Below are 137,285 nucleotides of genomic sequence, written 5' to 3'. Positions count from 1 at the left end.
GGATAAGTATAATTTAGATATTAATCTAGAGTAGTACCTAGGCATAGACTTTTCTAACTCTAAGTCTAATAATATAACTAAGTTAGATAATAATAATAATAGTAATGATAACACTAGTGGTGATAATAATACTAGTAGTAATGATAATACTAGTAATAATAATAATACTAGTAGTAATAGTACTAATAGTAGTAATAGTACTAATAGAGAGCTTTAATAGACCTCTACCCCTATTTAGGTAATTATTTCCCCTATCTATTATTAATTATTACTAGTATTTATTACTTAAGTTAACAGATAGGATTTTTAACTAGTAGTTTTAGATATTATTACTAAGTCTATTACTAGCATTTATTACTCAAGGTTAGTAGAATAGATTAAAGGGAATTATAAGTTTTTAAGCAGTTATTCCCTAGATTATTACTAATAACTATTACTTAGTAGAGAATAGAATTATGATTTATAACTTAAAAAATTAATAATAGGATTAATTTAACTAGTAATTTTAGAGATTATTACTAGATCTATTACTAGCATTTATTACTTAAAGTTAATAAAATAGATTAAATAAAATCATAACTTATTATTTAGGTAATTATTCTTAGTTAATTACTAGTAACTATTACTTAAATAGAGAATAGAATTATAATTTATAACTTAAAAAATTAACAATAGGACTAATTTAACTAGTAATTTTAGAGATTATTACTAGATCTATTACTAGTATTTATTACCTAAAGTTAATAGAATGGATTAAATAAAATTATAACTTATTATTTAGGTAGTTATTCCCTAGTCTATTACTAATGACTATTACTTAATAGAGAATAGAATTATGATTATAACTCATTATTTATAGTTACCATTACTATATTTTCTATGATTATATTTAGTCTAGTAATAATTATAGGTAATAGTTAGTAAATACTTTAGTATTAAGGCTATATTTAAAAATTTAGGACTTCTATAGAAAATCCCTTCCTATTCTAGTGTACTTAATAGGAATCCCATCCTAAAGCTAAGAAAATATAGGATTCCCTAACCCAAATACCTAAGATGATGGGACTCCCAAGAAAGAAGCAGGAAAATAGGATGGGATACTTATTAATATAGGAAATCCTATATAGTTAGCCCTTCCTATCTAGATTATACTATTCGGGAGTCCCATCCCATTAGATATATTAGGGAAATCCCCTGGGAATCCCAAAACGGGATGGGAAATTAATATGGGATGCCCATTTCCCAATGGGAGGGAATTTCCCACGGGATTTCCCTCCCACGCGGCCAGCCTAGAAAAGACTAACCAGGAAGAGCTAGATTAAGAGGATTTTCCTATAATAGATTAGGCCATGATTGACCAACCTATTAATCCACTTAATAAAGAGTACAGAACTTAGTAGGTAGACCTTAATCCTAATAAGGAGTAGCCCTATAAGACTCCTAAGACACCCTATAAATAATCCCTATAAAATAATAATAAGATAGACTAGTACACTACATAGCTATAATAGCTAGATAGGAAATAGTTAGCTAAATTAGAGGTGTACTAACTAAATAAATAAATCCTTAATAAAGTTAAGTAAGGAGTGAAAGGATATATATATTAGAATCTAGAGTATTAGACTTAGATTAAATCTTAGGAATAGTATATAACTTATTATACCTAATACTTTATATACTATCAGAGGTATAGGAAGTGGAATAAAGACTTTTATTAAAAACTTTAAGAAGTTTCTTAGAAGAAATTACTAGGACTAATTTATAGCTTATATAGCTATAACTAGTGCCTATATAAGTACTTCTAAGGTTATCTAGAATATAGTAAGATAATATAGATTATTTACTATAGTAATAATTATAGTATCTACTATAATAATAAGTATATAGTAAGGTTTTAGCTAGAAATACTAGAGATTATAAAATAGAATAATACTTATCCTTACTAGAAGCTTAAATACTTATATAAAGGATATAGGAAATACCTAGAATATAATATTATATATTAGATAGCATGCTTTAAAGAATAGTATATTATATATTATAATAAAAAGCTAGAGGGAGGATATTTCCCTATACTACTATAAAATATTAGAGTACTATAATAGGAAACTTAATACCTTATAGTAATAAAGGTATAGTATAATAAGTATCTAAAGCTAGATATATAAATACTTAGCTAGTCTATAGAAGTAATAATTAACTTAGGGATAATAAGTAATTATATATATCTAGGATTTATAAAGAAGCTAGGGCTTCTAGGAATTATAAAGATAGTATCTAAACTAATTATAAATCTAAATAAAGAGAATTTAGGAACTCTCTTAATTATAATTAAATTAGGGACTATACCTATAGTTATATTAGGATATTTTAAATAACTAAACTTTAATATAGTATTAATAAAATAATATAATATAGTATTAAGGATTCTATAGCTTAAGAATTATAATCTAATAATTAACTAGAAGATAGGAAGTCTATAATTTAACTATAAATATCTATAATAGGATTAGAGTTAAGGGGAAACCAGGGCCTTATAGTATATTAGATTAAAAGAGAAAAATAATAATACTAAGTAGTTAAAGAGTAAACTAAAGAAAAAAATAATAGCTAGCTAAAAGATAATAGTAGTATTAGTAGTAATAAAGCTATTATAATAGATAGTAATAATAGAGCTTCTAGGATAGGTACTAAAGTAAGATAGTAATTATATAGATATTTTAATACCTAATAAGATAAGTGAAATCTCCTAAGATAAGAATCTTAAATATATAGACCTAGAGATAAGAAAGTCTTAGGATTATAGATCTAGGACCTATATAGACCTAGTAGTAATCTAGATATAGGACTAAGGAGCTAAGACTAATTTAGACTTAGGCTTATTACCTTAGGAATACTATAGATATAAGACTCTATTTAAGTAACTAAAATAATATATCTTACTAGAATATAGTAAATATAACTATTAAATTCCTTTATAGAAAGGAAAATTACTAATATATAAGAAAATATATTAGATATCTAAAAAAGAGCTACAGATACTTAAGGAATATATTAATAAATAACTATAACTTAGAAAGATATAACTATTAAACTTACTAATAGGGTATAGTATACTCTTTATATCTAAGAAAGATAGAAATCTATAACTTTATATAGATTATAGATTACTAAATATAATTATAATTAAAGATTAATACCTACTTCTATTAATCTATGAAATCCAAGATTAAATTTAAGGAGTAAAATAGTTTATAAAGTTAGATATTACTAATACTTATAATTACCTTTAGATTATGGAAGGTGATAAATAGAAAATAGTATTTAGAATAAAATTTAGATATTTTAAATATATAGTTATGCTATTTAGGCTAACTAATATACTAGTATCTTTTAAATAATTTATTAAAGAGATATTATATAAATATCTTTATCTTTTTATAATAGTCTACTTAGATGACATCCTGATCTTCTCTAAGGAAGAAAAATAATATATTAAGTATATTACTAAGATATTATAGAAACTCTAGAAAGTAAATATTAAACTAAAACTAAAAAAATATAAATTCTATATCTAAGGAACTAAGTTTTTAGGATATTAGATATCTATAGAGGGAATCTATATAGAAATTAATAAGGTAAAATTAATTATTAAATAGCTATAACTAAGAAATATTAAAGAAGTTTAATAGTTTATTAGACTTATTAATTATTATTAATAATTTATTAAAGGGTATATAAAAATCATATATTTACTTTTTAAATTATTTAAAAAAGTAAAAGACTTTAACTAGGATGAAAAGTATAATAAAGCTTTTTATTAAATTAAATAATAAATTATTAGTATACTAATACTAGTATAGAGTGACCTAGAGAAGGAAATAATAATTAAAACTAATATATCTAATTATATAGTTAGGATAAGAATAACTTAACTAGGGAATAATAGAAAATTATAGCTAGTTATATTTTACTTATAAAAGTTAATTTAAGCAGAACTTAACTATAATATCTATAATAAAGAACTACTAGCTATAGTAGTAGTATTTAAAGTCTAGAGAGTTTACCTAGAAGGAGTATAATATATAGTTATTATAAAGATAGATTATAAAAACCTTATATTCTTTATAACCATGAAAGAACTAATAAGAAGATAAGCTAGATAGACTAAGATACTCTTATAGTTTAACTTTAAGATTATTTATTATAAAGGAATAGAGAATGGACAAGCTAATATACTTAGTTAATAACTAGATTATAAATTATAAGGGAAAATAGTTAAGCTAGTAATACTAAAACTATAAGAGGATAGTTTATTAGTATATAACTATTATAGTCTTATAGTAATAATTAAACTATAAAAGGACCTACTAATTTAAGGAATTATTAAAGTAATAAAAAAAGATAAAATTATTTAAGAAATACTTAAAAATTTAGTAGATAATAAATATATAACTACTAATAAATAGAGATTAGTATACCTATAAGGACTCATCTATATACCTAAGTATATAAGAAGTAAGATTATTACTAAGTATTATAATAATCTAATATATAGTTATATAGGAACTAAGAAAATAGCTAAAACTATTTTAAGGAACTACTACTTCCTGAATATAAGAAGGAAGATATAGGGCTATATTTATTAATATAAAACTTATATTAGAGATAAGCTAGTTAGACATTAGCTATATAAGAAGATATAATTACTAGAGATACTAAAGAAACTATAAGAATAGATTACTATTAACTTTATTAGACTATTATTAGAGTTAAAAGGGTATAATTACCTAATAATAGTTACTAATAGATTTATAAAATTTATCTATTTAATCTTAACTATAATAATAATAATAGTATTACAACTTATAAGTTTACTTATAGGATATATAATTATTAATTATAGAATACTATAATATATTACATTAGATAGAGATAAACTATTTATATCTAAATTTTAGTAATTATTAACAGACTTAATAGGAATTAAGTAAAGACTTATGACTGTATATTATCTATAAGCTAATAGATAAATAGAATAAATAAATTAGATAGTTAAGCAGTATCTATAATACTATATAAATTACTAATAGAATAATTAGGTAGTTTACTTACTAATAGCATAGTTTATATATAATAATACTATTTACTTAATAATAGGAGAAATACTATTCTTTACTAACTATGGGTATAATCCTATATTAATTAGAGAACCATAAAATAAAGTACCTATAGTAGATAAAGCTATAGATTTAGTAGATACTATTAATTATTTAAGGACTTAGCTTTTAAGAGATATTAAATTTATAAATCTTAAAATAGTAATTTACTATAATAAGAAGCATAGGAGTACTCTAGATCTTAAAAAAGAGGGGAAAGTTTACCTACTCTATAGAAATATTAAAATAAGATAACTAAGTTAGAAATTAGACTATTAGAAAATTAGACCCTTTATTATTAAAGAAAGAAAAGGACTAGTTAATTATAAACTATAATTACTAAAAAGTATATTAAAAATTTATYTAGTATTCTATATCTTATTATTAGAACCAGTACTGGAGAGTGTAAAAATTACTAAAAATATAGAAATTAATAATAATATAGAATAAGAGTATAAAGTTAAATAAATTCTAAGTAATAAGAGAGTTAGTAAGAAACTATATTACCTTATAAAGTAGAAAGGATATAATATCTTAAAAAATATATAGGAATCTATTAAGAATCTAATAGGCTATTACTAACTTACTTAGTAATATTACTAGGAGGGAGCTTAAAGTTTAACTAGAAAGAAGGATTACTTATTATCTAAGTTAAAGAAGGACCTTTATCTATAGTAGTAAGGAATAGATTCTTATTAGGAATAGGCAGATCCTCCTTATTTAATTAATCTATAACTAGAGTATTATAATTTAATATATAATCACTCTTTATCTTTAATATCTTATCTTATTTCTGTAGGCAATAGATATAAGCTATTAACTCTAATATTTTTAAAAAAATCTTAGCTAGATAAGCTAAAAGCCTGGACTACTCTATATTTAAAACTAATAAAGTTAACTCTATTTTTAAAATATCTTCTTTTATTTTCTCTTAAGTATTTAAAACCTGATTCTATTTATACTTACTATAGAATTATTTTTTATATATTTTACTATTCTGAGTATACTTAGTATAATTTTAACTTTTTAAATCTATAATATATACAACACCTTAACAAACATAATGGGCGCAAGGAGATTTAATAAGGAAACTATTAAGATAAATTATATAGTATTAGATAAGTTAATTTCTCTTATAAGTCTTATTATTAACTAGCATAGTGATGAAAAATTAGAAAGGATATTAATATATTAAAATAAAAATATAAAAGATCACTTACCACAGGGGCTGCAGGCCTTATAAATGAAGTTTTAAGGATAAAATACTAAAGGAGGGGGAGGTGATGTTATAATATAAGCTATATTAGTATAAAGTAGATGTAATAGGCAGAATTAGGGAGGGAACTATAGCTAACTAATTCTAGATACTAGAATTATTAACTAGATAATTTGTAATTATGCTAGAAATAATTATCTTAGCCTAAACTAATATATAATGACTACCCTGGAGAAGGGACCATACTAAGATAAGGAGTAGTAAGCTACTCTATAATCTACTCTATAGTAACTATAGAAGTAGTAATAGGAGTTATAAATAGAGTTATTAATAAAGGAACTATATAAGGATACTTATTATTATTATATCTAGTACTCTTAGTTTAGTTCTTTATATTTAATATTAATAACTTACTTAAGTATAAATTCACTAGTCTAATTTATTAGTTACTCTCTACTATTAAGTATATATACTTAATAGGCCTTACTTCTATCTCTACTATTATTATTCTTATATTATCTTTAGATTATCCTTAACCTCTAGGAGGTCATTATATCATTGCATCATTAGGCTACCAGGGTGGTAGGCCTTAGGTAAGTATTAGATATAGTCTAGGGACTATATCATCTCATTCCTAAAGTAGTTAACTAGCAGAGAACAGCAGAGACAGATCCCAGAGTGTGACAGGATTACCAAGAACACAAAGAGGATAATTAAGCTAATAAGACTAATAAAATATTTGCTAGTTATAATGTATTTAAAGAATAGTTGGAAAATACTTTTAGTGACATTAATAAAGAGTATAATACTAAAAGATAGCTATGGCAGCTTAAATAGATAGGATCTATAGGGGAATACACATTATAATTCTAATAGATTATATCCTATTTGAATTAGGATAAGGATATAAACATTACATGATTTAAAGAAGGCTTAAAGCTAGACATCTAAGAAAAGTTAATCTAGATAGAATAATCAGATAAGCTTAGCAGAATAATTAAATAAGCAGTTAAAATTAATAATAAATTATAAGATTTCTATATATACAGGAGGGACTAAAGTAACTAGAATAGCTTTAGTAATAGATATACTATAAACTATTAATTAAATAATAGGAGGCCAGCTCAGCTACAGAGCTAAGGATATATAGATTCTTATAGGCTATAACTAATAGAGTTAGATATAACTTAATAGATAGCACTTTCTAATAAGGAAAGAGAATAGTAATAATATAATAAACTATATTTCTATTATAGGAAACCAGGATATATATCTAAAGACTATAAGTAAGAACCTAGGAAGGGTTAGTAGTATAGAAATAAGAAATAGCTTAGGGTAATAGCAGAATTCTATACTATAAAAAGAGGAGCTTATAACATAACTAGCACTATAACTCTAAAGAAGAGGAGTAATAAGTAGCTAAGAAAACTATTTAAAGAATATATAACTCTTAATAATAAAGAAATTAAGAAGGAGCTTTAAGAGGAAAACTTTATAAAGTATAGAAGTATAAAAAGTAATTAATTTACTAAAGAATCTAGCATACTTATAGTAACTAATTAAGATTTACTAACTAGTAATAAGTATAGTTCTGTTAAGTAGGAAAATACTATGCCTAAAGAACTTATTTATAAATAGATAATATATACTAATAATAAGGGAAATTAGATTATTAGTTCTAATAAAGAAAAGACTAACTATAAAGAGCTAGATTAAGTAGACTTTCCTGTAATAGATTAGACTATAATTAACTAATCTATTAATCTACTTAATAAAGAGTATAGAACTTAGTAGATAAGCCTTAATCCTAATAAGGAGTAGTCCTATAAGATTCCTAAGATACCTTAGAGAAATTCCCTAAAGAATAATAATAAAGTAGATTATTATATAGCATAGCTATAATAACTAGATAGGAAATAGTTAGTAGAACTAGAAGCATACTAACTAAATGTCACACCCTGGGATCCGTCTCTGCTGTTCTCTGCTAGTCAACTACTTTAGGAATGAGATGATATAGTCCCTAGACTATATCTAATACTTGCCTAAGGCCTACCACCCTAGTAGCCTAATAATATAATAATATAATGACCTCCTAGAGGTTAAGGATAATCTAAAGGTAATATAAGAATAATAATAGTAGAGATAGAAGTAAGGCCTATTAAGTATATATACTTAATAGTAGAGAGTAACTAATAAATTAGACTAGTAAACTTATACTTAAGTAAGTTATTAATATTAAATATAAGGAACTAAACTAAGATCTCTAGATATAATAGTAATAAGTGCCCTTATATACCTATAGTCTCTCTTAATAATAGTTATAGTAGGTGGTAGGGTAGTATATTAGTAGATATCTATAATATTAAGATACTAACTATATTATATATCCTTCTACTATATTATATATTAGGCATAATCCCCTTCCTAGTAGATCTAGCCTAATACCCTAGAGCACTACAGAGTAATTCTAGGTATTAATAGAAAGGTTATAGTTATATATAGTTCCTATACTAGAAACTATAGTCTTTCTATAGTTTAATAACTATAGTTTAGTTAGTTATTATTATTCTATAATTCTGCCTATTATATCTACCTAGTATTAGTATAGCTATATTAGTATTATAATATCACCTCCCCCTCTCTTAGTATTTTATCCTTAAAACTTAATTTAAAAGGTGGTGTTTCCCCTAGGTAGGTAATTTCTTTTATTAACTATATTTACTTATTATACCTAAGTATTATATTAATACTATCTCTAAAGGTGCTCCTACTCCTAAACTTCCCTATAACTATAATTAAGTTACTAGTTATATTTATTAAGTAGAGTATATTACTAAGAATAGCTTTATTACTTCTTTTCCTTATAATTATTATACTTTATCTAGTAAAATTTATATAATAGACTAGTTCTATAAATACTTAAAGTATGTATTATGTACTTACTAAGGTTATTTATATAAAAAGGATTTTTATACTATAAAGGAATAGGATATTCTAAAAGTAGCTAAAAGGAAGGTTACCTCTAAGCTTTCCTTAATTAATAATAAGTTAGAACTCTTATATCCTAAGCTTTATTAACTACAGGACTATTTAGAGAAGATTTAAAAAGAATTAATAGAAAAATAGTAAAAGATTACTAAGTTATTAACTTACTACTTATAGCTTTAAAAATAACAAAAGTTTCTTAAGAAGTATGGTTTTAAGATATCTAAATATAATATAGAGTTATTATAGATCTTAGATAAGAAGAAGTCCTCTAAGCAGCCTAATCCTATAGCTAAGGTTAAATAGCTAGCTATAACTTTTAAGAATCCTAATTTTAGTTAGATAATAGTAGAGATTAATTAGATACCTCCCACCTTCTAGGAGAATTTTAATTTCCCTTTAAATAGTACTATTAGATAAGTTAGTAATAGCCTGTTAGGTTCTTAATAGATTCCTATATATTTTCTAAGATATTATATCCTTTCTACTTTATAAGATAGTATAGTTTTCTACTAACTTATCTATAATTTAGAATTTCCTTAACTTCATACTCTTATTTAGTATTATTATTAATTTCTATATCTTTAGTAATTTTTGCATTTTTTAGTGCTAGTTTTAATAATAAGATATAAAATACTAGATAAATTTTTAATATACTTTTTAGTAGTTATAGTTTATAATTAACTAGTCCTTTTCTTTCTTTAATAATAAAGGGTCTAATTTTCTAATAATCTAGTTTCTAACTTAGTTATTTTATTTTAATATTTCTATAAAGTAGGTAGACTTTCCCTCCTTTTTTAAGATTTAGAATACTCCTATACTTCTTATTATAATAAATTATTATTTTAAGGTTTATAAATTTAATATCCCTTAAAAGCTAAGTCTTTAAATAATTAATAGTATCTACTAAATCTATAGCTTTATCTACTATAGGTACTTTATTTTATAGTTCTCTAATTAATATAGGATTATATCTATAGTTAGCAAAGAATAATATTTCTCTTATTATTAAGTAAATAGTATTATTATATATAAACTATGCTATTAGTAGGTAAACTACCTAATTATTCTATTAGTARTTTATATAGTATTATAGATATTAYTTAACTATCTAATTTATCTATTCTATTTATCTATTAGCTTATAGATAATATGCAGTTATAAGTCTTTGCTTAATTCCTATTAAGTCTATTAATAATTACTAAAATTTTAATATAAATAGTTTATCTCTATCTAATATAATATATTATAGTATTCTATAATTAATAATTATATRTCCTATAAGTAAGCTTRYAAGYTRTAATACTATTATWWTTATTATAGTTAGKATTARATAGATAAATTTTATAAGTCTATTAGTAACTATTATTAGGTAATTATACCCTTTTAACTCTAGTAATAATCTAATAAAGTTAATAATAATCTATTTTTATAGTTTCTTTAGTATCTCTAGTAATTATATCTTCCTATATAGCTAGTGTCTAGCTAGCTTATCTCTAATATAAGTTTTATATTAATAAATATAGCCCTATACCTTCCTTCTTATATTTAGAAAGTAGTAGTTCCTTAAAATAGCTTTAGCTATTTTCTTAGTTCCTATATAACTATATATTAGATTATTATAATATCTAGTGATAATCTTACTTCTTATATACTTAGATATATAGATAAGTTCTTATAGGTATACTAATCCCTGTTTATTAGTAGTTATATATTTATTATTTACTAAATTTTTAAGTATTTCTTAAATAATTTTATCTTTTTTTATTACTTTAATAATTTCTTAAATTAGTGGGTCCCCTTGCAGTTTAATTATTATTATAAGACTATAATAGTTATATACTAATAAATTATTCTCTTATAGTTTTAGTATTACTAGCTTAACTATTTTCCCTTATAATTTATAATCTAATTATTAACTAAGTATATTAGCTTATCTATTCTCTATTTCTTTATAGTAAATAATCCTAAAGTTAAATTATAAGAGTATCTTAGTCTATCTAGCTTATCTTCTTATTAGTTTCTTTATAGTTATGAAGAATATAAGGTTCTTATAATCTATTTTTATAATAACTATATATTATACTTCTTCTAGATAAACTCTCTAGACTTTAAATACTACTACTATAGCTAGTAGTTCTTTATTATAGATATTATAGTTAAGTTCTACTTAAATTAACTTTTATAAGTAAAATATAATTAGTTATAGTTTCCTATTACTCCTTAATTAAGTTATTCTTATTCTAATTATATAATTAGATATATTAGTTTTAATTATTATTTCCTTCTCTAGGTCACTCTATACTAATATTAGTATACTAATAATTTATTATTTAATTTAATAAAAAGCTTTATTATAGTCCTTATTCTAGTTAAAGTCTTTTACTTTCTTAAGTAATTTAAAAAGTAAATATATAATTTTTATATATTCTTTAATAAATTATTAATAATAATTAATAAGTCTAATAAATTATTAAACTTCTTTAATATTCCTTAGTTATAGCTATTTAATAATTAATTTTACTTTATTAATTTCTATATAGATTCCTTCTATAGATATCTAATATCCTAAAAACTTAGTTCCTTAGATATAGAATTTATATTTTTTTAGTTTTAATTTAATATTTACTTTCTAGAGTTTCTATAATACCTTAGTAATATACTTAATATATTATTTTTCTTTCTTAGAGAAGATTAGGATATCATCTAAGTAGACTATTATAAAAAAGTAAAGATATTTATATAATATCTTTTTAATAAATTATTTAAAAGATACTAGTATATTAGTTAGCCTAAATAGTATAACTATATATTTAAAATATCTAAATTTTATTTTAAATACTATCTTCTATTTATTGCCTTCCACTATCTATAGATAGTTATAGATATTAATAATATTTAACTTTATAAACTATTTTACTCCTTAAATTTAATCTTAGATTTTATAGATTAATAGAAGTAGGTATTAATCTTTAATTATAATTATATTTAGTAATTTATAATCTATATAAAGTTATAGATTTCTATCCTTCTTAAGTATAAAGAGTATATTATATCCTACTAGTAAGTTTAATAGTTATATCTTCCTAAATTATAGTTATTTATTAATATATTCCTTAAGTATCTATAGCTCTTTTTAGATATCTAGTATATTTTCTTATATACTAGTAATTTTTCTTCCTATAAAGGAATTTAATAGTTATATTTATTATATTCTAGTAAGATATACTATTTTAGTTACTTAAATAGAGTTCTATATCTATAGTATTCCTAAGATAATAAGTCTAAATCTAAATTAGTCTTAGCTCCTTAGTCCTATATCTAGGTTACTACTAGATCTATATAGGTCCTAGGTCTATAGTCCTAAGACCTTCTTATCTCTAGGTCTATATATTTAAGATTCTTATCTTAGGAGATTTTACTTATCTTATTAGGTATTAGAATATCTATATAATTACTATCTTACTCTAGTACCTATTCTAAAAGCTTTATTATTACTATCTATTATAATAGCTTTATTACTACTAATATTATTATTATTCTTTAGTTAGCTATTACTTTTTCCTTTAGTTTATTTTTTAACTACTTAGTATTATTACTTTTTCCTTTTAATCTAATATATTATAAGGCCCTGGTTTCTCCTTAACTCTAGTCCTATTATAGATATTTATAGTTAAACTATAGACTTCCTATCTTCTAATTAATTACTAGGTTATAATTCTTAAGCTATAGAATCCCTAATACTATATTATACTATTTTATTAGTACTATATTAAAGTTTAATTATTTAAAATATCCTAATATAACTATAGGTATAGTCCCTAATTTAGTTATAATTAAGAGAGTTCTTAAATTCTCTCTATTTAGATCTATAATTAGTTTAGATACTATCTTTATAATTTCTAAAAATCCTAGCTTCTTTATAAATTCTAAATATATATAATTACCTATTACCCCTAAGTTAACTATTACTTCTATAGACTAGCTAAGTATTTATATATCTAGCTTTAGATACTTACTATACTACACCTTTATTACTATAAGGTATTAAGTTTCCTATTATAGTACCCTAATATTTTATAGTAGTATAGGGAAATATCCTTTCTCTAGCTTTCTATTATAATATATAATATACTGTTCTTTAAAGTATACTATCTAATATATAATATTATATTCTAGATATTTTCTATATCCTTTATATAAATATTTAAGCTTCTAGTAAGGATAAGTATTATTCTATTTTATAATCTCTAATATTTCTAGCTAAAACCTTGCTATATACTTATTATTATAGTAGATACTATAATTATTACTATAGTAAGTAATCTATATTATCTTACTATATTTTAGATAATCTTAGAAGTACTTATATAGGCACTAGTTATAGCTATATAAGCTATAAATTAATTCTAGTAGTTTCTTCTAAGAAACTTCTTAAAGTTCTTAATAAAAATCTCTATTCTACTTCCTATACCTCTAATAGTATATAAAGTATTAGATATAATAAGTTATATACTATTCCTAAGATTTAATCTAAGTCTAATACTCTAGATTCTAATATATATATCCTTTCATTCCTTATTTAACTTTATTAAGGATTTATTTATTTAGTTAGTATACTTTTAATTTAGTTAATTATTTTCTATCTAGCTATTATAGCTATATAGTATACTAGTCCACCTTATTATTATTTTATAGGGATTATTTATAGGGTATTTTAGAAATCTTATAAGGCTACTTCTTATTAGAATTAAGGCTTATCTACTAAGTTCTATACTCTTTATTAAGTAGATTAATAGGTTAGTTAATTATAGTCTAATCTATTATAAGAAAATCCTCTTAATCTAGCTCTTCCTAGTTAGTCTTTTCTTTATTAGAACTAATAACCTAATATTTCTTATTATTAGTAAGTATTATATATTTATAAATAAGTTCTTTAAATATAATATTTTCTTACTTATTAGAACTATACCTATTACTAGTTAGTAAATTTTAATTAGTTACTATAAGTATACTAGATTCTTTAGTAGGCTAATTACTTTTTATACTTCTATACTCTATAGAGTCTTCCTCTTAAAGCTCTTTCTTAATCTTATTATTATTAAGAGTTATATATTCTTTAAATAGTTTTCTTAGCTATTTATTACTCCTTTTTCCTAGAGTTATAGTACTAGTTATATTATAAGCTCTATTTTTTATAGTATAGAATTCTATTATTATCCTAAGCTATTTCTTATTTCTATATTACTAATCCTTTCTAGGCTCTTACTTATAGTCTTTTAATATATATCCTAGTTTTCTATAATAAAAATATAACTTATTATATTATTACTATTCTCTTTCCTTATTAGAAAGTACTATCTATTAAATTATATCTAACTCTATTAATTATAGTCTATAAGGATCTAAATATCCTTAGCTCTATAGTTAAGCTAGCCTCTTATTATTTAATTAATAATTTATAGTATACTTATTACTAAAACTATTTTAGTTACTTTAGTCCTTTCTATATATATAAAAATCTTATAATTTATTATTAATTTTAACTACTTATTTAATTATTCTACTAAGCTTATCTAGTTATTCTATCTAGATTAACTTTTTTTAGATATCTAGTTTTAAGCCTTCTTTAAATTATATAATATTTATATCCTTATCCTAATTTAAATAGGATATAATCTATTAAAATTATAATATATATTCCCCTATAGATCCTATCTACTTAAGCTACTATAGCTATCTCTTAGTATTATACTCTTTATTAATATTACTAATAGTATTCTCTAACTATTCCTTAAATATATTATAACTAATAAATATCTTATTAGTCTTATTAGCTTAATTATCCTCTTTATGTTCTTAGTAATCCCTAATAAAAGGTTTAAACTAATTAAATACTAGTCTAGTTAGATAGATTACTATAAGTAAAACCCTCTCTACCTTAGTAGTAAGCTTCTCTCTATTTATATAGATATATATATCTAACTATATAAGAAATACTTATAGCCTGGACCTATTCCTACTAAATAGTTTAGGTAGTCTAACCTTAATAGATTTAGCTATAAATTAACCTTCTAGTTATTAGATATACTCCTAGAGCTGCTTAACCATTCCTATTAAACCTTTAATTATAATCTAAGATTATATAGGCATCTGCTGTGGTGCCACCCTCCTAATATTTAAGCTAGTAGGGGTTAGTATATTTCCTACTATAATATTTAATATTAAGAGTTAATCAAACTTCCTAAAGTAATTTATACTATATAGTATTTAATTTATTATACCCTAGGATCTATCTCTACTATTCTCTACTAGTTAACTACTTTAGGAATAAGATAATATAGTCCCTAGACTATATCTAATACTTACCTAAGGCCTACCACCCTGGTAGCCTAATAATGTAATGATATAATAACCTCCCAGAGGTTAAGGATAATCTAAAGGTAATATAAGAATAATAATAGTAGAGATAGAAGTAAGGCCTATTAAGTATATATACTTAATAGTAGAGAGTAATTAATAAATTAGACTAGTGAACTTATACTTAAGTAAGTTATTAATATTAAATATAAGAAACTAAACTAAAATCTCTAGATATAATAGTAATAAGTACCCTTATATACCTATAGTCCCTCTTAATAATAGTTATAGTAGGTGGTAGGGTGGTATATTAGTAGATATCTATAATATTAAGATACTAACTATATTACATACCCTTCTACTATATTATATATTAGGTATAATCCCCTTCCTAGTAGATCTAGCCTAGTGCCCTAGAGCACTACAGAGTAATTCTAGATATTAATAGAAAGGTTATAGTTGCACATAGTTCCTGCACTAGAAACTATAGTCTTTCTGCAGTTTAACAACTATGGTTTAGTTAGTTATTATTATTCTATGATTCTGCCTATCACATCCACCTAGCATTAGCGCGGCTGTGTTGGTGTCGTAACACTTTCTTTCTATTCTTAAATAATATATAACTAAGCTTCCTGTTAACCCTTCTAAAGAGTATATTAAAGCTATTTTATAGAGATAAGATTAAGAGATATTTCCTTATTAATCTTAATTTAAGTTCTTAGGTTAATAGGGTAGATAATTATATATTTTATTCTATATCCTTTAATAACTATCCATCCTGTAACCTAATTAATGTTAGGGTTAAAGTATTTTAGCTAGTCTTAACCTAAGATAATATTATACTCTGTTATTTTAAGGACCTAGGGAGTAATAATATAGCACTAATTACCTAACTTAAGTAGAATTTAAACTTAATATAATATATATATAAATCTACTATTTAGTAGATAAATCTACAGTTAGTTAGTTATTTATTAGAACTAAAACTATAAAGGGGGTAATAAATTAGCTAGATATTTTAATATAAATATATAGCTGGAACCATAGTCTAATAATATTTAGAGATAGACCACTATCTAAGAAGCTTTAAGTATAGCAGGGAAATAGAGAATATTAGATCTAAGGGTATTTAAATAAGTCTTAATACTATTATAATCTTCTTATTCTAAATCTATCTTTATTATATTAAATAATCCTTCTTATAGTAGCTAATTTTCCTTATTATAGTCCTTATTAGAATTAATATAATCCTTTAGTAGTTTAAGATTATTAAATACTTTATATTCCTTAACTTTAGAAGCCTATAATAATTAACTAACTAATACTTCTATATCTAGTAGTCTATTATTTTTCCTAACTACTTTTTATAATTTAATTATAGCTAGTTTAGTATAGTATAAGCTTAAATATTATAGCCTTTTTATCTATAATTAAAGTAAGTTTAATTAGTCTAATATTATACCTTCTATTTATATATTCCTTTCTTTAGTTAGTTAGGAGATGCAGTAATAGCATTTAAATTAATATTTATTAGATTTATTTAATAATTATTAATTTCTCTAAAAAATTAAAGCTAGACCTAAATATATAAGGCTACTCTCTATTTATACTTAGTAAAATAATAAACTATATTATTAAAAGTAGTTAATTTATTATAATCTTTAGCCTAGTAAGTATGCAAAACTAGCTTTAAATTAGTAATAAACTTCTAGATTAATATATTATTAAGAATTCTAGATTTAATATATTCTATAGCTTTAATTAGGGAAGTAGTATAAGATTATATAGTTTAATTTTCTTAGATATATCTCTTATACTCTTTCTATCTTTTATTCTCTTCTCTAATTTCCCTAAAGTTATCTTAGATCCACTATTTAAAAGTATTAAGGATAATTATAATAGCTATTAAATTATATTTAGTCTTCTATTTATAAATATCTTATTACTCTTTAGCCTAGCCTATAAGATAATACTTAACTACTATAATCTTTTTAAGTTTAGTAGCTTTCTTCTAAGTAAGAGTTTACTTATTATAAAAGTATTTATTAATCTACTAGAGCTACTTTATTACAGCATCCTTACTATACTTACTATTATATATAGGGATTAGTTTAAGGTTAGAAATCTTTTAATATAGCTTAAGTATTTCAGGGGTAATAGTAGGGAGAGAATTAAAATTAGGAGTAATAGTTATAGCTTCTATAGCTCTATCTAGATAGGTATAATCTAGATAATTATACTAATCTTAGAGAAGTTTAATTAATTACTTATATAACTAGATTAGTTTAGCCTAGGTATCTTTATTTATACCCTAGATAGTAAGAGTAAACTACTATTAGAGTTAAAGATATTCTACCTTAAAGTTATTACTATAATTAGTAGCCTAGATTTAAGGGGTCTCTATACTAGAAGATATAAATTTAATATTATCTATTTTATTAAGTAAAGAATAATATCTAATTAAGAGTAGAAGTTAGATTTAATTATTATTAATATTAGTTTAAACTTATTAAAATAACTTTAATAACTCCTAATTTATCTTTCTTTAAGGTTAAATTATTAATCCTATATCTATTACTATTTTAAAAGACTCTAATAGCCTATAATATCTATAACTTATAATATTACTATAAGGAAGAGTTAATAAGGATATCCCTATAATAAATTATTATTATTATAGGTATCTAGATTAGTCTAAGGAGATTAAAAACTTATTAATCTAAGGTATTTTTTATTAAGTTAGGGATAATTAATATAAGGGATTTTATTAAAGTTAAATTATTAATAATTTTCCTAAGAATTAGTAGATTAAAGCTACTATAGTTTAGATTAATTCTTTATAAGGGGTTTTAAACCTTCCTAGGAATTAAGTATTATGTATTTATTTAATCTAGATATACTACTAGATAGGATATTTATTATTATTAAGGATATAGAGTCTTTAAAGAGTATAAGGATAGGGGGTAGGCTAGTAGCTACCCTATATATATCTCCTTTACTTTAAGGGATTCCAGCTGTCTTTTATATTTTAACCTGAGCTAAGAATAAATATAAGGTCTAACTAACTATATAAATAGTGATATTAGTCACTAGATATCATTGCACACCTAATATGGCTTCTCTGAAGCCATATGCCCGCAGTTGATATCACAATATTAACACTACTAGATAACTATATACCTCTAGAACCACCTGTAATTTCTGACAGTCGACCTGTATCTTGCTGGGATGAATAATATGTAAGGGTAGATAGTTAATTATTAGTAATATTCTTCCTCACTAACACCTCTATTGCTATGGGCATCACTCCTTTCTTAATAGATGAGATAATTGTGTTAGCCGAACCCTGGCTTTTTATTCCTATGGATGCAGGTGACCCTAATAGTGATAGAGCCCATATCACTGCTGATCCTGCGGCCCTTTATTTCCCTCCTTTCTTGATCAACAAGATAATTGCGTCTGCTGAACCACGGTTTTTAATCCTTATGGATGCAGGTGACCCTGGTGGTGATAACACTGAAAATCCCATGGATAGCTGTTTCACTCCTTTAATAGACATAATTAACACTTTAGCTGGACCTTAGAATGTTGGACCAGCACATATGGATGGTTATGCTGAATATCCTTAGGTTACATTAGGATTAAATATATTAAACAACCTCACATTTCCCACACTTAGCTAGTCTGTTGGCGCGGTATTGGAGGCATAATACATTCTTTAATATGCTATTAGCTATAAGGTTGGTGTTAGTTACATTAATTTAGTACACGCGCGACCCTTCTCATTATAAATAACCTTTCCTTTACCATTTCTAGTCAAGTCTTGGTGTGGTTTTCGGGTAGCTTAGCTCCAGGAGAGGAAGTGAGGATGTAGTAAAGAGAGCCAGATATAATAGCCTTGCCTTTAAAGTAGAAGGGGTCTGATCCTGGTATAAGTAAGGGACTATCTAAAATTTAGGGTGTGCCTTTAATTATGGATAGGGGTATTATATAGGCTACTCTTTCCCTAAGTTTTATGTGCCCTATTATTTTCTAAGCCTGTACTCTAAAGCCTTTCAATAAAGGGTGTAGTTCTAATATGTATTTGACTAGAATGGGTTTAAGATTTTTATCCATGCAGATGGAAGTATGCTAGCCTCTTTCTTCCCACTGCGCCTTCAGGAGGAACTTCATAAGCTCATCCATTGTGCAGTCTCTAACCTTCGCAATATAAAGCAGTCGTGGAACTCAAATGATGACGTGAGGTATGGTGCCTGTTAATATAATTATTTAGCAGCAAGGTTGAATGGGGTGCCTGTCACCTATATTCATTTTCATAAGATTAATAGATATCTCGCGGCTTACTTTGCAGTATACCTTAATCAAAATATAATTCCCGACTACCCATATCTTTAGAAATAGGTAAAGGCAGCTGACTTTGCTGGACCTGCAACGAGGCATTGTTAGTGGGGTGGAGGGGGTTTGCGTGCTGTTTTGATGCCCGACTTTAGTACGTGGCTCCTGTCAGACCACTAGCGCACTTTTCCTCATCATTCGGTTCATATCACTGCAGCTGGCATCCCTTCCTTGGACCGTCAGCCGATGTTAGACGAGGCAAATAAATTGTGTGGTCAATGTCTATCGCGATAGACATTGACCACCAGACGAATAGCTTGAGTAATGGCTGCATAGTGTTAGCCACTTACAGACGTTTTTTCTTGCGTTCTCAATTGAGGGTTTGGACATCGTTGACAGGGAAACTTCGATTGTTTCACTCGATTCAGGTTTTCAACCACGGATTATCAAGCAAACTATGCAAGATTGTCCCCTCTCTGATGTGAGCTCACCAAAATGTGGCTATAATACTCTCTCGCCCCACCACGTTCGCAAGGTGGTAGTGCATGGGTTGGTTCCATTGTCTATTCTTTATTCTTGGGTTGTTGGCAGCCGCTACCTGCTCGCTGTTAATGTATGTACTGCTGATAATGCCTGCCCTCGCCAACAGCCATTCATTTATCGTAAATATTAATATTTCCATATTCTCTTTAGTGTGATGAAGACGTCTGGGCCATTTTTTACGCCGAAGGACGGAGGGGACCTTCTGGCAAATTCTTGGCCCATTATTCAGGCATGCAGTACCAAAGTGAGGGAGTGTTTTGCACCTAAAGTAAACATCTCAATGAGGATGACGGAGGGATTCTAGTCGCCCAATGAATCATATGTTCACGTGATATCCAAGCTTTGTCACGTGGTATTACCGTATCATGACTGCTCTCCAACTACTCTGTAGTTGGAAGCAGACATCAACCTCTTGCCAGATTGATTCCTTCTTAGTGATCTTCACTGGTACTGGAGTTACAGGGTATGTTGCCTGGGGGTCGAGCAACTACTCTCGTGATGGAGAACAATCAGTGAAATTTGGTTCCACTCCCACTTCCTGCGGTTTTAAATATTAACAGTTTTGGAGTACATTAAGTTCGCTCATCGATTTTTTTTCCCGTCAAGTATGACCAACGTGAACGCCAGAGATTGGACGAACATCTTTTTCTTCTCCCAGAGTCCGCCCAACTTTATCAAAGTCAACTATGAGACTCAAGTGGATTTCAAGCCTTTCCACCCGGATCAGAAGTGGTTGAAGTGGTTTTTGTGGAAACCGGTAGCTACAGGTAGACCCAGTGGTCAGGATCGAGTTCAAGTGCTTTGGCTAGTTGCTAAGGACGACGGAGGAATGATTCACAAGTATGTGGCCAAGGTGGTGAGTAGCCCGTCGCAAAACTTTTTACACTTGAAACTGATATCAGGCGAGTTCCCTGAATACACCGAACATGATGCCCAGCTTCAGCTCCGACGCGTTCCTGCTCCACGCGACCTGAGAGAAGTTATGAAAGAACTCGACCCCTTCGAGAATGAAGCCAGGGTTTTTCAACGCATTGAGAAGTGTTGTGACAATCCGCAGATCTATTTCCCCCGATTTTATGGGGTGATCACCGACCTTGACAGATCCCGCTTTCGTTATGGCTATCCTAACCGCCGGGCGATTATCCTTGAAGCTATTAAGCCAGAGTTAGCTTCTCGTCGTATCCTAGCAGCACATGACGACAACGAAACTAGACATATTGAATGTCTAAGGTCGCGGCTTCAAAGTCTAGATCTAAGTGATTTTGAAAGAGAGTTCTATTGCTCTCTACTCACTGATCGCTGCCGCCGTCTATCAACATTGCACAGCCTTGCGATCACTCATGGCGACGTGAAAGATGAACATTTTAGGCTTCCGGGTGACTTCCATGATACAGTTCTTTATGACTTCTCTGTTTCATACACTTTCTCTCCAGAACCACCTTACTTGGTGAATTTCCGCTCGCCTCGATCATTGAAGGTTATATCAGACTACGAGCTGGGGTGCGTTGAGGAGCAAATATATAACCGGTAGGTGGTATATCTCAACCTTTTGGCATATGACTGACCTTGCTTGAAGAGCCAAAGAGCTGGACCTTCGTGATCATCTTGCGGAGTCAACTAGCGCTGCTCAGGAAGACATCCAAACTGCACTATTCCAACCTCTGCAGGATGAACGTTTGGAATTGATAATTCTGACAGTAAAGATCAGGCCTGATGGTTAGTCTCCTCTCCTTACCCGCAGGCACATTATTTATCGTCTGATAGCCTTCTCAACGCCCTCGTTGAACTCGGTCTTCCCTTTCCTCGAAGCTATTTGCCCACCTCATGACCCTACTTGGCATATCCGTAGGGGTCGGCAGCTGGGTTGCTATGAATCAGTCTGGTTGTTTTCCCAAGAAACTCCGGACAGGCCAGATCCAGTTACTTTGGTATCAATTGACCAACAGCTACTGACTGATGCTGGGCGCTTGGATGAAGAAAGGGGTTTCTTTTTGCTTTGTCTGGTTCCCAGGGAGTGGCGCGTGGACGGACTCTGTGACCAACTTCTGCGAGTTTGCACATCAATGCTAACCCAGAGTCCCGGGCATATTATTAGTCAAGCCAACTTTTATGAGTACAGGTGACAAATCCAACAGTAGTAGTGCCGGAAAAATTCCGAGCCTTTAGTATCGCTGCATCATCTGTAGAACTGTAGATATACGCCCGATAAGACAAATCGGGACGTCTCAGCTCCTTTACTGGTCATGATTGTAATTATGTACTAGTCTAGATTAAGGTAGAGTTTCAGTGGTGGCGTGAAAACAAAGCCAATCAAGCGAAGCCAAACTTTCCACTCATTCTAGCAACAACGTGCATTACAATCCTCAAAAGCTGAGAGAAGTGGTCTTATTCACGCTAACAATTGCAGAAAGTATCCATCGCTTTGTTGCTGTAACGATCATGATAGTGGTTATCGTCCCAGTTCCCATACCCTTCTCCTAAAGTCATTAAGCATCCGGTACTCTAGGTATCTTTATTTCATTATGGCAGGCTGCAAGTATAAAAGGCCCCGATTGTCGCTTTTGCTCAATCACTCTGACAAACTTCTATCATTATTTCACCATCACAATGCCGGAGCGACTATTGGACTACCTAACAAGGCCCAATCCCACGGTGGTGGTCGAGTCCACAGGGCCTCCGAAATTCACTCTCAACGTTGCCTGGAAGCCAATTGAAAACATTGAGACATGGGATGAGTTCGACTACCAGACCCTCACAACACAGTTCAGGTCCCAGTTGAATCGCCAGGTTACTCTGCCTGATGTTACGTCCGAGTGCCAAGATGGAAGATTCAACAGACTTTACGATGAGTCGACGTTGGAAAGCCTGGTTTCTTCATCAATAATACTGCCGGTATCATCTGCTCTTCATCCATCTGATTTATTCCTCGTCAAGGGAGCGGCAACATGGGAGACCGATGCCTGTTTTCCCGACTGGGGAGCTGGGAAAACAAATGGGCCCCAAAACAACGCCCGACGACCCAAAGCCATTGTTCTTGGAGATACCAAATACCGTTGGTCACACCAGCAGGCCATTGATATCGTACGTTCAAGTCGGGACGGTTACAACCAGGACATTGTCTGTCCAATCGAGCAAGTACAGTACTATTGCGCTACGTACAGATGTCGGTTTGGATTTTTGATAACTGAAACGGGTGCATTGGTTATGCAATTTTCCCAGGAACAAGAAATACAGCAATCACCAAGATCTCAGCAGAATATCACACAGCCATCCCATCAACGCATAACTTCATCCTCAACTATGGACATATCTTCTAGTATATCAGCATCCTTTACAGATATATCACTTACTTCCAAAGATCTGTCAGCTCCAACAATTCATCTAGTGGAGTATGCTTTTATACCTTAGGATGCACACAGCCCCAGTAGATAGACAGTCAAGCTAGCTCTATACTACATCACTCTTCTAGCAAAGGATGGCAGCAATCTCAGACCAGACTACGCCCTGCTTATTCCTATCTCTCAAACACAGCTCAACACTACATCAATATCACCACTTGGTCAGACCAGAATGCAAACAGCAGGTTTACCACAGAGAGAGCAGACACAGGAACAATCAACTAATGCTTCCATAGCAGAACAATATACTGTTGTTAGTCTCAAAAAACATAGCAATTATATCACTTTCTCCCTCAATTCCAAAGCGGTCGCAAAGCATAAGAACAAGTAGAAGGAGAAGGATGATTACCTATTTCACAACAGCTTGAGGGTGAAGGGAAAGAAGCCACAATCCACAACCACTCCTGTTTCTATGGGCGCTTCTCCAGGTAACAAGCCACAATCCACACCCGCTCCAAGTTCAGCGGGCACTTCTCCATACAGATTTGTTGGACAATTATCGGAGCATTGAGGGCGTTTTCGGAACGCTGACGGGTCCGTTGACTTCCCAAAGGAGGAATGGGAAGTTACTAGCGATTATTGCTATCACAAAGGAAAAGGACTTCAAGGGAAGAAGCCTTTAAGCAAAAGGCTTTGAATAGCAAACCAGGGTCGGGAAGCTTTTCTATCTCAGTTGCGTCTTCATATTCAACCCTGGCGATGATCTCTTAAATGGCTGCTTTCATTCTTCTTGACAGTTTGGATCTCAGTTGTGTCAGTATATTCAACATATACTTGGCGATGATCTCTTTAGGTAGCTCCTTTTGTTTTTGACAGTTTGGATCTCAGTTGCGCCTTTATATTCATTCCTTCAGAGTCCAGACTCCTTTCAGTTACTTATGTAGTTCGAATGCACCGCCTTTAAGATCACAATTTGGTTGCTAAGTATGCACCGAAACTAGTTTCCTGAACCAGGTGCAACGCCCAGGTGTTAGTCATCAGGATATAATTTTAATATTGCGTAGCCAGCGGCCCTCGGCTCTTCTGTGGCTGGCAGCCTCCTGTGAGATAGAAAAATGGCAGGCATCTCCTGACCAAATAATTTCTGAGTTCGACTGTTTTTACTCCCTCGATCTTTTTCTTTCTCTAGTAGAATATTCTCCTTGAGGTTATGATATTATGTTAACAGAATCACAAAATGGTTTATGCAGTTTCTTGACTGGGAAAGGCAAATATGGACCTGTCTCACCATATGCCTTGAGAGGCTCTACTTTCGGCATCGGAGAATGCAAGCAGCATTAAGCAAGGGAACTCATGAGGGACAACTGGCAACCATGAGATTTGTCAGTCAAGATGATCTTAGGTCTTTATCGGAATGTGAATGTGAATATCAATTATTTTCTGAGACCACTATGATGCTCATATTCTCCTGATGCATATCTATCTAGATATTCAATCGCCAATGATGATTGCTCTCAGAAAATGCAGCCAATCAATTGGCGCCTCCGTTTTATTAACCCCTTAATTTTGATCGCCAGAGACAGCAAGTTGGCTACCGCACCTCCACGCCATGATGGTCTTCCGATCTGAATAAACTCACGAAACAATCAGTCAACGTCGTCGTCATGTCTACCGACGTGGAGAAACCTCCCCCGCATTTGTGTCAGGATGCTTCCCATCTCCCCTTTGCGGGGGTCCCAAAGCGGAAGCCAGTCCCTGTCGCAGAGGCTTCTCCCGAGCCAGCAGCCATTGCGACGAAAGGATCTAGCGTACAACACCCCACCAAAGCAGCTTGGTGGGACTGGCGACAATTCTCGAAAAAGAAGCGCCTGGTAGTTGCCGCAGTTGCAATCGCGGTCATCTGTCTCCTTGCTTTGATCATCGGCCTTGCTGTGGGATTGACCAGGGGGAAAGGGTGAGTACTTTTAGCGAGTGTCGCATATCACTCGCATTCCATCTCTTCAGGATATGGCTGACCGAGGCTAGCCACTCAAATCTTCCTCTTCCCACCTCCCATGGTGGTCCCTATTCAGGAGATTTGACCTACTACAATCCAGGCCTCGGCTCATGCGGCTTCACCAGCACAGACTCGGACATGATCTGTGCCGTCTCGCATGTTCTGTTTGATGCTGCTTCGACCGGGTCGAATCCGAATGCGAATCCGCTGTGCGGGCTCAAATTGAGGCTTCGTCGAGGTGAATCGAGCGTAGATGTCAAGATTGTTGATCGATGTACGTATTTTGTCGCTTTTCATTTCTGATCTTTGCTTGGCTATATGCGCAGATGACGGCTCTAATAGCTGACATGAATCCAGGCGTGGGATGTAAAGTGAAAGATTTGGACGTCTCGCCCGCTGTCTTTCAGAATCTTGCTGATATGGATCTTGGTCGGGTCACCGTTGAATGGTCGTGGCTGGAAGACTCTCCTGTTGCTTCATTACAGTAATGACTCAGCTTACTCTATCCGCTTTCTTTGTTTCTCTGCTTTTGATAGTATATACCCCTTACGACTTCTGTACATGACTGTCTTTTATTCATATAATTGATCTATTGCTCTACTCAGTATTCTGGCCAGTCAGGATCTATCTGTTCACGCCATGCGCGTAGCCCTCCTTGTATATCACCGACGTATCTCTGTCCACCCCGATCAAGACCCAACTGCTTCAACCTCCGAACTGCGGTCTGCGAGTCGTTCCCAAGACGACACACAACATATATCGGGTCCGTCGATGCAGGAGAGGCTAGGTCTGGCGGTAGCCAGGACGGTAGTGAAGGTTGCGCATTGTTCTCTGAGTTCGTAGAACTTGACGCTGACGACAAAATCCTCGAGATGGGGATGTTGATGCTGTTTTCCAAATTACAAATATCGAATTGCACCTTCTCTCTCACGTCGATGATCGTGGGCTCCTTGCTTATGCTGCCTCCGTCTTGTGGCACTTTCTTAGGATGTCTCTTTCTGAAGTCAAGGGGCGAAATACGTTCCTCCGGCGAAAGTAACGCTTCCAGGCCTGCAACTCCACAAAAGAAGACATAATCGGTAGATCCTGATTTGAGCGTGTCTAGTGTCACGCTGGCATCGGCAGAGCACACCGCACAATTCGCACGACGAACGCGGAGTCTAATGGTTCGAAACGGAGGCGTTGAGTAGGCGGAGAATATAAGCAGAGATGGAGGTGATGCGCTCGAATTCACAGCCGAAGAAGTAATGACCCTGATTGCCTCAAGTGCTTGAAGAACCCCCATTGTGCCTACAACTGGGCCGAGAATCCCGCCGTCAGCACAGCTGACAACGCTGTCCGCCGGTGGCGGTTTCGGAAACACGCATCGATAGCACGGTCCTCCTTTCTTGTGTCCCACTGGCCGAGGAGGGTAGTTCAACACCATGAGCTGTCCTTCCGTCCGCAATGCGGAAGCAGAGACCAAAGGCTTCCCGAGCAGCACGGCTGTATCCGAGATCAAATACCGCGTTGCGGGATTATCCGTGCAATCAAGAACGAGATCGTAGTCTTTGAAAATATCCGGAGCTTCTTGAGGCGTGAGGTGTGCTCTATACGGAACGTATGTAGGATGGGGATTCAACCTGAGACGCGGGAAGCACCCAGTCAGTACCTGAACACATTCGGCGGGGGTCGTTTATTGAACTGACTCTTGGAGATATTCGATCGCGCTGTCTACTTTGAATTTTCCAACATTCTTACTCCTATGCAGAACTTGCCGGTGGAGGTTCGAGCTTTCCACGGTGTCTCCGTCGACCAGGCCCAAGGTGCCCACACCCGCTCCAGCAAGGTACAGCGCTGCAGGACATCCCAGTCCACCTGCTCCAACAATGAGGACTCGTGCGGAACGAAGATTCAATTGACCTATACAAGTGATCAGAAATATTAGCAACGCCATATCACCAAGCTGACGCTGAGGATTGTTGTTTTCCTGGAGGAGCTCAATGCACATACCTTGCAACCCAAGTTGCGGTACAATCATTTGTCTTCCATACCGCTTGTATTCCTCGCCCAGCAGCAGCCACTTCCTTGTCCCATTTTCACTTCTTTTGTCCGCCTCGATTGTTCTCGCGGTATCTTGAGCCTTGACGTCGGCGGCTGCTTGCTCGGCTATTTTGAGCTCGCGTTTCAGACCCTCAAGCTGTGCCTCGGTGGCGGCGATTTGAGAGCGTAAGGACGCGCATGTCTGCTCTAGATTCTCCATAAAAAAGCCAATAATAAATGTATAGGAATGACACTCTGAACTCCGGCACTTTTCCGACCGTCTTTGAAGTCTTGATTTGGCGCATCAAATTAAAACCCCCGCAAGAGAAGCTAATCTTATCGTGTCGACCAAGAATTGCGCTATTCCTTTCTGGGTAATCTCCAACATCCACAGCGCACGTGCCTTGCAGCATATACATTGTTCATGGATTTCTGTGCATTGTTCTTTGCATTGTCCTTGACGATGGTTAGATAGGATCTTCTTCTTCTGCAATAACTCTCTATAAATCATGATGGATCCACTCTGTTCTCAACCGTTAAATCATTACAATATGCTACTCAGGTCACTTCTCGGTTCAATGTATCTTTGGAGCTTCTTCCTCACGATGGTCCGCTGTTCGAAGGCATAGGCCATGCCTATCAAGCTCTCCTCGCTCCATCTGGGTCCAAGAAAGCTGATTCCAAAGGGGATGCCAGGCGCCTTTTCAATCAAGTTGCCACGTGAATTGTACTCAATGGGTGTTCCCGCAGGGAACGACCCAAGAGGGACTGTGATCGCTGGTGACCCGATGATACCTGGTATTTCGTAAGCGAGAGCTGTGGGAAGAATGACAGCATCGAGCTTGTTGCGGGATAAAGCTCCTGTCAACCCTCCCTCTTCCCCGTAGTACAAGCTCTGCAAATGCAAGGGCCAGAACTCGGGAGACGTGTTGTTGATACCGTTAGCAAGCGCGAGATCCCAGATCCCTGTATCACGAGATGGATAGTCCTCTAGTGGTGACTGCTGAGTGAAGCGCCGAATATCTTCCAGATTGTGAAGATTGTTCGGGTTGGTTTTCAATTTCGAAAGATAAGATGCGATATTGCTTATGAAATCAGCAGCCACAACAGCCTCTGGGGTCGGGGTGTTGAGATAGGCGTCATAGCCTGTGAAGTTCGCGTCGTCAACGATTGTCGCGCCTGCTTCAGAGATCACGGAGACGGCGGCCTCAAATGCAGACACTATCGGCTCACTTGACGCGTTCAACGTGCTGATGACGTTCCGGGGTATACCGATTCGTTTCCCTTTCAACCCGGACAACTTGCAAGCTGCGACGTAATTCGGGAGGTGGCTGCCAAATGGAGACGCCAGGGTATAGTTGTCATTTTTATCTGGACCTGCAATTGCTTGCAGAATAATTGCTGCATCTTTGACAGACCTGGCCATCGGCCCGATTGTATCCTGGCGCTCGCTTATGGGGATGACCATGTACCGTGATGTGAGACCGACGGTGGGCTTAATGCCGACAATATTGTTATTCTCACCCGGAGATAGAATGCTTCCACTTGTCTGATCAATCCTCCCAATTTAGCATGCAATGACATGGGAACTCTCTAGATGAAAGTCATTTACCTCGGTACCTAGGGCTGCAAAGGCAAGGCCCAAATCGGCTGCCACGCCACTGCCGCTTGAACTACCGCTTGGATCCTGCTTTGGGTAGTAAGCTGCATATGTCTAGCCGCCCTGGGCGTTCCAGCCGGAGGATCCATTCAGTGACCTAAAGTTCGCCCACTCTGACACGCTGGTCTTGCCAAGAATGATGACGCCTGCTTGTCTGAGCTTCTTTACAACAGTTGAATCCGCAGCCACCTTGGCGCCAACAAGCGCGTAAGAGCCGACTGGTAATCTTGGTCAGTTATTGAGTTGGGATGTCACCGCATACAAGCTTACCAGCTGTCTCCGTCTTGTCCTCGGTGCCGATGTTGCCTTTGACAAGGATGGGAAGGCCATGCAAAGGTCTACCAGCTGTCAGTGAATGGTTGTCTCACGAAGGTCCTAACTGCTGTTATGCCTCACCCTCGTACGAGTCCATGTTTTCTCTCCAAGTCAAGCTGCTGAGCAATGTCCCATGCGTCGGGGTTGACCTCGAGGACCATGTGCAGTGTCGAGTTGACCTCGTGTATCCGGGTCACATACGTCTAATCCCTTTATTATCACCAATGCTGGTTTATGGGAAGGGGGAATACACCAACATTGACCAGGTCAACACTGGAGAAGCAGCCTTTAGTGAGCCCCTCCTGGAGCTCGGCCGTCGTTGCTTCAATCAGGGAGGGGGGCACACATTGACAACCTGTTGTAGCATTCGGCGAACTTCTAGAACTTGATGCAGTGGCCGCAATGTGCAGAAAGGGCACCAGAAACCATTTGCTCCAGTGTAACATGGTTGTTGAAAAATTGGCTAGCACAACCCCGAATGCTGCGATAATCAATCCTGTTGTGAGCAGCCATACACCTCTTCTCAGTTTACTTATATATTCTGCGGAGATCATCTTCCAGGTTGTGCCGACTGCCGAGTCAGGAGATACCAGGGGGCTATGCATCGCTCGTCCTACTGCAAGGGATGTAGTTGAAGTGCGTGTCTTGTCGCTGAGTCAGACTGTCACATTCATTCGATGCAGCAGTTTAGAATCCAACCGCAGTCACAACAAGTTTCAACCTGCGTGAGACACCTTGAAGAACGAAGGCTCTCCAGGACATCTGGTGTTTCTCCTATTTGCAAATGTGCGACATTCCTTGATCCCTGGTAATTATTGCATCAAACTTTTGGATGAAAGGTCTCCCAAGCAGGTCATCGTCTTCTGCAAAAATGCGATAACGGCTCAAATAGTCAACTAATACTATGGAATTTGAATCAAGTCTATACTACATTGCTGCATGAAGAGAAACTGGCAGCCAATCCTCCTAGCTCGCAGATTGCCTCTGTTAGACCTAGCTAGGAAGGTTACATATGACCCCGCTCTTCCATGATGAGACCTTCTCCATGGAACATTCTGTCTCGGCCAAATACTGCGTTTGCGAAATTGCTCAGAATCATGAGTTAGACCTTGTCTTTCTTCGTCTTGCCTACAGCTTTGCCTAATCTCGTTTACGACGAAATTGAAAGCCACTGACTCGTGGCTCCGAGACAACGCGGTATGCACGACGTTCGGTCAGGGACAGCATATGCGCTTGAACAACAAACTTGCAGAGGCCATCTTACCTTGCCAATATAGGCCCATGGACAGGTCCGCAGGTCGAATAGCCGATGACGACCTGGCGATGGAAGCCTGGGCTACCCCTGAGGCGCTTGGATCGGGCGGATGCGTGGCTAAGACAGCCCAAATAAGACATCATGGTCGCCATGCAACCAGCGATGCCAATGAGACTTGGCTTCAGCACCGTCGATCGATCCCGATGAGCAAGAAAGTCGCCGTGGTGACAATCTTGACTGTTCATAGACGCCGAAGCAAAGAGGGATGAACTTGTCGCACTCAGGCAGATCATCTGAAATATGTGAGGAGCATAGTAACCAATTGAATTTGTGCCGCCGAACTACCAGAACATGAGAACAACTGCGAAGAGAAAGCCATTCCAGCTATCTTCTGCAGGAATTCTTTCCAGGTTGGCTCCTTAGTGGCTGCCATCTCGTCTTTAACGGACGTTCTGATCTCAGCCGTCTCTTTCTGTACGTCCGCGTGGTTCGCAGGGTGTTTTGGATGTAAGCTAGAGACTGGACGGCTTCCTCATAGCTACACTTGCTCGCCAGCCAGCCAGGTGATTCTTTAGGGAAGGAGAATCTGATAAACATTAGGCCGCCGGGAATGGGCTGAACCGGGACAGCCATTGCTTTGTACTGGTCGGGATGTGCAGAGTAACCGCATAGTCGAGGCAGTATGCGAAAGTCCTTCCGATCACAAAAGAGACCCGCAACAGGCGCTATGGGTTACCGTCTACTCGAGCGTGTTGTTTGTCTGCACCACGCTGCTAACAGCTAGCTATATGGGTTATAGAAGAAGCGAGCGGAAGCATGACTTGGATTGCCAGCTACGCATTTCGTCTGACGTTAGGAGTATGATAAATTCATGCTTACATCTCAGGTAATCAATCCTAAGCTAGTAAGTTCATATAGCCGGCAACTGAGCCATCAGGAGCGATCAACATTGACCTTTTCAAAAAGACAGGCACCCTGATATCTCGTAGAATAGCAGACGAAACGCTACAGCTAATTCCCACTGGTCCAACTCGTAAAACCAAGGACCTTAACCGAACCCCCCAAAGCCTTGGTAGCAAAGTTGAATATCGCAAAGCGATACCCCATAAAGTATTGCCAGCCGGTATTAGAAGTAAAGGCACCACCAAGCTGGGAGTACGTGCTCCCGTCAGTGCTATAATAGAACGTCAACTGCTTCGGACCGTCCGCACGCGCATCCATCCGAATCTGGAGGTAGACCTGGCGCGTTGAAATAGGCGCACTCCCAACCACGGTCCCGGTACTGGTCGTGGCCCAGTCAATGCTAGCATCCTGTGTGAGCCCTTGGACGGCAGTCACGGTGTAGCTGTTACCGCTGCGGACGACTCCAATCCAGGCGCTTTGGTCCTTGAAGACGGCCAGCCCGCATTGGTCGCCGTCGGCCATGTTGGTGAAGTCCAGCAGGACTGTTCCAACGGGGAACTGGCCGTGGGGTCGATGTGTGAGGGTGTTTCGCGCATGGTACAGGTCGTTGGTGACGGTTGCGGTCTGCAGCGTCAGGCCAGGAGAGTTGAAGGAGAATTTGGTCGTGTCGGGGTTGTGGTTCCACTCCCACATTGGGCCCAGCGAGCTACCCCAGAACTGATCGCCGCCGATCCACGACGGCACACTATTATTCTTGGGAAGAGGGTATGGGTAGGATTGGCCCCAGGCGTTGTTCACTGTCTGGAGGCTGGGGAAGCCATCGGACCCCCAGGTCACAGGGGCAAGAACGGTCAGTCGGCCGAGGGGATAAACCCACGCAAAGGACATAAAGTACCACTGCCCGTTGGGCGTCTCGATGAGACTTCCTTGGACTGGTGCGCCGGAGCCAGGAACGGGAGAGGGGGTGTTGTTGCTGAGGATCTTCCGCTGGTAGGGCCCGAACGGGCTGGAGGCCTTCCAGACCTCGGTGATTCCGTTCGCGGGACAGTCGTCGAGGATGTAGTACAAGCCGTTGATCTTGTACATGCGGTTCCCCTCGATCCCCCCGGGGCACTCGGACGGGTAGCTGAATACTTGCTGCGTCTTGACAACGCTCAACCCATCCGGAGCGAGTTGGGCCACGGAAACGTTATTGCTTCCGTAGGCCACGTACATTGTGTCGTCGTCGTCGATCAAGAGCCCGCAGTCGTAGAAGCAGGGTTGGAAGCTAGCGGATTGCTGCCAGGGGCCCTTGACGTCCGGGGCTGTGTAGACGTACGTAGTCCAGAAATTGACGCAGCCGATCCAGTACCATTTGTTGTTGCTCTTGCGATGGCGTAAGGTAGAGGCCCAGGTTCCGCCGTTGTAGGCCGTCTGGCCGTTTTCCATGTTGTAGTTGGATCCAAAGTCCAGCGTCGGCACGGAATGGCCGATCAGCTCCCAGTTCACAAGGTCTGTAGACTGGAGGATTGGTGCACCGGGGGAGTAGTGGAAATTGGAGCTGGACCAGTAGAATGTCTTTCCATCAGGACCAAGGAAGATGTCGTTGTCAGGGAAGTCTTCATATATGACAGGATTGGTGAATGTCTATTGGGCTTGGGCTGTTAACCCAAGCCCTAAGAGAAGACTAGCAATGAAGCACAACATCACAAGAACGGTTGAATGTTCCTCTGACCATCTTAGGGTTCAGGGTCCTGCAGGAAAAATGTGTATTTATAGTCCTGTCGTCCTGGTAATAGCCTAATTCATCAGGAGTGATACGAGGATTATTAGCCAAAAGACTTCCTCCCGCTTCTTCAGGATGGAAATCTGCAGAGTGATAGGTGGTTTTATTAGAGTACAATAAGATCTGCAGTTTAAGCTTCATTTTATGGCATGGTAATATCCCTATTCGTCGGATATTCTGGTTACGCTTCTGTTATTCGCAGCGGGCCTGAATGCAGGGTAATGCTATAGCAGTGTGGACTCAACGATCTACAGATGCATTTATTATACTATTATGATTGGATACTACAAGTCAACCTGAACCCTGAATTCTCAAGCATCACCCCATTGGCCTATATCGTTTTCCTTTACCGGTCATAGGTGAGACACGTTCAATAGTGAACATTTCCACCACTCATAACGACAGATACTTCCTTCATTGGGTACTTAAACTAATATTGAATGTATTATATTAAGTGGTAGTAGACGAAGCCATAATAGAATCCTAGCACTAAAGATCATTTATCACTCCAGTAATCCCTTCTTCCTCAGCACATCCCTGACAGTCTCCTCGAGGTCCTCCTTCGGAAGACCCAGGACACTATTCCACTTTTCTGCTTGCTCTCCAAACCCCAAGAACCCCCATGGCCCATATGCCACCGCCGTCACCACCTCCGGATATCCATGCTCATAGTCTCCCCCCTCTAGATGATCCACTCCCCGCTGCGCAATCTCTTCCGTAGTCAAATGCTTCACCTCGAACTTCGTCCCGGACAACCGCTCAATCAACTCCAGGAGCTGATTCTGCGTCACCTCAAACGACTTCACATACACATACGCGTTCCTCGTCTCCTCCTCATGCTGAAGGACGGAGATGATCGCCCTCGTCACCTGCCCAAGCGTACTCAAGACAAACGGCCGATTGCCAGAATCGAAAATGCTGACTTTGCGCGCAGACAGATCCCAGCCCATTGCCGCGTTTTCCAACTCAAGTAGCTGCATCAGTTGTCAGCATCAGCGTCGGTTTCCATGCAGGGACAGGAAGACATACCCAATTGATGAACGACCCCGTGCAAATCGCCGTCCAGGTTATCCCCTCCTTGGAATCCAGGTACTCGACAATCTCGCGCTTGGCCTGCGGGAATCGGGCAAAGCTGACCGGCCCCGGCTGCGACGTGTCGCCTCCGTACTCGCTTGGGATGAACCGTCTTACGCTGGGCACGGCGGCTGCAGCGTCGATGGCCGTGCGCTGGATGGCAGCGTCGAAGGTTCCCACGGCCGAGATGATGGCGTCCTGGCCCTGGAAGGCGGCGGTGAGGACCGCGAGGTCGTCATAGTTGGCGCGGTGGACGGCCACAGACGCCGGGAAAGTAGCCTTGGATGAGGGACGGAGGACCACGGAGACGGTGAAATTCGAGGCGAGCAGAGCGTCGACCAGGAGGGTCCCGACGGCTCCGGATGCCTGGCAGTATATTCGTTAGTATGGTCGCGATGGAAATATATGCTACGGGGGGAAGGTGGACGGTACCCCGAGAACAGTGACGTTCTGGATAGGAGACATGTTACCAGATAGCTAATGAAACTAATGAGACTAATGCGCTTTTGCCTTCTGGTTAAGAGAAGCCTTTGTCAGGAGGGTATCTTTATAGTCTGCTGTCTACGGAGTATAAGATACGTATACTCTGAACGGAGGTTGACCGATGCTGACAAATTGCCTCGTATTCGACTTCATTAATAATATGAGCGGCTTTCTGGACATTTCGAAAATAAGGTCTGTATGGTCAGCCACTTACGGCGTGTAGATCAACCAGAGATGTCTTCTTCATTGGCACCTGAGCAGTTAAGTTGGCAGTGGAAGATTCCAGATGTCCTAAAAAGAGTACCTCCGCCTAAGCTTAATCTCACGGTTCATCAGACATCAGCGTAATACGAGTTATACGACTGCAAGGCTTCTCCTAGTTATCTAAACTAGACACAAGCTAAACCAATATCCTTATTTTGAATTCCTTGAGCTTAAATCCTTTAGCTGGGACGCCACAAAAATATCAAACAAGCGTCAAAAAGGGTTGTCGTCTGCAGCTATCCGGACCTGTGACCTACGTCTGGCTACACACAACCAGCACGTCAGCGCCGATATGTCGCCAACTATTATCTGCTCACATCTTCATTGGAATTTCAAAGCATGCAAGTCCAATTTTACTCACCGCGGGCTCCGAGACGAAGGAGCGCTGTACTAATGCGGTGCCCGACAATCTCATCCCGACAGTAATCCTGATGCCTGGAGTTGTCAGATCAGATCTTGACTCATCAGTGAGATCTCTAGAAAACACTTGATTCATATTTATTTCTAGACTTGGTCCTTTTTCTTCTACAAATTCTGCAAAGCAATGAATCGTCTGTCTCACGTCAATGTCTCTGTCGACCCTCGCCATTCCCTACATAGGGGCGTCAGCGATCGTGCTCCTATCGACCCCTCATGCCCGTCAGCTTGTCAGTGACTGTGGAGGCAAGAAACAATACAGATTACTCGGGTCGAGCAACGACAATGAGTCTATTCCCAGTGCCAAGTCGCCACGATCAGTCTGGCAACGCGTGACCCTTGTTGTGGTGGCAGCAGCAGCTACCATCGTGGCACTCTGGTCATGCTTTAGCATACAACCAGTGCTTGCCTCAAGGGTCCTTCATTTTGCCACGTGGGTAAGAGGCACGCTCCTGAGCGCTTTTGAGCTCTAGAGATGACGATGTTCGCAGATCATGATTCTAGTGCAAGAATTAGTCCTCATAAGCCGTCGGAATCCAGAAGCCAGATATCGCCTAGGCTACTACAGCGCCTTGGCTAGTTTGGCCATAGCCATCAGTGTAGCCTGGCCGTATGCTTCGTCGTTGCGCAGCAAACCTGACTTCAAATTAACTTCCCCTGATGCATTGAGCATTGTTCAAATGGTCGCCGCTCTCATTCTTCTCTTCGTGAACCTCGCATTTCCAAGAGGACCTACACTCTACCGCCACGGCCGTCCAGTTGATTCGCAGAAATCGGTCTCATTTCTAAACCGATACACCTTCTCCTGGGCGTACAAAACCCTGGCCATCGCGGCGAAGAATACAAGGCTCAATATTGACGACCTCCCGCTCGTTGGAGACGAAGTGCGTGCAAAGACGCTCTCCGACTCCTTCTTTGCAGTCAGCTCAACCTCGGCGCGATGGAGGAGGTGGCTTAAGCTATACTGGTCAGAGATAGTTTTGCAGGTGATCCTACAACTCTTCGCCAATGCTGTCAATTTCCTCCCTCACTTTCTCCTCCTTACCATCCTTCGCCTCTTTGAGGACCGTGATGCAGGTGCCAGCAACCAGTTGCAACTATGGTTGGCTGCCTTGGGCCTTGGGCTGTCCATGGTGGTCACATCGTGGTCCATATCCCTGAGAGACTTTGTAGCTGATATGAAGCTCTCTCTGCCGATTAATGAACAACTGCTCGCAGTCATTTCCAAGAAAGCCATGAGCTTGAAGGATGTAGTGATATCCACCGGCGATAGCGAGAATGATGATGATGATGCGAGCGACGATGATGATGACGATCAGCCACCCAGAACAAAACACTCGGTTCTCAATCTCCTCGGAGTAGACGTGGAAAGAGTCTCCGAATTCGTCGCCTACAGTCATCTGCTCCTCGACTGCATACTTGAGCTCGGCATCGCGATTATCTTCCTCTTGTACCTGATGGGATGGAAACCCATGGTGGCCGGCTGCGCGATTCCCGTCCTTCTGATACCTTTCTACTACTATTTAACGAACCGGTACAGTGAACAGGAACAAGCCCTCATGGACCGCCGGGACGATAAATCCGCGACTCTTACGGTCTTGATGCGCGGCATGCGGCAGATCAAGTTCAGCGCGCTGGAAACCCAATGGTACCACAAGATCCTGGGGTTGCGCGAAAAGGAGCTGCGTAACCAATACACTGTTTTCCAGCTTGACGTCTGCCTATTGGCCATCTGGACGCTGGGTCCGCTGTGCATGAGCTGTCTCTCAATCGCGACACATATCTACGTGAATGGCTCCATTGCCGTCTCGGTTGCGTTTACCGCCTTGTCGCTCTTTGAAAATTTACAAAGCGTGCTCAGCATGTTTCCAGAGATCTTCACGGATCTACTAGATGCCTCGGTCAGCCTTCGGCGAATCGAAGGCTTTTTGGGTCTGGCAGAACACGAGGACAAGAGAGTGGCAGGGGAGGCTATCTCCCTTCGCGACGCGACCATTGCATGGCCGGCAGTTGCGTCAGAAGATGCAGCAGGGCAGTTCCAGCTGAAGGGTCTCAATCTTGACTTCCCTCCGCAGGAACTCACCATCATCTCAGGACGGAGCGGTGCGGGCAAGTCACTACTTCTTCAAGCACTCATCGGCGAAGCAGACATCGTGAAGGGGACTGCGATTGTCCCTCGCGCTTCAGCCGCCAAGCCGCCAGCTGGCGAGGAAAACTGGATAGTAGATGGTCTGGTCGCATATGTTTCCCAAGATCCGTGGATTGAGAACGCGACAGTACGTGATGCCATCTTGTTCGGGCTGCCTTTTGACGCAGAGCGATATGAAAAGGTCATCCACGCGTGCGCGCTCTCGCACGATCTGCAATCGTTTCCTGACGGCGATAGAACGGATATCGGCGCTAATGGGATCAATCTGAGCGGTGGGCAGAAGTGGCGTCTGGCGTTGGCGAGGGCGCTATATAGTCGCGCTGGTATTCTCGTCTTGGACGATATCTTTAGTGCGGTTGATTCCAATGTTGGTCGGCATCTGTACGACAATGCTTTGTCTGGGGCTCTTGCGCAAGGGAGAACTAGAGTCCTGGCCACGCACCATGTTCGGCTGTGTCTCGGAGGGGCTGCGTACCTGGTGAGGCTGGAGAATGGCAACGTTGTGCAAGTAGGGCATCCATCCAGTCTCGTCCAGGACGGAACTTCCGAGCAAAGACTTGATGACGGCACGTCAGACCCACGGGATAGCAAACCTAAGCCACCTAATCCTGGTCAGCGAACAAATGCTACTCTGCGGTCAGACAGCCAGCCCAAAAAGTACTACGAGGAAGAGAAGCGAGAGCGTGGGGTTGTCAGGGCAGAGGTATACAAGGCTTATATGAAAGCTTCCGGGGGCTACTCTCGCTGGATTCTCGTCATCGTCCTTTGCGTCTTGACACTGATACTGAACCTGGCAGCTCCTTACTGGGTTTCCATTTGGACCAGAGCATACAATGAAAGTCCTCCGCGGTCGATTCTCACACAGCCCGGTGATCGTCTAGACGCCCTCTCGGCCAATTTCAGGACTGGTGGACTGCATTTGGACCATCGCCTTGTCTACTATAGCTCAATTTACTTCGGCTTGGCATTCGCCTCGTGGATCCTGGACATCATCCGTACCCAGATCATCCTCCGTGGCTCCATTATAGCTTCCAAGGTGATGTTCGAACAGTTCGCCGAGACCATCCTCAGGGCCCCCCTCCGTTTCCTGGATATGACACCGGTTGGTCAGATCCTGAACCGGTTCACTTCAGATTTCGGCACCTTAGACTCCGATCTTGCTCTGGATCTCTCGTACCTCCTGCACAGCGGCATCATGATCCTCGGCGTCATCGTCGCGGCCTCGGTAACTTCTCCTCTTATCGTGGGACTTGGCCTGCTGACTCTCTTGGCGTCATGGGCGGTCGCTTACTTTTATGTCACCGGTGCCCGCGAGGCAAAACGACTAGAAAGTACCGCGAGATCGCCCATCTTCGAGCTGGTCGGCTCTCTGCTCACCGGGCTACCTACCATCCGTGCATTCGGGAGAGAAAATGCCTACCTCACGCGAATGTACGATCTGATTGATATACACTGCCAGGCTCTCTGGCACAAGCGGCTATTCTCCTGCTGGATGGCGTTTTGGATGAGCATGGTCGGGGCAATTGTACCTCCCCTTTCACCATATATTCATCGTCACCCAGGCTAACGGTCTAGTTCGTCGCCTCCGTGACAATCACCTTCGTCACCATCCGCACCCTAGACGCCCCCCTCGCAGGATTCGCACTCAGCTTCGCCCTCGAACTGTCAGACCACATCTCCTGGCTCCTCTCGCAGTACGCCAAACTCGAACTCGACGCCAACGCCGCCGAGCGCATAGTAGAGTACACGCAGCTCGACCAGGAGCCCCAGTCCGGCATCCCCGTGCCAGTATACTGGCCCCACAACGGCGAGATCGAGGTTAGCGATCTCAGCGTGAGCTACGGGCCAGACCTCCCACCTGTCCTGCAGGACCTCACCTTCAGCCTGCGCCCGGGCGAGCGAGTCGGCATCGTGGGCCGGACAGGCGCAGGCAAATCCTCGCTCGCGCTGGCGCTCCTCCGCTGCCTGGACGCGCGGTCCGGGTCCATCCACATCGACGGGATCGATATCGCGCAGGTGAGACTACACGATCTGCGCTCGCGGGTAGGCATCATCCCGCAGGACCCGGTTGTGTTCGCCGGCACGGTGCGCGAAGTCCTGGATCCGTTTGCGCAGCATGATGATAGCGAGTTGCGAGATGCGCTTACCGAAGTTGGGCTGCTCCCGGCTGACCGAGATCCTGAAGGAGAGAACACGAGTGAAGGCCTGTCCAACGGGGTATTCTCTCTCGATGCGTCTATCGTAGAAGGAGGACGGAACCTCTCGCAGGGCCAGAAGCAGTTACTGTGTCTTGCGCGTGCGCTGGTCTCGCGGCCGAAGATCCTGATCATGGACGAGGCGACGGCGTCGATCGATATGGAGTCGGATATTCGGATCCAGCGGACGCTGCGGCAGGTGATTCGTGGGTGTACGTTGCTGGTTATTGCGCATCGACTGTCGACGATTGCGGATTTTGATAGGATTATTGTTCTGGATGGGGGCAGGGTGGTGGAGATGGGGCCACCGGGGGAGCTGGTGATGATTGAGAATGGTGTTTTTCGGGGGTTGGTGGAGGAGAGTGGAGAGAGGATGACGATTCAGCGGATGATCGAGGAATCGACAGGTGCAGCATAGATAGATAGATAGAGCTGTGTAAGCATTGACTCCGACTTGTTATACATACAACTTTGGCATGCCTTTGCTTGATCCGCTGATTTCATCGTCAGTGTTAGGGCAGGATTGCCAAGGCATCATCAACAGTATTACTGTATCAATTATAATCAAAAAATACAAAAAGCTAATAATAAAAGAAATAAATAATCCCGGACAGGCATCGAAAAGACCCGTATGAGGAATTAAAAAAAAAAAAAAAAAAAAAAAAAGCCGAACGCGGGGGTCGAACCCGCAACCTTGAGATTAAGAGTCTCACGCTCTACCGATTGAGCTAGCCCGGCGAGCTGATATTTGCGGTCGCTTTCATAGCCTCATCAGTCTATCAGGCAATCACATGGAGTGGACCCTGGACCATGTGGGCGGATCATTTGTTCTGGTTGTACGGAGGCGTGCACCAAAAGTGTTGACCCACGCTAGTAAGCTTGGCTGTATCCTGCTGACGCAGCCCCCTAGTAATTTGTATGGCAACATGTCTAGAAGGAAAAATATTCAAATGAATCTGTCCATAATAGTGATATGAAGCTATTCAGATGTCTTCCCAGTCTAGGTCTAGATCTTAACATCTAGATAGCTGTCCCTTAAGCCGCCTTCCTGACTAATTATACTTAGGCCTATCTTGCCCCTCTTAGTATTCATTCCCTCCTTGTAGCTTGATAACCTCCTGGATATGGTGAATAAGGTGTTAAATCCATTACTGAATCTTCTCCTAAGGAAGCTCATTCCATGCCTTTATCTAGATAGCTTTGCCAGTCTTCTTATCCCAAGGGGCTCTGTGTATGGTGGTCTGTCTCTTTAGAAATGGCTAGCATGGTTCAATAGCATTTAAATTAGGTGAATTCCCTGGCCAATCTAGGAGCCATTAAACCATATAGATATTATATACACACTGTTAACTATGGTGGATATGAGCTGGGGCCTTATCTTTAAGGATAATAGTATTAGGTTAATCTTTCTGGCATTCTTTTGCAAAAGGAATAAGCTTCAGAATCAGAACTTTCTAGTAGAGAGAGGTTCTAGATTAGTATATAAATTACTAAGATTAGAAGAATCTCTGAGAGAACTTACCTTTTAATATCTCCACTAATCTATTCTACCTTTTATTACCTTCTAAATATATTTACTATTCTTCTCATTCTACTTCCACGTAGGCTTACGCCCCCTAATTCCGCGGAGATAAAGGCAGTTCATAGTAGTATTTATCTCCTATTCAGTGTGGTAGATAGGCTTAAGCTCCTAATTTAAGGCTTTAATTTCTATCTCAGCCTGCTTCTTCTGTTATAAAGTCTCAGGCTCCTAGATATAGATAGGGCCTTTTTTATCATAAGAGAAATACACCTAAACCATGAAATTAGATGCACCTTTCCAACGCCTCTGTATATATATTAAATTATATCAATCTTTAACTGTTCACTATACATATATAGATCCATGCTGGTGGCCTAGAACTACCACAGTTTCATCTATCCAGATGACATTCTTCTAATTGTTAAGGGTCTAGTATTAGTGATCCAGGTAGAATTTAAGTTATTTAGCCTTAGCAGCTTTAGTTAGTCTAGGCTTCTAGGAAGGCTTCATAATAATAAATCTATTTTACTTAAGAATCCATAAAACAGAGGAGTGTGATATACCAGCCTTATAAGCTAGAATTTCAGATAATTTCTCCCTTCCATTGCGGTCCTTAGATATAGATTTAATAATGGCTTTCTCCTTCTTAGGTATTATCTCCCTAGGCCGGCCAGATTGTTTAGCATCCTCAGCATATTCTATTCAAATGCGTTCACATCTTCCAGGGCTGAATCCATGGTCTTTGGCGCGTTGAATCATCTTCTGGATAGATTGAGGAGGAACCTCTAGATTATTAGTAATTTCCTTGATATCAATACCCCAGGCTACTAGCCTGAGAATCTGAATGCGTAATTCGACTGGATGATAGCCATTCTTAGGCATGGTAAGTAATAGATTTAATGAAAATATTGACTTTGGATAGTATCAAAGAGTTGAATACTAGAATGTAAACAAAGATTTTCCCCTTTAGACGCGTTACCATACAAATTACTAGGGGGCTGCGTCAGCCGGATACAGCCAAGCTTACTAGCGTGGGTCAACACTTTTGGTGCACGCCTCCGTAAATTCTGGTGCCTAGTCTAGTCTATTTGCTGCCTCCCTAGTGCCATCCAGGTCTTGTGACCGCATTGGCAGATACTTTCAAGCATCCATGGTTGACCATGGCCATGTGTCAGGAACTCAGGGGTAATCATAATCATAATAATAATGCCTGAAGAAAAAATTTTCTGCATTCTTTGTCAAGTATGGGTACTGTTGTTAAATATTGGGATTGATCAGATGACACTATTCAGGAATGTGTATTGTGATTGGTCATATATTGATGGCCAAAATACTAGTCAAGAATTCAAGTTGGTCCCTTGCTTCCTAGTCTGGACAAGATGAAGACTAAAGGAGTCTAAAATCCTTCTGCAGCCACCAGCTGTTTCTCACTCTACTCTGCTAGTCTCGCCTCTAGTCTATTCGCCTGTGATCGTTGCATGTGTCGAGTCCTCATGCCTCCAGTGGTCGACTAACACACCCCTTCTCTGGATGTACAGCCATCCGTCCATTCATTCATTCATTGCTTGCAGTTGTAGCGGTTTACCCCGCCAGTGTAACCAGTCACTCGTTTGTCTTGCTCGTATAAATGTTCAGAACCCGTGGTCGTGTGGTAGACTATCCACATTCGCTTGCCGTAGACCAGTTCTTAGATTTATATCAGAGACGCCAACGGACGGACATAGAGGCAAGGCTATACCTTCATCGTATTCATGAAAAGCAATACTGACTCTCCCCCCGCCAGGCCTCGTCTCCGCTCACTCATTCTCTCCGCAATAGCGGCGGCCTTACTGACGATTCAGTGCCTGAGCGTCCTCCTAGTCGTAACCTTGTTGCATCCCGTCATCCAAGCCACAGACCTGACGTCCCACGTTAACCTCTTGTAAGCCCCTGTCTCAGGTTTCATGCGCTATACTAACGCAAGCGCAGCACGGGCACCCAGAATGGCGGGAACAACTTCCCCGGCGTCGCCCGCCCCTTTGGCATGGTCAAGCTCGGCCCGGACCTGCTCAACCCCGGCACAGACGCCTACTCGGGGTACCTGCCCAACGGCGCCTTCTCCGGCTTCAGCATGATGCACGAGCAAGGCACAGGCGGGGCCCCCAAGTACGGGACTGTCGCGCAGTTACCGCTGGTCGGCGAGGTCCGCGACCCGCTGTCGAATAAGACGGTGGCGCGCGCGGGCGCCGACAAGGCAGGGGTCGGATACTACCGCGCGCGCACGGCGGACGGCGTAGAAGTTGAATTAGCTGCTACCGCGCGGGCGGGCATGTATCGGTATACGTTCCCGGCTGAGTCGACGGGGAATGTGCTTGTGGATGTGTCGCATGTTCTGCCGTCGTTCCGGGGACAGGGGCTTAGCCAGGGGTATAAGGGTGGGAACTTGACGATCTTTCCGGACGGGCATTATGAGGGCCATGGGGTGTATGATAATGGGTGGAATCGGTCTCCGGATTGGGCTATTTACTTTTGTTAGTGCTGCATTTTGGTTAGGGTGTGCTTGCTAATGGTTGCAGGTGGTTACTTTGATGCTGAGCCGGTCAGCAACGCGACGTATATTGGGACGGATGCGAAGGGCAGTGTCAAGCAGGAGAGCGGCTTCGCGTCCTCGACCTCGGGATCGACACGAGTCGGAGGACTCTTCTCCTTCCAGGACGCCGTGGTGACGTCTCGCGTTGGGATCTCGTGGATCTCCACGCAGAAAGCCTGCAAGCACGTCCAGGACGAGATCCCCCACGGGACAGAGTTCACCTCTGTGGTCGAAGCCACCAAAGCTGAATGGAACACCACCGTCTTGTCCAAGATGACCACCGCAAGCACAAACGCCACCAGCCTCGAGCTGCTGTACACCTCGCTGTACTTTATGCACTTGATCCCTACCAATCAGACGGGCGAGAATCCTAGCTGGACATCCTCAGAGCCCTATTACCAGGATATCTTCACATACTGGGTATTTCCCTTTTCCCCTTCATGCTAGGCCAAACTGACGATGCAGGACCTCTTCCGCTGCTCCACGGCCCTCATGCAAGTCCTGCAACCCACAGCCTACGAAGAGCAAATCCGCTCCCTGATCGACATCTGGCGCTTCGAGGGCTACCTGCCCGACGCGCGCTCGTCCAACTACAACGGCCGCACCCAGGGCGGCTCCAACGCCGACAACATCCTCGCCGACGCATACGTCAAGGGCGTCCGCGGCGCGGTCAACTGGGCAGACGGGTACAAAGCCATGGTGAAAGACGCCGAGGTCGCGCCCCCCAACGACCCCCTAGACCCCATGGCGCCGGACTCGTCAACAAAGGAAGGCCGCGGCGCGCTCCCCGACTGGTTGAGTCTGGGGTACATCACGCCGAAGTATACCCGCGCCGTGACGCGCGCGGTGGAGTACTCCTGCAATGACTTTGGGCTGTACCAAGTCGCATCGGGGTTGGAGAAGCACGCCGACGCGGAGAAGTATCTGAACCGCTCGCGGAACTGGCGCAACCACTGGAATCCGGAGCAGACGTCGCTCGGATTCTCCGGGTTTGTGGTGCCGCGTAACACGTCCGGGTTTCTTGAGACGGACCCCCTGGCTGATAGCGGGTACTGGGGGGATCCGTACTACGAGGCGAGCTCGTGGGCGTACTCGTGGGCGACCGTGCATGATATGAAGGAGATGGTTGAGCGGATGGGAGGCGAGAAGACGGTCGTCGATCGGCTGAATACCATGTTCACTGAGGGAGCGAGCGGGTCCAGCGGGATGATCTTTGATCCTACGAATGAGCCGTGAGTTTACATCTTCTGAAGACAACAAGATTACTGACAGGCGTAGCATGTTCAATATCCCATACCTATACAACTACGTCGGCCGACAGGATCTCTCCGTCGCGCAGTCCCGCAAGGTCGCCAAAAAGTACTTCAACACGGGCGTCGCAGGGCTACCTGGTAACAGCGACGCAGGGGCAATGCAGACATGGCTGCTCTGGAACATGATCGGGCTGTATCCGATCACCGGGCAGACGACCTTCCTCATCCACTCGCCGTGGTTTGAGTCCTTGGCCATCGATTTAGGTGGCGGGAAGAAGCTGCGCGTCACAGCCACCGGGGGCGACGGCAACGGTGACAGCAAGATTTATGTCCAGAGTCTCAAAGTCAATGGGGAACAGTGGCGGAAGAACTGGCTGACATGGGGTGACATCTTCGAAAACGGAGGGACGCTCGAGTTTGAGCTGGGGAAGAGCCCGAGTGACTGGTTCACGGGCGAGCTGCCTCCCAGCCCTGCATCGTAGCCTGGCAGGCCGGGTGAGTACATTCTTATGATTGATGAATAGATAGTGATAGTGTACATAGAGACTTTGTCACTTCATTTCCGCTTTATTTTTATGAAAGTGCCGCAGGTTATCTCCAAGATATCCTGCGTCTGATCGTGCCTCTTGTTACTTTCGAGGATGGCCTCAGCAGGCGGGCAAGTGCCCTCTCCTAATGAACACTATCGACTCAAACCAGTCGCCTGGGCAGTGCATGCTGGCAACAAATTAGTGCGCTACTGCAGCTGACCTGCTGGACGCCGTCCATCAACTCGCACGCGAAGACAAGACACCATCCTCGGGGCCGGCGCAGGAGACGACTTCGAACGGGTAGCATATCCAAGCTTTGGCCACCTAACTCGATACTCCCACCGGACTTGTACAATCTCAAGGAGTACAAAGAATGGTTTATCCAACATGCCACCGCTATTGCAGCCGCTGAGTCAATACCGGACCTCTGCGCGCAAAAGACGAGCTGAACCAGGACGTCCTCGATGGCCAGCCAGTCTTTGCCATTGGCCTTAATATAGCAACAGGAATATGGTCAAAATGTCGGACAAAGCGCGTTTCCCGGTTGACTACTCATGGACGGCCGTGCATCTCAAGGAAGATGACTTCAGGCTGTCCGTCCAATGGCATCATGCCAGTCCTCGCAAGCTTGCTCAATGTTATGGAGGATGGGGATAGGAAGATATTCGCACACGGATTCTGACAAACGCTGCTGTCTGCCGTGGCAAAATGCCTCGGCCAGGCTGAATCACAGAAGGCCTGGATCTTATTCCAGGAGCACTCGATCTCGCGATGGATAGAATGCAATAATGTGGTGAAGCCGCTCCCGCAGTTGGGCAGCGCAGCTACACGACCAAAGCAAGATGACCCATCACGCCGGAAGGGAGGACAGAAGCGCGCACGAGAAGTGTCGCACAAAAGCAGGGATTGATCCTAGCGCCAGGGATTTGGCTCATTACTTTATGTTACAATGACTTTTTATTGGAATGCTGTGGTCTGATTCGAGAACATGGCTAGACGTCTATGCAACATTGGCTTCAGTCTCATCTGTGAGGAAATTCCGTAGTTCCTGTAACCTCTGGTAAGTGTCAGCAACAACAGCAGGGCTGGTGGCTGATCCGGTTGTACCAGCCCACGTCAGGGTCAGTACGGAAGCCGTTTTGGTTAATCGTGGACAGACTCTCCGTAGGAGGTCGACAAACTCAGTCTGAGACTGGACCATCGCAGTCTGACCAGATTCAATCACAGAAGCCACAGGTTCTGAGACACAGGTTCTGAATTTCCAGCAGTGTCTGCAGATTCCTGTATCAGGAAATGGGGTATCATCTTTTGCTGCATTGTGAGCTGTGCCAGTGGCCTTCCTCTCAGGCATAGCAATGTGCCCCAGTGGATATTGGCAATTAAGCCCTTTTTATATGCATCGCTGACAGGCAGGCTTTTGTAGCCAATGGCTCCGGCTTTTCAAAGGCGCCGGGGACCATATTCTCCCGCCTTTGACTCTAGCGGGGGATCTATCTTCCTCAAGCAAGGGCTGCGGTCTCGTGGGTTGTCTCATGAGTGGATTCTCAAATACCGTGCCTCAGGGACAGGACGGCGTACAGCAGCTGTTAATCATTCTCTCGTCATCCTCGGATAGTCGTCCACCAACTCGTGGGCCCGGGTGTCTAGCTGAATGTCCTTGTTCTTCAAGTAGTGTAGCAAAGCAGCTTTCAACAAGTATTGCTGCTTTGCCAGCACTTCATGACCATCATTAACTCTCATTAGTTCCTGATACAAGGCTTCCGTTGCTTCCTGACGCGAACAGTCTCCGCACTTTTTCATGTTGTCCCGACTTTTCGCCCCCAACTGTCTTTTAGGAAAACAGTAACCAAGTTGCATCACTGTCTCCGTCCGAAACGTCATTGTAGATAATCGCCCTTCAGCATTGCCAGCAACATCTCGAAATCTTTGCCTTTAAATATTGGGCGGCTATGGAGTAATCCACCTTGATGGAAGCCAGCTTAGTGACTCCCAACCGGGAATCTCGTGGAAGACGATTGACTCAGTGGCATAATAACCAAGTATCCTAACGTCCGTCTCCTGTATATGTCAGTGAATCGGTCATTTTCTCCTTTGTCGTACCTACATGAACATAGCCCAGCCGTTAGTCCGTCATATGGACATTGAAAATCGTGCACAGAAGTCCGTCTTGCATCAGATAGCGTCTGTCAACGGCCAGGGAAGAATAAAGCCAGGCTGGTTCCCCTGGCGGAGAATACGCCGAAGCGGTAGGGGCAAACTTGTTATAGGCCAAGATTCTCCTTTGCAACACGAATCATTGATTCTAGACATTCTAGAGATCATACTTGTATGAGCGCTCAGAAAGTGGACGAGGCACTATCTTGGCCAAGTGCGGTTGCGACTCGGCGAGTGCTGCGACAGTTCTGATGTTACAGGGTTCATCAAGGGTTCCCAAGTAGCAGATAAAGTCTTTCATGTAGACGCAGAAAGGTTCCCATGTCGCGGAACTATGTTCATGTGCCGTTCCACAAGGGCAGGCTGTTACAAAACCGCCTTTCTTCYTCTTTGGAGGGGCAACTGGCCCGTATTGTGCCCATTGGAGGTGCTAGATGTATTTAGCAATCTTGAACAACTCAGACCAATATGATTCTCGACCTACCTTGCTAATGTCCCGATTGCTAGTAGAGGTGCAGTCCGCTTGCCTGGAACAACGTATTCCATATGCAACGATGCTTCTTCTGCTCTTCTTGGTCTCCTCAGGGGATCAGAGAGTATTTATAATGGGCCATCTCTTCCTGCTGACTGTTAGTCCTTGTTGCAGGTCATCAAAGAAGCTGAGAAAGAAAATGTTTGACAAACGTGTTTTCCTGGCCCCTTTGCTTATCAGGGAAGATGTGGATTTCCTTTGAAAGGAACCTATTCGCAACGATCTTCTTATTGCGACGAGGGGTCCGCTCGCCACAGAACGTCATTGCAAATATGGAATGATGACAACTGTCAAGCCAATGCCTGGCTTTGCAGCTTGGATCGGAAAAGATGAGAAGACGACTGTGCTTTTGGACCAGTCCATAGATATAACGAGGCTGACAAGATCCGATTATTGACATCTACATCTGGAATAGATATATCAAACATAAGTATGAGCACCATGCTCCGATGAAGATGATGAGAACAAACAGAAGAAGAATAAAGAGGGGAAGAGGGAGAAGAATAGGAATAGAGCTGGATCGACAAGCAGTGAATGATGAAAGAGAGGGAGAGTGAGCAAGCATTCACTACTTGATCCGGAAATATCCTCATCTCCACAAAACAGTGAAGGCTGAAGCGGTGTGCCCGCTAAATTCATTGAGGCGGATGAAGGAGGATTGCCTGGGCTATGTGTCTGGGTCTACTCTTTCTAAGGAAGCTACACTGAAGCCTTGAGGTCGTTTGTCCACTTCATGGATACTGACAGTCATCCTTTGATGTCCATGTCTCAAATACACAAGATGTCCACGTCAACCGACCGGTGGTCTCCTCCTCTGATTACTTTGCAAGAGAGTATGATCGTCCTTTCTCTTCATGCTTTTTGAAGAGGAGAGTGGACTGCGCGAGTCATTGCCGGGCCGGCTTGGTTAGGATGTTTCAGAATTGGGCTTCCGTTTCAGCCCATTCGGAGGTATTCCGTCTAGACCTAAGCTTCGCCAGTTGATCGGTGGAGAAATCATCGAGGGTGAGAAGTCCTTCCAGAAGGAATAACTTGGCCGCATTTGCTAGACGAAGCCACACAAGCATCGATTCCAATTTATCCACTCTTCCCCTGAGTTTCTCCTTATAGATGTGGAGATTACCAGGAGCCGTAGTCCAGGTAAGCTTCGACTTGGTCGAATCATTTCAGACATGTCAGCTCTATAAATGTACGCAAAGTACGCCCGAGATGCTCTGCAGGCTTGCGGTTGCCATTTGTGCCCTCGCATTCCTTTCACTTCGCTTCTGAGAAGCTTTGAGCGACAATGCGTCCTCACGCCTTTACTTTGCTCTCCCTTCTAGGGCTGGTCCCTAGCTTCGTCGCTGCATCACTCTCTGGCTCAGTCGGACCCCTGACCTCAGCGTCAGCAAAGGCGGCCAAGAAGACATGCAATGTCCTCGACTATGGAGCAAAAGCCGACAAGACGACCGATCTGGGGCCCCCTCTCGCGGCGGCGTTTGCGGCCTGTAAGTCGGGTGGACTGGTGTACATCCCCGCCGGAAACTATGCCATGTCCACCTGGGTCAAGCTAGCAAATGGTAACGCATGGGCGCTGCAGATTGACGGAGTCATCTACCGTACTGGCACGGATGGCGGCAACATGATCATGATTGAGCATTCCAGCGACTTTGAGCTCTACAGCAGCACGTCGTCAGGTGCCATGCAGGGCCTGGGATATGAGTTCCACGCCGACAACAACTGGAGTGGTCCTCGTCTACTTCGACTGTGGGATGTGTCGGACTTCTCGGTTCATGACTTGATTCTCGTCGATTCGCCCTCCTTTCACTTCTCCATGGACACTTGCTCCAATGGGGAGGTCTATAATATGGCAATCCGTGGTGGCAACCATGGCGGACTGGACGGTGTTGATGTCTGGAGCACCAACATTTGGATTCATGATGTAAGGATTGGCTTCAGTTGCTGGATACGATCAAGATGCTTTGGATCAGGAGGTCTGATTGATCAATAGGTCGAGGTGACGAACAAGGACGAATGCGTGACGGTCAAGGTATGTCCTTGAAACATAAATCTTCTAATATTAATATATTTAATCTAACGCAAAAGTTAAGAGTCCCGCAAAGAACATCCTCGTGGAGAACATCTACTGTAACCTGAGCGGTGGTTGCGGCATGGGCTCCCTTGGGGCAGACACGGATATCAGCGACATCACTTACAAGAACATCTACACCTGGAACTCGAACGAGATGATGATGATCAAGAGCAACGGTGGCAGCGGCACTGTTTCCAATGTTGTTTTCGAGAATTTCATCGGTAAGCAGCAAGGCACTCCGTTATCATCCAAAGTACAAACAAGCTGACCGAGGATTACAAACCGGCCATAGGTCACGGCAACGCTTACTCCTTGGACATCGACAGCTACTGGAGCAGCATGAGCGCCGTCTCAGGAGATGGTGTCGAACTGAGCAACATCACGGTCAAGAATTGGAAGGGAACCGAGGCAAACGGCGCAGAACGCGGGCCCATTAAGATCCTCTGTCCTGACAAAGTGCCCTGCTACAACATCCTCATTGAAGACTTTGCCATGTGGACCGAGACCGGTAGCAAGCAGTGGTACTCGTGCCAGAGTGCCTATGGTTCTGGATACTGCTTAAAGTCGGGATCATCTCACACCTCTTATGCAGTGACCACAACCACCGTCAGCAGTGCTCCGTCGGGCTATTCAGCGGCGAAGATGCCTTTGGATTTGTCGACTGATTTCGGCAGCACCAAGTCAATTCCGATCCCCACCATTCCCACAACTTTCTATCCTGGTGCAACTCCTTATAGCGCTTTGATGTCTAAGCAGTCTACCAAAGCTGTACGCGCGGTTCACATGAGTATGGAGACACCTGCGGCCGCATCCCGGTCAGAGCAAGTGGGTTAGCCATCTCCTGGGAGTGATGGTCCTCTCCCTTCGGGTACTCCTGGCCCAGTACCCGCAGGCGGCCATCGGCCATCGAGACATCGTCATGGCCACCACCACTCCTGGGGTGCTGCATAATTCTGCCTCTAAATCATATTGTATCCAACATCTTGAGCTCGATGATACGATTCAAGTTTCATGCAGTTTCCCGAGCCTTTTGTGTAACATTTTGATCATATCGTACGAGCTTCTGTTGAGTTCTGTTCGACAAAAATTCATCAGCTTGACACACTTTCATTCTGCCTTGTTTAGCTAAGTCATCAGCTAGTTTAAATCTGAATATGAAAGCATCCAAGTCACTGCTGGGTCAGTGAGACATCATTAAGGATTTGCTGCCAATCTCTCTCATAGAGGCAACCGCAAAAAGGGCGGGGACACATTCCATTCGAGTAATGGCTCATGAAGCAACATTCATAGTCATCAGAGCGTGTATAAATTGTAGAGACCCTAAATCACTGTAGCTGACTTTGCGTCCCGTCTTAAAATCATGCCTTTCTCGATGCGGGTGCGACCATAGGCATGGTCCGGCGGTTCGAGCTGCAAAGTGGAGAGCTCCAGACCGGCCCGCAAGGAACAGAAAGGGGAGGTTGTTGCGTCCAAGTGGACAAATCAATTGCATGGTCGCTCATTAGTCAGGTGGCAATTGACTTTGATAACAAATTGCAGGGATCGTCCGAGCGTTGAGACGGAAGAAAGATTGCGTCCGGTCAGTAGAGAACGGAAAGGTTGAGAGCGGTGATGTCACATGTTGTTGGGAGCTTTGGCCTTCGATCTCTGCCTTAGGCTAGCCTAGATGCTCCCTCCTCCCCCGCAATGGGCTTGGGCTTGCTCAGGGACAAAAGCAGGTTTCCCTCCTCCCATGTCCCTTGCAATCGCTACATTTTGTAAAAGAAAAATTTATTCATCTCTCGTCGCCGTCCTTTGTCCAAAAACTTTTCAGATTGGACGTTGTTGGTTGAGCTGAATATATCCTCCCTCACGTTTCTTGCGACCGTCCATCCATCCGCAGAGAGCTCATCACTGCTATCTTCTGTAACCATGGCTTCGACTGAAGCTGCTCAACCAGCGCCTCAGGATGGCACAGGTCAGCCAGAACACGAAATCAACTCCGTTCATCTTCCGGGTAACTTATACTCTACAGGTGTTATCCAGTTGGATCCTTGGCTTGAACCTTTCCGCGACGCTCTACGACACAGATTCGGGTTGGTCGAAAACTGGATCAAGACAATCAACGAAAATGAGGGTGGGCTAGACAAGTTTAGCAAGGTTCGCATACTTCATATCTACCTCTAATTCTGTCCTTTAATGTTTTAGTGTTCAAGGAGCAATCGTTCGCTGGTGGAATTGATATCTGAGCTAACGGACTGCATTCTCTACATAGGGTTACGAGAAATTTGGTTTCAATGTCAATGCCAAAGGAGACATCACATATCGGGAGTGGGCTCCCAATGCTGTGCGAGCTTACTTAGTCGGTGATTTCAGTGAGTCGCACTCCATAAGTGTAGTGATCGTTGGAGCGCATACTGAATTGAGCAGACAACTGGGATGTAACGGCGCATCCAATGACAAAAGACAACTTTGGCGTGTGGGAAGTTACAGTGCCCTCAAAGGATGGCATGCCAGCCATCCCGCATGATAGCAAGGTCAAGGTAATCGCTCGTGATAAGCACAATCCGGAGCCCTGTGTTGCTTACACATCGTCTAGATAGCGATGGACATTCCCAGCGGAGAGAGGATCTACCGGATACCTGCGTGGATCAAGCGTGTGGTCCAGAACCTCGAAGTGTCCCCCATTTATGAGTCCGTGTTCTGGAATCCTCCCGAATCTGAGCGGTACAAATTCAAACATTCCCACCCAAAGAGACCTGAGAGCCTCCGCATCTATGAGGCCCATGTGGGTATCTCATCTCCCGAGACCAGGGTTGCGACATACAAAGAGTTTACGAAGAACATGCTGCCTCGGATAAAGTACTTGGGGTACAATGCGATCCAGCTCATGGCTATCATGGAACATGCCTACTACGCCAGCTTCGGATACCAGGTCAACAACTTCTTCGCAGCGAGCAGTCGTTACGGCACACCCGAAGAACTGAAGGAGCTTATTGATACAGCACACAGTATGGGCTTGACAGTGCTTCTCGACGTTGTCCACAGTCATGCGTCAAAGAACGTCGACGATGGACTGAACATGTTTGATGGAACAGACCACCTTTATTTCCACGAAGGAGGAAAGGGCCGGCATGAACTGTGGGACAGTCGGTTGTTCAACTACGGCCACCACGAGGTTCTGCGTTTCCTTTTGAGCAACCTTCGTTTCTGGATGGAAGAATACGGCTTCGATGGCTTCCGTTTCGACGGAGTCACGAGTATGCTTTATGTACACCATGGCATTGGAACGTGAGTGGACACTTGACTTAAATACTTGACTCATCCACTAACTTGTCGTCAAGTGGCTTCTCAGGTGGATATCACGAATACTTTGGCCCCTCCGTCGATGACGAGGGTGTGATGTACCTCACTCTCGCCAATGAGATGCTCCATACTTTGTACCCCAACTGCATCACCGTGGCAGAAGACGTCTCCGGAATGCCGGCTCTCTGTTTACCTCATTCCCTCGGTGGCGTTGGGTTCGATTACCGCCTCGCGATGGCCATCCCAGACATGTACATCAAACTCCTGAAGGAAAAGTCCGATAGCGAGTGGGACATGGGCAATCTCGCCTTCACCCTGACCAACAGACGTCACGGCGAGAAGACAATTGCCTATGCAGAAAGCCATGATCAAGCGTTAGTCCCCTCCCAATATCTGCAATGTCATCCATAAAACTAACTTCTTCAGCCTGGTCGGCGACAAAACGCTCATGATGTGGCTCTGCGACAAGGAAATGTACACCCACATGTCCGTGCTAACCGAATTCACCCCCACCATCGAACGAGGAATGGCCCTGCACAAGATGATCCGACTGGTCACCCACGGCCTAGGAGGAGAGGGCTACCTCAACTTCGAAGGCAACGAGTTCGGCCACCCAGAATGGCTCGATTTCCCCCGTGCCGGAAACAACAATTCCTTCTGGTATGCCCGCCGCCAGCTCAACCTCACCGAAGATCATCTCCTCCGCTACAAGTTCCTCAACGAATTCGACCGCGGCATGCAATTGACCGAGGAGAAGTACGGCTGGCTACACTCTCCACAAGCCTACGTGAGCCTCAAGCACGAGATCGACAAGGTCCTCGTCTTCGAGCGCGCAGGTCTGCTCTGGATCTTCAACTTCCACCCCACAGAGAGCTTCACCGACTACCGTGTCGGCGTCGATAAGGCAGGTACCTACCGCATCGTCCTGGACACTGATGATACGGACTTTGGTGGCTTCGGCCGCAATCTCAAGGAGACTCGCTTCTTCACGACCGATATGCCCTGGAACGGCCGTAGTAATTACGTGCAGGTCTACATTCCTACCCGAACAGCGCTGGTAAGTACTCCGTTCACCTTTCCCCGTTGACGATCCACTGGCTAACAGAAGCTTCAATGGCAGATCCTCGCCCTTGAAGAAACACTGTAAACATCTTAATGGATTCATGCCACTTTGAGTCGCGTTCAATACTAGTCCTTACATACTGATATCAACATATTGCGCTGTCTAATAAGCACGTCTGCACAAAATATAAAGTTTATCCTAGCTACTTCAATATCCCATTTATGTCTTTGCGCGATGCAATGTAGACATTGTCCGTAATTCACAAATCATGTTGTCTTCTTGCAACCTAACATATTTTGTGGTCCATGACCGGGAATGCAACCAGCATGCTCAGTAGTCCATGAACTCTCGTCATGTTGTGCCTAATAAGCCTGGAATTCTGTGACTGACTTGATTACATTCGCACCATGTCTCTTTTATGACCTACCTCTGGTTGAATGCATATTGCGAGAAGGGATGCTACATACAGGTACACAACATTGGCAGAAATACTCGGAATAGATCAAGGCTACGATGACAAGAACGAATCAACTACGCAAACACTCTCTTTTTCAATCCAACAAAAGAAATGGTACAATTGTCCCAGCCCAGTGGGTATTCAGGCTGGCTGTGGTCATTTTAAACTTACTTACATGAGCACATAGTGTAACACAAGCCCGGAAGTTTCCATCCAGACTTACAAGGGTAGATGCAAGTGCTCCTTTTCCTTTTTCATGGAAACTTTCTTTCTTTCGAATCCCTTTCCTTAATTCGAGTACTGTACACGCATCGAAAGAAAACGGAACACTGAAGAAAGAGATTCCATGTCTAACAACCATAAAAAGAAAAGGGCGCTTAAAAAACAATATTACATTTAGGCCTTGCCCTCGAGCTCAGCCAGGATCTTCTCACCCTTGGCGCGGGCAGACTCGAAGTCACCAACCATGTAGAAGGCAGCTAAAAGAAGAGACATTAGCATTGATTCGAATGATCAGGAAATAGATGATGTTCAAACTTACCCTCAGGAAGATCATCACCTTCACCGTTGATGATGGCCTTGAAACTGCGGATGGTGTCCTTGAGGTCGACCAGCTTACCCTCGATACCAGTGAAGACCTGGGCGACAGTGAAAGGCTGGCTCAGGAAACGCTGGAGCTTACGAGCACGCTCGACGGTGAGCTTGTCGGCTTCAGAAAGTTCGTCCATACCCAGAATGGCAATGATATCCTGGAGGGACTTGTACTCCTGGAGCATCTGCTGGACACGGGTAGCGACGGCGTAGTGCTCCTCACCGACGATACGGGGGTCGAGCATACGAGACTTGGAGTCAAGAGGGTCGACAGCAGGGTAGATACCCAACTCAGAGATACCACGGGACAAGACAGTGGTGGCGTCCAAGTGAGCGAAGGTGGTGGCGGGAGCAGGGTCAGTCAGATCGTCAGCGGGCACGTAGACGGCCTGGACGGAGGTAATGGAACCCTTCTTGGTGGTGGTGATACGCTCCTGCATACCGCCCATGTCGACGGCCAGGGTGGGCTGGTAACCGACGGCAGAGGGGATACGACCGAGAAGGGCAGACACCTCAGAACCGGCCTGGGTGAAACGGAAAATGTTGTCAATGAAGAGCAGCACGTCCTGACCCTCCTCGTCACGGAAGTACTCGGCAATGGTCAGACCGGTAAGGGCGACACGGGCACGGGCACCGGGGGGCTCGTTCATCTGACCGAACACCAGGGCGACCTTGGATTCACCATCGAGCTGAATGACACCAGTCTCCTGCATTTCGTGGTACAGATCGTTACCCTCACGAGTACGCTCACCGACACCAGTGAAGACGGAGTAACCACCGTGGGCCTTGGCAATGTTGTTCTACACGAGGTGCGTTAGTTGTGAAGATCCAACGAGAATTAGCAGAACATGTGGAACAACTCACAATCAACTCCTGGATGAAGACAGTCTTGCCGACACCGGCACCACCGAAGAGACCAATCTTACCACCACGGGCGTAGGGGGCGAGAAGGTCGACGACCTTGATACCAGTGACCAGAATCTCAGCGGAGGTCGACTGCTCAATGAACTCGGGGGCCTCAGCGTGGATAGGAAGGAACTTGGTAGCCTTGATGGGACCACGCTCGTCAATGGGGTCACCAGTGACGTTGACGATACGGCCAAGGGTGGCAGGGCCGACGGGGATCTTGATGGGAGCACCGGTGTCGTGGGCGGGAGCACCACGGGTCAGACCCTCGGTACCTGAAAGCCGGACATATGTCAGTCGATTCGATGGAAAAGCAGCGCCGATATCGCCAAGCAAAATCTAGGTGTCACGCCGGTGACGAGCAGGGGGGCGAGAGCTTACCATCCATAGCAATGGTACGGACGACATTCTCACCCAAGTGTTGCTGTTACTCGGTTAGCCAAGGCACGATTGATGTCATCGAGGTTCAATATCAGATATCAAATACATACAGAGACCTCAAGGACGAGCTTCTGGCCGTTGTTCTCGGTCACAATGGCGTTGAGAATGGCAGGGAGCTTGTCACCGTCGAACTTCACTGTAAGCTAGAGTCAGATATTGTGTTTTGACATTGCTATTGACCCCATTTTGATGGCTGTTGAGATGGATTTGACGCCAGGAAAAGATTTTCGCGGAGACTGCCAGCAGGGTTTTCAACGGGGAGATTCGGACGTACCGTCGACGACGGCACCAATGACCTGGTGAATCTTTCCGACCGCACCAGCCTCGGTGCTGGCGAATCTGGCCAGGGAAGGAAGGCCATTGGATCTGAGGGGCTGGATTGCGCGACGAGCGACGGGGGATGGTCGAGCAAAAGCAGCCCTCCCGAAGGTCCGGGCAAGACCGCTAAATCATCCAAAAAACCGAGGTTAGCGGGCGAAAAAATGGGAAAAAAAGCGATTCAGCGAGAATTGGCGGTGCAACAAACCTCTTGAACATTTTGATGGTGTTTAAGAGCGAAAATGGGGTTTAAGAGGTCAAAGGGACAAGAAGATGGGGAGAGGGAAGAAAGAGGGAAGGGAAGGGAAGAGGTTGAGGTTGAGGTGGACACGGGCGACTGTGTCCGGCTTAGCCTTTCCAGGGCGGTTTTGCCGACGATCCCGTGATGTACCGAGCAATGCGCAAGAAAACCCAGTGCGCAACGAGCCTCATTTTCTTGAGAATAAGAGTGCACCGCTATCTGGGAACTCATCTTTCTTTTATCTTGAATGTCTCACGCTCAGATGCTGTGCTCTTCTGGCCATCGAGCCCAACTTGCCCGGGTTTCCACATCTCCATACTTGCCCTGTTGTGGTCACCTAGGGAATTCGCACACACAAACGGGAGACTTCTTGGCACCCGGATGCAGGGAGCTTTGGATACCTGTACAGTTGTACAGCAACCCCATCAAAATTTGATACTCGTTTACACGATGATGTATGTAGCTTATCTCCAGGTCAACAACATATCATTACTTATATATGTGACTCTAACAACCGATCAATTCGTTTCATCCTCTTTTATCTGCTTTTTGGTAATGGTTGCTCTGAGAACAATCCACGCTCCTCTCCTCGGACGAACGCTGTTAAAGGAAATTTCTGACGTGTTCTTGTAATCGGCTCGTACTACGTATTACCCATGGTAGAGTATCAAGTTCTTGCAGCTTATTGAAGCTGCCGGATAGCAAAGATACCACTTTTGTATTCACACTGTAGGAAAATGGACTGAGAACTACTTGTAGCTTCAATTGTAGGGAGCTGTCGTTTAGCAATTCGCTGCATTAGCATTGGCCAACGCGTAGACAGGCCCATTGGCAGCTTATAACCATTCGATCATATATCTCCATTGAAGCAGCTCTCGAGGCTATATGAATGGACAGGGTTAGAGTGTTGCCCATTGGATGTGCGTAGTGTGGTGTCTAAGTCTCTACAAGAGCGAATTCTACGTCATCAATACCAGTAACAAAGAAGAAAGACAATGCAACAAAATGATCTATGGCTACAAAGGAGATACATTGATTATTGCACAGTACGAGATACACAAGGATTTTCGGAAGTCGAATTGTGAAGATTGGAAGACAAGGGCGAAGTCAAAATTGTCCAATGGGCCTAGGCACGCAGCCGAGGTCAACAGAAAGGACAAGGGGACGGGCACTCAACTCCAGCACTGCCTATCCAGCGTGTCTGAATGCCACACCTGTTCCTCCCAGATACTTATCCTTCAATTTACTTCTTCTCGGCAGGAGGGCTCTGAACGAAGCCCTTACCCTCGTAGCCCTCACTGCTAATGCCGTAGAGAGGGTTCATGTTCTCGCGCTGTTGTAAAACCATGTCAATGACTATTCAACCACACAAGGGTAAAACAGCTCCACTGGGAAGCTGCCCATAACAGCGATATATACGTACCTTGGCGTACTCGTTGGAGGCTTCCTGCCACTCCTTGGACATGGTCTTAGGCTGGGGCTTGGCGAACAGATGGATCACGTAGAAGACGGCGACGGAGGCAAGGGTGAGCTGAGCGACCTTCCAGAAAATTCGCATGCCCTCGCCCTTGGGGGGAGCCGCACGAGGGCCGTGAGGACCGAAAGCAATCCAGTAGGCTAGAGACTCTGATCAGCAAAAATTCTGACCACCCGGGGACGTCTGGTACCCGCGCAAAAGAGAGATACATACCAGCCTTCTTCTCCTGCAGAGTCATCTGGTGCCAGTCAACCTTCATACGATCCCTCAGCTGCATCCACAGTTCGGCCTGCTCCTGGGGAGGCATGGCCTCCCAGCGCTTCTCGATACCGGCGAGTGTGGGATTCGAGATGGCGTGCTCGGAAGAGGCGCGGGTCTGCTGGGAAGCAATGGACTTCTGCTGAGGCTGAGGACGAGCGTTCAGGCACGCAATTGGGCTAGGAACAGTGCGGTAGGAGCGAATGGCCGTGGTGGGCATGGCAGAGCTGCGAGCAGCAGCCCGGGAAACGGACCGGAGGAACATTGTGTGTGTGAGGGCGCAAAGGCGACGAAAAACGTGTCAATTGAGCAGAGAATACTCTCCGGTATAAAAGAGCGTCAATTCCCCGGATTGGAGGCTGGTTGAGGCTGGTCAGTGGGTGGAGGAGGAGACAGAGACGACGTTCGACTGTGGTTTGAGGTGGAAAGTCGAGTTTCCGAACGACAAGCTTAGTCCGTTTTGGCGGCGATCTGATTGGTCGACACACAACCCAGCCGTTTCCCTCGTCAAACAACATCATAAGTTTCCAATATCGAGATCGCACATCCATTCGCCAAAGATACTCTCATTTTTTCAGTATTTAGACTAACTTATCCGCTACAATGGAGATATCCGACTCCGACTAGGTGACTTGCCGTTTTGGCTCATCCTCACCATTAGTGATATCTACAACGGCAATCCCTGCGAATAGAAAGAGGGATGATTTGTGGAGGTGATATCGTGTATTCTATTCTACAAAGAACCTTCGAAATCACACCCCATAGCAAGGCAGCAATATTCTGTACAGGCAAACGCTGGCTCATGAAAGAAAGAAAATCCCCCTCCCAATCGTTTTGTTCACGATGACAATCGCAATAAGATGGTACGGTCACTATAAAGGCGGTCAAGTCGTAACAATCTCATATTGAAACTATGTGTGTGTGCTGAAAGGGCCATCGAGTCGGTCGCTTGGAGGTACTCTCGACCCTCATATGAGATTTGCGCGATAACCAGCACACACGCACTAGGTCAACTGGCCCGGACCCAGCCGGTGCCGTCGTCTATTTACCAGCCTTACCACCGCTGGCCTCAGCCAGAACAGTCTTCCACTCAATGTCGGACTTGTCGTCGGCGTGGATGGAGGTGTGGATGTTGAGAGCGTTCTTCAAGTTCTCCCGTGTGCTAGCGTAGATCATAGACCACTAGAATAATGACCGTCAGAAGGTGAAACTTTGACAGAAAATAATCCAAGACCCAGCCATACCAGAGTAGGTGTTTCTGAGGGAACCCAGGAGATGAAAACAATCTTGCTTCTACAAGATTACGGTCAGCCACAGAAGCCCACCTCGTTTCAGAGCGAAGCAAGCAATCGTACCTCTTGCCCTCACCACCACCGAGATCATACTCAACATCGTAGACTGCATAACGAGGAGCGGGATTACCCTTGCTATCCTTGGCAGCCTCGAGCTTGCTACGGAAGACCTCGTAGTCCTCTTCTTGCGAGACGTCGTCAATGACAACCTCCTTCTTGTTATCGGCGATCTTGAAGATAATGAACTTGGTCTTATTGGTCTTGTTGCCGCTCATGCGGAAGTCGTTGAATGCAGTGATGCACTCATCTGAGATAGAGACACTATAGCAGAAAAGGCGGCCGTCAGTACGAATGCGCAATCGGTTTGGCTTGTGCCGAGCCGCCGCAGGAACGCGGAAAAGGTACAGCTGTCAACATACCCGGATGCGAGCTGCGAGGCAAGAGATACCATTAGTAAGTGTGTCTCTACAGAGAGGAGTAAACTGAACGACTATGACGTACCGACATGGTTGCCTGTGTGATATAGACCCCGAAGCTGATTTAGGAGATGATAAGCTGCATTCGCACGCGATGTTAGTGATCCCACTTGAATCTTGTAGATACTTTCAGATTCGCCAATCAGTCAATGCTCGCTTACATTAAGAAGGGTCCCGAGATATTCTAGACCAGTACTGGCAGTTTGGGGCAAAAAGGGGGGTGAAATAATAGAGAGTGGAGGATTGCGAACGGAGATGGAGATAGAGGGGCTTTCCTGTTGTGCTTGCGTTGTTGATGTGATGGTGGGGGTGGGTTCCTGCACGTGACCTTCCGTTGCACCACAAGCACAACCCGTTCTTTTCCTGTTTTTGCCCCTGAATAGATGATTTTCTTTTCTCGTTTTTCGCTAGGTTGTGAGAATATCAGAGATTTGTAGATAGATAAGTGTCTAGAAAGCCCTGGAGTTGCAAGATTGAATATATACACACTGTTTCTCTCAGACTGACGCCTACAGTTAACTTATTTCTGTATGTGTTACTTTGCTGCCTATATGTTAACAAATTGATGATACATTTCTTATAGCCATACTCGCCCATCCATACCCTGATATAGCTGGCCTGAATAGCTGTATGCAGCCAGGCAGCATAGTTATCACGTTTACTACCTATCTTTAAGACAACGTTGCCATATCACAGCTATACGGGTCTGCCTACATCATAGATCCATATTATCATCCATTGATGGGACTCAACCATGGGACTCGACGTCGACTAGCCCCTACCGAGCCATCTAACATCGAGTAATCCACAGTAGGCTTACGGTTGTGATCTTTGTCACACTCGAAGACGACTTCCGAGATTTAGCTCCGATACGGAGTTATCATGATGAGAAGAGCATATGGTAATTGTGGATTTTGGAGCGAACTGGATCTGATAAAATGGAGGATTTGTAGATGTTATGCTCGCCGTGCCATAAGGCAGACGCAAAGAGGGCTCTTATTTATGTACATCTATCAATATGTATTGAGATGGTCAACAATCGTGCCCAACCCACAGCTTCCTGATCTTGCGACAGGGTTGAGAGGGGCCAGAAGGGAAGATGAACTATCATAGAATAGAAAGGCATCAAGGCCGACAACAAGAAATGGCTCACAGGCGTAAAATGGGGTATATCAATATGAACCGTAAAAAGTCGTTTCACAAGCATCTGACGGACCGCTTCGCGACCATTTGTTCTCATCATAAAGTGATGGGCCAGTAGCTGCATTGTATGCTCGCGACAACGAAGGCAACAAGTGAGGATTCGGTGGAAGAAGTCATCATGTCTTTTGGTATATCAGAATGACATAACGGAGGGCGTAGAGCCATACCGATTAAGATACCCCTACTCCTCCATATCGGGGAAACTTATCGCTCCTATCCTGGCGATGAGTGCGATGCTGATCAGAGAAGGACAAGGATGCTGTGTCATGAAAGCATAAGACCTCCGGAGGGTGCGGAGAATCATAAGGTTGTGACAATGTTTGAGTCAAAATTCCAGGCTGGAGATCACGAAACATCTTCATCCTGCCCGCCTTCGATGATCTTTCTCCAATGTTGTGGAAGACAGACACAGACCAGCGGGAATGCCTTGATATCTCCTGTAGGTGATGGAGAGGCTGCCAATCTCTGTGATCCATTAGATACACCACTATCACGCTGCTCGCGGTGCCTGGCGTCATAGTCTTCTGCGGTTTCCGGAACGCGAATGCCAGTCGCCCATCCATCGTCCCAAATGCCAATCACCTTCAACATCTCTCCGCGTTCCAAGGCAAACTCATCCCCTGCCCGCGGCTGATAGGCCCAGAGGACGGCTACCTTATCACCGGGGCGGATATCATCGGGTGAGTAATAATCTTGGAAAGATGACAATTGCTCCGACTGCCCGCTTGCAACGCCTTCGGGTGAAGAGAATTGGCCATTAGTTCCTGAGCGAGGCGAGGAGTCACTATATGCGCCAGCCAGGGCCGAGTTGCTGGAGAGAGACCCATGGCGTCTTCCAGTGACCGGCGGAATTCTCTTTGACATTGCTCCCGGGCTTGCCCCATAACCTTCCGAGTCGGACGTATCGCTGTACTTGGCACTTCCAAATACAGCGGCAGAGTTACGAGAGCGCGCGGGAGACAAGCCTGGCACCTCGCGCAGCGCAGACATCCTGGCCACCCGTCCGCCTGGCACCGAGGGGAAACCTTGCTGATTTTTATCCTGTTGCATGGACGAAAACCCTTTCCGTTGCGGATTGGGCTTATTAAGAGCACTATAATCCCGTGACTTGCGTCTGCGCCGTAGAAAAAGGAGGACCAAAAAGATAAGAGCTGCCAGGAGGGCGGCTCCCGCAACAGATCCGATGACGATGCCTGCGATTTGCCCTCCCGACAGACCATCATGAGCACCGGCACCTGCTGTCGAGTTGGAGGTTGAGGTGAATATTGGACGCAAAGTCGCAGTCGGGGTGGGAATCGTAACGCCTTTGCATCGGCTCGCGGCATTCGCATTGACGCAGCAAGAATCAGTCGAGTTGGGTGAGCTGGCTCCACAATATCCACATAGTCCGATCAAATTTGACCTATAGCCGCACTCGTGGGGTTCATTATCCGCGCCGGAAACGCAAGTACCAGTGAGTGAGTCGGCAGGCAAGGAGCATATGGTGAAATCTGACCGGATTTGACTCATGTAATTACTGCCTGTTGTCCGGCAAAGGTCAGCATTGACGACGATTTCCTCCTCGCTAGTGGCCATCAAGGCGCAAGTGTCGGCGCAAAGCGGCCTTGACTGTTGGTCGGAAAGATTGCAGTAGGTCTTTGAGCTTTGAACGAGTCCGCTGCATATTGCACTGGTGGTATAGCGGGCATAGTAGTTATTCGCGTGGGTGAGGTTCACTCCTTGGCATCCCAGATAGTCGATATACCTAAATATGGTCATTACGCTTTAGTCGAAGCTATGAGTGACCCCGGACGGAGATATGCCCTTACTTTTGCTTGACATAGGAGCCGTTCACGTAGTTGCTCAATTCTCGATCAAAATCGTTCAGATTCGAAACATATTGCATGAACGGACTACCAGAAGGTCAGCACGTAGCGAACAGGTGGATACATGGGATATGACTTACAAATCCGTGTAGAGACTCGAGCTGGTTGATATGGATGAGCCATTGAAAGCAGGGCACTGCGTGGACCCTGATAGAGAGATGCAGGTGCCTGCCATCTCGCTCCTGACCCAGCAGGGTAACCTCGAAAGAATGAAAATGAAAGTTGAGGAGCGCGGATATAGACAATGGCGAATTTCAGATGCGTTATCAAGCGAAGTAACCGAACACGGTTCTCATGGTGTTGTCTCCCCCTCGAAATGATGATCACAACTCAATTGGCGGGAAATTGCGAAAGGTAAGCAGCTACCGGAAGGTCAACAGAGACGGGAGACGCAACGCGTCAACCTTAGAGGAATAGACGGAAAAGAGCGTCTCAAATGATGAATGGCGACGAACAGTGGTGCAAAAGTGAAGGCGAACGAGTGACTTGGCTCCGAGGAAAATAAGGCCTGAGACGTCCGCGAAAAACGGTGTACCAAAGATGGGATAAAAAGTGTCAGAGGAACAGAGACGATGGGCCGGAAAGAAAATCACAGGGAGAGTATTGGCCCTAACGATGAGTAGCGTCAGAAAAAGAAAGTAACAAACGGTTTGGGCGCTTCGAACAACGCGGAGAAAGAGAGGACGGGCTTTCAATTATAACATAACAATAATATCTAGAGACAGGACTCCGTAGCACAGATCACAGAAAAGCTTTTCAGAGTTTCAAGGGTCAAAGTAAGGTCTCGAACCCCAAGTCAACTCGATATCGCAGATTCGCAGCCTGCAGAGTGCAGTCTGCATCCGAGGCGCGGCGCAGAAGAAGAATAATAATAAAAGGGGGTAACGGCCGCTTAGCCAGTAGTCCAGCAGATAGTCAGGTACAATAACTTAGTCCTGCTGCACTTTGCCGGCCACTTTTAGCCTCGAAAGTTTGTGATAGGTAATTAAACAGACTCCACTTAAAGGAGGCTAGAACTAAACTGACCTTGGCGATTTGCGGTTTGCGGTGCCAGAAGCTGTTAGAATCCCAATGTGAGAGATAATAGCTAATAATAAGGGTCGAGATCCACTGGTGTTAATCTTATACGGAAGCAGTAGGTAAATATTCGAAGTAAAGAAAAGTACCTTTAAGACAGTTGGGGAGCGCAACAGGTAGACTAGATAGACTGCCCGAGTGCTACGGTCTGCATAAATACTCCGTACACAAACAAACGCAGGTATAATGAAGCTTCGACGTTGTCAATTGACGTGGCAGCCCTTCTCAGTGTATACACTTGGGACTTGGGAGGCCATCTGCTGTCAGGCTAGCTCACATCATCCATTACTGTCACTATCGTCAGTCCCTACGTTATCTCAATTTTGATATAGAGATGATATTTTGATGTTTCCTGTTTGGTTGTTCGACTTTGATTCATTATTATTGTGGAACACGGGAGAACCCACCGACCCAGTGTTCCTTGGGGCGAGGGTAGGTCCCTTACCGATCAAGGTCGAAGCTAATAATACTTCTTTACCGGGCCATCGGTATGAGGAGAATGAAGTAAGGGCACTACGAGTATGAGCGTGAGACAGAAATCTCTTGACAATAGGTATCATTTCTCCATGCTTCTCAATCTAACCTGTCGTTTCGGATTTGCCAGCGAAGTCCTCGTCATGTACAATGAATATTGAGCTGTCAATGCTTGGCTGATCGCTATCTTAAGCTCGCTTGGGGATTCATTCAGGGCTTGGCTGTAAAGCAACATTACAATGGCAGTCATGCAAATCATTCAGGCTGTGAATCATGAATTTTCTTGGTGCATAGAGCAGATCCAGTTGATTTTGTCTTGAAGACCAATAGACCTCCCTCTACTTGACTGTCCATAAGGTATGCTCTTAGCGCTTTGTCACATTTCTTCTCCGTAACAAGTCATTTGAGTTTATATACATCGCAACATGCAAAGACTGCATGAAGTTCGGATGGATTGGGCTCTTCAAACTGTCTTTTCGAAGTTCTTAGAAGATGGTCAAGATGATATGACCTCCATGCGATGTTAGAGGTGTCTTGAATGACTCGATTGCTAAAGTTACCTTAGGTCTTCTCGTGGTTGAGTTGTCCCTATCAGTGAGATGAAAGCCTGAAAATAATGGCACCAACGTCCCGCAAAATCAGGTGACATCCACCGACGTCATATGACGGACGAAGAGGCTGAGGCAGGCTTCCATCCTACCTTATCATCGTGAGAACCATCCGTCGTCGTCCATATCTGTAGACCTACTCATTCTTTATGGCAATTTGCTGCTCAGTGTAGAGACTTTGACAAATTCCTCATTCATCTGAAGCTGTTGTACAGTCAGACAGTTCGTTTAGTTAAGACGCCCATACTTTCTTCGAACGCAACCATGTGCGGTTCAGACATCTTCCTTGGGATTCTCGCGATTTTCTTTCCACCAGTTGCAGGTGAGAAGTTCAGCTCCTTCTGACGTGGTTTTGTTCTTGTTTCTATAGCACCAGCTGACATGTCCTCTCAGTGTGGATTAAAGTAGGCATCTGCACGGCCGACTCGATCATCAACCTTGCACTTTGCTGCCTAGGCTACGTCCCCGGTCTTCTACACGCATGGTACATCATACTCAAGTACCCCGAACCAGACTATGATGACCCGAACTACGAGCCCATTCCTGGCCATCCCGACCGGAGACGGGACACCGAAAGTGGCCGTGTGACATACTATTACGTCTCTCATCAGCCCATCCAGCATCCATCCCAGAGAGGTTATGGCACTGTGGCACCACAAAACCAGCCGGCGCCAAGTCCTGGTTCTCAACCTCAGCAGCAAGCTCCCAAGCCACATCATCAGGAAGGCCAGGGCGGTAGCAGTGACCAAGCTCAGGGTGACTCTCGGCCACCACCAACCTATGCCGAAGCTGTCAAGGGAGACCACAAGGTGCAGACGCACGATTGAATGCTGGTAATTATTTAGGACAGCAGCTTATTGCCGAACGGTGGTCAGTTCGTGTCGAGGGCTCAGTCTGATCTAGCTTGCAGAGCACTCTCCCGCGTCTAAGATGGATATGTTTTTAATGCCATGTTCACGAGGAGTTTAACGAATAAGGGTTGTTATGTTATGAATTGATACCACCGCGTTGGAACGAGAGAACAGGGAGGGAACCACAATATTACATCGTCGTCTATTTTACACAGCTTACTTAACTTGCACAGTTTATTCGGGAGAGGACGAGGATCGATGCACTCAAGAATACGTATTCTTTATAAGAACTGTACCATTTCAGCATAATATTATAACGTTACAGAGGTATATCAACTGCGATATCATTTGTGGTACAAGTTAGTAGCGACAGATCGGGGAGGAGATGCCTGCCTTTCCCGCATGTTCTCCGTTCCGCCTTTTGTTCCGACCAAGGTCAGCTCAAGCCATTGAGTTTCCACCACAACAATCCAACAAGTACCTACTTGCTTGGATTGAAGGCCACCATTAATAGGCCATGCAGCCCATGCCACTGCTTCTGAGGCAGTCGCTTAGGCCATCTGCCAATCTTGCGAGGATTTCGCTTCCAATACGACCACAATTTTTACCCGCCGCCGGGCCGAACATTCGACCTGCCAGAGACATACAGCGGAGCTTCTCGGTCTGCATACGATGCCAATTCAGGTCACGATCTCCATTATATTTAAGCCCTGAGAAACATACATCAAAAGACGAAGCAGCTACTCAGCAGTCAAAGGACGCAAACTCAACGCCGACGTCCCGCGATGAATCGCCAAAGGTAGAGCGGGATGCAGAGACCCAACGGCTTTCTCCGGCCGCGGGAGAGCAGGAGGCTTTACCAGGGCTCGATCAAGATGCAAAGAACGAACCGAAACCTGAACCAGCAGAGAAGAAGGGACTACCGTCATATCTGGAGGAACGCCGGTCACAACTGTCCAAACAATTTACCGAGATGATGGACAACCTCCAATCCAACGTTTTCGTGGCGGGCCAGCGATTGAACGATTTGACAGGCTACTCTGCCATTGAGGCACTCAAGAAAGACATACAATTGCAAGGTGTGTTTTGAAAGTGATTGGAACTTTCAATTCTTTCTCGCTGATCATTAATTCTTCGGACGAACAGAGGAACGACTCCGGGCAGCCCGTCAACGGGTCCGAGAAGCCAAAGATGCCTACGCAGCAGCAATAAACCGACGCTCCGCCTCGCAGCGCGAAGTCAATGAGCTCCTCCAGCGGAAACACGCCTGGTCTGCCGCAGATCTCGAGAGATTCACCCACCTTTACCGCAACGATCACACCAACGAAGTGGCTGAGATGGAGACGCAGGATGCCCTGTCAGCCGCAGAACGAGAGTCCGAAGAAGCAGCGGCGCAATTGAGCAAGAGCATCCTCTCCCGCTATCACGAGGAACAAGTCTGGTCGGATAAGATTCGTCGAATGAGTACGTGGGGTACTTGGGGCCTGATGGGTGTCAACGTTCTCCTCTTCCTTATCTTCCAAATTGCGGTCGAGCCATGGCGTCGCAAACGACTCGTGAAAGGCTTCGAAGAGAAGGTCATCGAGGCCATCGAGAAAGAGAAAGCCATCAACCGCATCGAGATATTGAAACCTCAACCTGCACTTACGTCGACATCGCCCTCGCCTAAGGAGGAAGAAGCGGAGCCAACACCTACTTCAATCGCCTCTGAAGGCACTCTAACCACGAATGAAAATGCCCCAGCCGCCATGGACGAAGCCATCACATCCGAACCTGTTGTCTGGGATTCCGATCCAACGCCCACCATCGTCACAAATGTAATGCCCGAAACCGCGACAGAAATGACAGAGGACAGCGCTTCCAAGAACGCAACGATCAATATCCTCGAACCTCGCAAATCTCACCTCTCCCGCATTCTTCCTCCTCCTACCTCCCTCGACTCATGGCGACAGACTCTCAACGAGCTATTCAGTGATCGTAGTATCGCCATTACACAGCGGGATCTGACCACTGTCGCTCTTCAGAGCGCTGCTGCCGGTGCAGCTATCATGGGTCTAGTGATTGCTTTGATTCGGCCGCGATAATTGGTCTATTACATATACATGAAATCCCTCGTAATTAGTCTACGTGGGACATCGAATTGTATCTTGAGCATTGTACAGAAATGGAATAGAGGATAGATGGACTGAGTATGGGAATTCAGCTTGTATATTATATTGTACAGCTGGCGCAGTCAGCTCTGAGTGGCCGACTCAGCTCGGCGAAGTACTTCGAGGATACTTTAGCAGTAGAGACTACCAGATCCAATGATAAAAAAGACAAAGGAGATTGAACGATGAATATACGTAAACTGAACTATGACATACATGTACTCGAACCAACGCTCCAACAGATCTACATCTGAAGTCCACCACCTCGCACTGCAGATCAACCTCAACTTCCAACTGCTTCACCAGCTGCCACGAGTAAGGGGACGGCACAACTCGCTTTTGACCGCACGCGCGTGAGGCAAGGTCTCAGAACGAGGAAAGTCTATACTGAAACACAAGAACTCCACAGACAAGTGAGTGATACAGGGGCCTGGACAGCGCATGTTGAAAGATGATACAAGAGCTCATTTTTGGGTCCATATTAAAACACGGTCTCTTCAATCTTGACAAACGCAACAAAGCTAACCGTCTAAAGCACAAACGCTTCCTTCTTCTTGGTCTCTCTTTGATCTAGAACATTTGGCGACTCACAAAGAAGAGATATTCGTTTAACCAATGACAAGGGTGTCCTCGTCGGGGAAGCTGTACTGGGGAACCTCGAGGTTCAAAGGGGCAGGGCCCTTTCGGACACGGCCGGAGATATCGTAGTGAGAACCGTGGCAGGGGCAGAACCAGCCGCCATAGTCACCGGATTCACCAATGGGGACACAACCAAGGTGAGTGCAGACACCTTCAACGAGAGAAAGAAACCATTATTAGTAACCGTCCAAAATAATATAGCAAAAACAGATGGTGTGATAACATACCAAGCATGACCAGCCACTCGGGCTTCTGGACACGGTCCTCATCGGGCTGAGGATCACGGAGAGTCTTCCAGTCATACTGCTGAGCCTCCTGAATTTCGTCCTGGGTACGGTGACGGATGAAAACAGGCTTTCCACGCCACTTAATGATGACCTGTTGATCCGTAGGTCAGTATAAGCGCTCGGAGTAGCGAAGTGTGCGTAATGCTTCACGGATAAACGGGGCACGTACGTTCTTGCCCTCGGGGATCGAAGCGAGACCGATCTCAACCTTGGCCTGAGCCAGGACATCGGCAGAGGCGGACATGTTGACGAGGAAGTCTGGTAAAAATTGCATATCAGCAACCTGCTCCATGTGACACCAAACGACCCCAACTCCCGAATCTCCCCCAATGATGTATTCCAAAGCAGTGTTCAATTTTCTCGTTCGTTTCCATCACTTGTCGTAAATTCCCTGATATCACCTACCCTGAACAGTAGCCTTGGCACCAACAGCAGATCCGAGACCGAGGGCTCCGGCCATGAAGTAGGAGAAAACCTGGTTCGAGCGGGGAGGCTTGTTGGAAGCGTATTTGCTGAAACTAGGGATCTTCAGGGTCGACTGATACTCGTGGGAGCTGCCGAAAGGGCTCTCGAAGGAGGGGGACTTGGAGGCTTCCGACAGTCCTCTCCGTTGTTGGCAGGAGGCGACGGCAGCGCGGGTGGTGGGCAGCTGCTGGCGGGCGCAAGCGCGCAACAGAGTGCTCGAGGCGGAGGAAAGCGACATGGTGAGACTAGCAATTGCAACGAATTGCGGGGAGGAGAGTTGAGGGGGGAAGAGAGCGATTGAATAATAGGACGGGAGGAATTCGATTGAGGTTGTAAGTTCGGAGGCACGGCATACGTACGGGAAAAGTCGAACCAGAGCTTGCTACGACAAGCGATCGGAATCACGGGGCGCCTCATTGGCTGGAGCCCACGACAATTCCGGTCGCCATCTTTCTCCTCAGAGTGCTGTTCTTCAAGACTCCATTCTATTATAATAAAATTGGTCTATTCACGATGATTTCATCATAATTCTCATATATTCTCGCTATGCTAACTGAGCCATAATATGATTCACACATCGAAAAGCAACTGACCAACAGGATTTTGCCCTCAATCCGTTTCCATTCCGTGCATAACCAAGACCAACCATGCGACCCTCGATAATAAAACCCAAACCCAAAGAAACAAACACGTCTACCGAGTAGCTCAAATTATATAATGCCTTGCGCCTGGTTCGATCACTGGTCTACCATTTCCACGTCACGGTCGTTCTCTCCCGGTTGCGCCTCGACTGTGCGGTCAACCATCAACGTACTGAGAGAAGGAACTCGAGGGCTTATAGAAGGCTTATCAGCTTTCTGGTGACCACCCTCGCCATTTTCTTTAATCATCGATGGTATTGTACCATTCAATGTGCGCTGTCCCTTCTCGAACGCGGCTTCTTTGCTAGCTTCTTTCGCTTTCTTCTCCTTGAATTGTTTATAGGTAGTTGTTTTGGGTATCACGTCGGCAAGAAACTCCAGATTATCGATTCGTGAAACGGCGGTAGCTGTGTCATATTCGTCAGTGATCTGCTCGTTTCTTCAATGCTATGATTCGCGACGGACCTAGATCCTTGTATTGAATAACCTTTCGCGGTTTTCGTTCAGATTTGACGACGTTATGCCCTTGTTGCGCGAGGTATTGGATGAACAGTTCCTGAAAGAAATAGCAGGATAGAATTAGCGAAACTTGTCCAAGACGAGGCTCAGAATCCAGAAGGCCAAAAGGGGAGGCAAACTGTAGCTTTTGCGACAACGAACGTAGCATTGCCCGAGCATTGTACGATATCCTCATCGAGATGAATTATTTTCTTTATTCGGGTGACTGTGATACGTAAGCCCACTGAGTGGATTCAACAAAGCTCTGGTTTCACACGCACTAGGTAGAGCGCTCTGGCCGGTTATCTCATCTCTGGATGTTTGTGTTGGTGCTGGTGCTGGCGCGGGCTTGCCTTTTGGAGACATAGCGGACTCGACTTGGGAGCTGCTCGGGATTCGGTCGTATATTGGCGATGTTTCAAAGCTGGTCTGAGATCAAAGGTAGTCGAGTTGTACGGGCTTGAAAAGACTCGTTAAGCACTATTGTCTGGATCGGAGATGAATATAGTGTGGTTTGGAAGTCCAGAAATTACTGCTACACCGCGTGCGGGTAGAAATCAAGAGCGCGCGGCGTGTGTAGATGTTCTCCGCAAGTAATGTACCTCTCTAGAATGTGTTTGAATGTGCTTTCTTACAAGAACAGAGTCGAAAAAAGCACGATGATCCCTGTATGTTACTGCTGATCATCCAAGTCGCCGAAAAGGAAAGAATCTTCATTATCTTACAAGTCTTTGTGCTACACCTCAATCGACACAGGAAACCCATCGTCATCTATCCTTATCTCCAATCTGAAGGCGGGAAGCTTCCTCACGTGGGCGGGCGGCATATCTGCCATTGAACAATTGTCGGTGCAATCAAACAGCTCCCCAGCATCGCGTCCACCTCGACTATGCTCTTACCACAAAAGAGAACCGTGGTATGAGCTCGATGCCTGCCTCGTCAACCGCTCCCCGCTCACCCTCAGTCCTTTCTGAGCGTCGGAGTTGGAGATTATCAGGCTTATCTGTCACCTCGCCTGTCGATCCTAACCCGCCCGACGACAATGGCCAGCCGAACGCGATTACGGATGAGATCAGGGAGATAAAGCGATATGAGGATTTTACAACGATTGATTGGGTCCAAGATGCTATTCAGGAACAAGCGCGACGGAGGGCAAAGCGACACGATGGGTCTGGGTTCTGGGATCAGGAAGGCACCTTTGGTTGGAGGCGCAAAGTGAGCGAGTCTTATGACGCTGGGCAAGCCTGGCTCGTCATTACAATTGTTGGCGCCGCTATCGGGTTGATCTCGGCTGTATTGAACATCATCACTGAGTGGCTGTCGGATATCAAGTTGGGCCATTGTACGACTGCATTCTACCTCAATGAGCAGTTCTGCTGCTGGGGTGCTGAGGGAGGTATGCCATATCGCGTATGTTCTGCTCATGGTGAAGCGTGAAGCTAACATGCCACTTTTACTAGGCTGCCCCGAATGGAAGCCATGGACTTCCTTTTGGCTTATCAACTACTTTGTATACTTCTTCTTTGCGGTATATTGAACCTTACATGCCCTTCCGGATCAATCGCTGAGAAAGCATAGACTTTGTTCGCATTTATCGCCGCCACTCTGGTTAAAGTATTCGCTCCTTACGCCGCAGGGTCCGGTATATCAGAAATAAAATGCATTATTGCCGGGTTCGTGATGAAAGGCTTCTTAGGTGGCTGGACCCTATTGATCAAGTCCATCGCGCTTCCATTGGCCATCGCGTCTGGTCTTTCAGTGGGAAAAGAAGGTCCCAGTGTGCACTTTGCCGTCTGTACAGGGAACGTTATCTCGCGTCTTTTCAGCAAATATAAGCTGAACGCGTCGAAAACGAGAGAAGTCCTGACGGCAACGGCTGCTGCTGGTGTGGCAGTGGCATTTGGCAGTCCGATTGGTGGGGTACTATTCTCTCTAGAGGTTCGTGATTCTGGAGCTCATGTGTCAGAGAGTCATGCTAATAGCCTGGCTGCAGGAAATGGCATCTTACTTTCCGCTCAAGACTCTTTGGCGAAGTTATTTCTGCGCTTTGGTCGCAACTGGTGTGTTGGCGGTACGGACACCAGGTTCTGTCTCTGTCTGCTCTTCAGCCGCTGATCCAGGCTACAGATGATGAATCCCTTCAGAACCGGACAACTCGTCATGTTTCAGGTGCAGTATGATCGCTCGTGGCATTTTTTCGAACTAATATTCTTCGTACTTCTCGGAATATTCGGTGGTCTGTACGGCGCCTTTGTGATCAAGTGGAATCTGCGAGTCCAGGCGTTCAGGAAGAAATACCTTTCGCAGTACGCCATCGTCGAATCAGTCGTCTTAGCGGGCATGACCGCGTTCATTTGCTACCCGAACATGTTCTTAAAAATCAACATGACCGAGATGATGGAGATTTTGTTCCGTGAATGCGAAGGAGGGCAGGATTATCACGGACTTTGCGAGTGAGCCGTTTAGCTGACAACTAAAGAAGATAACTGCTAATGATTCTAGGTCCAAGAATCGATGGACTATGGTCGCATCCCTAGTGATTGCTACGATTTTACGAGTTGTTTTGGTCATCATATCATACGGTTGTAAAGTCCCGGCCGGCATTTTCGTCCCGTCAATGGCCATTGGAGCGTCCTTTGGTCGCTTGGTAGGGATTCTTGTCCAGGCTTTGCACGAAGCTTTCCCAAACTCCGCCTTCTTTGCCTCTTGTAAACCAGATGTTCCATGCATCACTCCCGGGACATATGCGTTCTTGGGCGCTGGGGCCGCTCTGAGTGGGATTATGCACCTCACAATATCTGTAGTGGTTATCATGTTTGAACTTACCGGGGCCCTTACTTACATTCTACCCACCATGGTGAGTTAATCACGCTCTGGTGCATTTGCCAAAGAAACTAACATCGGTAGATTGTGGTGGGTGTCACCAAAGCCGTTAGTGAGCGCTTTGGCAGCGGAGGAATTGCAGACCGGATGATCTGGTCCAACGGCTTCCCATTCCTAGACAATAAAGAAGAGCATGTCTTCAATGTGCCTGTCTCGCAGGCCATGACGCCTGATCCTGTCTCGCTTCCTGCAGCAGACTTCCCTGTGCGGGAAGCCGAGCATCTTCTGAATGACAACAAATTTCAGGGGTTCCCCGTCGTCGAGGATCGTTCAAGTAAGATTCTGGTCGGGTACATCGGCCGCACTGAACTCCGATACGCGATTGACCGGGCAAAGTCGGAGGGTATGTTGGCCCCTAATGCTCGCTGTGTATTCACCAAAGAAGCTGCCGAAGCCGCAGTGGCGCGTAGGGCATCTGTCTCGAGAAATCAGTTGGTGCCCGATACCTTTGATGCAATTCAAACTAGTTTAGGGGCGCCTTTCGTGGATTTCAGCCGCTACGTTGACCACACACCACTAACCGTGCATCCCCGCCTGGCCCTCGAGACTGTCATGGAGATCTTCAAGAAGATGGGACCTCGAGTGATCCTGGTTGAGCATCGTGGTCGGGTGACGGGGCTTGTCACTATCAAGGATTGCCTGAAATATCAGTTCAAGGTCGAGGCTGAGGAGCAAGCTCTCGCATCAACCCATACTGCGGCGGACCTTCCGCTTGGAGCCCATCTTAATGGGCGTCAGAGCGATAGTCTTGAAGAAAATGTATGGCGCTTCCTGCAACGTGTGGGCTCCATGTTGCCACGGTGGTCACTCCTTAATCGCGACCATAGACCAGTGGCTTTAGACAACCGGGAGCCAAGCAGGGTCCCGAGCGGAACTGAGGATGAAGATGCTGTTGTGGAATTGACGGAGAGACATTGACATACGTGATACCTTTCGATGTAATATATCACCTTAAGTAGACTATAGGATCAGGCATCCTAAGGAATAGCTTCATTGTACTTGGCACTCAGATTCTTTCCTTACATTCAACTCAGTCCAATGTTCAGCCCTGTCTGCTTAGATGCATAAGGCTCATGAATCCCTCATCCCAACGAGAATACACCCACCACCCATCATCCCAGCCCCCAACCACCACAGCCCACTCACCTTCTCCCGAAAGACAACCATACCCAGCAACGCAGTGATGAGGAAGTTTGCCGACGTGTTAGTGATGGACACCTTCGTGGTGGAGGGCGACGCGGTCAACGCTCTCGTAAAGAGCGCCCACATGATGATGTTACACAGGACGTTGAGTCCCAGACAAACCTTTACAAAGTTAAACAAATCCTTCAAAATGCGGAAAAGGTAGGGAGACATACACCTCGAACCGCCAGTTCAAGGAACGAATTCTGATCCCCTGCGCCGAAGAGATGCAAGATACTCCTGGCGAACGCGGTAGTTTGCTCGTCGGTTGTTCTGAATGTTATTAGCGAATGGTCTGCTTCAAACCGTGAGTTGCCCCTAGGTGGACTTGTAGACATACAGTTTAGCGAAAAGCCCATTGAGGGCTGCGAATGCGCCGCTGGCTAGTGCCAGGATGATCCAGCGGGATTGGACGGGCGACTGTGTCATGATTCCGGCTTCTTGTTCGTGATGGGAGAATTGGAGATTATCTTCCAGATGTGACTTGATTGTATTTCAACTGACGTACAGTTGCGTTTCCTAGTAGAGATGGAAAGTAAATGTTGATGTTGATGGCCCTGAATGCAGACACTCACGTGATAGGGGTGATTACCTGAACCTTCAATGTCTACTCCGTACTCTGTATTCTGTTGTGATGGCAAATTACTGCATTCAGTATAGCGTGCCTGATCAGGGAAAGCGCGTCACTGCTGCTTAGCATTGTGGTGTGTGGTCTATATAGATGGCCTCCTCGCCTGTCTGCCTCTCCTCATTGCTTTCCCATCCTTTAACGCCGTGTCAACTCAGACTAACCTGAGCCATTTTTGCCATTGGGCTGGACTCTCTGTGTCCTGCACTTCACCACCCCCTTTTACTGCAGTGAGTCAGGATTAGTTTGCATCATTCCATGAGCCGTCCTCTGATTGATCTTTTCTCTTCTCAGTTGAACAGGATAAGGGAGCAGAATTTAACATGATTATGAAATCACACAGGCAGCTTACTCTGTGAATTCACAACACAGGCATGATGAGCAGCACTTGTGGCATAAGATTAAAAAAGGGTGATATATGGCAAGGTAGATCACGCTGGTTTGGCTTGTGATATGAGAGGTGATGTATTGAGTGCAATCATTAATATCACACCACATGCTCAAAGCATCATTAGAGCCACCACTGGTGGTGCCCTAACATATCCATAGACAGGATGGCAGCGCGACCTAGAGTTAGAGGCTTTTAGCATTAGCTGAGAATGATATATATGCATAGATGAACCAGCTATTAATCTTAATAGACTTCCTTCCCAATCAGATCCACTCCTAATATAGTTAGTAACTAAACAGGATAGCCTCTACAGCCTATACTAGGTGGCCAGCATAGTCATAATAGCAGAGTAGAGTACAGAAGGTAATTACCTCCTACTATCCTCCTATAAATATTTATAATAATACTAAGTATGGCTTTAAATTTAACTGACCTCAAGGTCGACATTATAAGATTCTTCTTTTAACATGTTACATGGTGGCTGTGGAGGTGCTATATAGGGTTAAGGATAGGCATGCCTAATACCATAACTTAGGACTTAAGGTTCCTGAGGATGCCCATTGACAGGTGACAGGGATATACTAGTACTACTATAACTAGATAATATAGCTAGGTTATCTGAGATAGTAAACTCACTATGTCACCTCTTAGGCTCTTATTCAAGGTCCAGGCTTTTAATTTATTTTAACCTTAGCTAGTCATGGACCTGTGGGCCACAAGGGTCAGAAGAGTCCACCAGAAAAGTCAATCTCTCCTTAGGCAAACATCTTCAATATACCCTAAGACAATTTGATGCAGGTCAAGGTCCAGATAATGATTTCAGGCCAACTGAAAAAGAGCTGCAAGGACCACGGTGTCGTCAGCTGGAGGATCAATCTATCTAAGGAATGCTGCAGCTATAATATAATCTTCATGCCCAATATGATTATACACATGCCTTCTCCAGGTTCACCTCTCAATGAATCAGGGTTCTTGATTGTCAGTAATGTTCACATATAACTGGGTATCATCTTCATTTAGGACTCGAAATGGCATTGTAAAACATGTGATTGAAGATGGTTGCAATAGAGAGTATCTAATATCGACCTTCACTGTACAGCTGGGTGCTTGCAGCCATGTTATACAAAAGCACTCAGCTGAAACTAAAAATATAGAAGACCAAAACTTATCACTAATGGAAAATAGTGCCTCTTCCCAGACATGACCCAAAAGCATTCAGAACACACCCAGCTAAGACATTTCTACGCGCGCGTGAGAAAAAATAAGCCACTCATCTCTAACAATATTGAAATGACTCTGAAGTCTATCCCACAGTATGGAACCCAGCACAGCGTCAAGTTTCATTTAAAGTAACTCCCATTCATCTTTGGTAAGATCACGGGCGTCAATCAATTGCGGGCAGGATATGAGATGGATCTCTTCAGGCTTATGCCAGAAGCAGGCTGAAAACACCATATAATGCTGACCATCTTTGATTGAAATGCCATAGAAGTGTCTGAAGAAAGATATCTCAAAGTTCTTCTCGGCTTCGATAACATCCCAAATTTATTGTGGTTGTTCGACTCGTTATTCGACTGGTTATTCGATGGGTTGTTTGGAATTTAATCAAACAATTAGCTGGGCTTTCTGGTACGTTGAAACAACTGCATTACTAGCCATGGGAGCTGGCTTTGGGGCTCTCCCTAATTTAGAAAAGTAGGCACTCCAAGCTTCAAGAAGGCTAATGCAGAACATGTTTACCCAGGTAAAGCTAACTTAGGAAGAAAAGATGGATTAGTCTGTATCAAATTGCGGTGTGCACTTGCAGAGAAGGCTGGAACTTATAGACAGACAAAGGTGTGACATTTAAAAGGCCTTGATGATATGATTGAATTACCTATTTTAGTAATGAGAGGTAAAGCGCAGAGCCAGACCCATGAACTCAAATGATTTTGAATTGCCTAAAAGCCATCAAGTATAGTCATTAGCCACAATATCATAATCGCACTGCGTCGCGCAGCCACTGGACAATTCAATTCCAGAATTGCTGGGGGACTGGATGCATCAATATGTTCTCCAGGAAGATTTTCCACAAATGTGACCTCTCAACACAGATTGGGATAGAGTGCTGGGCCGCCATGGTGCATTCAAATCATTCAAGTCTACTCCCGTAGATAGAATTAACAATGGAGAGGGCAAAAGCCTAGCCTCGCTATTGCTAGAGTTCATGCCAAGCTTCCTAGAATGTGCTAGTGGACTATCTGTCTATGGATCGTAAGGTGGGTACGGATACAGCCTGACCCACGCACAGAAGTCCAAGGTAACCTTGCATATTGGATGAGCAATGGAGCCCCACTATCCAGGAATGGTTGGCAGTTACAGGGGTAGCAGGTAAAACTCTAAAAAACCTGCTACCCCTGCAGCTGCCAACCATTCCTGGATTGCAGGGCTCAGCGCTAATTGGTATTACCATCACCTTTTGACTCCCTAAGTTGTGAGGCTGTTGGTTTCCTCTATTGCCAACACACTTCTGTGCACCATGGATACTAGACCCTCCTTGCTCTATCAGTTAGAGGCAGAAAACCGCTTTCTCTGTTACATTCCACAATGTTGGGCCCCATGGGTTCCAGCGGATATTATCAAAAGTTCCATAGACACCATTCCCCCAGTCCACAAACCTCTACAGACTCGACTTCTCCCATATCTGACATCAAAGCAACAATCTCAGCAACATCCTCAGCAGCATCTCGAGCGACTTCCTCAGCAGCAACAAGCAAGGTGGGTGATAAGTCTGTGCAAGTTCCTTCAGGGTATTACAGTCGCTGCAAAATGGCATCAAATTACTCCTGTCCCCTCTACAAAAGTTCTAGATGTCATCCTCATGAATGGCAACTTACAATATAATCTATCTGCCCAACCTGATGCATCCAACATTATTGAGCAGCATGCCTTGCTTACAATTATGGCTCAGCAGAACAGTCAACTGGGCGAACTTATCACTGCTTTTAGGACCCACTGTTTCAATGCTCTTTGCCATGTTGCCTGTGTCCTCGGTGCTGAAGTATCCAAGATCAATAAAGCTATGGAGAGGGTCTCTAGTGGCAAAAATGATAAGCATCTTGCAGGTATTCGCGCTGGTGTTCAATGGGCTGTTACACTTATTGACTGTCTTGATAGAGAATGCGGTTGGGATGGTAGAGGCAGTGATATTCTTCTTTATTATTAGTATAACTTTCTATTTTGATTTACCAACGCTGACCACTTCTAGTCAAGCCAGCACTAACCAGCTTAACAGAGTGGGCAAATCGAACACAGTCGACTAATATTATCCTAGACAAATTGAAGAAGGTGGAATATACTGAATTTCCTAATGGAGTACCACCGCCTTCCCTGATTGTCAGTTCCTTGCATCATAAACTGCTGGTATGGGAATACTACAAGGTCAGTCACCATGACAAGGTTTGGAGTTTTGACTAAATATAAATCAGCTTGCATGACATTTGCAACTCTTTCCCATGCAATTGTGAACAAACATTGGAAACGTTTTTGCAGTATCTAGACAGATATGGACATGATTCATTGAACACTACTGACATTGAGGACTTTCATGCTATGTTGCATCCTATTCCATGGTCACTACAGAATTATACTCGCAAATGACCCCAGCTGGAAGATAATACTGACCGCATGCCCACTCCTCCCACTCATATGTCTCTGGCCTGGGGAAGTGCACCAACAAATGAAGGCTCCTATCAGTCAGATGAATACAGCAGCGACCAGAGCATCACAAACTATCCTTGCTCCACAAACCCCCAAAGAAGCAGCCCCAATCTTGTTGGAGCTGACCCTGCAATACAGAAAACACTGTTTCATGGAATTAAATGTGACCCTGCCATAAGTCAATCCCTTTTCAGCAGGTTTGAGTCTGATCCTTCAATAGAAGGATCACTTTTTATCAAGCCTGATCCTGCACATGCTCAAGCATTATTCACTCAGGGATTGACTCTTATAGCTGATGTTACACTATTCTAAATGCTTATTTATAATATCTGTAGTTGCTACATCCCATAAAATGGATTATCACTTTCTTATTCTTTTTTTCATAATTCCCTGAAGCATGAACACTCCTCTATCTGCTTTAGGCCACCTAATGATGACATCTCTATCAATTACCAAAATCTCATTCAGTCTAACTTAGATTTCCTTCCCTCCTGCAATTGAGTGGGACTGATTGTGCGAACCATTAAAATATCTAAAGAATCTAGTATCTTTACTTAGCTCTTTATCTATTAGTTTAAAGAGAAGAACTTTGCCAGGTCCCACTCTCCATGGTGGAAGCTATATATTATTTATCACTGTAGACATAATTACTTCATCCTTCATCATATCTTTATAGGGTCCGCAATGGTGCTTAATAAATTCACTCTTAGTCAACTTACAGAAGTCAGAAGTCAGAAAAAAGAGTAGGGCTTGTATAGAGATGACTCACATCCACTCCATGATAGAAAAGTTTCCGACAATTAGGACCGAAGCCAGGTTTGATTAGAACACAACCTAGGCTTCCTGACTCCTTTTGTGACGATTCTAGAGTGTCTTGAAATTCTGCTTTGGCAGCTGCAACTTGATCAGGATCAGCAGGTGTGCAGGGAATGATGGTAAGACTGTCTTCCATCTTGCAATGAATACTTTCTGGAAAGAGTTGATGACTTCAACCTTTATTTTTGGTTCAGGATGGTGCTCCTTTTCCCTTGGGTGTAAGCCGCGTAACCTGGTAGACAAATAAGGGGTAGCAGGGGTGGGCGCAAGATGTCATCTTCTGCCACATGATCTAGGGTCATGTAGATTGCCTCTCACCCAAGCAAACAATGCAGTTGTCTACACCACCTTCAGCTAACGCCGGGGAGGTTGCATTGCAGTGACTGGCGAGGACCATGTCCGGACACTCCTTTGGCTCTAGTGGTCTTTGATATTTAGCAACAGCCGCGTTAGCAATGTACTGCACGTGCTTTGCTCAGTCCCCAGCCTTCTTCAAGGTGGTATAATTCTGAAGGAAACCCACCATGGCTCAAAAACATGCACAACAAAGTGTGAACACCGAAAAGGTCAGTATCTGCAAGCTAAACATGTTCATACCAACAGAAAAAAATAGGGTACGACATGTATAATATTATTTTCTCTTCTCTTCCCTGTACTTGCATTTCTTACATCTGGATTTCTCGTGTCTATTGTCTGTGACTCTATCTTTAGTCTGATACTACCGAGTCCAATAATTTACCGCTGACAAAAGATATTGTCAGTGACTGGGCTCCAGATGGATACCCATTCGGTGAGTGGCCATGGTTGGCGGGGTAAGCCAAAAAAAAGGTATAAAGAGGGGAGGTGAGTTACTTCTCATGTAGTTTGATGATAACCATCCCTTGAATATCCTCTTACCAGCTGCCAAATTCACACGGGTACGGGAAAGATCCTTTTTAGATGATTTTTCTAACATTTGAGATGTTTAGGCACATCCCGCCACTCCAAATCTATTCAACAAAATCAGACGAATCCCATCGGTCAAAGATTCATCGGATCAAAGCAAGGGGAAAGAGGCCATGGTTGGGATCAAGTCCGACGTCAAAACCCTTAAGCAACTCAGCTCCTCAGGTGCGGCTGCCAAGAAGAAGAGAGAGGATAATCAGGTAGATAGAGGAATGCGCGCTATAGAGGGAGCTGTCCAAGCTCGTCTCCAACAAGATCGGGATAACAATCAAAGTTCCTCCTAGGAAACTGCTGTCCTCAGGAGGAAGTCATGTTTGGTGGTTGGCCTCAGCCTCGAACTCCTGTTGAAGTTTTCTGTCGTACTCCTGCTTGTCAGAAAGTTTGTCGCTGGCGATGCGTCCCACATTCTTTCCCCAAAGAAAAGGCATAACCAAATTGAACTCTTCGATATAATCGCCGCAAAATAATGGTCGTATATGCTCCTTGAAAATCATGAACAAGCCGGATGGGCTGGAGAGAGCCAGAGTAAACCAAAAAGTGCCTGTTTCCCATGTTGTGTTCATGATATCGGATAGTAGTGGTAAGTTATTCTTTTTTGATCCTACCATTGCTTCCTCCTCAGCCTTTAGGGCGTCCATAAATTCTGTCCGCACTTTGTCGTACTCAGATGATACCAGTTCATCGACACCCTTGTTTGTGAGCCAGTGAAAAGGTCTAATCATCTCAATCGGTAGAGAGCAGGCCCACTCCAAATCCACTAGACAGGTTACATTCCAATCCTCATCAACAAAAATATTGCTTTGATGGATGTCTGTTAATGAGAAAACAAATGGCCCTCGCCGAAATTCTCTCTGGAAGAATGATTTGGATACTGTTCGCATCGCGGAGAGTGAGGATAGCTGAAATACACAGTCTCCAAGGTTATTTATTGCGTTTGGTTGATGCAGAAAACGGTTGTCGTGGAGCGTGAGCACATCCGCCACATAAGAGTCGACAGTTGAGTATGTATAGTCACGATGTATGCCTGTAGGTATTTCTTCATTCTCCAGCTGCTGAATTTCGATTGAAAGAGGTCGGTTTGCCAAAATCAAATACCCTTCATGATCAATGATAAATGAGCCGATCCTGGGGATTGGTGTTTGGGTGATGCTCAGAAGAATATGGGAAAGACTATGGAAAAGGTTTTTCCGTAGCTTGATGTTATGCTGATTATCTGTCCATGTGTTCGAAAGCATGCTTCCCCGGTTTGATTCAATGTATTCGAGGAGCAGATAGCTGGACTTGATGGCATTCTCGCCTTTGGCAGGATGGGGAACGTATCTGGATGGTGTTGGGTACCCAAGCCATGTGAAAGCCTGAAACCGTATTGCATAGAACCACCTGTGCAGGAGCGGCAAGTTTTTATAATAAGTGAACTGAGATGAATTAGCTAAGTATAATTGAATAGAGGATGAATCTTAATACAGTTTCGCTAGTTGAGAGAGCAAACCCGTACAACTCTGGGATTGGTACGTCCGGACAATTTTCTTGCAACCATGCATAGGTTCCCGCCTCGCATCTAACCTTCTCATCCCCGTTACCAGGCATGAAGTCCTCACCAATCCTGTATGGGAGCGGGAGTCGAAGAATCACTGTCTTTGCACTCCTGATGGTAACAGTAACAGGGATGCAAACGTTGAAGCTACCATGTAACCAATTCTCAACGTCTGACACATGACAGGCATCAGGCGAGTTTAGATTAAGGTGATGTGCGACAATGTTCTTGATCCAGCCCTGGTGATCGTTGAGATAAGAAAAGAATCTGGTCTGTTTATCATAGTAAGATAGTTGATGAAGAATGTTGACCTCCTCTTCCTTAGCGGATGTATAGGTGATTTCACCTCGAAGAAGCTGTCGTGTTCTGGGCATATAGGAAAGATAACAGAAAGTTTGCTACTTTGATGGAGTCCGTGGTCTTGCCCTTTTATGAAGATGCCCCCTGAAAATGTGTATCGCCGAGTTTGGAAGGATCGGCGCCTTTCCCACCAATCATGTATCCAAGCCAGACCTGATCGGTTGACGACCAGCGGCCAGCCACGGCGTCGGAGAGAAAACAGACTCCTCCGGGTTCGATATATCGATTGCCGCGCTACTCTGTCAACAGTACAGATCCCGCTGACTCGTCAGACGAGTCAAACAACAGGCAGCCCCATCTTCCTTCGCCAACCGAACATTTGGAACGGAGGAAACGACGTACATCGCATTCAAAGCAGGAGTACCCCGAGGTGAATCCAGACACCCAAACCGCGCGTACTATGCACAAAAATGCCTTCATGGCCTGGTTTGCGGATTGAGCCTTGATCTCAAATGTCCAAATGCACACTTGCACGAAGCGCGGTCAAATGATGGACGTCATCCCATTTCACTGCTGAAATTCGTCAAACTCGTCAGCCCAGCAGCTAAACTACGATCCAGACAACCGCTGTATACCTTTGTGGAAAGGGGGACTCCATGAATCTCTCCTCGCTATCACGCTTGAAGTATACGGCTATACATTTTCTGGCAAAGGCACCACATACAGCTCTCCCTTCGAGGGTGACGTATATCGGAAGTTAATGCACTTACAGGGGTCTGCTATTCCAATTTACCTTGGGGATATCTACTTGAAACGAAACGTGTATTGCCTTGATCCCAAGCGCATCATCGTCCATATGTCGCCACATTGCTCCCCAGATCCACGAGGCCGGTGTCGATCATCAGGACCAACGATTAGCAAACATGCTGTGGAATGCGGATGCGGAAGTCCAGCGAGTTATGTTCATTGATTTTGGTCGTGCGGTTATCAAGGAGAAAAGGAAAGTGTCGCCGCTAGATGCGTATCTACCTGGGCCAAAGAGGTTACGGCAGCGCCATACTCGCCGTGGCGTTCTCGTTTAAATCCGGAGTTCACCAAGGACCGATTTTGTCTCCACAGAATATAAGGGTGTATATCTTCAAGGTATGCTATCCACATGTCTTCGTGAACCTTCTAACTAGGACATCTATGGCTTTAAGGACACGCAGACATCTTGTGCGTCCAATTCATGTCAAGCTCGTCAAAAAATTGATGGCGATTTCATTTGATCCCACGATTCATTTGGTAAAAGGAATGGAACCAAGCGTCTGCGAAGCCACAAATGCTAGAGAGGATGGCCTCCCCTCCGTCAGGGGCTTTCTTTCTCTATTCAGAAGCCCCCAAAACACTCTGGATGCTATCTCCTCTAAGGAATATCTAATCTCCACTTCACTACCGAGCCTTGATAACACACTCACCAATGACTTGTCCATGAGGAACTCTATCTTCCAGAAGGTTAAGGGTGCAACTATATTGAGAGATAGTAAGCACTGGAAAGGCTCTAATACTAGGGCTAATCAGCATGTCTAGTCTGCGCCTGGATTGATAGGAGCTGACAGCATTGAAATAGAATTTGAATTAGTTTCTTGTTAACTACATGTTCAAATTCTATGCTGCCCGTAAAGAGGCGAATTTTGAATAGAAAGATATATGTAATCAAGCTGTGCCTAGTAGTCATAGAGACTGTTCTTAATCATGGAGCCAGGAGTGGGTATAGTACACCCATTTGCTCTGAGGGCTAATTGAACTAATTTTGAGCTAGGTAAGAATATAGACTTATAGATCACCCTGGTTTCTCCTACCCTTATTTAACCTATATATGAATAATATGACTCACATAAGTAGCATCTGATAATTTAGATCTCCTAGATATTTTACTATATAGAGCTTAATATCCTTTTATTTTAGTAAGTCATTGCTTCTCATGTATCCAGAGGACTTAAATAAATGTTCTAGAGTGCACAGATATTAAAGTCATTATCTTTTATAATATACTATGCTAGTGTTAACACCATACTATAGTAAATTATACTTTACTAATAGCTATAAGATGATAGGTACTAAAGAGAAGATTATTAATATTAATAGGTGGCTGAGTCTTTGCTCCTAAGTCAAGCTCATACTTATCAGTTAATATCTTGCATACAAGCTAGCAAAATCAGCTTGGTGACTTGGTCCTTGTCTTCTGAATGTTTACTTACCATGGTCATCTTATACCTCAGTCTGTATGGAAAGAGACTATCTATTTCTTAGCACCAGAAGATTCTCCAGTATCATGCAAAAACCAGAAATCCCAACTAATATTTAACATGGTGGTTTTCAAGATACCAGCGAAGGAAACCTTCAATCACTCTCAGAGTGATATTCTTTAGCCAATAAGCATAGTCTGGAGGTTGGAGCTTCAATGTAAACTTCTGGAAATTTTGTTTAACATGACGGACACGTCTCTTAGTAGTATCTGCGAGATCATCCTCAACCTTTGGCTCAGACTGCTGAACGAAGCTATTCCAATCAATATCTGCGGCCTTTGTTTTGCCCATTGGAACTGAATAAGTTTGTACACTGTGTGATCAAAATATTTAGAAAATAGCATCTTAAGCAGGAAGAGGAAGGCCCTTTTATCTTTTTTTCGCCTCCTTGTCCTTTCTGCTTTACACCTTGTACTCACTGCGTAGCCGCCAGGCTCATCTCAAGATGTTCACAGCACTAGGACAGACTAAGTAAGGTTGACCAATACTCGTAAAAGCGGCGATACACAGCGTGGAAAGGCCACAATTTCTAGCCTAAAGGCCATGCACAACTGTGTCCTTTCCATTGTCACCCAGACTTACTCCGTATTCATGCGGTGACGGCGAATTACTGCATCTTAGATTTGGATTTGGTGGCGTATCGGGTATCTGGGCTCAGCTTGTTCTCCCCGGACCCCGGCCTACTGATAAGCTCTGAGTCTTGGTATCTACAGACAGGCAAGGTGAGATAGGTGTATATACATAAGTGTTTTGACAGTCACGACAATTGTGCTGGATTGTAGAGGAAGAAGTGTTGTCCAGGGAATATATATTGAAGCAGCCCTCCCAACACACCCATCTCAATAACTTACCTATTCCTAATACGTCAACACCAGTCTTAATTCGATCACATTCAAAATGTCAATCGGCAGTGGCCCCCAGGCGTGGAAGACAGAGGACGTCAAGCGCGACAACTCATGGATCCTGCGCTTAACACCTGAGGAAATCGAGGGCTTCCGTATGGCCCTGGCCTACGCCAAAGCACACCCAAAAGAGCTTCTCGACATGACCCAAGCAGACTATCCACTGCCAGAGGCCTCCAAAAAAGCCCTTGAGCGCGCCATCGCCACCACACAAGGCTGCTGGGGCATGTGTCTGGTGAAAAGGGTTCCCAGTAGACGAATGGACTGAGGCCGACATGCGCGTTGCCTACTGGGGCATGGGCCTGTACATGGGCGCTTGCTGGACACAAAACCGCGCTAGCGAGGTTATTAACGATGTACGCGATGCAGGCGGCAGCTACAAGGTCAAGGGCGGCCGCAGCTACAACACGAACGCCGGGCTCGACTTCCACCAAGACTCCGCCGACGTTGTGGCCCTTCTGTGCCGTCACACGGCCAAATCCGGAGGCACGTCGAAGGTCATGAGCAGCATTGCACTTTACGATCACGTCACCGAGCTCCGCCCCGATCTCCTCCCCGTGCTTGAATCCAACACCTGGTTCCACAGCTACCAGAACACGCAAGACCCCACGCAACCACCCTACTACCGCTGCCCGCTGATGGGCAAGAGCGGTGGCTACTTCTGCGCTCACACCAACCGCAAGAACACCATTGCTGCACAGCAGGACTTCCCTGAGGTGCCGCGGCTGACGGCCCAGCAGGAGGAGGCGCTTGACCTGCTGGATGAGATCATGCCGAGTGACGAGTACTACTACTCGATGGAGTTGGAGCGCGGAGATATGCAGCTGTCGAACAGCTTCGTGACGTTGCATTCGCGCACGCTGTTTGAGGACTTTGACGTGCCGGATGAGAAGCGTCATCTCATGCGTTTGTGGCTTTCTATTCCGCCTTTGCGGGACCATGGTGATGGTTGGGTACGCGCTGGAGAAGAAAAGAAAGAGATGAATTGCGGTTGTGGTGGGCGGGCACACCTAGGCAGAGGGCCCATCACGGGTTAATAGGGCCTACTGCTTAGTGTGTGGATCATCTGTTGTTTGTTTTTCTTTCTTTATTTCCTTCTTTCTTTCTTCGTTTTCGGGATGCACAAGTTAGGTATCAAGGATCTTCTGGTACAGCACTGCAGCCCCTCGTCCAGGTTGGCCCTTCTAGAAGTAAACACTTGATTATGCATGGGAAGAATGATGAAACTCCTTCGTAGAGATTGACTCATACTTTACGTAGCTTGGTTGCGGTCACATCATAGTGTAATGAAGACATCACCTTCCTCCTGATGCTCCATTGTCAACCCCGTTCACTTCTCCCACTTACCTTCCCGAGGCTCTCTTCACAATATTATACCGCGGGCTTTCCTTCCTTGCTACATTCGTTCCATTTGGGCACGCGTTCTCAGAAGGCGACACCACACCATCGCAGCGACACCTTCCCAAGACGGTCTCAGCCTGCCTTCTTAGAGCTGTTCCAGCGTGCCTTCCCAAGGATTACCCATTCATTCGTACTTAAGTGTCGGTAAGTGCCCGCGAAGGCCAACTCTTTCAGAGTACCTAGTCTTTTCCCACCCGACCCGCGTCTTGCCTCAACCGAACTGCGTGTTTTCCACCATGCCTCTGAAGAAAAAATCGAAGAAGGCTGCTGACGTGAACATTTATACCGATGCCGATGCTAGGTCTACCGCTGTGCTCGCAACCAAGACTGACATAGCCTCAGAGTCTGACATGATTGCCGATGCGAAAAGGTCACTGGCTGAATGCCTTGATACCGACGAACTCCATTCGGAAGTCCTGTATGATAACATGTATACCGGCAATGACAAAGGTCTTGGAATAGTCAGGGAACACGCAAGAATACCTGCACTAGAGACCAAGCTCGAAGGGTTGCAGAAAGAGCTTTATGATGAGCGCAAGGAGAGAAGGGACCAATTCAGTGAACTCCATAATGCATTCAATCGGCTAGCGCAACAGACAGACGCAAGGTTCTCTGTTCGTTATGCTGATATCAGGAGCAGGTTTCTCTCTACATTCCGGAGAGGTTTCATGGACGATGAGTCGAGGGAAGATCAAAAGGTCATTGACCAGGGAAACGTCGCCGCTCACCACGGATTCTTTATGGCGGACGCTATGCTATATGATCCAGAGGGCTTTATAAATAAACATAGCCAGCAATTCCCACCACGCACTGATCTGGATACCTTCAAGCTTCTTTATGGTGTTGACCCTAGCCTTGCTAAGAAAATTGGTAAGCGTCACATTCTTCAGATCTTTATTAGTTTTGCTCAAAGGCTGATGCTACCTGTGTCCAGATTACACGCCGACAGTTCAGGTACTAGAGAGACATGCCATGGTCCGCGCTTCGTCTAGATTTCAAATGACCGCCCTGTTTGAGGAGAAATTTCAAGCATTCATACGCGCTTTGAAAGCCACAGACTACGCTGGTGATTACCTGAATTTCCAATCAGATCAGGTTGCAGAGCTTCTGTTCGCATACCAAGAGTTCTGGAAGGCTAGCAGACAGTGCCAGCCACTACGGTGATGTTAAAATATAATACCACTATGACTATGGATATGAGACCCTAGACTGATGAGGACCATGTCCGGACACCCTTTTGGCCTAGTGGTATTATAATTCAATAGGTGATCCCAGGAGGCTGCTTCCAGTCTTCCACACGCACTATTGGGCAGTCCTCCTGCGGAAAGGATAATGGGGACCAAATGACCATTCTTAGTGCTTGTATGCCTCACGCGTGAGGTATAGACGTTATAAGAAACACAATAGAAAGGAACACGAGGACATTATTGCTTTACGAATATATACATGATGACATCATCAGTAACTTTCGCAGCCGCGTCGCAGGCTTCATGTACTGTCCTGTGTCTCCCATGTTTGTTCTGTTGGGTAGCCGGTGTTTACAGAGAAAATGATGTGGTATTCGTGCTGGGACATTTAAAAGAACCGTCAATCACTTCGGGGTAATATTGCCCAGCAACAGCCGTAAATTGCATATCATCGGTGGTTCCGGCTTCAATGGGGCCCTTGAATATTTTGAGGCCCCACCACTATCAGAAAGATATTTTGGGTTCCGCGGCACAACCTAGATAACTGGTAGATCTATCTGATCCATATTTTAATAAGAAAGTGCTTGAGATGCTTCGCAACTATGCTATATGTGCGTATACAGGAAGGGAATATGTCATACTTCCAACCACTCAGCCAAAAAGGGCGTCCAGACAACCATCTCTAGCTAGTAGGGATAGTAGTAGTAGGGGCAACACAGCAGGGACACAACAGAATATCCAAGTGATGGGTCTTGGCGACGATCTACAGACCGAGTCTCGAGCTCTATCTATCCGGATGTTGGAGGTTATACAATACCGGATGAAAAGCCAACAAGATCGGAGCATTCCAAGAATTCCGAGGGAAAATCAGACGCAAGGACAATCAAACTCCTTGTCTTGCAACTACATGCGGATTCCGTCAGCATACAGTCGTCAAGGCGCCTTCATCCGCCCATCTCACTTTCCGATTCAGGGGTATGGCTGGTACAATGATGGACAATAATGCCCTTGGTTTGAAGGCTGGCCATGTGATTCATTCTTTGACCAATCAGGATGTTTGAATTGCTGGCTGACCGCCTTGTCGCATGTGTGATTACTCCAAGCGGGAAAACACCCGGCCCGGTGATGGTGGGGATTTTTGTATTTATCCATGGCTATACAGACTGACTCACCTAAGCAGAGTGCAGTATATAGGGACCGTGGTTTCCGTTGTCAAGTTTTTGAAGGCATATTCTTCCTGGACCATGGCAGAAATGAACGCGGCCGAAAGGTTCGCCCTCATCAAAGAGAACCTTCAAGAGATTCTCAACCCGGATATCATTGAGGGCATTCTCGCTGAGGGGCGCAACCCAAAGATCTACTGGGGTAATACACAACCTTTTTCATGTGACATCTGGACAATTGCTGATATCTTCTTTTTCAATTGACAGGAACGAGTCCCACTGGCAAACCTCACTGCGGATACTTTGGTACGACGTCGTTGCAATGCAATCGAAAGCCCACCGCTAACCCCGCATTTAGTGCCCGCCGTCAAAATCGCACAGTTTCTGGCTGCCGGTTGCGATGTGACGATCCTGATTGCTGATATCCATGGTTTCCTCGATAACCTGAAGGCGCCGATTGAGCTTGTCGAATACCGCGCGAAATACTATGAGTACACAATTAGAGCGATGCTCCAGGCTGTGGGCGTCTCGACGGAGAAATTGCGCTTCGTCCTCGGCAGCTCCTACCAGAAGAGCCCCGAATATGTGATGGATGTGTACAAGCTGTGCTCTCTGGTGTCGGAGCATGATGCGAAGAAGGCTGGTGCTGAAGTCGTCAAGCAATCCAACAACAGCCCTCTTAGTGGTCTTCTCTACCCTATCCTCCAGGTGCTGGATGAGCAGCACCTCGATTGCGATGTTCAGTTTGGAGGTGCGCTTCCTCGACTATTACAATCTACAAAGACTAATTTGAGTAGGAGTTGACCAGCGCAAATTGTTCGCGGCATCCACCGAGTGGCAGCCCAAGCTGGGTTACAGAAAGGTCAGCACAGCATCGTCGTATGGCTGATGATTATGCTCACATACTCCTAGCGCGGCCATCTGCTCAACCCCATGGTTCCTGGGCTTACTGGTGGAAAGATGAGCTCGAGTGAAGAAGGTACTGTCGATACTCCATACCTTTATGAGCAGCTTACTGATACTCGGTAGAGAGCAAGATTGATCTTCTCGAGGCCGCGGATACTGTCAGAAAGAAGATCCGCAAGGCCCAGGCTGCTCCCAAGGAGATTGAAAACAACGGTGTTCTATCTTTTGCAGAATTCGTCCTGCTTCCTGCTTCCGCCCTGAAGACTGGCCGCCCGGAATTCCGCGTCAGCCGTGAGAGAGACGGCCTGGAGCCTCTCGTCTACACCGACATCAAGCAGATGCAGGAAGATTACCAGAACGATATTGTATGTACAGGAAGAAACCTGCCGCGCAAAGGTCATCTGGACTGGTACTGACTTCTTTACAGTTGACACCGCAATTGCTCAAGCCCGCTGTGGCGGAGGCTCTCGTTGAGCTTATGGCCCCTATCATCACAGCTTTCGAGGCCTCGAAAGAATGGCAGGAGGTCACATTGAAAGCATACCCCCCTCCAGAAAAGAAGAAGAAGGAAAAGAAGCAAAAGGATAAAGGAAACCGCTACCCGGGGGCCAAGACTGCTGAGACAGCAGAGCTCCCACTCCGGGAAATTGGCGTTCAGGAACCTACAGCGGACTAGATTCGATAGAGTTAGATACCTGAATGACATGATGCACATTTCTACTCAGCTACTGCTCTGATCCAAAGATTTTCACCACCTTTCAGGTTGACGACTGCACTCATTTTATATATCATTGCTCCAGGAGGATATACCCTCATTACACGATATACGAAATAGCAGTATTTGGATTGGCATCCCATGCTATTGAGCGGTGCGCAAAGTTATTCAGCTGAAGCTGAAAGGATCTATGCTCAGTATTGATTAAGTCCTAAGACTAGGTAGTAGGTTCACATAGTCTCGATATCAAGGGTCTATTGTAAGGTCTATGGCGAAAGTCGTTGAATCTGCCATTTGAATGACGAATCATCATCTGACTCTCTCACTCTCACATATCGGAAGCGATCATGTAACCGACTGCGTCGGCCTTGCCAAAACTCCACCGACTCGGGTACCAGTCGCACACCACCCCAGAACGGTGGAAGAGGGATCTTGTCTACCCCCGCAAACCGCGCCTCCATCTCCTGGACCCGCTGCTCAAGCAGAGCCCTCCCGTCATCGATGTCCGTCTCGTCAATGTCGGCCGGGATCTGAGGGCATCCAGACGTGGGCGTCGAGCCCTGAACGTGCGCCGCGGCCGCAACGCTCTTCCGCCGCCGGTCAAGCAGTATCTCGGGCTTCGCCGACCAGAGCACCTTGCTCTGCCAGCTCGCCCACGCACCGATCTGACTGCCCCGTTCTCGAGTATCCCAATACAGCTCGCTCTCCTCGCGGCTGAGTGGCTCCACCATCCCCTCGATACGTACTTGGCGCTCCAGCGCCGACCAGCAGAAGGACAATGCAGCCCACCGATTGCCCCCCTGCACGTCTTGGAGCAGACTCTCGTCCTCGCCGGGCCGCGGCATCGCACCAGGGAAGTCACCGCCATCCGCATCCACACCAAACACCTGCCCGCCCTTGCCCTCTCGGCTGCCCCAGTTACTGTACACCACCCAGCCCCGCTCGTCCAGTTCCTTGAGGTAGACAACGCGCGCGCTGACCCGCCCAGAGGGCAGCGATGCCGTGGCCAATGTACATGTTTCCGGCGCCGAGGACGGCGACAGCCGCGGGTCGCGGAACCAGGTGTGGAATTGATGGAGCGGGTTGGACGGATGCATCTGGGAGACTGTCAGGGGCGGGTTGATAACGAACTGGTGTGCACGGGCCGGGTGGGCGACGATCTGGCTCTCGATCGTGGAGTCGGGGGTCGAGACATCTGAGCGAAGTTGCTCGGCGATATGCTCGGGGACATTTGGGGCGGGCGAGGAGGGGTCTTTGGTCTCGGTGGCTGAGACTTTGAGGTCGGGGGTTGCTTGGATGTCGCCGGGCGCGACTAGACGGGGGGTTAGGAACAGATCATTTTCATCTTTTGGAGGAGGAGAGGTGCAGAAAACGTACAGATCAGCTTCTTCGGCCGTCGGGAGTTCATTGCGTGCTCGTCAGCTGTTGGGTTCCCCGAACTCATCCTGCGAAAATACCACGTTTGGTCGTGGCTACCACGGCTCGTTGCCAGACGAATGCGACGAAGAGGGCACTGAGTGCGTAAGCATACACGACCAGTAAGCATAGACTGTGTACCTGCGTGAGCTTAGCGAAAGGTGATGGTCATTGAAGAATTGAAGCGGGGGGAGATTGCGAGTCATCGGCCATCATGCGGAGGTCGAGAACGGAAATCCACGGCCGGAAACTATTGGCCTTTTGGAGTACTCAACACCGCGTAATGATACGAGGAGCACCTTTTCCCGAGTCGCCTGATCAATGTCGACTGATCGATCAATTGCGATCCGATCATTGACTAAAGATTTTCTAAGTGCATTCAGCATTCAGCTAGGAGGAATTCGAATTGTATAAATCGCAGCTCCATGATGTCATTATCGCCAGAACAGAGATCGGGCACTGCGAGGTATCTACAATCTGTATGCTGCAGTTTTGCTTCATATGGTATTTGAATTTTGACCTGATTGTTTCTAGAACAGCACGGATCCTCAGGATAAGGAGTAGAGAGTGGTCTATCAAGACAAAGAAAACATGGAAAAAAAAAGAAAAAAGATCAAGACCAATGTGGTATGGTATACACGCAACATAATGAATCCCAGTTTTGACCAACGCCTTCCCACTCGCTGAATGCATAACACAGTGTAAATGAATCCTGAAACGAAGTAATCAAGCATCGGAAAAATGGATGCTGCCTTCCCGAATGCCTGTGCAAAGGCCGTCGGGCTGGAGATCACCAAAGACAGGGAATCCAGCCCTGGCAACTTAAGTGGGATACATTAGAAGAAGTACTTTTGATTTTGTCAATTTGACATACGTTTCAAACTGGTTGAAACGAGGAAGAGAAGGCAGCATCATCGGATGAAGACCCTGTTTAGATGGCAGCAACCGGTGCACCACCTCCAACCAGGTCAAGAATCTTGCTGGCCACAGCAGTAGGGTAGCCACGAGACAGCATCTCCTGGACGACACGAGAAGCTCCCTCGCGGTCTTCAGATGCCAAAAATGCACGAGTCATTGCCTCATAGGTGCTGGGCTCCCGTTTGTCGATGCCAACGCTGTCATAGACCGCCTTGGCCTTGGCGACGTTGCCTTCAGCGGCCCACCCGTGAATAAGAGTGTTAGCAATGTAGGCAGTCATCTCCACACGGCGATCGGCCATATCCCTGACTACGGCTTCGGTTCGAGCAACCTGATGATTGGCCACCATGGCCTCCAGTAAAGCCTGGTAGAGGCAAGGCTGTAGGCGCACTTTGCGGTTTGATACAACAGACTGGAAAACATCCAAGGCAGCATCAAGGTCGTGCATCACACATCCCTTGGCGTGGATAAGGGATGCATAGTGTACGGCTTCGGGCTGTTGTCCGGAGGCCTTGATAGTTTCCAGCACCTTCTCAGCAGCAGTCATGTCCACGGGCTCCAGGGATGCATAGGCGTCAATGAGCAGTTTGTACGTGTGCATGGTGGGCTGGATGTTGCGACTTTGCATGCGCTGGTAGTAGGCCAGCACCTTGGTGCGGTCGCGTTTGGTATTGAGGAAGTACTGGATCATAGAGTTGTAAGGAGCGGGTCGCGGCTTGTAGTTGGGCATCGACTCCATCTCCTCAAACATCTCTTCGGCAAAACGCTCATCACTGACACGGCAAAGAGCATTGACGATCGTTCCGTACGTGACACTGGTTGGGCGGATGCCGTTGGCACGCATCTCGGCGAAATACAAAAGGCAGTCGTCAATCCGGCGTGCCTTACCAAGTTTGCCAATAAGCGCATTATAGAGAAATGATGTCGGCTCAACTCCTTCGGCAACAGCACGATGGAAGATCTTCAGAGCCTCGGTTGCTTCATCAAAGGTCTTGGTGGATTCCTTGAGGGTAGTGATGTAGAGGCCAAAAGTATTCGCCGATGGTGCCGAACCGAGCTCCAGGAGCTCGTTGTGGTACTTGGCAGCGAGGCTGCGGTCTCCGAGAGTCAAACAGGAGGCAACCATGGCATCGAGGATGGAAATCCAGCCATACTTGACAGCATGGTACTGAGGCAGCAGAGGAACATCACGACGGGCCATGCTCAGAATCTCCTGCACTAGGTCGGCACGGCCGGCCTTCGTAGCCGCGTTAATGAGCTTGGCATAGGTGATATAGCGAGGATGGCGACCAATGCGACGCATGTTCCGAAGCCGAGTCAGAGCCTCATTCAGATGCGACTCTGCGCGACCGCTGGTGCTCTCCAACTCCTCGGCAATAATGGAAGATCCACGGAAGTCGGTAGCATATGCATATGGATCGAAAGAGTCATCGCTAGACACGGGCGTCATAGACGAAACTTCCGAAACAGGAGAGTGACGGCCGGAAAGGAAGGACGATGGGGAGGACGCCAGGCTAAGATGGTCCTGCCACCTCTTCACCATATCAGGCCGACTGTTGAACAGCTTGTTGACGGCTTGATCGACCAGGCCAGTAGTCTGAGCATCCAATGGGAGTCTCGTGGCCAGAGCGATGTCAAGCATGTGGGAGAAGCGGATGGGATGAGCGACATCAAAGGCCATGGAGTTGTTGCTGAGAAGCATACCAGCTTGGACCTGGAGGGCGAGCGCCAGGTCGGGAGCAGCAAGCTGAGAGATACCCATAGGTCCAAGGCTGGCAACAGCATGTTCAGCAAGGGGAGAGATGAGACCACCATTCTCAGTCATGGACCAAATGAGGTTCATGGCAGCCTGGGGGGAGAGAACAGCGGCAGTCTGCATGAGGACACGGCCGATAAGGTGAAGGCTTTCATTAATTTGTTCGCGGATGGAATTCAGTACGACGGTGTTGTCCGCAGAGGAGTTGCGAATCCGTGCGAACATATTGCGGGCTTCAAGAAGGGCTTCGTCGACCTGACCACTCTTGACCAAGGCAACCGCGTACATAACCGTCGGCTGAACCATATCCGAAGTTGCCTGACCCACGGTGCTTAGCATCAGCCACAGGGGTCGAGCCTCTGCCACATTGCCTTGCCGCACATGCAACGCCAGCATCGCAATAGCGGGGCCCTGACGTACAGTCGCGTCTGAGGGGAGACATCCGTACGCTTCGGAAGCGGTCTTGAGATCACCGGCGTCTGCTGCGATGACGCAGATGCGGGCCATGGCATGATCCAAAGCACCACCGCGCAGCTGCTCCTTGGCGTGCCCCAATGCCTTTGCATGTTCACCTGACTTGAGACAGTACTGCACAAGGCCATCCTGAACAATTACGGACTCGACGGCCTCCTGGCGAGTTTCACGGTTTTCAGCGACTTCATCAAACGAAGCACGGATGCGCTCAAGGAATCGCAAGGCATTCTCTTCCTTTCCGGCTGAAAGATAAGCCCTGACCACTGCAGCGTACACTTGACCGTCCAAACGCTGGACAATGCTGAACGTGCCATTATCGTCAGAAATTGCGAGATCCTTGTATTCGTTGTAGCACTCAACAGCACTTGTCAGATCACCGGTAGACGCAAAAGCATCGATCATTGATGGAAAGATAGACGCATGTGGTGTCACCTTATGCGACTCCATGTGAGCATAGATACGGATCATATCCTCAACTTGGCCTTCTTTCGCACATGCTGTGATAAGATAGCGATACATATCGAGAGAGAAGACAAGATCTGCGTGACGAGTAGTTGCGGTGTTGAACAACTTGACAGCAATCGCGAGAGAATGGTCCTCAGCGAGTAAATCGCGCTCCAACTGATTAGAGTGCAGCATAAACTTGCCAGGCTCTTCCATGCCTCCATAGCGAAGGCGCTCCTGCTCCAATGATTCCTTGGCCTTGATCGTCTCATGAGAGCGGGTAACGAAAAGCTCGACCAGTGTGCGGTAGGTGACTTCATCGGGAATTACCCTGCGACGAAGCATGTCTGAGTAGACATCGAGTGCTTTGGGAATGGCATGTGAAACGTCGGTGTGAAGGCGGACGGCAGATTCCAACAAGGCATTGTAAGCACCAACGGTCGGAGTGAGGCCATCTCTTAGAAGCAACTCGAAAGCGGCAGGGATCTCAGCGTACTTTTTGCCCGAGGCTAATTGGACAATCTGGTCTGAAACAATTCGAGACTGCTCAGCGGTCGCATCTGAGACGGCGGCAACCTCCGGCGGTAGATCAGGGAATGCCTCAGTACCCTCATCCTTTGCTTCCGATGCCTCCTCAGCAGCCTGTGCCTGTTCTTCCTGGATCTGAATTTCTCGTGCGACGGCCTCCTCGACTTGAGCGCTTATTTCGGCATTGGCTGAGGCCTTGGTGACGCGTGGTGAATCGCGCAGACCGGGGTGAGAGTCCGTAGCCTTCTCCTCCACCTTCACCTTTGCTGGTTCTTCGTCCCCAGTCGGCTTCCAGCCAATTCGTTTCTTGAATTGGAACTGTTTCCAGTCACTGTCATCGCCAGTCTGCTGAGCGTGCTGCCACGCCGCATAGTATGCCGCTAACCCAAAGTCTCCGGACCCCGAACCACCCTGGCTGGCCTTGGCACCAGCACCCGAAGAACTTGATGGCTGGAAGACATTCTGTAATTGACTAGTCCGAGTGAATTTGGCGTGTTGACTGGCAAGTTGATTGAAAGTTGTCGACGACGCGTACGAAGACTGGGACGCCGCAACTACCGACTGAGCATAGCCATGGGTGAAGGCTTTGGTGAAACTCTGACGCGCGAGGTGAGTGAACGGCTTGAACACCATTTATCTTGCGGGAGACCTCTTCAGAGGGAAGAGGTAATGCTGTATAGTGATTAGTCACACGTCTATAATTTTTTCCCGCCAGGTACCGAATCAAATCAAGCATACCTTGCAATCAAAATAATAGAAATCATGCAGGTTCATTTGACGACTTGAGGTCGCCAAAAGAACGCGCGTATAAAGGGGAGAGAGACCTAAAATGGCGAAGAGAGGTAATAGTCGATTTATGGTGAAAAATGTGAGAATCTGATCCCCAGAGAAAATGAAACAATATTTGAGAAAACACGAAAATGATCTGTATCAATGACTAATCCACAAAGGGGTTAGTGCAAATCCAGACGGACTAAACCTGTTCGGGGCACAAATGCTCTTTATGGGGCAAAGAGTCCAGTGCTCAGTGTCCCACCTGTCCACAAGTCCCGAAAGGATTCCACAAGGCTTAGAATGAACCTTTTAATGGCAGGCAATCAGAGGAAAGACTGCCCTGCTCAAATAATATGAAAGAATGTGGTGGGAGATGATGGGAAAAAATTGATGATGACACCTGGCAGATCGCGTCCTGATATCAGATCCTGGAAGAGACTAAGGGGATTATGCACGTAGGATAACAGTAAACGTCAGCGGAGGAAGCCTTCGAGAAACTATCCAAAATCATTGCCTAAGGTTTGCACTTTTCTACGATGAGATGATCAGGTGGTCGCCCTTGTCCCCGGGTAAAGGGACCCATTGTCCAATCGAAGAAGCGAGAGAGTCAATTCCCGCTGGGGCTGTAGGGATTCTAGGGAAAAGCAGGAGGTGGTTTTCACCCGTCCCTGATTCTTTGGTGGATAGCCGGAAGTGTCTGGCTGTTTTGACAGGGGCGCAGCAGCCGTGAGTCACCCGTCATTCCGGCTTATTTTCTTGACTCGCTTTGTGGCTCCGTTCGGAGTTAGACTGGGCCGATCGAGCTCTGCGAGCAAATGGCAGCGATTGACTGTGCGCAGTCTTCCCCACTATCAGCCAGCCCTGACGGCCTTACTCCTTAGTGCCTGGGATCCCGCAGTGCTGATATGCCGAAGCCGCGAGTTATGTCCGGTGCTGGCCTGAGGCACTCAGTGTCGTACTTTGTTCAGACCGACGACTTTTTCATCGCTGCCACTGTACACGTATGAGACTCTTTTTACAACCTTGACAATTCACAGGAGATTCGAGAGTTCGAGTGTGCCTGGAAACTCCTTACCCGGTGTTTCACTGCAGTACTATGCATGATACTGCCGCAGTGGCTTCCATAGTGTCATGCTTGGCTCAGTGCTTTTCGATGGCATTGCTTGTTTGGGCTACTTATGTAGAATCCAATCTTGCATAAATGTTCTTTTACATCCAGGGACCTATCATTTATTCCCGATATGCTACAACTTGCACGGCAGACTGGTGCTCAACCGTATGCTGCGCCTGACAGATGAGATCTGCCAGAGCCCATTGTTCAGGGGGTACAACAGAGGACAGATAGCATACTTAGTATTCGTAATCATTTCCAGGCGGCCATAGTACTCCTGTTCGTTTAATGGCAGATTTTGTGCTTGTTAAATAGCCAGTTCAGACGGAGAAGTGGTTGTATCTCAAGCGAGCAATGGCAGCACCACACCAGACGCAAGGCAACAGCAAACTGCCCGCCAGTGACCGGCCAGGGAATGAGTTGCAACCATAAGGAAAATGGAAATGTCTAGCTCCTTGTCCATGTGAAACTGCTAGTCTGGAGAGAATGTGGATATCTTATCGAAGTGTACTTACATATGACCCAGATCATGTAACTGTAAGTTGAGGGGCACCAGTCCCAATTGGGCATGCAACGCGACGGAGTTCCCCAACTTGAGTCTCAACTGGGGTACGCATGACTATCACGGACCGGCAGGCAGTTTTTCCGAGAATGGACAAACTGTCTGTTGGGGGACTCTAACTGAGAATGACTTTGTGATGGTTGATCTGTTAGACTGTATCGCGGCGATATCCATGGATTCGCATAAGGGGCAAACTGTATTTGTAGCCCTCTCGAACCTGCAATTTGTAATGCAATAATGGTGAGATCCCGACATGATGGCGACTGTCATCCAGAAGAGGAAGAATACCTACTGATCGCGTAGTAGAAACATCCCAGACATAAGATCCATCATCAACTCTTGTCTAAAGGCCCGAGGTCTTGGTGCGGAGAAGAGTGCCTCCGAATGAACGCCAAGGACAAGTCAAAATCGACATCATGCGCCTGTCGCGTGTGGTTCGGCAAGGTTCCAGTGATCCCAAAAAGCCAAAGGTTGCGAGCTCCAGCCCCTGTTCGTTGAGGACGCGAGGATCTGCACAAGCGTCATTAGTAGAGCCGCGGTGCTGGTTTCTTATACCAGGGTCCCCCAGACCCTCCCTCCACATGAACAGATCTACTAATTCACATGCCGAGGGCATCCACATTGATCTTCTGGGCTTCAGACCATGACGCAGGAGCTGAAACATAAAATAGAGGCCATTCCCCGGCCAACCCCACCCTCTTGGATGAAGTACCACTTACAAGCATATAACAGAGGGACCACAAGCGAGAGGCCAAGATGGCAACTGCAATGCGCAATCCCAAAGACTCGATGAGGTCTACATGGCGCACTGATAAGGGCCAGTGGACTGTGTTCCATTGGTTCTATGAGGTGCTTGGCATACATCCTACTGCCCTCGACCAAGCCGTTCCGGTACACACCAAAGACGACAAGGTGCCTTTCTTGCCAGAATGGCAAACCAACCGCTGGGTCCTCTTTCATGCCCTGATACCATTTGCCATTCACTGGGCCTATGTTACCTATACAGGTCGCAACATAACCCCAATCGCCGCCTTCATTTTCTACAGCGCGGCGTTCAAGGCGATTGCCATTCATGAGTTGCACATCCTCCGCCGCCTCGGCCACGGACTTGGGTTTTTCGACGGCGACAAGCATGAGCGAGACGGTGTACCTGACGTTGGTGTCGTAAAAGTCGTTCAATCACTTCTCTCGACATCCACCTTCCGTCCGATGATCACAGTCTTCCTGAGCTACCGGACCGCCCTACCACCTTCCTCTATCAACTGGGTTTGGCTACCACTTGAAATTGGTCTTTATGGCATCGTTCTGGACTTTTGGTTCTATTGGTACCACCGTCTCATGCACGATGTCGGTAGCCTCTGGAAATACCACCGCACTCATCACCTCACCAAGCACCCGAATCCGCTTCTGACGCTTTATGCGGATAGTGAGCAGGAGTTCTTCGACATTGCGGGCATTCCTATAATGGCCTATTTCAGCCTCAAGCTCATGGGCCTCCCTATGGGCTTCTATGAGTGGTGGTTTTGCCACCAGTATGTGGTCTTTTCAGAACTTGCCGGGCACAGCGGGCTCCGCCTTCACACATTTACACCATCGACGCTGACTTGGCTTCTGAGGCTCTTCGATGCTGATCTGGTCATCGAGGATCACGATCTCCACCACCGCTATGGCTGGAAGAAGAGTTACAACTATGGCAAGCAGACACGCCTTTGGGATCGCATTTTCGGCACATGCCGTGAGCGCGTCGAAGCCAAACCGGACAATATCGATTACGACAACAAAATTACGCTCCCTCTGTGGTGAGCGTCGGTCTCACGAAGAGCACTTTCTTCTCTTTATGACGTCAAGCCTTTGTTTTCTTGTAGGACAGCTTCCTAAATTAATGCATTGTTGTACGAAGGCGTCGGGTGGTTAAATGCTTGGAAACCGCCGTGGCCTTTGGAAAGGACTAAAACGTTTTGACGCATATTTGATGATCTAGACTACTAGACTATCTGAGTATAACGTATGCATGTAATGAAACCTTCTGACCTTATCCATATCGCGTGATCGAATAATGTCCGTAACATAAGCCACAATTAGCCACAGTCCACACTAGCCACGACCGATTAACTCCGCATGGAAGCAGCAAAACATTAATATTGGGACGACGCCAGGCATTGATAAGCATGATGCATAACGCAAACAATACCCAGTTAATACAAAACCTCAGGAACAGGCCATATACTTCATTGTCATGTCTAATTTCACAGACTCGTCCTATGATCATTGTTGAAATTCTTTGCTTCGTCTAGCCCGCAAAATAGTCAGGCGGGGGTCTGAGATCTGCCCCTCGATCTGGAGCGCTTGATTGAAGAGTCAACTCAATTTTTTTGGGTTACACACTGCACAAAGCTTTCTGTCAGACACGTATGTCCGATTTGATAGTGTCTCGTACATGTGTGCGGAAACAATTGGCTTGCTTGCAGAAATGCTGACGCCACGTTCCTTTAGCTCCCATTAAACCCCCTGATACCGAACCGCCGACTTTAACACCTCGACCTATCTCCCTCATCGACTCTCCAACTCTGACGTCGAGCTCCTGATTTCCACTATGTCCCCTCTTCCCCCAGCGGTAACGGCCCTGTCGGCTCCGGGCAAGGTCCTCCTCACTGGGGGTTATCTGGTCCTGGACCGCAGCTACACTGGGACTGTGTTCGCCCTCGACGCCAGAATCCATGTCATTGTCCAACAATTGAGAAGGAACCATCGCCGGGAGCACGCCTCGGGGTCGGCGCAGGGCCAGTCGGACGCGCCTCAGGCAGAAGGCAATGTTCATGGAGACAGGGAAGAAGAAGACACTATAGTCGTACACTCCCCACAGTTCGTGGATGCGGTATGGGAGTATAGCATACAAAGATGCGAGAACGGTGGAGGAGTCCTAGTGAAACAGAGAAATGAAGGGTAAGCAACAATATTCTAGTGCCACAAGCGCTCAGGAGCTGACCCATCTAGGCCACGCAACCCATTTGTCGAGACCTCTTTGAACTTCGCCTTGACATACATCAGCTACGTGGCGGACTCTAAGGATTTCGGATCACTATCGATTACTATCCTCGCCGACAACGATTACTACTCCGAGACGGTTTTCTCCAAAGCTTCGGGGCTCCAGTCGTCAAGCAGATTCGTGAACTTCGGTGTTCGCCTTCAGGAGGCACACAAGACGGGGTTGGGCTCTTCAGCCGCCCTGGTCACTGCTTTGGTATCTTCTCTCGTCATCCACCGTACTATGCAGCCGGACGACCTCGGCCCAGGCCGCGACAAGCTTCACAATCTGGCCCAGGCGGCCCACTGCGCTGCGCAGGGTAAAGTCGGGTCCGGCTTCGATGTTGCAGCTGCCATTTACGGCTCCTGTCTCTACAGACGCTTCTCCCCTTCGATCCTCGAATCAATTGGTGACGCTGGCTCTCCAGCCTTTGAAGAGCGGTTGTTTTCGATCGTGGAAGACGCCGACCCCGAGCATCCTTGGGACACCGAATGTCTGGATTTCGGCATGAAGCTCCCCCGGGGAATGCAAATGGTCTTGTGTGACGTTGAATGCGGCTCGCAGACTCCTTCCATGGTGAAGAAGGTTTTGGAATGGCGGAAACATCAGAAGGAGGCTGATATGCTCTGGGGTGCTCTGCAATCGAACAACGAAAGACTTCGCCTGGAACTCAGACGCTTGGCACAGAGCCCGGACGAGCATGGCCTCAGTGAGTTTGAAAACGTCCGCACCTACATTCAGCGCTCGCGTAACCATATCCGTACCATGACTCAAAAGTCTGGTGTCCCAATCGAGCCGCGCGTCCAAACGGAACTACTTGATGCCTTGTCCGAGCTTGAAGGTGTCATTGGCGGTGTGGTTCCAGGAGCAGGTGGCTACGACGCCATTGCGCTGCTCATTCAAGACAATCCGGAAGTGATCAACAGGTTGAATGCTTTCTTTGAGACATGGGAGAGCAAAGTGGAGGATGATTTCGGAGGCAAGATTGGGCACGTCAGGCTTCTTGGAGTCCGCCATGGATCAGAGGGAGTCAAGAACGAGATGCTCGACCAATATGCTGGCTGGGTGTAGGGGTAAGCTTCCTTGAAAAGTGACTATAAGATCGACTGGATGCTTTTGATCTTGTAGACTACTCCTTTGTCACCTCTAGCTAGTGATGGATGATGATGGCATGACAAATAGCATAGCATGAGCGTGATCGCGATGGTATTACTCAAGCGTGAAGCAAAGATTTCAATTTTATCATCATATTATTGCCTAAGCTCCTAACAATTGGACTCATTGGACTGACCGTGCCAGAAGAGCAAGACTGGCATAATTAGCGGTCGAGACCCATATAGTCTACGTTCTTTTTTAGCAGCAGCAAGCTGCTTATTCTACGGGAAGCCACCATGAAGATCCATCGGCGAAGAAATTTTTATCATCAATAACTCCCTATTCGGACAGGAGCTGAGATCTAGACTCCGATACCTTCATTCTCAGCATTGATATCAGACATCCAAAACACGCCGTCAGTACACCTCAAAGGAGCGCCTCAAAGTGACCGGACGCCAAATTCATCGACTATAAATCATTAATCATGTCATTCGCAGAACACAGCCCCGTCCAGCCGGTTTATAGCTGAGTAGGCTGGAAAGACGAAAACTCCGCCGTCGCGGCCGGATCCCTCTCCATAACTCTCTCCTCAGTCTTCTCATTATTGTCCAGAATCCCGTACTCGGCGGCCTTGGCCTCGATCTCCTCGTCCGAAAGCCGCGGCAGCTCCCTCGCAGCACGCACGTAGTTCATTTTCTCCACGAAGCCCTTGGCGAAAATCAGATCGATTTCTTCGAGACTCCGGCCCGCGGTTTCGGGGTAGAAGAACCAGATGACGGGGATGAAGAAGGCATTCCAGGCCGCGAAGAAGAGGTACGTGCCCCAGCCGATGTGCTCGATCATCACGGGGGTGATCATGACGACGGTGAAGTTGAAGAGCCAGTTGTTGCAGGTTGAGATGGCGTTTGCTTTTGCGCGGGTCCTGAGGGGGGAGAGTTCGGCGGGGTAGAGCCAGGGAAGGGGGAGCCAGGTCGCGCCGAAGAAACTTGATTTGGACATCAGTACAAATTGGGGAACTTTGGGGTCAGGAAAGGAGCAGGGGTTGGTGACATACCACATGTACAGGAAGAGACCGAAGACTGCGCCCTTGGCTGTCTGCGCGTCGCCAGGGATCAGGCACGCGAAGACGATAATCATCGCTGCGCACTGGCCGAAACTTCCTCCGAGGAAGAGCTTGCGCCGGCCGATCTTTTCGATGAAGAACCAGGAGAATGTTGCGAAGATCGCGTAACAGATCATGTTGACGCCGCCAATGAGCAGAGCAAAGTCGTGCGTTTGGCCGATTGAGTCTTCCAGGAGGACCGGCAAGTAGTAGATGACTGCATTACAACCGGAGATCTGCTGGAAAACCTGCGAGGACGAGCCAACAATCATCCGGCGGAAGTGCTGCGATGGTCCTCCGGTGAAGAGGTCTCTGAATCTGGCTTTTTCGGCACCGGAACTGGGCCGCATGTCAGCTATGAAAAATGTGAGGTGCGAAGTAGGGGGGCGTACGCTCGGACCGAGTCAATGATCAAATGCTTCTCCAGCTGCGTATGATGATCATTGATCCCCGTACCTGCTAGCGCGGCCAGGACCTTCTCGCCGTCCGCGATACGATCCTGCGCAATCAAGTACCGTGGCGACTCAGGGAGATGCAGCATGCCCACGATAATCACGATGCCAAAAACAATCTGAAAGGCGATCGGGAACCGCCAGACCAGGTCTGATGGCCCGTAGTGTGCGCCAAAGTCGATCCAGTAGGCGATCATGGTCCCAATAGCAATAATGCCTCCCTCGATGCAGATCAGCAGACCTCGATTGCTCGTTTTGGAGCATTCGGCTTGATACGTCGGGATGGTTGACGTATTCATTCCATTGCCAATTCCTGTGATGACACGACCGAAGATGAACTGGAGCAGAGGAAGTGAGTCCGGGAATGACGTGACTTGGATAATCACTCCAACGATCATCACCGATGCGCCGCAGATGACCATTTTCCGGCGCCCGAGGATCTCGCCGAAGATCAAGGCGAAGATAGCGCCGAACAGACAACCTATCGGCGGTGAACTGGGTTAGGTTCCGCGGTGCATAGTGGCACAGATTAGTACTGACCGACTTCATAAACAGCTGTCACAGTCGCTTGCATGGTGTTGTCGTCTTTGGTTGCTGTAAAGATGTTGTTAAATGCCGGGTCGGAGATGATGCCAGACATCACACCCTCTGCCATTGTCTCTGTTAGCATGGATCAATCAATCAGCCCGTGCTACTTACGATCATAGCCAAACAGCAAAAACCCCATAGTCGCAATGGTTGATACAGTCCAGGACAGTTTCCGCCCGGACATACCAGCAAAAGTTGGCGGCGCCATGGTGACGAATCGGTAATCATTCGACTCAAGCACAGTGTGAATGAATCCATGTAAACAGTTGAGCACCCGCGCGAGGCAGACCCATAGAAATAGTTACCCTGGCATATGGACATGAACTATGAAGTCAGAGTGGACATCGTTCGCTTAGTCAAAGTGAGTAAGTCATAGAGTTCGATACCGAGTTTCCTCATGCGGTAATGGAAGAAAAGTAAGGCCATAGGCTTTCCCAAGATCTGCATGGATTCTTTATCCATGGTTGTGGGTCAGTCTTCAATAGAGAGGTGATTGGTCAATCTTTCATTCTCTTTCTGCTCATTTTTCACCCTCTCCTCTGTTGATCTCATCTTTGGCATAGTATCAGCTTGTGAGTACAGGAGAGCTGCAGCAGATCATGGATCCCTCGCATACTCTAGTCAAATGCTTCTGCTCAGCGTCCTCGAAGTGAGCCTGAGCAGAATGCGCTTTGAGTACAACTGCAGTTCGGATAGTACCGCTCATGATGTATTGATGATGTCTTTTCTTTTTTGAGGATTGGTAGCTAATCTCTGGAGAAGGAGAAAGTGTGTTTGGTTCTGATGGAGAAACAGAGGAGAAAATGATGTAATTGCTACCCACCGGATGAAAGCCCTAAGTACCCACAACCGCGCAAACGACAGTCGAGGAACCCATGATTTCCGAGCTTGGTTTGCGCAAACTCAATTCTTTGATAAACTTGTCATTGGATGTTCTTGGTATTGGAGATTCTTACGGTCATTAATTCCGATATTTCATCGGTTTCATTCGTTCAACTGGCTTATTAATCAGTGATTCTGAAGGCATACATGAGGCAGACTTGAGGCAAGAGTGAACCGGTCACCCTGCAACACAAGTATGCAGACGATAAAGGAATCTGAGATGGGCAAATGAAATTCGTTTAGTCCCCGAGGTCCAGATTGTACAACGCTTCAGGAAGATGCTCGCAATTCAACATGGGGAAGATCGACGCCATGCTAGCCGGAAATGACGGGGAAATGAGCACAACTTGTCGTCGCCTTGTCCAGCCGGGAACAGGTCGCTCAGAGCCCACTGCAGATACAAAGATGGGCATACCGATCTGAGAATGATGTGAATTGGAACGGAGACAAGCCCCAGCGCGGCGAGTGGAGAAAATCCAAGTCAGTACATATCAATGATCATGATCAGTAGTCGACACTGGGGCATCCGAGGGAAGAGATGAGTAGACCGGCAAACGCTCCTCAAAATATCCTGGCAAGGTGGTATTCCCCTCCTGCGCGTAGCAAGAGCGAAGTGTCAAGGGGACCAGTTTCTCAAAAGGTTTTGTAGCGGGGTTGCCATTGATGAAAACATACACCTGAAACTGTATCCAGATAGTCAGATTAAAGACAGCTCGTACCAGGCTTGTTGATACAAAAGGGACAGTTTGTGACCACAGCATACAAAGCAGTGCAGTCATGAAGGTAAAGCAGGATGTGGAAAATATAGTTTTGATCAGGTTAGTCTTACCTCCAAGAAGTGCGTCACCTCGACGCTCCGAAGTTTGGTGTCATAGTGCATAAACCTGCAGTCTGGAGCGCCTCTATGCGATTTGCACTTAGGCATATTTAGCTTGATGTCGAGGTCAACCGTTTGGCTCGGAGGAAGAGAATCGCCGTCTGGAGTGTCACAGTTGTTAGAAGACATAGGGAATCTTGTTGATTTTGCTTCAAATGTGTCGAGCTCCTCTTCAGAGACTTCGCCCTCTTGTTGCCAGTGCACTTCCGGTCTGAGGTCGTTGTTCCGTGACTCATGTAAGAGACGCCTTTTATAAGGAGCCTTACCGGCCCGCGTCCCATCCCGCATATAATATCTGACGTCCTCAACCAGAAAGACGTGAAGTTTGCGAAACTTGGTGCCATTGTATCCTTTGTACTTCAATAAAACGGGAAGGCAATCCTCTAAAGCGATTCCTTTCCTGTGAAGCGTGACGTCCACATGCAGAACGCCGTCAACATGTAGCGACCAATTGCCGCCCACGGAGTCTTCGACGTAGGCATCGGCCGGGCAGCGAACAGCGTCAACCTCCGTCGATTTGTACATTCCCCGGAGCTTGGAGTGACACTGGACGCTGGCTTTGAGATGGTAGCGAACTATCGTTCCCTCAACGAATGTTGATTCGGGCAGGTCGGAATGCAGTATCATTTCGAAGTCATAAGAGTACTTTCCAGGTGAAAAGCATTTGGAGTTGACATCCGGGTCGGTCCTCGGGGAACGTAGATGGAGCTTGTCAACCATGTTGCGCAGCATCTTGAATCTCTTCTGCGGCGCCTCAACTTCTGTGATGGGTTTCTCGGGCTCTTTCGCCTGATACTGGAACTGAGTCTTGGAGTCCTTCTTCGAATTAAATAGTGTCAAAGGACAATTGACAATGCTTCCCATTTCGCGAATCCCTGCCCCAAGAGTCGATGTTAGTCAGCAGAGCCATCATGGAGTATAAGGGAGAGGCTAATGTCAGTTCTTACGATTGGGCCATCTGATATACGAAAAACCATCCAGGGCCACCACGACCTGTTTGATTTTCAGCGGCCGTTTTACAATCAACGTGCAGCGGCCACGAAGCACAACAGGCCTGTTGCCCGTGGACTCAGGCAGGAAAAAGGCAGGTTCGGTCAGTTCCAACACAATAGCCAGTTTCCTCTTCTTGTCCAAGTCGCGAAGTAACTGAGTCACGACAGTAGGGGTGTCATTGTGAAACCAGTACATATCAATTGCAGACTCCATCTCACCGTCGAAGGAGTAGAAGAACACAAATGAGCTTGTTCGTGATGTGATCTCTTGAAGATCCTTCGAGACAGGAATCCTCAAAGTGTTAAACTGATGATTCTAAATCTCTTGAACACATGACCAAAGTCAGTGTTGCTTTCAGTCAATCTTCAATTCGGGGTAAAATTCAAAATATTACATCAAATATCAGTCGAGAATTGTTGGGCTTACCGTGTACTGTGTAACCACGAGCTTGGTACCGTGGGCAGGCTATCCCGGAGAGCTTATTTGGAACGATCGATTGGCAGAGCCGTGGGATTATTGCTTTGTAGTACCGAGGAGTGCGCAGAAAGAAGGGGATTGTCATGTCACTACTGAGAAAGTAAAAGGAGAAAAGAGAAGACTATTAGTGTGCAGGTGACATCGCATCGTTTGATTTGATAATCGCAAATCATGAGCCACTGCCAGCATAAACAAGTAAAAACTCGCTTTTGTACCTGGATGAGTGATGTCGCTATTAGGTGCAGAGTGAATGAACCCATGTGAACAATCCATTCTCCTTTATATTGAGCAGAGCATAACTAGTATATGTTACAAAGGAAGTGAGACTATACTATAAACATGATTATATGGAAATTGTAGAAGAAATAATGATTAAAGGAGGAGGCTATAGTGATAAGGGTTATCTAGCTCTCCCCCAGGTGCGGCAAGGCCGGCAAGCCTGCCGAATTGTGGGGTGTTTAACGCTAGCCGCTCGGACCACATGGTATCCAGACCATAAGATTCCAGGAAGCTCTTATCTTTACGTCTACTATTTTTGGACATCATATCTCCCTTATCCATGTAATTAGATGGTGGATCTTGATAATGAGATTTAAATCATAGAACTTTGGTGGCTTTGAGGAACGACATCGTCCAGGAGCTTCTCTGAATTTGTGCGAGTTTCTTCGCAGCCTTTTGGTGGTTAGCTGCATCTAAGGAGGTCAGAAGAGCAGCTTTTGCTAGCCTCAGGCATTTGCGGCCCGAATCGCTTGACTCCATCACAGATGTTCAAATATCGTTTCTTAAAGTTGTTGTGATCTTGGCTCAAGAGGCTTGATCACCTGCAATGATGAGATATTATTTTCCTATCCGTCACGATTGTCTCTCGGCAGTAATTCTAGCTTGGTAGCCATCTCTACATCTTCATGACCGTGTCGCAGTTAAGGTAATCCCGAAAACGCCAACCGACCACAATAAGACATTTGGCCAAGCGGAGCCTCGAGAGAACTGCCATCAGGGAAAATATCTTTCTCGTCTATGACGATAGATGCTAAGATTATTCTACAGTGAGAACCACGACCATAGAAGATGTTACGGATATAGCTCCTGGCACTCTCGGACAGGCGGATTGTATTCTAAACATCCTTGGAAATGGCGAATCCTCGATATAGAGAGCATCGAATCCGACAACTCGTTGCATAATGACTAGTGAGATATATTTCTCAAGTCTTCGGCAATCCATATGACATTTGCTTCAAGATTTTATTGAAAGTCGCCAACCGCGCTCTGCATCTCCAGTGGCCAAACAAGTAACGTACACTACCGCTTGCAGACAAGATATCAGACTTTGAAAGTCCGCACAGTCTCCTGGTTCAATGAATCACATGTCTTGGTAACTCCTTAGTGCGTTCAGCATCCCTGCCATTGAGACTAAGCTCTGAAAGAGAGAGAGGCAGAAGCCAGAATTTGTTTTTACTGTCGATATAATGGCACGCGCGAGTAAACCACACAGAGAACCATCAGACTGTGACACATGCCTTCACATCAAGATGGCCATCCTCGAGGCGCATGTACTTGAACTTTCGAATAGCCCAGAGGACGAACCACAGATTTCGCGAGTCGAGGAACGACCCTAGCGACATGTATCGAATTATACAAGACAGATCAAGGAAAGCATTCGTCGAGTCGTGTTGACACATGGACAATGGAAGAAGGGACAGCTGATATCTCATCAAGATCTGTCCTCCTGTATTGCTCATACAACAAGTTATGGCTCAATGGCTTGATCTCGATGGAGATGCTGGACGCTGGAGAATCACAAATCACTGATCAGATTGTATTCAAGCGACATTCCAATAAGCTCTTGCCATCCATCCTCGGATGCATCCATATCGCAAGGGGGAGCGAGTTCACACTCAATATATATATTGCATATAACTATACATTACACTTCCTTAGGTATTACTGGGTTCCATGAGCTCCCTCACCCGTTCGTTATAACTACTAACATAGGTGCTGTAGTAGGCGCAGGAGACATCATAGGCATAGTGGGTTAGGGCGGTGGTGCTTTATGCATATTCATGCACGACTACGCTACATCGCAATTGGTATGCAGAAACAAACGACGGAGGCATACAGAGTAATTCTTACACAAAAGGGCTTCGCAGAGTCCTGAGAGTCTCAGTCAAACTGTGTACTCAGATGGAGATACTGCCTTGATGCTCTCTTACTAGGTCGTCTCCATCAAAGGTCAGTTGTGGAGATACCCGTGGGTCCCCTATCCGAATGACGCATTACCCCGACGAAGTTGAGATCTTATGCAATGCAAGGATTGCGAGGTAAGCCTAGGCAAGCGCAAACACTTCTATGTTACTCTGCGTATATCTACTCGCTACCTTACTAGCATGAATCTCGAGTTCCGGGAGCAGATCACATTGCTTCTCCGCATGCGACCATGATCAGCGGTGATGACGGGATTCTACCTGCGCGCAAAATACGAAGTAGTCGGTTGTTTGTAACAACAAACGGAAGAATAAAAATAGGTTGTTTGATAAACATTTGTAGTTGATTTCACTTTCCAAACTCTCTGTGGCATTCTGCATTGTGAATCATTGATAATTTGGTTGAGATTTGACTGTCGTTACCTACACGGGGAAACATCTGTCCCCCTCTGTTTTAAGGAGTTTCAGAGGAGGCAAATTGCGGTTGCGACCGTGGGCCAGACCAACAATCAAACCAAGAGTCAAAGCACCAACTCCTAGTTGAACCCATCACCCAGTTGTCCTGGTGCTATCTACTCCTCTGACCAATTTTGCGTGTTCTAGTTTGCTTTTCCCCTCCTCATCCTTGCCTGACTCGTCTGTCCTGTTGCTGAGACTACTATCAAGTAGTCCTCCAACTCCTACGACTCCACCTCTGTGATTCCTCCTTTACGTCTCCTCCTTTACGCAAGTGCTTTGCCGCACGACTATAATTCTATTTTTCTTATTTATCTATTGATATCTCTGCGTCTTCTTCTCTGTATTTTTCGGTTGCGAGTTCTTGAATGTATTCGTCGGTTGCCTCCCTCCCACGCCTCGTTTAAAGCGACTTTCTCGCCAGCCGTTCCCCCCTTCAAGGACCCTGTCCTAAGTCCGCGGAAGGCACATCCAATCGTTTTTCATTTCTTTCTTTGACGTTGCTATTCTCTCACTTCTCCTCTAATTCCTGCGATTCGATTGTGAACGGCGATTTGAAACGCACTCGAGATGTCTTCTAACGACCCTCACCCTCCGCAGTCGGACATTGCATCACCAGGGATCAAGGACGAAGCTCCATCTGCAACGCTCGAATCCCCTCAAGAACTCCAGCAACAATCGCACACCTCCACAGTTTCTTCTTCGGAACCTGTCCAAAACGCCGCTCTTCCTGCCCCTCAGACCGAGAACGCCCGGAAAAATGACAATGCGGACAGCACCCAAGCCGCTGGTGGCCACGATAGCAGTACGCCGATTATCACCGCCCAGCAGAGCATCAGCGACGCTTCTCCAACGAACGACAAGCCCCCAGATACCACAGGTCTAGATACGACTGATACGCCAGTCCCTGAGCCATTATCTGACGCATCAGACGCCGCCGCGAAGGAAGTGGAGGATTCCGGCCCGTCGTTGAACATCACACTCCTTTTAACAACAGGATCACGTCATCCTTTCGAGATCGATGGGAAATATTTACGAAAGCGGGGCATCAATGTCGAGAGTAACGATCCGTTTGCTATGAGTGTATACACACTGAAGGAACTGATCTGGAAGGATTGGAGACAAGGTAGGGAGCGGAGCTGTCGGCGTCCACTGCGCAACGCAGAATAAGAAGGCTGGACCGTGTGCTGATGATTTTATGTGCCTAACAGATTGGGAGTCGCAACCAACCTCTCCAAGTTCTATCCGATTGATTTCGTTTGGCAAGTTGCTGGATGACAAGTCCCCTTTATCAGGTAGGCGACGAACTACGTAAGACGCTGCTCTAGACTTTCGGCTGATGTACTGCGTCTCAGACTGCAAGTTCAACAAAGATGCTCCCAACGTGGTACATATGACGGTCAAGCCTCAAGAAATTGTCGACGAAGAAGACGCCAAGGCAGCCAAAGCTCCGTATGGCCGGGAACGTGAGGCCAGTGACCACAGTCCTGGATGTCGTTGTATCATCCAATGATATCTTATAAGTCTTCCTACCGTTGAAGGAGGGTTATGTGCCTTCTGACGGCATTTGGTGATCTCCACATCTTTGCTTCTTTGTTCATATCTGCTCGTCTTTCTTTTCGATCATTTTCGTCTCTTTTTGATACATGGTATCTGATTTGTCATATTGGCTGACCATACGCAAGGGCTGGCGTCATGGATAATCGCGATTGTGCTCTCAACATCTGGTTTTTGCGGTTTCTGATTGTATTTCCCGATCTACCTTTCTGTTTCGCATCATGTGTACAGGTTTCGATTGCTTCTTGTATCCCATCATCCGTGTCCCTATATACCCCCTTCTTTCCCATCTTGCCATTTATTCGTCTCTAGTCTCGTTCTTAGCTGACAACAACGCCGTGGCCCTTTGGTTTACTCTCGTCCGGTTACTGATTCTCCTTTCTGGCGGCTTTCTCTTGGCATTTGCCCAAACTACCCCAAGTACTCCTTTCATTCAAGCGTCTTTCCCAACTGTTATGGAGGGTGTTGCTGGCAATCGACATTGCTATCAATCTGGCAGAATCCAAACTGCCTCATTCTCATTATTCAGAGAGCAATGTATAGTCTGATCATCGCTCAAAGGACATAGTCTTTTTCGTTAGGTCACCCTGAGGGCCAAGTTGGGAATCGGAATGATGTACAGAACTCAGGTGGACATAAATGAACCCATGAAAGTCGTTTTCGAAGTTTACCAGCAATTACCCAAGTTCATGTAGTCATACAGAGTCTTAGTGCAGCTTTCCAGGGCAATTTGCCAAACATCGCAGAGAAACGAGTCTTAATATCTGAAGGTCTTTATTGACACTGTATCAGAAACGTAACGGCTCATGGGAAAATTAAGCAGAACAGGCAGAGCAAGCCGATACCCCCAATCAAAAATCCACCCGCAGTCTCTTCTCCATCTCATCATGGAAGGAAGGCGGCTCCCTGAATTCGTCTCCTGCATCAAAAAAATATTAGCATCGTTATTTCGGTAGCGGAAACCCAGACATTCAACGAACCTTGGAAAATATCCTCCCAGCCAATCTCTGTATCCCGTCCACCGAGAACCAGAATGTCCTCGTGCACATTACCACCTTTGTTTCCGCCCAGCACAGCAGGCCGGAAAGTGCCGTCCCGCACGATCTTGAGCTCCATGCCGCGCCGCACAGGTTCCGCGATCCCGTATGCCCGGCGGAGCGTCTCCATCTTCAGGGCGTCCTGGGTCTGGCGCCAGGCGAGTAGGCGGGCCTCGAGCGGGTGTGCCGATGAAGGGGTGGCGGTTTGGTTGCTAGAGGGGGGACCCACGGGTGCTGGGAGGGTGATCTTGTTGCGGAGGGTGTCGGGGAGACCGGGGGCGGATGGGGCGCCTTTTGATGGGCGAGCGGTGGTGTTTCTGGTGGTTGTGTTGGAGGCTTGCGTAGCATAGTTTGCCGGGGGTGCTATGCGGAGAGACTGTGAGAGCGTTAGTGACGGTCTTCGAGGAATTGCAAGCTTGATTGTCTGGTAATCATCATGGCAATTAAAAGGATAGGACATACCATTTTGGCGGTGGTGATGCTGGAGTGTAGCTTAACAGATGACAAGCTTGAATTTAGAAATTTATAATAAATGAGGCTTCTTAGTCTATGAAGGAGACAGATGGAAGTTGTATGACGAAGGTGGTGAAGTCAAGGTGATAGCTGAGTTGGGTGATATCGTAGGTAGCTCCAGCATTACGATAGTCACTAGCCTAAGGTGCCAAGGCTCCAACCGCATAGCGCGTCCAGCTTCTCCGGGCCCGCAGAGGAACCATCTCGGCAGCCAGCTTATGCATTCTTCTCACGTGATATCATCGAGAAATTATCCCGTACTCCGTATCAACGCCGCGATACGGAAGTTGAAGGGGACGTTCAATTTCATCCATACATACACCACCGCCACAATGCCACCATTTATCTCTTCCCTCGCCCTCCGCACCCTCCGGACCCTAGTCCAGCGGCCTTCTCTCACAGCCATCCCGGCCTTCTCGAGGGCAACGGTCTCCCGGTTTCAACCCGTCCTCCGCACACCCACCGCCGTTACAGCAGCAAGAGTCGCAGGCGCAGGCCCTATCACCCGTCATTTCTCCACCTCCCCCTTCCGCCAGGCAACCTACAACCAAGTTCGTCGCGGATGCCGTGTATCGCAGCGAGCGCGCCGCTCGCGATCCCCCGCGCTCATCGGCAGGGCCCAAATGAAGGGCGTCTGCCTGAAGACGGGTATCACGAAGCCCAAGAAGCCCAACTCCGGTGAGAGGAAGACTGCAAGAGTACGGCTGAGCAGTGGGAAGGTAGTGACGGCATATATTCCCGGTGAAGGTGGGATTCTTCCGAGTGTCAACTGTCAACTCGATAGGCGATTGTGCTAATAGTGGCTGCCGTGTGTAGGTCACAATGTTCAGCAGCACAGTGTGGTTCTCGTGCGTGGAGGTCGAGCCCAGGATTGCCCTGGTGTTAAGTACCATTTGGTCCGGGGAGCGATGGATCTGGTATGTGTCGCGCGCGGTGTTTTGAATATAGTTGGCGGTTTGGTCCGTTGCTAATGCTTGATTTACAGGGTGGTGTTGCGAGTCGGTTGACGAGCAGATCGAAATATGGTACTAAGAAGCCCAAGAAGGATTAGAAGCTCAGAAGTCGGTCCTGTGGTGACTTTTCGTTGCGAGTAGAGGGATGAGCGATTCACACATTGTACAATTTGTTCCAGAATTTTCATTTTAACAATTGGTCTGGTTGTCGTCACTTTTCTGTCGTGGAACAGCTATGTACATTTTATGATGCAGTTTGCTAATGGGCCAATATTTTCTTCCTCTGACATGATATCAGAAAGCCCATAACACAAATGATCATCTTTTTATATCCTCCGATGCTCCATAAAACATATACTAACCCAAACAAACGTAGTCCATAAAACCAGACCAGCGAGTAGGGAAACTCAGCAGTTAAATGGACACAGAGCTGAATGGCGCAGAACATGAAGAAGGCCAAGTTGAAGACATCTATCGGTAATCGAACTGACGCCGGCGTTGCCGATAACCTATAAGGACAGACCACCGCCAGATGATAGGTACTCATCGTTAAGATGAGGGTATTATATCATAGACGAATTTGAATAGATAGGCGGTATGGACGATGCGCACTCGGAAAAGGAAGAGCAGCCCAACAAAAGAACTCACTGTAATGAAGACCAGACAAACTTTACCCAGCACGGCTAGTCAACTCTGCTCTTCAGCGCCCTCTGGCTTCTCCATATCATTGATCTGGAACCACCGGGATGTGCCTGGACACATTGAGGTTAATGCATGTCTCAAGAAGGCGGCAAGTGAACTTACAGGAATATCCCTTCCAATCGAAATTCTCGTTAGGATTACAGTGGCATTTCAGGTCCAGCCTCATCTGCTCACTGGTCGGGCAATGTGTGAAGGGAATGTGGTAGTATGCAATCTCGTTGAAAAAGTGTATCTCTTCCTTCTTGAGCATGATGCCGGCCGCAATGGAATGAACTGGGGCGTCTCCCCACCGCTCATAGAAGAAGCCGCCGTCGTGGTCAAGAGCATCGAAATAATCAATATATTGCTTCGATCTCAGCCACTCTAAGCTTCCAATCTCGAAGTTGGACCACTAAGCAAGATGATCAGTCAGCAAAAGCAACAGCAGGACTTGTAATGACGGCAACTTACAAAGTGACATTTGTTGTATGTCTTCCCTCCATCATCACTCAAGAAACCCATCGCATTTCCCTCTGCAATGTGCTCAGGGTGATTGCCAATGAACTTCTTGACGCTATCCCATAGACTGGGAATGGTGTCGTAATATTCATACAAACTAAGAACGAAACTGTACTTCTTGTTCAGTTCCTTCATAAGCCGGAACGGGTCGAAGCTGATATCGCAGTAAAGCTCAATGCTGGGTTCCACGCGCCAGTAGTACTCGTAGTTCAGCATCAGTGGATGGCGGAAGAAGAAACCGGACTCATAGCGGCACATGTGGCGGTAGCTCTCAGAGTCTCCATAGATGATCTTCTTCTGCCCCATTATCTCTCGAACCTTCTTGGCCTTCTCTTGATCGATCCAATCGGGGTACGACCAGTGCTCCTTTGGAATTTCACCATAGAATGTATTTCCAGACACCAGGGATGTGGTGACCTTCTTAAAAGTGTCGTCAAATGGCTTGTCGTTGAGAAAGACCCAGTCATAATGGTAGTTACGGTTGAAGCGATCCTCGACCTGTCGGATCGATTTCGCAATATCCCAGACATCGGAATTGCGAGCCAGCGTGAAAAAAGTCGCATTTACTCGGCCAACTGGCGCAGTATTCAGGCGTTCCGGAGTCTCCTTCACCGGCGGTTTTTGTCGCGCGTTATTGTGCGCTTTGTCAGATTGTGAGACGGTATCTTTGTAATTCGCGGGATTCAACTTCGATCCGATATTTTCGGGGATGGGAATTGAACTGCGAGAGATCAAGAAGAATACTGCCAACCCCTGGTACTGCGTCAGCGGCACTGCGAGAGGGCATGGGGGCGGAAATTCAAGGACCAACGAACCACCACAGCAAAGAGCAAGTATCTCATATATTTCGGTCCCGAAGACATGATGAATCTCTCACTCTGCTATCGGGGAGTAGACCCCTGGCTGAGAAGAAGGTTGACGATCAGAAGGATGACGTTGCCTGCTGCGGAAGCTCGTATAAGAGATGGGCGAAGGTGACTTTGATCAACGAGATCGAAACGAGTGACGAGAGAAGAATAGGAAAGGCGCGGCCAGAAGATACTAAAGAAATTTCGATGAGTTGCTGAACCGGTCTTTACGTTCTCAAAACCGACAAATTTGGTGCGACGCCAACGAGGGTTAAACAATCAAAAGGGTATGTGAAACAATGACATCCACGTTGACTTGGCCTTGATAGACCGGGGCAGGCCAGTCTTCAAGTCAGAAATTATCGTGATTGACTAAGATTGAAATCAATGTGAAATGAGCTATAGAAAACATTCCGTCTGAAGCAACGCCAGTGAAAACTATCTAGCAGGTATCCATGAACGCCAGGCCACGTAACGTAATTGTGCAACTGCTGTTGTCCGGCAATTTGGCCCGGTATCCGGGTTGAAGCCATTGTTAGGTGGGGAGTTTGGCTGGGGCGGCACATCTTAAACCAGGGGGACTCATGGAGAACAGAAATCTCCAGTAGAACAAAAGGGTAAAAGTCCCCTTGATTTTGATTTTCAGTGTGAATACTATACAAACCATGAACGTGTAGCTTATCGATCCTTTGATCCTTCGATCCTTCGAAAGTTGAGGCTAGCGGTGCCAGAAAAGTTAATTCTGGCAGCCAAGCGTTCATGCCCACGTTGCTTTTTGATCCTTCGATGTCGGCTCTTGTAGCCTATCGATCCTTCGATCCTTCAGAAATTTGAGGCTAGAGGTGCCAGAAAAGTTACCACACGGATAACTGCGTTCATAGCGACGTTGCTTTTTCATCCTTCGATGTCGGCTCTTCCTATCATACCGAAGCAGAATTCGCTAAGCGTTGGATTGTTCACCCATTCCAAGGCCACCGTCGGGCTGTCTAGATGAACTAACACCTTTTGCATTTCCTTGAGTAGGACCAGTTTTGCCAACAACAGGACGAGAAGGAATCGATTCATGCCAGAGATGTTACACGGTTAAGATCAGCTCTATCAGGATGGACGAGAGATCTAGACATGTCTTCTTATCTATTCTCTGTATGGGGCCGGCAGAAGTTAACGACGATCCATTCTGATTTCGAGATCAGATTGGGGCTGAAGTCGATCAAGGTGTGCCATTTTAGATATCATGGAGAGCTGTTGCATTTCAGTTTCAAAATAAACACTGTTTGTATTCAAAAGGTCTAATATGTTGCACTTGTGCACCCTATTTCCTTGGCCCTTATGCCTCCATCCGGACCATCCCTTTCTTTTTTGCATCAAGGAATCTGGTGTAGCCGGTCGCAAGTCTGCGACCACCTAAGGCCTGCGGAGCAAGCTGCGCAGTATGCAGATGCTAAGCAGCAAATATTCAACTAAACTACTCTAATTGTTGATTAGATGCTAGGTGGCCTAGTTAGGTATGGCTGGTAGATATCTACCATCCTAAAAGGCTAAGAGAGAGGGGGCTCAGGGGCATAAGTAGGAAAGAAAGGCATTAATTATTACCAGGGAAGGCAGGGCCCCCCAGACCCCTCTTTTACCATATATTAGGACTCTAGAATACTATGAATTATATAGTGATTAAGAGAGTAATTATAGATACTCTGGGAGGCTCCCCACCCCTACTTCAGTCCAGCATTAAGGACGGGTACCTTAGAGAGGAGAGCACGTGGCAACAGTTTTCATGGGCCAATCGTAGAGCTAGAAAGTGGACTAATCAGAAGGCCAGGAAGCCTGTTTCTTCGACCAATCATATTGAGCGCCAAGACAGAAGGCTGGAAGGGCATGCAATAAGACATGCTACGCTTCGCTCCGCAATGAAACGTGTCCTGTGGCGGTGTGGCGTGACAACTATCTGCCTCAGGCAGTATTTTGGCTGACACTAACCCAATTGGACTAGCGGGGATATCAGACTGGCACCGAACTAACTTCATCCCACTACGAGAATGCCGTGGTAGATCTTGCCATCCCCTCAATCTACCTTGTCCCCGTCCAACCTCCAGCCGAAGATGTCGTTCTTCGGCTTCGATACTACCCTACCGAGGGACCGAGCTCCCGCGGGGGAAAAAAGGGGGTTTTTCGAAGCTCCTGATCCCTTTGCCGAAGTCGCCCGTGCTGGGGCAGGACGCTTAGACGACGATGATGATGTGTGAGTCGCTTTCGTCTCCTATGCACTTTGAGTCGCAGCCATATGACTGAAGACATAATGCTAACCGGAAGTTGCGTATTGGTCTTTACAGCATCGATTTTGAGGACACCTACGATGGTCTAGCGGATCAGCTGGACGATGATCAAGATGCCTTTAATGAGGACACGTTCGGCGACGTTGGCACAGGCTCAGTCGGCAAGGACTTCGACTTTTTCGGGCAGACAGCACAGGTTGCAGATGCTATCGGTGAGGAGCAAGTTCGTTTCAATCTACAACACCCGGGTGCTCCTAGTGGGGGCTTGGCAAAAGAGGTTGCTGCTCAGCCTCCAGCAACCAGCGTCTCAGCAGAGAAACCCAAACGTACTGGCTATGAGAAATACCAGGACCCAGGATATATCCCTGACCTGCAAGCCAAGTCCAACGTCTGGGGCTTGCAAAGGAAGCCAGAGCCTGTTCATGAGCCTGTTCACGAGCCTGTTCACGAGCCTGTTCACGAGCATGTTCACGAGCATGTTCACCAACATGTTCACGAGCCTGTATCGCAAGCCAAGAAAATGTTAAGCTTGGAGGAAGTCGAAGCTCAGTTACGTAGTCACGGTATTGCTCCGGTCCAGCCTCCGGTCTCTATGCCGATGGCGATGCCCGATCTTTCGCATCTTCAACGGACCCAGCAGCTGCCAAACGTTCCCGAAGCATTTTCACAACTGCCGCCTGAGTTTCTCCAGGCCCAGTTTCCCAAAGATGTGCCGCCAGCACATCTTCTGCACCATCCCTCCATGGTCCCAGAGCCATATTCTCTACCACCAACTGCGCCAAATGTGCCATTGCATCTCCTGCAAAATGCCAATATCCTGCCCCAACATATGGCACCTCCGCAGCGTCAGGCGATTCCCCCACGAGTGCAGCAGCCTCCACAACAGCATCCGCCACCGCAGGCTATAAAGGGGGCAAATACCGGCCTTCCTTTGATCACCAACCCTCAGCAGCTAATGCAATTGACGGAAGAACAACGCATGGCATATTTAATGGAGGATGCGAAGCGGGCAAAGCGCAATCACAAGATATTCCTCCTGTCAAAGGGCAATGGGTTGATGACTCCTCAAGACAAGAACTTCATCACGCGGATCCAATTGCAACAGCTTGTGGCGGCCGCAGGTAATGTTGCGGATGCGGACTTGGAGACGGTCTTATCGGAGGACTTTTACTACCAGGTTTACAGCCAGATCCGTGGTGCGCCTCGGCAGCATCCGCATCAGCCTCTTGGCCACTTTGCGCAGACCTACCTGCTTCAGACCGGTAACCGTCTTGGTGGCCATGGGCGAAGAAATCTCCAGAGTGCCGACAACCATATGCAAAGGATGCAGCAGCAGGTTCAGCGTGCAGTTGAAGCGGCGAAAGCGAAACCGAAGAACAAGCAGTTGATTATTGAGGGCAGTCTGGGCAAGATCTCTTTCAGCAATGCCAAAGCGCCGAAGCCAATGCTCAACATCAAGCGCCCCGAGACCTCAGACGGAGCCAAGGCTGCCAAGAAGCAACCCACGGACCTGAGCCTCAGTGATCGGAAGTCTATCCTGATGAACATTGAAAATATGTACAGTACTTTGATGGAGATGGAAGACATGGAGCGCACCATGCCCCCTCTGCCTGATGAGAATGATTCTGAAGCCATCCAGAAGCACTTGGAATGGCGGCAGAAGATCCGTTCCTTGAACCAGAAATTGTGGCAAGAACTCAAGGTCATGGAGCCTATTGTTCCTAACACGAACACTCCACATCCATTTATTGCTTTCCTGTCTTATCCGAAGGGCAAGAAGGCTATTCCACGCATTTTCCGGCACATTGACCAAGAACAGCGAGTCACAATCCTCACAATGATCGTTGTCCACTTGGACACCTTGGACGTGGTTCGAAGCGCACAGCCTGTTCCAGGCGAGAGCCAACCTTCGCTTGCGGTTAGGGAGACCATTGATCTGTTCTCGCAGGCCGTCATGCCCAGTCTTCTGGGATATGTGAACGAGGCACCATTCAACATCATTATTGGACTTCTGGGTCTTGTGATTGCGCAGACTCACGTGCAGCTAGTGGCCAAGACACGCATTGGATTGGGAATCTTGACTATGTTGCTCAGCCGTGCGGAGATTGTAAAGGAAGCTGGGCAGGCTGCGGAACGTGACTGGCAACAATGGGTTGAGAAATTCAACGTGCTGTTCGACACACTCGAGCCAATCTTTGGCGATATCTTCCCCGCCTCGATTAACGCTGGCGACGATATGTATGTCTGGCAGTTTTTGGCAGCTGTTGGCATCGGAGCGAGCCCTGAGCAGCAGCAGCGCTTGGTCATCGCAGTGAAGTGAGTTTTCTCTTGACATCTTATTGTTTGCCATACGATTTTGTACGACCTGCCAGACGGATGCTAACATGTTCTAGGGATCGTGTGATGGAAACAGTGACATACAGCAAGACACTGCCCGCCGATATGGCCAGCCAACGACTAGGAAACGTCAACCTATTTATGCGTGCCATTGGACTTGATGTCGAACTTCTCGGCTAAATCAATACTATATAATGAACGGTTTCTTTGCTTTGCCATATTGGTTGCGTGCTACAGAGCAGGAGGAGACTCCACGCCCAGCGCGTCCTGTGTGATTGGCATTCATGCTGATTCCAATTGGTGACATTGTCCAATGCATGTCACGGACTTCTTTCATGACATTGCAGATGCTGTGTCATAGAGCTTGTCATCCAGGGTGCAGGAGTGGATGACACCCGAGCAGGGACAGGGGTTTCTTGACCCCCTTGCAATTCTACCACTTTTACTTCAAGTGGGTGTCGAAAACGCACATATCTGAAGAGACTTTCCACGCTCATGTATCTTTGCGACTGGAAAAAGGGATTTACAACTCAACGTACTCTTATTCATGCTCATTTCTCTACTGAGTACTGCGTATTGCGCGCCTCCTAGTGCCATATTTTGTCGTCAGCGCTACACAACTTTCAGTTCATCAACATCAGATACTCTTATTCTACATACAATTTCGTAAAAGGGTAACAATGATGGCGGAATACTGCGCTAAACTCCATGCGTTTGCCAGACATGTGTATCATCCATTATTATAATACTATGTAGGGATCTTCAGACTGAAATTTATGTAGTCGGGAACGTGGCCATCTTAGCGGTCAGTGGGCAAGGGGCATTGTGCGCTCGCATCAACCTTTTTGACTGGTTCTGGAGATTAGACCCTTAGATTGTCTGCTTAGAATGGTCGAAGCTGCCAAGTTGGTCCACCTTCAAGCGGAACAGGACCCGCTTCCAATTCAGTTCCGAAGTTCATCGTCCAACAGACAACAGCTGGCAACCTACAAACAGTGACACCGGTTGCCTGGTTGGTAGACCTCAATATTTAAGCTAGTTGGCACAACGGATTTCTCTCGGATTGTTCGCGACGAATGCCGAATTGCTTGGTTGCTCTCCCCGGGAATCCCTTCTTGCAGGCTTGCAAGCCAAGCCGGTCACAGATATATCTAGGGTCCGGTTCGCAGCTGACATCCCGAATGTGAGCGATAATGAACCGAATGGATTCCTAAAGACCTGGCCGAATGCAAGATGTCGATCGAATTCGGTTGCCAACGGTCAATTCTTGATTCTTGCATATGCGTACTGTGCAGCATGCATCCGTATCCTGTCCTGCTGGTCTATTCAGGCAGATGAAATCAAACTCTTGGCTGACTGTCATACGTATGCACGCACCAGTAGAGTCAATTAGAGAGCCGATCGTACTATCGTGGCGCCGCGTAGTTGGTTTTGGCTGTGCCGCTGGATTTTGTCGATCAACAACGAATGAAAATCACTCGGAGATGATACTACTTCTTATGCGGAACATGGCTTGAAGGACTCAGGCAGTGTCCGACTCGGGGGATAATAGACGAAGAAGGAATGAAAGGCAGTAATAGATAGCGACTACCTCGTATTGGATAAGAATAAGACACAGCTGTCGGTGTAGTGGTTCAGAGATGATCTGGGTTTGGGAGAGTGCAGTCCGCAGTCCGCAGTACCCCCACCATAATAAGCTGGTCTTCCCCTTAAATCTCCAGCTGCCCCTCGCCCCGTCGGGATTCCCCTGCTTCCTCCTCCCTGCTCTTCTGCTTTCTTCTAATTTAACCCCATCTCATTCTTTCTGCGACTGTCATCTTTGCTAGTTTGTTGTATTCTTATCCCAGTCAATTGAATCTCTCTCGTCATCATAATGTCTGCTGGTTCAGTTCTTGTTACGGGGTAAGCAACAGTCAAGATAGCTCACCTTATCCCCCCACCTATCAGCAAGCCTAGGTTGCTGACTCCGTACCTTGCGTCTACCCACAGTGGCACTGGCTACATTGGCTCCTTCACCACCCTCGCTTTGCTCGAGGCTGGCTACAAGGTCGTCGTTACTGACAACCTGTACAACTCCTCCGTTGAAGCTCTGAAACGGATCGAATTGATCTGCGGCAAGAAGGCCGACTTCGTTCAGCTGGATGTCACCGATGAGGCTGGCTTCGACAAGGTCTTTGAGGCCCACCCCGACATTGACAGTGTCATTCACTTTGCTGCTCTGAAGGTAAATATTCTGTTTCTTTCTGAGAGTGTATTGCGATCAATTAATTGCTCACGTGTGGTCGTCTGGTTCAGGCCGTCGGCGAGTCCGGCGAAAGGCCATTGGACTACTACATGGTCAACGTCTACGGCACTATCTGCCTGCTTCGCTCCATGGTCCGCCACAATGTCACCAACATTGTCTTCTCCAGCTCTGCCACCGTCTACGGTGATGCCACCCGCTTCCCCAACATGATCCCCATCCCCGAAGAGTGCCCTCTGGGCCCCACCAACCCCTACGGAAACACCAAGTTTGCCGTTGAGACCGCCATCACCGACGTGATCAACGCTCAGCGCAACAATGCTACCAAGGCCGGCAAGGAGGATGAGGCCCAGAAGTGGAACGCCGCCCTCCTTCGCTACTTCAACCCCGCTGGTGCTCACCCCAGTGGCATCATGGGTGAGGACCCTCAGGGCGTCCCCTACAACCTGCTCCCTCTTCTTGCTCAGGTGGCTACCGGCAAGCGTGAGAAGCTGCTCGTTTTCGGTGACGGTATGTCTTCGCAGCACAATTTCGATATCCAAGGTGTGAAAGACTAGTGGACTATGCTAACGCAAGCTTAGACTATGCCTCTCACGACGGAACCGCTATCCGTGACTACATCCACATTCTCGATCTCGCCGATGGTCACCTCAAGGCCCTCAACTACCTGCGTGCCAACAACCCCGGCGTCCGCGCCTGGAATTTGGGTACCGGCAAGGGCAGCACCGTCTATGAGATGATCCGCGCCTTCTCCGCTGCCGTTGGCCGTGACCTTCCTTATGAGGTTGCCCCCCGTCGCGCTGGTGACGTTCTCAACCTCACTTCCAACCCTACGCGCGCAAACAAGGAGCTTGGCTGGAAGGCTCAGCGTACCCTCGAGCAGGCCTGCGAGGACCTCTGGCGCTGGACCAAGAACAACCCCCAGGGCTACCGTCAACAGCCCCCCGCCGAGCTGCTGGAACAGCTCAAGAAGTAAATAATCATTGCGAATGAAAATAAGGGTCTAAAAGGTTCTCTGCGAGCGAGAAAGACTGGAAAAGTGCCCGAGCGCATTGGCTTACACTTTACGAGGTATTGTAGACAGAAAGATACGAATTTCCTTTTCTTGGTGACATCTATATTATATCCCTTCGATTTAGATCCACATAGCAGAAATAATTGGATGTTTTCCCTTAATCTTTCTTTTCTTCTCATCCTGTACACATGCAAAAGCCACAATTGCAAGGTAATTCTATAAACATTTTTCTAACTGAGAGGGTTCGATGTAGTCTATTGATTTGCTTTACGGCTCCTTCTGGACCCAGAGGTCTGATCCTTTGCGGCGCCAGCTCCGGTTGTTGACGAGCCCTTTGTATTTTGCTGCTTTGCACTCTTGTCCTTGTCCGTGACCTTCTCCTTCGCCTTAGTCTGAGCACGTTTGAGTGCACCCTCCTTCTCCTTCGCTTCAATTTGCTTCTCACTGAATTCCCAGAGTTTCTTCGCGAGCTCCTCATCCTTGACATCCTTTCGGGAGAAATCAACCTCCCGGCATTCCTTCACCATCCACCCGCCGGCGCCACGGCCATATCGCGCCTCCATGGCCGCATACAAGATGCTCTGCGCACCTTGCTGAGGAGACTTGAGGATAAGCCACCACAGTGGCCAGGTGAGAAGGTAGATAAGCAGACCCCAGAGCGAGCCACCCGTCAGCCAGCGACGGGTTCCCGGAGTTCGACTCAGGCCCGGGTCAACGACGATAATGCGGGTAGCGTTCGGCTGTTTGTCTGGACGTTGATATGCGTTGAAGTGTTTCTGGAAGGAGTTTGCGAAGATCATCAGAGCGAGTTTGCTCAGGCCGAATAGGCTGGCTTCCTTTTCCGTGGATGCCTTCTTCTGTGGTTTTCCATTCTTTTTGGTCGTTGATTGCCCTGCCGGTTTAGAACCACTGGTCACCGCCTCCAATTGCTTGATGTCGAGTTTCGCGCCAATATAACTCGAGCATGTGGTGAAAATGACCCGCACGTCTCGATGAGCGGGCTGCGCTTTCAGCGCGGGGCTCAGAATGCTCAGTAGGTGGAAGTTACCCAGGTAATTGACCTGCCACTCCTCGTTCACGCCGTCTATTGTCATTCGTCCCCGGCTGGAGGCGGGCAAGGCGGTGCTAGCGCACAAGATGACCATGTCGAGTCGTCGGGGGGGATAATTGTCGATCCATTTGGTCGCAAAGGTCCGGATGGAATGTAAGGAGGAGAGGTCGACTTGTTCGGCGAAGATGAGTTGATTGCCTGTTGACTTGCGTAGATCTTCGATGTAATCGATCAGGAAGATGTCTGAGGGGGAGTGGTGGGTGAGGAGGATGATCTGGGCGCCGCGTAATGCAAGCTCACGGGCGACGCTGGCGCCAATGCCTGATGTCCCTCCCTAGAGCATTGTATCAGTTAGAATACTTGATGAAACGAAAGGGCCATGGCGAATTTACGGTGATCATAATAATTTTCGAGTGCATGACCCGCTCTGAGCCATTCCGAGCTCCCCCAAAGTAGTACTTGAGGGCAGCGACGAGCAGCACCCATGGCGCAATCTTGAGAACTGTGTAGGCATATGGAATCGAGTCTATACCCTCCCGGATCCCCTGAACAATAATGGGGATGGGCATTGTGTAACCCGGTAGTAAATGAGCGAATGGAAAACAAAAACCAACAAAATGAAAGAGTGAAAGAGTGAAGAGGTTCTGGAATGCAATCCCGTTGAAACACTAAAAACAGCAGCCGGAGCTGCGTCAGAAGTCAGATAGCGGCCGATCTCCCGCCACCACCGCCAACATCTTAGATTACCAACATTTTCCCCTCACGAGTCACATCAACATTTCGATGGCACCAAGCTCCTGACGAAGTATGTCCCACAGCGACGATGAGGATTATTTTCTTCCGCTGGAAGACCAGCGCATCTTCGGCGCGGGAATCCGTCGCAAGCGCGTGCAGTTCGTCCGCTCCTCAGAACATGAACTAAACACCACCACCACCTCAACAACCACAACCACCACCACACCCCAATCCACATCCTCCGGCTTAAGTCCAGCCGATAAATACCTTTCAATCGTCCTACCGAAAGAAAAATCACCCGGCCAAACATCAGAACCCGCCGCGCGCAACGAAACAGCTTCCGCGCCGCCCTCGCCCTCCGCCGTACCCGCTCCGGTTCAACGATGTGAGGTGTGCAATCTTCCGCTTTACGGGGAAATAGCAGGTACAGATGAGAAAGGCCTTGCTCGGCCACACGAAGCATCGCTCGCGCATCAGCTGTGTCTATCTCACTCGCATCCACCGTCCCATCTCGACCGCACCCGTCACGGACTCCGGTATTTGTCCGCTTATGGTTGGGATCCGGATAGCAGACTGGGTCTAGGGGCTCCGGGGCGTGAGGGAATTAGGGAGCCCCTTAAGGGAAGACTGAAAGTTGATACTGTGGGGCTGGGGGCTAAGGTCGAGCCGAGTGCGAAGGGGAAGAAAAGGGTAGTTGCTGCTACTGCTCCTCCGGCCAAGGTGCAGAGGTTGAATGCGAAGCAGGTGCGAAAGGGGCATTTTGACGCAAAGAGGAGAGGCGAGAAGTTGCGGGAGATGTTCTATCAGAATGATGATGTGCAACGGTACCTGAGTGGGGGTGCATAGGTTGGTTTGGGATACATGATGGGACTGGGGTTGGCCTTTTTTTTATGCGGATAGAATCTGATTTCTACTATATGATACCCCGATTGATAATTAGAATTAGCGCAGATAGTACATTACACGGCTGCTTAGTTTATAAAGCATTATCATACAAGTCAGCTGAAGACAAAGATCAAGGTATGTTCATTCAGCGCCAGAAACACAGTATGAGATGGTATCACAGCAGCGCTAAATGGAATGGAAAGGAGAATGGCAATCACGGTTATCAGGTCTTTCAGGGAAAGCTCCTGAGAAACACTCTACCGGAAGAAGTGCAATCTCTTCTTTTCCTTCTCTTTCTTTTCCTTATGGGGCTTGGAGCTGGCTGACGGCGTTCCGCTGGGGGCCTTCTGCGCGTTGGATCCCAGTGACATCGCATGCATAACGGCTGTAGGCACTGGAGGGTTGAGGTTGGGAGGTGGTGCTTTCTTGGCTGCAGGCTGTTGTTGCACCGGTGGAGGGGGAGGAGGATCTTTCTCAAACAGATGAGCAGGCGCTGTGGGTTTGGGCCGTTCTGCAGGAATGTCTAGGCGTCTTCGGTCTGCACTCAGATCGCTGACTTGCCGTAAAAACAAGTTTGGCGTTAGCATGTGGGATGTGGCCAAATATACGTCTTTCCCAAACACCTGCGACGCTTCATAGCAGGCGCGCGACTCCCCATATGTAGCGCCGCCAGCCATAAACAAAATGATTCGTTGCCGTGGCTGCTCGGCAGAACCGCGGGTCCTCGCCCACGTTGGTTTGGCGCTTCGCAAAGACGCCTGCGCTAGAGTATCCTGCTGTGCCATGCCATCCGCTGTGGTATGAGGTCGGGTGAAGGGGAACAGTGCAGGATCCAATGTGCCTCGGGCCTGTTCTTCTAGCAGTAATTTGACATTCAACTCATATCGAGAAAGGCTGGCTTCGTCCATCTCGGTGGCAGCCGGATGTTTCCTTGGGAATAACGGCTGGACAGGTTGCTTGTCGTCCTTCAGTGGCTTCTCTACCCTGATGCCAAGTAGATCAAGATTGGAAACGACTTCTCCGTCCTGCGGTGTTAGTTGGGCGTGTGCGATGAGCTTCCGGATGTCGCCTGCCAAGACACCTCCCCTATACATAATGTAGAGGAGCAGAAGTCTCAGTCTGTCCGGGCGCACAACCGCATCATCATCGAGGAGCTGAACAAGCTGTGCAGCCAGGTTCTTTGCCTTCTTATAGTTCTCGTCTAGACCAGTCGCAAGGCATTGCTCAACTGAACTGACTTCCAAGAGCTTATGGTCTTGGAAGAATTTCATGCACTCTTCTGCCATATTAAGATGAAGCGTGTATGCATCTCGACCTTTCTGGAACTCCGTTAAGCCCGCGAGCATGTCCTTAATCGTATTCACGTTGGCCTTGTCATTACTATAGTAGAGGTCAGCATATGCCAATTGGATCCGGCTCAACTTCGGGAGGCGTTGAATCAAAGACAAAGTCATAGGTCAGAGGAAGAAATTCAGACGTCACCTACTCTTCCGCGAACTGAGGATTGGCCTCCCTGAATTTCGCAAAGTCTCGACCCAGCTTCTCCAACACATCTTTCATGTGCTGATGCCGATATTCAACCCAAACATTGTCCTCTTCATTGATCTCCATGTCCTTTTTCTCCTCGCCGCCACTGCCAGTGTTGATAACAGTGGCGTAGGTGACCTTATCCCCGTCTTTTATAGGTAGCAAATCATGCACCATTGATTGGTATGTAAATTCGTGGATGAGGGGGGCAACCATATCCATAGAGCGGTCTGCCAGCAGAAGAACACCGCGAGGTCTCGGCGAAGGAGGAGGAAAGTCTCTCTGAGATTGAGCGAACTGGTCCAGTTCGTTCTGAATGAATCGAGCGAGGTGGGAGCACAAGACGCTGGCTTCGTGGGTAGGAGCTCTAGGCCGGTAGTATCGGATAATCGGGTACTCTCCTAAACTCACACACAGTGATACAACCTCGACAAAAGTCAGTATAACGCTCAGAAAGATTCACAATGCCGAGTCACCTTCTGCGCTAGATCCTGCAAGTGTCCTCGAATCAGGTGATTGCAGCCAGGGTGGAACAGAACGAGAAAGCTCCAGGGATCTCGGAAGGTGACTAGACGCGATTCTCTAGGAAAGAAGTCTATGTTCATGATCCGGAAATCGGCAATCTGCTCGCGCGCCATCTGAGACCTGTCCAACCTGGCGCGCTGCTGTGGATCGAGGACTGCAAATAATGTCAGATTACACTGTCCAGTCTCGGATCAGAACAAATGACTACCTGACGTCCAGACCAACCATGCTCGCCTGTATCTTTTCCGTTCGAAATCGGCCATAAGGCAGTCGACGATGTGTGTTTGAGGTGACAGGATGTACAGCGCATCCATGTCGGGATTGGGTGGTCGCCTATGCTCGATCTGCTCGACATCTTGAGGAAGGACTATTAGTCGATGCGCTTTTGTGCTGGAGCGCCGTGTATAGGCTTACTGGTGACATTGAGGTTGAGAATATCATCATCGTTGGTCGCATTATATATCAACTTCCTGCTAGTCTCGTCCACAACCAAGACTTTCCACTGCAAGCGGCAACCGTCAGCTCCGTCATACATCCTAGTATACTGTAGAGAGGGGCTCATCGCACTTCATTGCCTCCCGCATGACGAATCGTGTTAAGGATAACTGGAATAGCAAACAGTCAGTAACAGGAACATACTTGGCCTTAAAGACATAGATTATGAAACTGACCATCGCGCTGGATGTTGATAATTGAAGAGCTCATCCTGGCTGGCTGGCAGCCTTAGCTGTGCAGTCAGGCAGGCGATTGCCGGCTCTAGTAGTAGTAATTGCAGCTTGCTGCGACAATCTGGATTGTCAGGAGGGAAACAAAATAAGTGACAATCCACGAGGAACAACAGGAGCCAAACTCAACTGAATTAATCAAAAGCGAAGCCTATCTTTCTGAAACGTATCAGTTGACTTCAGTCTTCAGGAACCCCCTCAGTGTCCCCACTATACTATCCGTCATCGCTCTAAAGCGGCAAGCTTGGAATTGCTGGTGGATGGAATGAAACCCGCGGTGGATCGCCGATGCGGTGTGGCGGTGGGTTCACTGGAGTTTTGGACAGTATCAAATTATTATTATCTTCTCGATAAGCCATCCGAATGAAAAAAGATGTCGTTACAAATATTCTCATAGTTTGCTTGGGATCAGTGCTACCATACGCTTGTTTCACAACCCATTGAAGATATTTCGCCTGCTGTTCTTCCAATTCGACTACTATATGTACGAGCCGCGACGATTCAGGTGCGACGCTACCTAGCTTCTCAGCCATTTCGAACAACTTCTGTCGCCTCACATATCTTTCGAGCTGCTCAAGGAATGCAGTCATGGACCAGCAAAGGCAGCCGCTGCCTTTTCTGTGCCTTGCGGCCAGTATTTCGTCCCGCGCAGCGATCTTTCTCGACGAGCCCCATCGTGGAGAAGGCAAGAAAGTCTCAGAAAGCTAAGCAAGAAAAGGCCGAGGCAGTAGAGCAATCTTTAAAGAAAAGCGTAACAGATCCTAACATATACCGTCATTTGTACTCTTTCATTGTTGACAAGGTTGCTGATTCCTTTTTTTGCCGTACAGTCTTCGAAAAAGAGGTCACTCGCCCGTAGACCTCTGAGTCAACCCTTTGTCATTCGCGACTTCGCCTCCATTGTCGAGTCCGAGTTAGGAGAATACAAGCAGAGCTTAAAAGAGTCATCCGATCCGGCCTTGGCAGGATGGGAAAGATTCGAGCGCTATGTGATGAATGCCTGCAAGCTGGAAGACCGGTCGGGCCAGAAAGCTTTTGGGCCTCTACGCCATGTCAAAACCGCACTTCAGAAAGCCTATCTCAGCTCGGGTATTTCGGGTCTGAGGAGTGAGCTGAGGTATCTTATGCACGCCGAAGAGATTACTGAAAAGTATTCTGCTCCCCGTCTGGAACAGCAGAAGAAGATTGCCGATTTGCGCTATCCTGCAGAATGGTACCCTCAAGCCCGGGCACTTCAACGGACAATCCACCTACACGTTGGCCCAACGAATTCTGGGAAGACTTATCATGCGTTACAACGGCTTCAAGCTTCCAAAAGTGGCTTCTACGCTGGGCCTCTTAGACTGCTTGCGCAAGAGGTGTATCATCGATTTCAGGGGAGCGGGATCCCCTGTAGCCTTGTGACGGGGGACGATGTTAAAATACCGGAGGGGCAAACTCCGGCCATTGTCAGCAACACAGTTGAAATGGTCAATCTAGGACAGCCGTATGACGTCGGAGTCATCGATGAGATTCAGATGCTCGCGGACCCTAAACGTGGCTGGGCGTGGACTCGCGCCGTCCTTGGTGCGCGGGCTAAGGAACTTCATCTTTGTGGCGAAACAAGAGTGGTGCCCTTGGTTCGAGAGCTTGCGGCTCTCACAGGTGACAGACTCGAGATCCATCGGTACAAGCGACTAAACCCCCTCAAAGTCATGGATCAGAGTATTCGAGGTGATTTGAAGAATCTTCAAAAAGGAGACTGCCTGGTCGCTTTCTCCCGCGTCGGGATCCACGCACTGAAAGCAGATATTGAGAAAGTTACAGGCAGAAGAGCGGCGATTGTGTACGGGAGCTTGCCAGCTGAGATTCGTACGCAGCAGGCCAAACTTTTCAATGACCCCGACAACGATTACGATTTCCTGGTTGCGAGTGATGCTATCGGCATGGGGCTCAACTTGTAAGCACTGATTTGCGCTCTATCATATGGGACTTTGCTAACCACGATACAGGAGTATCAAGCGCATTATCTTCGAGACTTTAGTTAAAAGGGTTCCGGGGGGGTTAGTGAGGCTGTCGGTTCCCGAGATCAAGCAAATCGGAGGTCGGGCTGGCCGCTATCGCCCTGCTTCGCAGCAAGATAAGAAAGATACCAACGACGCTGAGTCGAATATTGGCTTGGTGACAGCCCTGGAAGAAGTCGATTTGCCATATATTCGCGAGGCAATGGAGACTGAACCACCACCGCTTACCGCTGCCGGCATTTTCCCTCCCGATCCTGTCTTCCAAAAGTTTTCCGCCTATTTTCCGCGGGACGTTCCTTTTGAATACCTTATCAAACGTCTGCTGGAGGTCTGTGAAGTCAATCCTCTGTTTTTCCTGTGTGACCCTCGCGGTCAACTCGACAATGCGGAAGTTATAGACAGTGTGGTTGGTCTGCCTATCGAAGATCAAGTGACTTTTATGGCTGCGCCCATGTACACTCGGGACAGAAAATCACGCAACGTTGCTTGCGCGTTTGCCGAATGTGTTGCAGAGCATTCCGGTGGTGGATTGCTGGATATCCCTGACTTGAATCTGGAAATCCTTGAGGAACCGGTGTCTGGAAACAAGGACTATCTGCATGAGCTGGAAGGCCTACACAGATCGGTCATCTTATATTCTTGGTTAAGCTACCGATTTGGGGGTATATTCACGGATCGCACCCTCGCAGCTCATGTCAAGGAGCTGGTGGAAGAGAGAATGGTCAGGGCGCTTACTGAATTCTCCGCCAACAAGAAGCTGAGGAAAGATGCATCACTGCGTCGACAGATCGCTTTGCAGAAACAGATCGCCGAGCAGAAACGAGTCCTTGTTGAAGCGAACATTGAATCATTCGAAGACGGAGGGAACGGAGAACGCGTCCCCGTTGATGTCTCTGCGGAGGATGGTTCTCTGGAGCAAGAGGGTCAGGAAAGTTATGATCCATTTGGAGACGGCCAGGAAGGGGACACAATTCCTGTTGACGTATCTGCTGAAGATAGTCCTCTAGAAAGAGCAGCTCCTGCTGCGCGTGGGGTTTGAAGGACCCATTCGTCATTCATAGATCGGCGCACTCAGGCGACTTTGGTCGCTCCGATTGACTATACATGGCATAAGCGGAAGCATGTACAATAGGATTGAAGTTTTGCGGATATATCTTAGACATAATGTACATTCTTATTTTTGTAGAGCCCGATTATAAACTCGCTGCTCCGCCGTTCATGGCCCTAGTGTTATATATTTCTGAAAGAACAACTAGAACTTTCCAGTGCTGCATTCAAATAATCTGAAACGCAGCTGGTATATTGCAATATCTCCATGTTCGTACACTACCTATAAGTTTAAATCTCTTAATCACATGAGGGGTACGAAGTAGACTGTGAACAGAATCTCAAGTGGTAGTGGTTCTCGACCAGTTGCCAAATATTTGCTGTGGCTTATCTTATCGGTGGCGAGGACTCCGAACACGCCACAACGATTTTCCGCGACGGTGATCTTGCTCCAATCTTTAAATTGTCGCAGAGAACATCAAGGCAGCTTTGTTGCCAGACGGTGTCTGGCGCTCTCTCGCACGTGAGACGCTATCAATATCATACATTGTTCATTCGATATTCCTTTTCACAAGTTCAGATTTCGCGTCTGGTGATTTTGCTCTCCGTTGCAGGTTATGGACGACCTCGAGTCCCTGGAGCTCTTTTCGCTCGTTTCGCGAATCACGGGTGAGCTCCAGAATCACTTAGGCGTCAGTGACAAGACACTCGCTGAGTTTGTGATCGATCAGCATCTATCATGTGGCTCGTTCGACGAGTTCAAGGGGAAGTTGGAGGCGATGGGTGCGGACTTCCCGCAGAGTTTGATGGAGAGTATCGATCGCCTGGTTCTTACGATGCACCCGAAATACAAGGCGAAGAAAGCAGACGCCACCCAGGAGAAGACAGAGGCGGATGGGGATATGGATGTTCTTGATGCTCTTGAGAAGAAGGCCCGGGTTTTCAAGGGACTTGCTGTTCCTGACAAGCAACAACAATGGGATGAAGACGACCACATTCGAAGCAGGGATGTCGATGAGCGTGATGCGAAGGCCGGAGCTATGGACGACACGTTTGCAATGCTGGAAGGACTAGCAGGAAAGGCTCGGGAAGATAAGGGTCGGTCGACACGAGAGG

General features: G+C 45.8%; 40 protein-coding genes and 2 non-coding genes across 42 annotated transcripts in view; 24 read left to right on the top strand and 18 right to left on the bottom strand.

Moving 5' to 3' along the window:
• Positions 1-21,205: 21,205 nt before the first annotated feature.
• Aspvir_004060 (uncharacterized protein) lies at positions 21,206-22,129 on the top strand (the record flags this gene model as incomplete). Its single annotated transcript, XM_043267297.1, has 1 exon — positions 21,206-22,129. One exon carries the CDS (start codon positions 21,206-21,208, stop codon positions 22,127-22,129), a length of 924 nt encoding a protein of 307 aa, XP_043123232.1.
• A 1,076-nt stretch (positions 22,130-23,205) lies between these two features.
• Positions 23,206-23,786, top strand: Aspvir_004059 (uncharacterized protein; the record flags this gene model as incomplete). The annotated part of the gene is made up of 2 exons (XM_043267296.1): positions 23,206-23,679; positions 23,760-23,786. The coding sequence occupies 2 exons, from the start codon at positions 23,206-23,208 to the stop codon at positions 23,784-23,786; spliced, it is 501 nt and encodes a 166-aa protein (XP_043123231.1).
• Positions 23,787-25,600: 1,814 nt separating this feature from the next.
• On the top strand, positions 25,601-26,420 carry Aspvir_004058 (RlpA-like double-psi beta-barrel domain-containing protein; the record flags this gene model as incomplete). The annotated part of the gene is made up of 3 exons (XM_043267295.1): positions 25,601-25,890; positions 25,962-26,206; positions 26,290-26,420. The coding sequence occupies 3 exons, from the start codon at positions 25,601-25,603 to the stop codon at positions 26,418-26,420; spliced, it is 666 nt and encodes a 221-aa protein (XP_043123230.1).
• Positions 26,421-26,533: 113 nt separating this feature from the next.
• On the bottom strand, positions 26,534-28,174 carry Aspvir_004057 (HesA/MoeB/ThiF family protein; the record flags this gene model as incomplete). The annotated part of the gene is made up of 3 exons (XM_043267294.1): positions 26,534-27,554; positions 27,621-27,834; positions 27,925-28,174. The coding sequence occupies 3 exons, from the start codon at positions 28,172-28,174 to the stop codon at positions 26,534-26,536; spliced, it is 1,485 nt and encodes a 494-aa protein (XP_043123229.1).
• A 324-nt stretch (positions 28,175-28,498) lies between these two features.
• Aspvir_004056 (putative amidase) lies at positions 28,499-30,375 on the bottom strand (the record flags this gene model as incomplete). Its single annotated transcript, XM_043267293.1, has 6 exons — positions 28,499-29,503; positions 29,567-29,627; positions 29,712-29,832; positions 29,885-29,952; positions 30,011-30,132; positions 30,187-30,375. The coding sequence occupies 6 exons, from the start codon at positions 30,373-30,375 to the stop codon at positions 28,499-28,501; spliced, it is 1,566 nt and encodes a 521-aa protein (XP_043123228.1).
• A 1,820-nt stretch (positions 30,376-32,195) lies between these two features.
• Aspvir_004055 (uncharacterized protein) lies at positions 32,196-35,391 on the bottom strand (the record flags this gene model as incomplete). Its single annotated transcript, XM_043267292.1, has 4 exons — positions 32,196-33,713; positions 34,395-34,826; positions 34,882-35,292; positions 35,359-35,391. The coding sequence occupies 4 exons, from the start codon at positions 35,389-35,391 to the stop codon at positions 32,196-32,198; spliced, it is 2,394 nt and encodes a 797-aa protein (XP_043123227.1).
• Positions 35,392-36,239: 848 nt separating this feature from the next.
• Aspvir_004054 (putative ABC transporter) lies at positions 36,240-40,852 on the top strand (the record flags this gene model as incomplete). The annotated part of the gene is made up of 3 exons (XM_043267291.1): positions 36,240-36,527; positions 36,582-39,764; positions 39,815-40,852. 3 exons carry the CDS (start codon positions 36,240-36,242, stop codon positions 40,850-40,852), a joined length of 4,509 nt encoding a protein of 1,502 aa, XP_043123226.1.
• A 247-nt stretch (positions 40,853-41,099) lies between these two features.
• Aspvir_004053 lies at positions 41,100-41,172 on the bottom strand. Its single transcript has one exon. It is a non-coding gene; the product is annotated as a tRNA-Lys (tRNA).
• A 2,535-nt stretch (positions 41,173-43,707) lies between these two features.
• On the top strand, positions 43,708-46,260 carry Aspvir_004052 (alpha-1,2-mannosidase family protein; the record flags this gene model as incomplete). Its single annotated transcript, XM_043267290.1, has 5 exons — positions 43,708-43,877; positions 43,925-44,466; positions 44,512-44,945; positions 44,991-45,757; positions 45,804-46,260. The coding sequence occupies 5 exons, from the start codon at positions 43,708-43,710 to the stop codon at positions 46,258-46,260; spliced, it is 2,370 nt and encodes a 789-aa protein (XP_043123225.1).
• A 4,019-nt stretch (positions 46,261-50,279) lies between these two features.
• Positions 50,280-51,899, top strand: rhgB (putative extracellular rhamnogalacturonase; the record flags this gene model as incomplete). Its single annotated transcript, XM_043267289.1, has 4 exons — positions 50,280-50,915; positions 50,985-51,023; positions 51,085-51,286; positions 51,358-51,899. 4 exons carry the CDS (start codon positions 50,280-50,282, stop codon positions 51,897-51,899), a joined length of 1,419 nt encoding a protein of 472 aa, XP_043123224.1.
• Positions 51,900-52,976: 1,077 nt separating this feature from the next.
• Aspvir_004050 (1,4-alpha-glucan branching enzyme GLC3) lies at positions 52,977-55,497 on the top strand (the record flags this gene model as incomplete). Its single annotated transcript, XM_043267288.1, has 8 exons — positions 52,977-53,022; positions 53,080-53,204; positions 53,320-53,419; positions 53,475-53,587; positions 53,644-54,335; positions 54,389-54,724; positions 54,777-55,407; positions 55,471-55,497. The coding sequence occupies 8 exons, from the start codon at positions 52,977-52,979 to the stop codon at positions 55,495-55,497; spliced, it is 2,070 nt and encodes a 689-aa protein (XP_043123223.1).
• Positions 55,498-56,266: 769 nt separating this feature from the next.
• Aspvir_004049 (F1F0 ATP synthase subunit beta) lies at positions 56,267-58,345 on the bottom strand (the record flags this gene model as incomplete). The annotated part of the gene is made up of 7 exons (XM_043267287.1): positions 56,267-56,349; positions 56,412-57,261; positions 57,326-57,642; positions 57,749-57,791; positions 57,859-57,944; positions 58,083-58,252; positions 58,335-58,345. The coding sequence occupies 7 exons, from the start codon at positions 58,343-58,345 to the stop codon at positions 56,267-56,269; spliced, it is 1,560 nt and encodes a 519-aa protein (XP_043123222.1).
• Positions 58,346-59,610: 1,265 nt separating this feature from the next.
• Positions 59,611-60,367, bottom strand: Aspvir_004048 (cytochrome c oxidase subunit IV family protein; the record flags this gene model as incomplete). Its single annotated transcript, XM_043267286.1, has 3 exons — positions 59,611-59,700; positions 59,791-59,984; positions 60,058-60,367. The coding sequence occupies 3 exons, from the start codon at positions 60,365-60,367 to the stop codon at positions 59,611-59,613; spliced, it is 594 nt and encodes a 197-aa protein (XP_043123221.1).
• Positions 60,368-61,143: 776 nt separating this feature from the next.
• Positions 61,144-61,845, bottom strand: Aspvir_004047 (actin-binding ADF family protein; the record flags this gene model as incomplete). Its single annotated transcript, XM_043267285.1, has 4 exons — positions 61,144-61,284; positions 61,347-61,395; positions 61,458-61,715; positions 61,814-61,845. 4 exons carry the CDS (start codon positions 61,843-61,845, stop codon positions 61,144-61,146), a joined length of 480 nt encoding a protein of 159 aa, XP_043123220.1.
• A 1,573-nt stretch (positions 61,846-63,418) lies between these two features.
• Positions 63,419-65,113, bottom strand: Aspvir_004046 (SH3 domain protein; the record flags this gene model as incomplete). The annotated part of the gene is made up of 3 exons (XM_043267284.1): positions 63,419-64,817; positions 64,882-64,965; positions 65,019-65,113. 3 exons carry the CDS (start codon positions 65,111-65,113, stop codon positions 63,419-63,421), a joined length of 1,578 nt encoding a protein of 525 aa, XP_043123219.1.
• A 2,248-nt stretch (positions 65,114-67,361) lies between these two features.
• Positions 67,362-67,924, top strand: Aspvir_004045 (putative stress response RCI peptide; the record flags this gene model as incomplete). The annotated part of the gene is made up of 2 exons (XM_043267283.1): positions 67,362-67,419; positions 67,491-67,924. 2 exons carry the CDS (start codon positions 67,362-67,364, stop codon positions 67,922-67,924), a joined length of 492 nt encoding a protein of 163 aa, XP_043123218.1.
• A 541-nt stretch (positions 67,925-68,465) lies between these two features.
• Positions 68,466-70,032, top strand: she9 (putative mitochondrion biogenesis protein (She9); the record flags this gene model as incomplete). Its single annotated transcript, XM_043267282.1, has 2 exons — positions 68,466-69,027; positions 69,095-70,032. The coding sequence occupies 2 exons, from the start codon at positions 68,466-68,468 to the stop codon at positions 70,030-70,032; spliced, it is 1,500 nt and encodes a 499-aa protein (XP_043123217.1).
• A 674-nt stretch (positions 70,033-70,706) lies between these two features.
• On the bottom strand, positions 70,707-71,727 carry rip1 (ubiquinol--cytochrome-c reductase catalytic subunit RIP1; the record flags this gene model as incomplete). Its single annotated transcript, XM_043267281.1, has 4 exons — positions 70,707-70,888; positions 70,965-71,115; positions 71,194-71,282; positions 71,430-71,727. 4 exons carry the CDS (start codon positions 71,725-71,727, stop codon positions 70,707-70,709), a joined length of 720 nt encoding a protein of 239 aa, XP_043123216.1.
• A 499-nt stretch (positions 71,728-72,226) lies between these two features.
• Aspvir_004042 (histone-fold domain-containing protein) lies at positions 72,227-72,994 on the bottom strand (the record flags this gene model as incomplete). Its single annotated transcript, XM_043267280.1, has 4 exons — positions 72,227-72,537; positions 72,596-72,686; positions 72,769-72,854; positions 72,910-72,994. The coding sequence occupies 4 exons, from the start codon at positions 72,992-72,994 to the stop codon at positions 72,227-72,229; spliced, it is 573 nt and encodes a 190-aa protein (XP_043123215.1).
• A 552-nt stretch (positions 72,995-73,546) lies between these two features.
• On the top strand, positions 73,547-76,429 carry Aspvir_004041 (chloride channel protein; the record flags this gene model as incomplete). Its single annotated transcript, XM_043267279.1, has 7 exons — positions 73,547-74,024; positions 74,089-74,156; positions 74,207-74,566; positions 74,622-74,699; positions 74,756-75,081; positions 75,131-75,485; positions 75,536-76,429. 7 exons carry the CDS (start codon positions 73,547-73,549, stop codon positions 76,427-76,429), a joined length of 2,559 nt encoding a protein of 852 aa, XP_043123214.1.
• Positions 76,430-82,751: 6,322 nt separating this feature from the next.
• Positions 82,752-83,456, top strand: Aspvir_004040 (uncharacterized protein; the record flags this gene model as incomplete). The annotated part of the gene is made up of 2 exons (XM_043267278.1): positions 82,752-82,793; positions 83,196-83,456. The coding sequence occupies 2 exons, from the start codon at positions 82,752-82,754 to the stop codon at positions 83,454-83,456; spliced, it is 303 nt and encodes a 100-aa protein (XP_043123213.1).
• Positions 83,457-88,191: 4,735 nt separating this feature from the next.
• On the top strand, positions 88,192-89,233 carry Aspvir_004039 (uncharacterized protein; the record flags this gene model as incomplete). Its single annotated transcript, XM_043267277.1, has 2 exons — positions 88,192-88,431; positions 88,466-89,233. 2 exons carry the CDS (start codon positions 88,192-88,194, stop codon positions 89,231-89,233), a joined length of 1,008 nt encoding a protein of 335 aa, XP_043123212.1.
• A 600-nt stretch (positions 89,234-89,833) lies between these two features.
• On the top strand, positions 89,834-90,761 carry Aspvir_004038 (uncharacterized protein; the record flags this gene model as incomplete). Its single annotated transcript, XM_043267276.1, has 2 exons — positions 89,834-90,467; positions 90,532-90,761. The coding sequence occupies 2 exons, from the start codon at positions 89,834-89,836 to the stop codon at positions 90,759-90,761; spliced, it is 864 nt and encodes a 287-aa protein (XP_043123211.1).
• A 1,267-nt stretch (positions 90,762-92,028) lies between these two features.
• Positions 92,029-93,529, top strand: Aspvir_004037 (tyrosine--tRNA ligase TYS1; the record flags this gene model as incomplete). The annotated part of the gene is made up of 7 exons (XM_043267275.1): positions 92,029-92,149; positions 92,215-92,253; positions 92,306-92,698; positions 92,745-92,809; positions 92,860-92,926; positions 92,977-93,218; positions 93,281-93,529. The coding sequence occupies 7 exons, from the start codon at positions 92,029-92,031 to the stop codon at positions 93,527-93,529; spliced, it is 1,176 nt and encodes a 391-aa protein (XP_043123210.1).
• Positions 93,530-93,834: 305 nt separating this feature from the next.
• Positions 93,835-95,012, bottom strand: Aspvir_004036 (pyridoxamine-phosphate oxidase PDX3; the record flags this gene model as incomplete). The annotated part of the gene is made up of 2 exons (XM_043267274.1): positions 93,835-94,880; positions 94,946-95,012. The coding sequence occupies 2 exons, from the start codon at positions 95,010-95,012 to the stop codon at positions 93,835-93,837; spliced, it is 1,113 nt and encodes a 370-aa protein (XP_043123209.1).
• Positions 95,013-95,915: 903 nt separating this feature from the next.
• On the bottom strand, positions 95,916-99,737 carry Aspvir_004035 (pentatricopeptide repeat protein; the record flags this gene model as incomplete). Its single annotated transcript, XM_043267273.1, has 1 exon — positions 95,916-99,737. The coding sequence occupies one exon, from the start codon at positions 99,735-99,737 to the stop codon at positions 95,916-95,918; it is 3,822 nt and encodes a 1,273-aa protein (XP_043123208.1).
• Positions 99,738-102,307: 2,570 nt separating this feature from the next.
• Positions 102,308-103,354, top strand: Aspvir_004034 (sterol desaturase family protein; the record flags this gene model as incomplete). The annotated part of the gene is made up of 1 exon (XM_043267272.1): positions 102,308-103,354. One exon carries the CDS (start codon positions 102,308-102,310, stop codon positions 103,352-103,354), a length of 1,047 nt encoding a protein of 348 aa, XP_043123207.1.
• Positions 103,355-104,144: 790 nt separating this feature from the next.
• erg8 (phosphomevalonate kinase) lies at positions 104,145-105,647 on the top strand (the record flags this gene model as incomplete). Its single annotated transcript, XM_043267271.1, has 2 exons — positions 104,145-104,494; positions 104,546-105,647. The coding sequence occupies 2 exons, from the start codon at positions 104,145-104,147 to the stop codon at positions 105,645-105,647; spliced, it is 1,452 nt and encodes a 483-aa protein (XP_043123206.1).
• Positions 105,648-106,190: 543 nt separating this feature from the next.
• On the bottom strand, positions 106,191-108,021 carry Aspvir_004032 (putative MFS monosaccharide transporter; the record flags this gene model as incomplete). The annotated part of the gene is made up of 4 exons (XM_043267270.1): positions 106,191-107,112; positions 107,166-107,706; positions 107,766-107,873; positions 107,925-108,021. 4 exons carry the CDS (start codon positions 108,019-108,021, stop codon positions 106,191-106,193), a joined length of 1,668 nt encoding a protein of 555 aa, XP_043123205.1.
• A 1,165-nt stretch (positions 108,022-109,186) lies between these two features.
• Positions 109,187-110,778, bottom strand: Aspvir_004031 (uncharacterized protein; the record flags this gene model as incomplete). The annotated part of the gene is made up of 3 exons (XM_043267269.1): positions 109,187-109,378; positions 109,525-110,447; positions 110,520-110,778. The coding sequence occupies 3 exons, from the start codon at positions 110,776-110,778 to the stop codon at positions 109,187-109,189; spliced, it is 1,374 nt and encodes a 457-aa protein (XP_043123204.1).
• Positions 110,779-114,269: 3,491 nt separating this feature from the next.
• Aspvir_004030 (uncharacterized protein) lies at positions 114,270-115,212 on the top strand (the record flags this gene model as incomplete). Its single annotated transcript, XM_043267268.1, has 3 exons — positions 114,270-114,825; positions 114,911-114,994; positions 115,055-115,212. 3 exons carry the CDS (start codon positions 114,270-114,272, stop codon positions 115,210-115,212), a joined length of 798 nt encoding a protein of 265 aa, XP_043123203.1.
• A 968-nt stretch (positions 115,213-116,180) lies between these two features.
• Aspvir_004029 (proteasome maturation protein) lies at positions 116,181-116,753 on the bottom strand (the record flags this gene model as incomplete). Its single annotated transcript, XM_043267267.1, has 1 exon — positions 116,181-116,753. The coding sequence occupies one exon, from the start codon at positions 116,751-116,753 to the stop codon at positions 116,181-116,183; it is 573 nt and encodes a 190-aa protein (XP_043123202.1).
• A 385-nt stretch (positions 116,754-117,138) lies between these two features.
• Positions 117,139-117,857, top strand: Aspvir_004028 (mitochondrial 37S ribosomal protein uS12m; the record flags this gene model as incomplete). Its single annotated transcript, XM_043267266.1, has 3 exons — positions 117,139-117,553; positions 117,623-117,723; positions 117,792-117,857. 3 exons carry the CDS (start codon positions 117,139-117,141, stop codon positions 117,855-117,857), a joined length of 582 nt encoding a protein of 193 aa, XP_043123201.1.
• A 589-nt stretch (positions 117,858-118,446) lies between these two features.
• On the bottom strand, positions 118,447-119,822 carry Aspvir_004027 (glycosyltransferase family 15 protein; the record flags this gene model as incomplete). Its single annotated transcript, XM_043267265.1, has 4 exons — positions 118,447-118,511; positions 118,564-118,852; positions 118,912-119,712; positions 119,775-119,822. 4 exons carry the CDS (start codon positions 119,820-119,822, stop codon positions 118,447-118,449), a joined length of 1,203 nt encoding a protein of 400 aa, XP_043123200.1.
• Positions 119,823-120,297: 475 nt separating this feature from the next.
• On the top strand, positions 120,298-120,812 carry Aspvir_r0007 (the record flags this gene model as incomplete). Its single annotated transcript, XR_006253198.1, has 1 exon — positions 120,298-120,812. It is a non-coding gene; the product is annotated as a 28S ribosomal RNA (ribosomal RNA).
• Positions 120,813-121,903: 1,091 nt separating this feature from the next.
• On the top strand, positions 121,904-124,594 carry Aspvir_004026 (deadenylation-dependent mRNA-decapping factor PAT1; the record flags this gene model as incomplete). Its single annotated transcript, XM_043267264.1, has 3 exons — positions 121,904-122,043; positions 122,135-124,393; positions 124,471-124,594. The coding sequence occupies 3 exons, from the start codon at positions 121,904-121,906 to the stop codon at positions 124,592-124,594; spliced, it is 2,523 nt and encodes an 840-aa protein (XP_043123199.1).
• A 1,693-nt stretch (positions 124,595-126,287) lies between these two features.
• On the top strand, positions 126,288-127,632 carry Aspvir_004025 (NAD-dependent epimerase/dehydratase family protein; the record flags this gene model as incomplete). The annotated part of the gene is made up of 4 exons (XM_043267263.1): positions 126,288-126,316; positions 126,404-126,638; positions 126,710-127,166; positions 127,238-127,632. 4 exons carry the CDS (start codon positions 126,288-126,290, stop codon positions 127,630-127,632), a joined length of 1,116 nt encoding a protein of 371 aa, XP_043123198.1.
• A 293-nt stretch (positions 127,633-127,925) lies between these two features.
• On the bottom strand, positions 127,926-129,291 carry Aspvir_004024 (putative oxidoreductase; the record flags this gene model as incomplete). Its single annotated transcript, XM_043267262.1, has 2 exons — positions 127,926-129,056; positions 129,115-129,291. The coding sequence occupies 2 exons, from the start codon at positions 129,289-129,291 to the stop codon at positions 127,926-127,928; spliced, it is 1,308 nt and encodes a 435-aa protein (XP_043123197.1).
• A 238-nt stretch (positions 129,292-129,529) lies between these two features.
• Aspvir_004023 (putative G-patch domain protein) lies at positions 129,530-130,303 on the top strand (the record flags this gene model as incomplete). Its single annotated transcript, XM_043267261.1, has 1 exon — positions 129,530-130,303. The coding sequence occupies one exon, from the start codon at positions 129,530-129,532 to the stop codon at positions 130,301-130,303; it is 774 nt and encodes a 257-aa protein (XP_043123196.1).
• A 296-nt stretch (positions 130,304-130,599) lies between these two features.
• On the bottom strand, positions 130,600-133,099 carry Aspvir_004022 (Sec1 family protein; the record flags this gene model as incomplete). Its single annotated transcript, XM_043267260.1, has 7 exons — positions 130,600-131,722; positions 131,829-132,295; positions 132,346-132,548; positions 132,603-132,749; positions 132,809-132,896; positions 132,962-132,999; positions 133,066-133,099. 7 exons carry the CDS (start codon positions 133,097-133,099, stop codon positions 130,600-130,602), a joined length of 2,100 nt encoding a protein of 699 aa, XP_043123195.1.
• Positions 133,100-133,699: 600 nt separating this feature from the next.
• On the top strand, positions 133,700-136,161 carry Aspvir_004021 (ATP-dependent RNA helicase SUV3; the record flags this gene model as incomplete). Its single annotated transcript, XM_043267259.1, has 3 exons — positions 133,700-133,870; positions 133,950-135,058; positions 135,111-136,161. 3 exons carry the CDS (start codon positions 133,700-133,702, stop codon positions 136,159-136,161), a joined length of 2,331 nt encoding a protein of 776 aa, XP_043123194.1.
• A 625-nt stretch (positions 136,162-136,786) lies between these two features.
• The window catches only part of Aspvir_004020 (putative RNA helicase-like splicing factor (HRH1)), a gene marked incomplete at both ends in the record, with an annotated part of 3,696 nt that continues 3,197 nt past the window's right edge, over positions 136,787-137,285 (top strand). The window contains one exon of the mRNA XM_043267258.1: positions 136,787-137,285. This exon is cut by the window's right edge and continues 3,197 nt beyond it. Coding sequence (XP_043123193.1) covers positions 136,787-137,285 — 499 coding nt within the window.

Source organism: Aspergillus viridinutans, assembly GCF_018404265.1.
Source record: "Aspergillus viridinutans IFM 47045 DNA, scaffold_2, whole genome shotgun sequence".
Lineage (NCBI taxonomy): Eukaryota > Fungi > Ascomycota > Eurotiomycetes > Eurotiales > Aspergillaceae > Aspergillus > Aspergillus viridinutans.
The sequence above is the reverse complement of the archived record's forward strand: the minus strand, read 5'-3'. Positions and strand labels throughout refer to the sequence as shown.